Source organism: Phodopus roborovskii, unplaced genomic scaffold, assembly GCF_943737965.1.
Source record: "Phodopus roborovskii unplaced genomic scaffold, PHOROB, whole genome shotgun sequence".
In the NCBI taxonomy this organism is placed as follows: Eukaryota; Metazoa; Chordata; class Mammalia; order Rodentia; family Cricetidae; genus Phodopus; species Phodopus roborovskii.
In genome coordinates, this window is record NW_026125281.1 from 4680801 (window position 1) to 4824979 (window position 144179).

Genomic DNA, 144179 nt, shown 5'->3' on the forward strand with positions numbered 1-144179 from the left:
GAAGAACATGCAGGGCTGGAGTCACTGTGGAGGACTCTTTGCAGGCAATGGCAGTGCCTAATCATGGGTTCAAGACTACTCTGGGCTGGGCTTGGATGTTGGAGAGTGACATTAGTTTTCTACACTAGGTTCTTATGAAGGTCAAAGGAAATAACGCGTGAATGAGATACCTTTACCATACAGAACTGTCCCTATAACATCAGGACTTCAATATAAGATAGACTTTAAAACAATGTAGTCACTCAGAACTATAATCTGCTTACCCTCCACCTCCACATAACATAGCTATTCTTGTTTTGATATTGCCCTCAGACAAAGATGCCATGGTTTTCTATTTGGAAAAACTTCCTTTAAGGTGGACACCCTCAAACACCTAAGGGCCTATTAGTTCGGAAGCAAGGACCTTGCCAGATTAGAGATGAGATATTTTACATTTTATTTTTACAGCGGAACAAGGAGAATGGCCTGGGGAGCATGGAGAGGCCAGAGGGCTTTGGCACAAAGGCGCCGTGTGTCTCCTAACTTCAGGGGCACCTGGCCGCCTTCTACAAAGGCACAAGACTGCTTTTTGTTTTGTTTTGCCAGCCCTGCATCACAGTGGTCTCGGTAGCAGACACAGTAAGAGTCAGGATTACGGCTACTCAGTACTTTGGGGGGTGGCCTGGGTATGCCAGGAGGGAGCTCTTGTCAGAGCCTGGGCAATAACTCCGTACGTTCTGATAAGGGGCAAGGCTCACAAGGATGTGACGTTTCTATTTCGTTTTCCACGAGAATAATCTCTAGGGAGAAGTAGCTTCTCTTCTCATTTGGGATGGGTGCTGTTCAGCTTGTGCCCACTGTGGGCACCGGCGGTGCTGATGGAGGGATGTGGGACTGACTTCCACAGCGGGAACTGTGGCCGCAGGACAGCTCTGCCCCTCACAGCTTTTCTTTGGTCTGTGGTACTGGCCAAGGATGTGTGTTGGTGGTCAATACTTATTGTCAGGCAATGCCACGCCTCTGATGGGATCTAGCAACCTGGCCTGATGTCTGTGGGTTCTGATTGTCAAAAGCTGAGGTGGGGGGTGGGGTGGGGTCTGCGTGGGTCTTCCTTCTCGGAAGATGCCAGCTGCCTAGTCCAACACCATCTCCACAGTTCCCTAGTGTCCTTTCTTTGTCCTGGCATGTGCTGGTCATCAACAGGACATGTGTGGCCATCTTGAAGCACCCACATTTGCAGCCTCTGTAAAGAAGCCTCCATTCAAAGGCGGAACGAGATGCACACAGGTTCAAAACCACACAGCAGCGAATAAATACCGCTGGGAGCTCAAACGGTATCAGTGGCACAATTCCAAGGGAGTGGTTCGGCCAGGCCGGGTGCCAAGCCTGCACAAGGCGCTCCCTCAGACCATGCACTTGTAATTCTCACTGGACAGATTCTAAACCGTATGGAACCAAAGCTGGCGGGTGGCTTGTTGAGTTATTTACCCGACGTGTGCTCTGCTGTCCTACCACAGCAGCTTTCTGACCATTAAACACTTGGGAGGAAAAGGATGCTTTCTTTAACAGCGAGCAGGCTTGAGGGCTGTGGAACAGCTGGAGATATTACCAGCAAAGCTCACAACTATTTGTACAGCTCCCTTGTTTGTGCCTCACATCCCACGGGAATGCTGCCGCTTTCTGCTCACAACCTTCTCTCATGCCTGTGAGTTTTTCGTGGTGAAAAACAAGCCACAGTCAAACAAACGAGGGAATTGTTCAGCTGGTGGCGAGGATAAAGTCATCTCTAACACTGCTGACTGTTTATAAAGGTTCTTTGGGTGTAGGTACTATGATTCTTACCCATTCCCACCAAAGGATGCGTTCACTAAATGCAGCATGTAGCTCCAACAGGCGGACAGGAAAACTCATGACAGGATTCATTTCACACTAAAGGGATAGTTTTCCCCATGGCCTAGAAGTCTTATCTGCTAACATCTTTTCTTATGCTTGAAGGATACAAAGTGAATCTTCACACAATCCCCTGCCCCATGCTTTGAAAACACACTGGTCAGGATGAGGGAGATGCTGATGCTACATTGATTCTCTTGCAAATAACCTCTCTATCTGTTTTGCATTGCTACCCTCCCTCAGAGGGTTTAACTGAAAAGACACGCATCAAAACACTTGTTTAAAAGAGGCATAGCCCTTGGATTGGCGAACAGGAACTCTGTGCCATATCAACACCTCCTGTCGGTTAAAATACTGCATTTTAAAAAATAAGCTACAACGTATAAAACCAAGGTCATTTCCCACAAAGTGTTCATGTTCTCTGTGATTATAAAACACTGTATCTTGTAAAATATTTCCAGTTTTGTTAAACTTGAGAAGTACTAATGCTTATTATAAAAGTGTCATGTCTCCTTGTAGACGCCTAAGCAGTATAATTTCTCTCATTTGGAAATTTAAGTTGTGGTTATTATTGTATTTAAGATTATATTTACTATAACACATTACAATTGTGATTCTCAGACCCACACAACAAAAGTTATAAAACATGAGACTGTCTTCAGAAAAAAAAAAAAAAAGGAGCTATTTACAAACCAGGACAGGAGAGAAGATTCCTGGTCCTGTGACAGGTACAACACCCTTTAAAGCGTGTTTAGCATTGGAAACGGACCCTTCCAAAGCCAGTCATCAGAAGCAAGTCAGTCTTGAGTACATTTCATCCTTCCTTGCTCTGTCGGTGTGCGTTACTCAGGACAAAACTGATACCTAAAAGTGCTAACCTCATTTTATTTCCTAACTCCCCATTTGGCTAAATTTCTACAATGCAGAAAAGACAGGATGAAATGGCCACAACATGGAGGAATGCCCCAGGTAGGAGGACCAGGGGAGCCTGTGTGCTGCTGGTAGGTTTCTTACAGAAACACTTTCCAGTTGACTTATATGCCTAGCATGCCTTCCAAAATGACCCCCCTCCCAATCATGTGTGTTACAGTGACCGGTCCCACTGGGGTCACTCTTGTAGTATTGACACAGGTCAGTGCTGCAGCCCCTGTGGGTGGCAGAGATCCTACAGGTTGTGAGACTAAGCAGCACCTGCCCACAAGAGTCCATGGCAGGGTGTCCCTGAACACGCCACGGAAGCAAAGCACAGGTCTCCAACAGCTCTCTTTCACTTAGCAAAATGCTGTGTACAGCTAATCAACAGCTGCCCAAACCGGGATGGGAGGTCACATCAAGGGATTGCAAGACTTCCTGTTCACAGGTACATTTGCATCTACGAATACCCAGCAGGCTCTGCACCTGCGGCTCAAACATCAGTCAGCTTTAGGCCAGCTGCAGAGAGACGGTTACGCAGCAGGTGTATCCGCCATGCCTCATGGAAGGTGACACTGTCCAGTTGACATGGGTTTGCTTTGAAATGATAGCGAGTTCACATGAAAAAAAAAAAAAAACAAAACAAAACAAAAAACACCTTGTTCTGACAAGAAACCACTTGAGACGCTAGAATTCCTCCCAGTCTTGGGATTCTCCAGATCTGTCTTCACCCATCCTTCCTGTTTCCCTGAGGAAATGAGTAATATTTACAGAATTCTGCTGCGATGCTCAGCACATTCTCTTGTACGGATAGTTCTCGCCTCTTTTCTGAGAACCTTCTCCAGTGGGAGCCACCTTTGCCTTACAGAGCAGCCAAACGGAGAGACAAAAACCGAGCCTCGCAAGCCTGGCTCATTGGGAGCCCAGGACTTCTGGTGAAGTATGACGTAAGGGTACCAGAGACCGCAGGCTTCAACTCATGTCACCACGGATTGCAATGGGGAACAATTCAATTCAGAAATGTTTTGCAGTGCACGTGTTGGCATCTCTGAAGAGACTTTTGGAAAGCTCAAGGGCTGCACCTGTCTTCAGTGCTGTTCTCTACTGATAACGTCCTCCTGCAGCTTGGGTGCAGGAGGCGGGGCTCATCTCTCAGGAACCTCTTGGGCACAGAGCTGTCAACGGCACTAAAAACCTCACGCTGATTTTGGAAACTCATTGCTTTCTTCCTGACACTGGCTTTTACCACTCCAAAGGGAAATGTCCCAGACATGATGTGGCAGAGGGGTTAGCTTGTATGACAGGCCCTGGACAAAGCAGCTCCTGTCTTGTTGAAGATAGCTACAATAGGGATGGAGGATCCCTGGCTGACTAGCCCCCTGAAGATGGGCTGGAGACAGCATGCTCAGGGTTCCTACATGGCCTCCTTGCTACCTGGAGGGTTTTCTCTGTATTGTGTCACTGACTTCCATAGACTAAGTGTCCATACTCCAGGAAGGCTAGGAATGGAAACTATTGCCTCTTGAACACATGGCTTTTGCTTCGTATCTGGCTAGACGATGTCCTGTCAATGCCTTCTCCCGGAGAAATTAGAAACCCTTTTTTGGAGGAAGGGGTCAAGGGAGAAAAACAATGAGGCATTTCCAGTGGACATGAATTGTAGACAGGGCTGTTATCCCTGGGGATGCACACAACTTGAGCTAGCAGCCACCCGTCCTGAGATGACTCTTCCCATCGTTCCTTTCCTTATTTCTCCACAAAATGCAGACACAGAAATAACTTTGTTTCATGGAGATGGCATCAAATGAAAAGTCCAGCTTCATTTGGTTCCCCACATAACAAAATAACTACTTCAGAATGTAACTCACAACAAATGTAACTCATATAATCAGCAACTGGATGTTGCAAGTCCGAGCTTTCTGGTCCCCTGGAGATTGTGCCCTTCCTCCCAGAGAATGGGCATGTGTGTCCAGAACTGTGCTCAGGATCTGTCTGCTCCTGGAAGCCAGATGAGAAACACACAGTGCCTAGGGCTGGCCAGTAGACTGGAGCTGGAGATGCAGTAGACCTGGTGTGATGAAGGCATTAGGGAAGATGTGGGGTCCAGGTCGGGTGCATTCGGGTCATGATTTTGCCGACCATGTGCGCAGTTAGGCAGAAGCGCCCTGGGGCTGTGTCTCTTGGGGAGGCAGCCACGGCACCTTGTGGAAGGATTACTCTCACGCAGAGAGCATCCCTTCATCCCAAAGTTCTTCACGGGAGGATGGATTTAGCTTCACATCACTGCAGTGTTTGATTAAAGTCTTCATCTCAGATTAAAAAAAAAAAAAAAAATCCAGGAACTCTGCTGAGGCAAAAACCCTGTAGCCTAGGAACCATCTATTACGTAAGCACACGGCGAACCTGATCAAACACCTGATCGTGACAACCTCCGTGTGGCTCAGAGCCTCTTGCATCAGCTGGGACATCATTTCATAATAGTGAGGCTACAGGAGAGTGAGAAAGAGAGCATGTCCAGATGCCCAGGGGAAAATCAACTTAGCTCTGCATTATTTAGAAAAAAAAAAAAAAAAAGCTGTTAACCTGGTTGCAAGTCAAAAGATCTAGGACAGCTGGTGTGGCTGATGTCAACTATCAACCCACGGGGAATCGTAGAACGGTCATTTTCTCTTGAAATAATTTTTCCCCCCTTTTAAATATCTGAAGTAAAGATCAGGATTTCTTTCAAGAAATAATCTTTTAAAAAGTCACACGGATTTAAAAAATAAAGTTGCCAAGACACACGAATGCACAAATTAAGGGTGCTGCGTTGGAGAACCTCCATATATAACCCCGGCGTAACGAGAGGTGTCTGATTACTCTGACTTCTTTCGACTCTGTAAAAAAAGCACTATGTACACTCTTGAAACATATATTAAGCTTTCTCCTGTGCAATTTCACTTAACATTCGTACGGCTGATACCACAGCCCCCACCCCTACCCAGTGCCTCCTATATAAGGTGCTCTTGCTTTGCACAGGTATAGGACATCCAGCTCTTAAAGCAGGGCACACAGAGAATGAGTGTTCTGAAGAGGCTTGGTGGCGGCTCGCCATGCTTCACCCCTCAAGAACGCAAGTTCACCAACTCAGACATTCCAACAGCTGGAAGCCAGTGCAAGCCTTGGCCCTACTAAACCGAGAGCGTCCTATACCAAGATGCGTTTTTCTTTGGGCATCCCGTAAGTTAGTTTCTGAGCAAATTCTTAATTCATCGCTCCAATATTCTTGTAAGAGGTTTAGCTCTCTGTTATTCGTATATGTCGCTATGTCTACTAACTCATCTCGTAGACACGGAATCTGTGAAAGTGCAGGCAGAATGGAAATCGGTTTGTTACCCTAGTGGGACTGTCTCACAGACGGGGCATGTGAGCCGTGCTCTGCTCAATGCAGAGCTGCGGGGCAGGGCCAGTCTGGAGATTTCTACCTGGGTGGGGGTTTGGAGAGCAGGTGACAACCCACGGCCTCGGCCACAGTCTTAACAAAATAGGGCATGCTACCCAAGCTGCGGTTCCTGTGACACCCTTTAAGCAGCATTGCGGCTTACCAGATGGCTCCTGGTGCCAGCTCTCATCTGAGTTGTGGTAGGCAGAGAAGCAGCTGTGCCACCGGCTGGGATTGGAGGAGGGCTCCCACACCCATCTGTGGTGCCTCCTGGCCTCAGCCTGCAGCTGAGGTCGGCACGTGAGTCCCACTGCTTGTCACTCTGGGCCTTATGCCATCTGGGGCTCCAAGCGAACATCTTTACGATGCTTCCACTTGAGGCCCCTCTTGAAAATGAAAGGCGCATAGGAAAGAAATAGCCAGAGTGCGGCTCTTTCTTAAAACGCATCGCGATCCGGACCGCTCCAAGGGGTTGGGTGGGAAACAGGGAAAAATGCCTATTCACAAGGTAGGTAGGTTATCCTTTGTACAAACGCTAGCTAATGTGTACTGTGTAGCGTATGGGCGTACTGTGTAAGTGTCGAAAACCCTTGAAAATACCACACTCCAGAAAGCTTATCAAAATCTTTCTACGTAAAATGGGCCTGGTTAGTTAAGTTGCTACAGAAGTCCAGTTTTTAAGAGCAGACGGAGAGCAAACGAAGATGACTTTTCTTCGGAAGGAAAACATCATTCCTGCTGCTCTCGCCCAGGCTCTCAGAGCAGTGCAGGTGCTGAATTGTTATGGTTTTTTTTTTTTTTTTTTTTTTTTGCTTTAATTCCACCAAGGAATTATATTCCCAGAAGTCTAGGAAGGGCTTTCCCTGGGCCTTGAGCGGCTTCCTTTGGAAGGAGAGGGATCCCCATCACCTGCAGTGGAAGATGAGGCAGAAATGGCTAGGGCGAGCCTGCTTGCTGGCTCAGTCGATGAATCGCTGGCAGGCTTTCTTCCAACGGCAGGCGGTACACCACATGTCCCGATTCTCCATTCCGTAAACCTTGCGGCACTTTTTGCCTTCACCTCTAGGCTTCCTGTAGGACAGACAGCACAGGCGTGTTCAGGGACAGGAACTGGGTGGGCTCCGGGAAGAGTTCAGGAGAACAAGGGGTAAAACGGAACAGAAAACCTGTCCGGAATGGAGTAGGCAGGCTCGGTATTTCCCTGGCCGCCGTGTCTGAGCGTCATTCACGGGAACACTCATGTGGCCGTCTGTAGCACACACAAGAGTTGGGGACTGGAGAGATGGGTCTGGGAAAAGCATTTGCTGTTTAAACACAAGGAGTGAGTCTGGACCCCCAGAACTGATATAGAGCTGGACATGATAGCCACACATACACACACAGACACACACACCCTGCCTCCTGCAAAACAGACAAACAATGACAAAAATAAAACACTGCACAGCAGAGAACAACCCTGCTCTTCCAAATTTTCTCCTTCCCAGTGTTCCCGCTGCCCGGCCGGAGGCTTCCCAGGCGGACCCTCTTGGCTCTACATGAGAACTGTAAACTGTCCTTTGTGCAGGCTAATGCAGGACAGCGGCCACCGTTACCTGCCCTGTGCACTGTATGTGTCCTCTGCAGTTACTCAACAGGAAACCACAGGCTTCAAAGAAAACATGCCTCACGGATGGTGGGAAGTTTACGAGAGGTCCCAGAACCAGGAGGCCTTGGCTCCTTTTATGCAATCATACCTTAGACTGACTGTCCCTCTGGGCGGGGAGGACAGGACCGTGTGGGCATGCTGTCTCTGCTCTCCTGAGCCCGCTGAGTGGTGATGCGTTGGAGACACCTGGCGAACACAAGGAAAATCAGGTTGAAGGGGAGGGTGGACTCTCCCTCCCGTGCGTTCATTAGGCCTTGGTGCTGCAGGCATGGTCCTCAGCTTCCAGACTGAAACGCAAGGCCAGGAACTCTGCAGCTCAAAGTGTGAGGGCTTGCAGCTGGTATGAGTGCTGAGCCGAGCCGGTGAGGAGGATCCTGCCTATTAATGTGCCGCTGTCATTTACCTAGTCCCAGACCCCACACGGAGAGCGAGCCCTCTCATTGTTACCTTCTGACCGTCCACAGAAAAAAAGCCTGCCAAGTTCGGAGCGCACTGTGCCTTTTCCAGCTCCTCGTCCCAAACACTTGCAACACCAACATGCTCAGGGCTGTCGCAGTGGTAGCCCACTCTCCGTTACCACCTTCATGTGGGTCCAGGCGTAGAACTCAAGTTTGTCAGGCTTATGAGGCAAGACGTTTACACACTGAGGCACCTCTCCGGCCCAGCTCTCTACATTTTAACCTTTGTTTCGTATCTCAGACTTTCTCAAAAGCCTACCTGGAAGTATATTTTACTACATATAAAATATGCTTTGTACCACTGTGGATAGTACTCTATGTTATTACTTATATATAAACAAAACACAATTAATAGGCTATGTTACCACAACATGCTTACTGAGTAGCTATGGCGTCCAGTGAGTTTAAAGAACTCTAAACCGATAGCTTTTGAAGTCATGGCTAATCTCTCCCAGGTAGTGACGCTACTTGAGTTATACGGAGCACTTTTAAAAGAAGCCTGACTTCGTTGTTTCCCAGTAATAACAGCAGTAAGAGCAAGCCATCCCACGTTAGCCTCTTGCCAAGCACTGTGCCGAGCAACACAAGATTGCTTTAGAAAGGTCACGTGCCTGGCTTGAGGTCGGAGCTCAAGGATGCTACTGTTTGGAAATTTTAGGCAGACCCATCCTTTATGGTCTTCATAATTTAAAGAAAGTTGCTGTATGAAGCAATCATACCATTTCAGAGAGGGAACTTCATGTTCTTAGGTTCTGCCTGGCTTCCTGTTTCTAGGGTTTAGGACTAGCCTCTATTTGGCATGAAGTCAGTGGACAAGCCAATCTTGCAGCTGTGGGAGGGGCTGTCCTCAGGAAGCCCACCTCCAGCAGGCGTCCGGCTCTGTTTTCTTTGAAAGTGCCAACAGGGAGCTCAGAGCATAAGGAATATTCTGTGTGCTTCATTCTTGTCTTTCTAGAGTCAAACAAAGCTTTTTAAAAACACACCCAGAACCTTAAAATAGGAATGGCAAGTTTGACTGCTGAAGTGTTTATCTAAGTCCTGGCCAAAGCAGATTACAAACCAGAGACTGGAAATTCTCTGGTCTAAGAATAAATTAGAAACGGGAGACAGAGGCTGGGAGAGGCTCAGTTGTGGTTAAAGTGCTGGCAGCAAAATCGTGAGGACTTAAGCATGGAAGCCGGCACCTGTGTAAAATGGACACAGTGACATGCAGGATGTCTGTAACCCTAGTGCTAGAGGTAGGAACCAGGCAGATCCCCAGAGCTCACCAACCAGCCAGTTTAACTAAATATGTGAGTTCCAGATTCACAGACCCTGCCTGAAACAGTAAGGTAGGGGTTAACCGAGGAAGACAACTGTTACCAACTTCTGAGACCAGAAGTTATTTACGCACGCGCATGTACGCATGTACACACACACACACACACACACACACACACACACACACCATACATAAATACAAAACAAAAAGAATGAATAAGAAACAGCCACAGGAGATAGAATTTTCAGTTAACCCAGATATTTATGTACACTTTCCCTGGAAACCAACACAGAAACGAAATATTTTTGTTGTTGTTGTTAAAAAAGGGGGAGGGGAATTGAGATTGAGGGTAGAGACAGCTATAGTATTCATGGAAGAGCTCTAAGATTTCTTTGTTGGATGGCATCCTACAGAGGCATTTAGGAAATGTGAGGGCAGACAGCTGCTTAAATCCCAGAATGATGTCTCTATGATGGTTTAATAAAAAACAAAACAAAAACAAAAAACAAAACAAAACAACAACAACAAAAGCACAGCATAAGTCAGGCATGGCAGAGCTAGGTGTGGCTGAGTTAGCTAGGTGTGGCGGAGCCAGAGGCTGGGTAGCAGACTCAATACTTGCCTGAGCTGTAGCGTGAACAATGAAGTAAGGTCTCATACAGGGGGGCCTTACACTCAATTCTGAACACCACACGGAGCCCCATGGAAGAAACAATAGTTTGACTAGTCATGAGAACGGTGAATTTCTCTCTCTGTCTCACGCTATCCTTATTTTTACACCAGATGATCAGAATGGCCAACGGGCTTGGAAAGTCTTCCTACTTTAAAGGCAGACACTAAGGAAGGGTGACAGGGTCAGCCTGTAGCCAGGGTCGGAATTGTAGCTTTCACTCTAGGTGTGATGGTGGCTAATCTCACTGTCAACCTGACAGGCTTTAGGATCACCTAGGAGATACACCTCTGGGTGTTTCTGGGCTGGCTTTCCAGAAAGGCGTAAGCCAGGAGGAAGACCTGTCCTGGCTGGAAAAATGATGGATGTAAGTAGAACACCAGCATCCATCTCTTTCTGCTTCAGACTATGGACACAATGTAGCTAGTTACCTGCTACACCCATTGCCCACCATGAGACTAAATAAATCCTCTCTCCCTTCTTCCCTTCCTCCCTTCCTCCCTCCCTCCCTTCCTAGTTACTTTTGTCTTGTATTTGGTCACGGTAACTAAATGCACTAGGCTATCAAATAAGGCATCTTAGCCCCATTTTTGTTGCTGTAAGGAAATTACTCTGGAAAGGGTTTATTATACTCTGGTCCACACAGTTCAAGGATACACTCCACGGTGATGGAGAATTCAGGGCTGTGAGGACTTGAAGCAGGGGACACAGTGTGTCCACAATCCGGAACAGGGGGTGATGAATGCATGCTCTTTTCTAATCTAGCTCCCTTCCTCCATTTATACTGAATAGATTCCCAGCCAGGAGAGGGTGTCTACAACGACAGGCCAGTCTTCCTGTTTCTATTAACACAGGATAATCTCCCAGGGGTGCGGACACAGGCCTGTCTCCAAGGTAATTCTAGATTCTGTCAAACTGGCAACAGTAGCCATCACAGATGGGTTAATGGCAAATGGCAAACAGCAAGCCACTCTGGGCCTTTTTGTGTCTAGCAAGGGAAAATTCTCAAGAGGAGGTGGCCCATAGCCAATGGCCACATGAGTGGATCAATGCTTGTGCCACCAACAAAACTAACACGAGAATGCCCAAGGTTACTCCTCGGCAGTGGCCAGCATCTTTAGTAAGCATTCCATATTTACGGGAGTGCTTAAAATTCACAAGAGTATTTTCTGGAAGCCACTACCCCCCCCCGCCCCCAGTTCTGTCAGCAGGAGGCTATCCACTGGCAATGATTTCTTTTTATGGATTTTGGTAAACTTGCATGGCAGCGCACAACATAGTTTGCCCGTTACTCATCCGTATGAGCTGGGACCTCTGGGTCTTGCCAAGGAGTTGCTTTTGTGCGGTGTTTGTGTAAGTGTGGGAGGGGTGAGGTAGGGAAGAAAAGAAAGGTTTCAACATCCGCTATGGTGAGCCCAGTTCTGAACCTTGTTAGGATTCACACCCGCTGTGAGCATGGCTACTGTGTACGCAGGTGCCTTGGTGCTCTGTGAAAAGACCATGTCAGACCCGGAACACTTTAAAATGAACTCTTAGCAGGAGCCATGCTAATCCACAAGTGACATAGTATTCATTTTTACTTAATACCTAAATATGGCTGCATGTTCAGCTTTTATTCAGCTCTGTATTTATTTTTTTTTGGGGGGGGGGCTCAGACTTTGAAAGAAAAAAGTGATCTCAATAAATTTAATTTTTGGATCTTCAAATGGCACAACTCCAGAACAGTATGTCAAACTAACAAATTCATGAAGTAATTTGTGACGGTAAACATCAGCCTTTCTGTACAAAGTGTGAACCACACTGCTAATTCTGCAGTCTTTTGGAGATAGAACTATAGCACCAGCAGAAAATACATTCCCAGCATCAACAGCTAACGCTCTCTTCTAGCCTTCTAAAACGTCAGTCAAAGCATCTTTTCCCAGTGAAGCAGCACTCTTCTGGGTTATGAGAGGCAGCTTGCTGATCCAAGTGTCACTCAGAACTAGACTCCTGGGGTTGCAGACATGGCTCGGCCATCAAGAGCACTGGTTGCTCTTCCGAAGAGGACCTGGGTTTGATTCCCAACACCCAAATGTTGGCTCACATCCATCTGTAACTCCAGCTCCAGGGGATCTGATGCCCCCTGCTGGTCCCTACAGGCACTGCACATATGTGGGGCCCAGAAATACAAGCAAGCAAAATACTCATACAGATAAAATTAAAAAAAAAAAAAAAAAAAAAAAAAAATCTTATAAAAAGAAAGAAAGAAGCAGGTGCCTTTGGGAACTAGCCGCGATGGTGCGCGCCATCCTTGAGTACACAGAGTTCAAGGCTAACCTGGGCTACTTGAGGCACACCACTGACTGCATGCTTCCCGTGTTGGAGTCTACAGCTCGTTCTTTAAGTGTGCACTTGGCTTGGTTCATCTTACCGTGTTTTGGTACTTACGGGAATGCCGGTGAAAGTGACTGGGGGTGACTGCCAGGGAATGCTGAACCTGTTACCATTGGGGGTGAACTTTGCAGATCCCGGAATAGTCACTGGGGGTGTGGCCTATGAGACAGGAAGCAGAGAAGGCTGTGTCAGGGAATGACTGTGCAGTGAGTTAGCGCTCATCACCAAAGCTGGGCTGCAGGGACAGGCAGGGCTGCTCTGGGAATGTACGCCAGCGGGCGGAGACTAGCCTTCCATATACATATAATATCAGCGATCTACTCGAGGTACAGGAAATGGCCTTTGGCTGTCAGTTCCTGAAATTCAATCACATATACCTGTTTTTGGACATATGCAAGTAAATCTTGACTATCAAATTAGGAAGCAAATACCTGAATAAGTTTGGGAATGGGTACAGGTAAGCTATAAATATTTTCAGTGTAATTCAGTGATATGCACTAAAATTGTCAGTTTTGCCCATCAGATAGCTCACACCTAAGGGTTGTTTCTGAGAAACGGGAACAGTGATGTGCCCTGCGCGGCCATGTACTGTGACCATGCTGAGAGACTTGGCTAGTGACGTGGCTTGGCAGGTAAAGGTGCCTACTGACTGGCAAGCCTGCAGACCTGAGTTCAACCCTGAGGACCACAGAGAGGAAGCAATGTGTCAAATGTTTGCGCACACACACGTACATACACACAAAATTAAAGTTTAACAGGAAGTTTGAAAGCTTTCAAACTGAGCAAATGAATATAACAGATGACAAAAGTCGACTCTGTAAAGTAAGTGACTGTGGTTTGCTTCTCCAGGCTTAGTTGTTTGGTTTTTTTTTCTTTTCTTTTCTGAATTACAACTGTGTCAGCTAGTTACAGTGGTTTTGTACCCGGCACACGGGGACACACTTTGGTAATACACAGAAATGCCCATAAACTCTTCATTCATGTTCCAGGTGACACAATGACACTTCTGAGGATTAAAATGAAAGCTAAAAAAGCCATAGACAGAGATTGTTCATAGTACAGTTCCCTTTTCTGGATTTTAAAGTTTTTTCTTTTTAAAGACAGGGTCTCATGTGACCTAGACTAGCCTCAAACTTGTTGTTATACTGCTGAGGCTGTCTCCATCTCTCGAGTGTTGGGATCAAGGGCATGGGACACCGCGCCCAGCTCCATGTGGTTACCAGTGGAAAACCACAGTAGACAGTCACAAAAACTATCAGAATGATTGAAGTAATTATTTCAACTTAATCAAATCGGGCAGTAGATAGTTATTGGGGACTTTTTAAAATAAAATAGGTAGGGCAATGTAATTTCAGAAATGCACGGAGGATCTTTATGAAGATGCCTGAGGTAGCTGTGATTGTTGGTATCCTCAGCACGCATTTGGAGGATTTATTTCTAAGCTCAGGCTTCTGGGGTCCCAGCTGTGACCCAGTAGGTTGGTGTGGGTAGTGTTCAATAAATTTCCATTCAAAACAACTTCTAGGGGGTGCGGACACTGTTGAGTTGGGGAACACTGACAGCCACCTGTACTCTGAGACGGTTAGTTACCCACCTAGAAGCAGGGTATGCTGAGACCCCAGCTACGCAGTACAGGATTTCTGTCAATGCTCCAAAGCTTGCCGAGCAAGGCTCAACTTTACACTCACTTTTAAATTAGCTGGGCATGGTGGCGCACACCTTTAGTCCCAGTACGTGATAGGCACAGGTAGGTGGATCTCTGTGAGTTCAAGGCCAGCTTAGTCTAGTGAGTTCCAAGACAGCCAGGGATATTGAGGGACACTGTCTCAAAAGACAAACAAAAAAACTTTTAAATTAAATGTATTGTCTGTGGGTATGTGTGTGTGTGGTATGCAGGTAGCCAGAAGGCAGTTTCAGAAGTTGGCTCTTATGTCATGTAGGTCCTAGGGATTGAATACTTCCTCAGGCTTGGTGGCAAGCATTAAGCCTTATACACCGGCATCTTGCTGGCCCCTTGACTTCATCTTTTTGAAACAGGATCTTGCTTAGTAGTCCTGGCTGACCTGGAGCTTAACATCAGGCTGGCATTGAACTCACAGAGACCCCTGCTTCTGCCTCCCAGATGCTGGGACTAAAGGTGCATGCCAGCACTCTTGGCTTAATTTTCACTTATTGGATGCTCGTAAGCTATGACAGTCATGAATCTGGGGGCTTAACACTGCTAAGGATTTTTAATCCTCTTTTTAAAAAAAGATTTATTATGTCTACAGTATTCTGTCTGCATGTATCCCTGCCGGCCAGAAGAGGGCACCAGATCTCACTACAGATGGTTGTGAGCCATCACGTAGTTGCTGGGAATTGAACTCGGGACTTTCGAAAGAGCAGGCAATGCTCTTAAGCGTTGAGCCATCTCTCCAGCCCTAGTTTTTATCCTTTTTAACAACCACGAAGGGAATGGATCTTCGGCTGACTCTGGGAGCCCAGGAATCATCTGTGGGGTCCATTCAAATGAGATATGACTTTTCCCCCTAGTGGTGCTGAAGGCTAAACAAACGAGGCAAGCACTCTGTCACTAAGCTACACTCCGACCCCTTTGCTTTTCTTTTCCTTTTATGGCAGGGTACCACCAAGTTACCCAGGATGGTCATGGATGTGCTCTGCTGCCTCAGCAAGCTTCAAACTTATGCTCCTCCTGCTAAGCCTCCCGAGTAACCAACAGTACAGCCCTGGGCCACTAGAGCCTTTTGTTGTCTGGCTTTAGAGATTGCATCTCAACTATGTAGGTCAGGCTGCCCTTAAACTCTATAGCCCAGCTCTTGCCTCAAATTCATGATCCTCCTGCCTCAGCCTCTTGAGTGCTGGAATTGTAGGCATAAGTCACCACTTAGGGCTTGAGATAATGATTAAGAGGAAAAATAGGAAACAAAACAAAACAAACAAACAAACAAACAAAAACAACTGCGTTGTTGGCCGCCACGCATGGTGCTGTTTTTACCTAGCTGTCTTGCAGTCCCAGGCCTGAGGGCTACCGCTTTTGACCAAGGACCCTATCGAGTTGTTACCTGGTAAGCATGGTCAGTGTGCACGAGGTAGAGGGTGGTGGGCGCTGAGCGGCTCAGCGGCGTCATTAGCTTGGTGTCTGTTTTGGCACAAGGAATTTCAGTTCGGCTGGAGTCTGGGACAGGAAACGTAGGAGGTGAAGCCAGGGACTGGGAGGGAGAGAGAGGAGCCGTGCCGCCCAAGCCCTCAGCCACCGAGTCCATGTTGAGCTTGATCTCAGTGTAGTAGAAGTCCTCTTCTCCGTCACTGTAGTCAGACTCCCCAACTCGCCTAGGGAGGGGGACACCAGAGCTCAGCCATCTGTGCATTTGCCTCCACCTTAGGCAGAAGATTCCCTCCCTCAACCTGGAATACTTTGCTTTCTGTCAGTAGCCATATGTGTATCGTATTTATCCTGCAACACCCAGCTACCTGGAGATCCTCATTGGCTTCTGCTATGATTTAACCAGCCCCACCACCCCATAGGCTCTGTGCTTTCCTCCAAAGTCCCAGCCTGACACTTCTGAGCATCCTGTGTAAAGATCAGTACCTACCACCACTGACCTCAATTAAGGACTCTCAAATATTGCTTTATCTTTTTTCACTGGGACTTAGCAAAGCCTCATACACTAAATGGATGTTTGTTCTAGTCTGCCTCTAGACTATAAAAGTTCCATCAAGCCTGGTGGCAGCCCACTCCTTTGATCCCAGCACTCGGGAGGCAGGGGCAGGCAGATCTCTGAGTTCCAGGACAGCCTGGTCTACAGAGCGAGTTCCAGGACATCCACGGGTACACAGGGAAACCCTGTCTCAAACAAACAAACAAACAAACAAAAATCCAAACCAAACAAAACAAAACCAGAAATTTCCATCAAGGCAGTCTATGTTTTGTCCCTGATAGGAGATAGAAAGTTTTATATGTAATATAGTCTCAATGATTCTTAGACTAGTAAATGAATGGGTAGGTAGGTGGGTGGATGTTTGGGTGAATAGGTAGATAGATGGATAGATTGATAGGTAGGTAGGTGGGTAGGTGGGTAGGTGGGTGGGTGGGTGGGTAGGTGGGTGGGTGGGGGGTAGGTAGGTGGATGGATGGGTAAGTAGGTGAATGGATGGGTAGATTGATAAGTAGGCAGGTCGATGCATTGGAGGGTGGTAGAAAGATTGCTCTAAGTCGTCTTACTCTATTTTCTGTTTCTGTGGTATAATACCTGATGCCAGTAAGTGAAAGGAATAAAGATTTATTTGGCTCATGGTCTGGATGCTGAATCTATGACCATAGTGTTCAACATTGGCCTCACGATGTCTGAACCCGATACGGTCAGACAGACCCAATCTACTAACTCGTTTTTCTCTTTGTTTTAGAGCCACTGGTGCCCACATCCTCTTGTCTTCTCCTAATTCTGAGCGCTTCCCAAAGACCCCTCTCCAAATACCATTAACATAAGAGTTTGGAAATCACATTGCCCTCAAACAATATTGGTGGTGGGCTTGTTAAATCACAGCAGAAGCCAATGAGGACCTCCAAATAGCTGAGTGTTGCAGGATAAACACGATACACATAAGGCTTGCTTGGAATCATGCAAATAGAATAATTCCTTCCTTCCTTCCTTCCCGCCCCCTCCCTGGATACAGGGTCTCTATATATAGTCCAGCTGTCCTGGAATTCACTATGTGGGGTGGGCTGGCCTCACACTCAGAGAGCTCTGCCTGCCTCTGCCTCCTGAGAGCTGGGATTAAAGGCGTGACCTACCACACCCACTCCTGTAACGCAATACTGCGCTCTTCCCCAAATTCCTACACGTGAGCTCAGCCCATACAAGCCACCACTAGTCTGCTGATCTGCCCACCTCTCTAAATCCCGACTTTTCCTTATCTTTCCCCTCTTTCACTAGATGCATAACTAAGGATACCTTTTCCGGAACATTAGGCTCCTCCCTCTTCTTCTAGAGTCCCCTCCCCCCTTTTCTTAGTGGCTGCCTGCACCCCGGTGGCTGTGGTCCATGCTGACTTAAATGACATGGTTTCTGTTTGTTTTCTAACCCTCCTCTTCTCCATCCACTTCTAGGCAGCTGCTGAGATTTACAACTTGCCTGTCCCGGGTCGTTTTAAATTCTAATGCAATTGTTCTCAAGCTTCCAGTTCAGTCTGTTTTTAAATTATTTTTAATGAACCTTAGAACCCAAGAGGGGACCTCCATTTCCTGGGTATCAGTGCTTACTCATAAAACTGTCCACTGAGCCATCTCTCCAGCCCTGTTGCGGGCTTTGAAAACCTCTTTTGTCCTCTCACGACGGCTCTAGCTCTCCAGGGCTGTGTTCTCCACATATAATCAATGTTTTTGGCACTAAGTAGGCGCCTACCAAATGCAGCAGGAATGCGCAGTAGAGGCTGCTCTGGCATGGTGGGCGAGACCACACCTTCTGGAATTGTATTTTTTCAGGCTGACACGTTGTGTGTGATTCTGGCAGCCCAACATGGTCCTGTACCTTGCCTTGGCGTCTTAAGTTAGTAACATGAGATCACAAGAATACTTTATTGATGTGATGGAGTAAGTGTGTGAATTCGAATGGACACTTCTGTATTTATGATGGAGTAACTGTAGAGAGCTCGTTAACATACCTGAGCACAGGAACTAAGCTTCTGTGATTAATCCCAGGGACTTTAAACTTCTTTAAGTGGGAGAAAAGTGTGCTTTCTCACAGAAAGTTCTGAGCTAAGAAACTGCCATGACTCAATATTTAACCAGTCTTGCTAATTTCCCAAGGACTGTGTACCCAGAACCCCACTCTCTGGAATGGCTGAAAGCAAGACACACCCCTCAGTTGATGGGCACATCTGGCACTAGCCAGAGGTTGCTCACTGGAAACTTGTTTCCCCTTTAGAAATCCCTATGTAGACCTAAAGCAAAGTGTTGTCCCTCAGCTGTTCGGCTTGGCCAGATGAGTAGTGGCTTCTCCCTCCGTTTTCTCCAAGCCCTGCAGAGCTGTCTCCGCAGAGCTGCCTCTGCACCCTAGCAGGTCACACAGGGCTTGGCTTTCTGACAGGCATGCCATTGAGGACCCCAGGGAGCAGGGCAAGGAATGGGTGCCTGTTCTATTCCTGTCCCTGCTTCCTTTCCAGCCACAGGCAGGCTGAGCTGCCGCTGGTCGCCAAGTGCTACTAATAGCACCCGGACCCGAGGGAAGTCATGAATTCTCCAGGGGGACAGATGAGGGTCAGTCCCTGGAGACCGGGGGCTGAGTGATGGGGATGTTAAAAACCGTGCACTTTTTAAGGCTGTGTGGGGTGCCTGAATTTCATCGGGTGCAGGAGGACATGTTGTCTCGGGTGGGGTTGACACGTCTCCCCAGCCACTGCTTGCTAGCAGTGTCCCAACAGTGGCACAACTGGGCTCGAGGAATAAGAAGGTGAAGGCCCTGGTTCCTCCCGGTTCCCCAGAAAGCACAGGCGTGAAGTCCCGTGCACTTTGATGAGGGTCTTTCCCGAGCAATGGCTGCCAGGATGGCGAACTGCAATTGACCGAGGTGACTGAGTGTAAGAGCATGCTGGGGACGCTAAGGGATCCCAAGGAAGCCATAAGTGGTTGGCCCTCGGATGCCGCCCACCCGAATGAATGGGCCGTCCTGGATGCTGTCATAGTCTCTGAACATTCATACACAGAGCCCAGGTGCCTGCTCAGCAGGGCTGGTCCGCGAGTTCTTCATCTGGCTTTGCCATGGAAGGTGCGATGACGTTTATTTTTTCCCGTCTGTCTTTGGGAGTGGGGGTTCTCCTAGAGTGACAGTAGCTTTTGAGGCTCGAAGTCATGAACATCAGCCACTGCAGAAAGCACGCACATCTCATTTACAGACACCAGGGCCTTAAGGACTCCGTGATGTACGTTCACCCCTCCCACGGGAGGGGCCCTTGTGGCATGCTTTACACTTTGATTCTTTTGCACAGTTTATTTTCCTCCCTCAGAGGTAATATTGACTGGCTAACCATCTTGAGAGGGACCTAGGGACGAGAGTGAGGACTTGCCTAACGTCACCCAGAACATAGTTTAGGGAGACTCTACAGCCGGGTGACCTGGTGGCTGCCCATCAGCAGAGTCCGCCTCTACCGGGGAGGGCGGGCTACCTTACCCGAGGTGGATGGCCCGGATGTGCTTCTGGATGCCCGCTGCCGTGTTCAGCACCTTGCCACAGTTTTTCCAAAGGCATTTGAACATCACCTTCATGGAGTTCTACAGAAGCGAGGGGACACCACATCACAATGCAAGCAAACCATCCATGGTTACTGTGTCACCCCTGCCCACCCTTTCCTGTGGACACGCCAACAGGAATGGGCCCCCTCCTCTTGCAGAGAAGCTACTGGCGGCTGGTGGCTGCTGGAAGAGGGAAGGGTCTGTTTTCTTCAAGTGTTTGACTCTGATGTGGTCCAGCCACACTACAGGGGATGGTCCCACAGCCATGCAGATTTAGGCAGCACTAATTAGACTCAACGGGTCATTAAAAAAAGAAAGAAAGAAAGAAAAAGAGGGAGAGAGAAAGTCTTCGGAGTGACTGGACACACCGACTGCACACCAAGCCTTCCAGACATGAGTTTATTGGGGAAGGGTGTGCGTAGAGAGGGCAGAGGCTTCCTATTTCAGCTAAAACACATGTGCAGAAGAAGTATGTTACACATCATATGCCAACCTTTAGGTTAATCTTGAGGTTGGTAATGGGGGTTAGTTAAACGAATCCCTGTGGTGGTGGCCTGCATAGGGTCAGATGTTTGAATGCACATTCCACCACCCCCACTGATAGAGTTGATAGATGGGCTTAGGAGGCGTGGCCTCGCTGGGGGACGTGCACCACTGGGGGAGGTCCTTGAGTCTCGAAAGCCTGGTGACATTCCAAGTGCGCTCTCTGTTTCATGCTTGTGGTTCAAGACGTGAGCCTTTGCTCCAGTAATCATGCACCCTAACTCTCCGCAACCAAAAGCCCAAATAAGCTTTCTTCAGTTGCCTTAGGCATGGTGTTTTATCGCATCCATCAGAAAAGTACCTGATACCATCCCATGTGTACCGAGCACACTAAAAATGAAGCCACACTTACTTTTCATTCTTTAATGTCCTTTTGAAAATAGTTTGTGTTTATTTATGCACGTGGGCCTGCCTGCCTGCCTGCATGCGTGCTGTGGGTGCGCTGTGGGTGCGCGCTGTGGGTGCGCAGGTGCCCGATGAAGGTAGAAGAACGCGCCCCATCCTCCGCGGCTGCGCTCAAAGCTGATGTGAGCCCCTGCTCCAGGTGCCTGGAACAGAACCCAGGGCCCCTCTGCAAGGGCAGCGAGTGCTCTGACCACAGTCACTGTGCTTTCAAATGACCTCTTATTTACTGTGTGGGGCAGAGCGGTGGTCAGGGTGCACAGCCGGCGCCACCTCATCCGCTCCTCGCGCTCCCATCTCCTTCCTGGTCTGCCCTGTTTGACCCCACAGGCCATTCTGCGTCCTCCACCCTGCTCAGTGCCCCAGAAGGCTGGCTCCATGCACAGAATCAATGGGCTCCTCCTGCCTGTGGGTTTCTGGTTGGATGTGTCCGATGCGAGGCGATGGGAGGAGGCAGGAGAAAATCCTGATTCCCCCGGTTCCCATTTTAGCAGGGCCACAGCTGTGTGTGGTTAGGTGCCATTCCTGCCTGGCGATCAGTCCTCCAGCTGAGACTCTAGCATTCTGTTATTCCCTCTGATCACGTCTCCAGCTGCCGTGGTAGTGGGGATGGGCTTGCCTGACCATTAGGTCCAGAGTTGGTCTACTGCCCCTGTTCGCTCCCCAGACCCCATTGGTACTTTCATTAGGACATCTGAGTGTGCCTCGGGCCCTCTGCCAGAGCCTGAACTCTTAAAAGGAAATACAAGTTATAAAAGAACTTAAATAATAATTTGGAGGAAGTGATTATGCCATGTTTTTTGGTTATTTGTAAGTTTCTTTTTAAAATAATAAGAGTATATTAAATTAAAAACAAATACCGGGTCTTTAATTCCAGCATTCGGGAGGCCAGCCTGGTCTACACAGGGAGTTCAAGGACAGCCAGGGCTATGTAGAGACCATCTCAAGAAAACCCAACCAACCATAAATACAAACAAAAAAGGGAGGATTACATTTTTATGTTAATTTCTCAATTAAAGAAAACTATTCTGTATTTTAACTTTTGTTGCCATGTTTGTTTGTTTGTTCCTTGGTGCTGAGTCCCAGGGCCCTGAGTGTGTTAGGTAAGCAGTCTACAGTGAGATCCATGCTACCTATTTTTAACTTTATTTATTTAAATCACTTACTATATTTTTAACTTTTAATTATTTGTTGTTTTGGCGTCCTGACACACACACACCTTTAATTCTAGGACTCAGAAGGCAGAGGTATACGGATTTCTGTGAATCTGAAGCCAGGTTGGTCTACACAGTGAGTTCTAGGCCAGTCAGACCTACACAGTGAGATCCTGCCTCAGAAAAACAAAACAAAACCAAACAAACAAAAATCTGAGCGGACTAATGCTGCTTACTTAAATTTGGAGAAAAAACAAACACGACGGAAGATTACCTCAGCTTCAATGGACTTGAGCAGCTAGCTTTGCTTCTACACCAGCCAAGGGTGTGCTCCCCTCAAGGGCACAGACACTTAATGCTAGTTTAATTCCTTTCCCAGTCCCCTCACTATATCCAGCTGAAACCAACCCTCTCTGTCCACAAACAGACTACTTGCTGTTAGGCTGGAGCAAAAGCAAGCCGCAGGAGGAGGAGAACGAGGAAAAAAATAGCTAAATAAACAACGCCCAAACTGCTGCACGGCCCAAGCCGTCTGGAGGAAGCCAAGCCAAGCAAGCAAAGCTGCTGGCCAGGCCACAGCGGCCAAGTGTGAAAGGCCCATCTGTGCTCAGCCTTGGCCTCTCCTCAGGGTTCCAACAGATGTGCTGCCCGAGAATGCCCGGGGGCAACAGCTGAAGATTCGCCCCCAGTGGAAAGCACGTTTGCTGGACATCAAAGTCAATGTCAGCTGAGTCTCACAAAAGGCAGCTGAAGGATGGAGAAGGGCAGAGGGAGGCAGAGGGAGGCCCCGTTAGCTGGTACTGCAACCTCCATGCCTCATCTGACACTACAATGTCCCCTCCCCCGACCCAGGGCACGGCACTCCAGATCGCTGTACTATTCCAGATGTGCAGATGTTTCCTGGCAGCTCTTTGGATGACCTGCTTGGTGCCGTGTGTCCTAGAGAATTTCTAGAAGGTCTGAAGAGGAAGTGCCTTGGGCTATAGACTTTTTTCCCACCTACTTTTCTTTTTGAGAAGCTTTTTTTTTTTTTTTTTTTTTTTTTTTTTTTTTGCTGTGTAGTCCACACTGGCCTTGAACTTGAGGCCCTCCTACCTGAGGCTCCTGAGTATTGGGACTACAGCAGCCTGGGGCCACCACTCCTGACCCACAATCCTATTTTTGCTCCCCCATGACAAGGTTTCACTATGTAACTCACTATGTGTAGACCAGGCTGGTCTCAAACTCAGAGATCCATCTGCCTCTGACTACCTCCCCCCCCCAACCCCATGCTGTGATTAAAGGTATGGGCCATTAGGCCTGGTCACAATCTTATTTTAAAGTGGTTTCCCACCTGGGCTAAATGGAGCGCCTTTCCATTCTCCTGCTGATAAAACCTAGACTGGTACCCAGGAACGACAGGACCGTTGCCACGGTACCTCTCCTTCCCTGGGACAGGGACATGGCTTGGTTTAGAAGTATGGCTGGACGTGCTCAGGAGCACATCGGATTAAAACAACCGTCTGCAAGTTTCATGAACACTGCTGTATCAGCATAGCCTATGCAGTGTAGTACTGGCTTTTCTGACGCACAGGAGACTCCCAGGGACATATAATTATTCACTATGGGGATGAGGATTATACACAAGTATGCGGGTATGTGTGTGCACACTGCGGAACTTCTGAACTGTGAATCAGGTAAGTATCAGCTCCACACTTCCTTTTCAGCGTGTCTCAAGGTCAGGAGGTCCCGACCTGAGGTCCTTATCAAGGGCCAAAAAAGCTAAAGAAATAGCTACTTTAGACAGCAGCTTCCCACATGCAAACTTACGTTTACGGGCTCCCTCCTTTATTTGTACGATGAGCAGATTAAATGAAATTAGTAGACATAGGGTGTCAATTCAAGGTAACGGTGAATTCAAATATGCCGAGCGCAGGTGCGCGGTGTGCTGCTGAGGCTGTGCTGATGTGTGGGAAGGGTGTGGCTCAGTTGGTAGTGCTTGCCTAGCATGTGCAAAGCCCTGGGCTCATCCCCAGCATGCATAATGGCCATATCAGCACTCATCTGTAATCCTACCACTTCAGTCAGTCAGGCCATCCTTGTATACACACAACCAGTTCAAGGCTAGCTTGGCCTTGAAGTGAGACCTCCTTAAAGACAACAACCAATCAAGATCTCTGCAAGCGTACTGGAGCGTGTTCGTTTATGGTTTCTTCCCTACGGCATGATGACTTTGACCCTAGCCCACCGTCCTGTGTATTTCCGGCTTTTCCTCTTTTTTTTTTTTTTTTTTTTTTTTTTTTGGCAAGTGTGGTGTTCTGCTATACGAATATGCCAGAACTTCCTTCCCCACGTGCCTGCTGGCGGGCATTTGTGTTGTTTCCGGTTTGGAGCAGTAACGAAAGAGGCTGCAATGAACACTTGTCTGTAAGTCTTTTTGTGGACATGTGTTTTCTAATCTCCTAGGTAAATACATATGCGACAGTAGAGTTGCTGGGTCACGTGGTTAGCATATATTTAACTTTCTAAGAAACTAACTGCCAAACTGTTTCTCAAAGTAGTTGTGCCGTTCTGCATTTCCACTGGCAATGAGTTGCCAGGGCTTGGTATCCGCACTACATGTCCACAGTTTCCCTTGGTTCTACCACGGCCAGCTCTGCGGCAGCGGAAGAGCCTGTCTGGGGTGCGGGGTAGGGGTAAACGTGCTGCCCGCCCGGTTAGCTAGAGTGGTGGTAACACGGGAAAGACGTCAGTCAAACTCACAGAACTGTGTACCAAAGGTGAGCTCACGATATTTTGTGAGATCTATACTTAACAAAGATGGATTTAAGGTGCTCCTGAGCCAATAAAGGTCGCTTGCCATGTGTTTGCTTAACCCGTGGATTTTGGAAGCGAGTACCATCCTTGGGGTCCATCTGCTCACTCCTAGACGAGGTTGACATGTGGACAGGTCAGGACCACAGTAGACGATGTCTGAGTTCCTTGGAGCTCCAGCACCCTCACTAGAGACCACTGGGCTGGTCAGTCCAGCAATCCTGGTAGCCCAGATGTCTTATTTTTGCACTTTGTCCTCCCCTGGGTTAATCAGCTGGGCTAACCCTGGCGATCTGTGCCCTTCCAGTGAGCCCGCCCCCAGCCTCCCTTACTGTCCTCACGGGACTTCTGAGCAATGCTCATTACAGGGACCTTACTGCTCCTGCTAAGTAGACGAGGAAGGAGTTCTGCAGAGACAGGGGCACCACACTCATGTGTGAGGGCTTTGTGGATTTGTTTGCTTTTTGGTCGGGCGGTGGCACCACTCACAATAAAGGGATCTGGTTTTGTTGTTGCTTTGAAAGATAAATGCAGAGTGCAACAAATGCTTAACTTGTGATGTAAGACTGCACGGCTGCCGGAATGCCTGTGCTAGCGCGGAGCTCTTCCCCCGCACCCAGGGAAAACTGTCCGGGGTCATGACACTGCGGAAAGCAATTGAAAGGGTGGGAACAGAATCTCCCGAGTGTCCCTGAGGTGCGGTGCTGCTGCTGGAGTCCTGCATCACGTTCCCTGGTGTGCCCCCAACTTCTGCCAGAGCTACTCTCCTTCCCTCTCTGCACCGCTGGGGTTTTCCCATCAACCCCAAAGGTGCACGGGGTGAGTGACGGCCTCACAGTTACTCTGAGCCACTTGGCACGGGCTCCACCAACACAGGATCAGGATGGAGGCAAGTGCTCTCTTCTCTCCACAGCCAGGGTTCTCAAGCTCCGCGCCCACTCGGCATCCAAGGGTGGAACCTCAGCCTGGTACCACATCCGCTGCTCACTCTGCACAGCAGCCCACCAACACGGTGCTTCCAGAAGGGACGCCGCCAGCTTCAGAATGCACAGCCTCCAGATCTGATGGCATTTTCCTTACTTATCAGCACTTCACGTGTTCCAGGAGGTCTTGTGGAACTGACGGTTAATTCTTCTACAGAACTGGATTTCTCCTGAGAACACCAGAGTGCCCATATTTTGGGTCATTGCATCACCTTGTGGTCATGACAGGAACTGCAACTTCTCAGAGTCCCAAAATCACAGTCTGTAGAAGAAGTTGGAGGCTCCCTGAAACCAGACGGGAAAGTCCGATAGAATGCACCCCTACAAAGCTGGCCAGCTGACTTGAAGAGCCAGGGCAGCCCGGTGTCTCTCACGTTTTCGTTGCTATGGCAGACCCTCGCAGGGAAAGGGTCTGAATCCCTCGCTATACCTTCAGTGCCTTCTCCCGCCTGGTCTTGGGGTGTGGGTCTGCTGGGTGTCTGTCTGGTCATGCCATTCTCCTCCTAGGCGGCATTCCCCAGCTCATTTTGCCTCAAGCACAACCTCTTCATTCCCTGTTAAAGCTCACTGTACCTCTGCCTCAGCGGAAGCAGCACCACTTGGTGCAACACACACACACACAAGTCAACGCGCCGCCCGCCTCTGCAAAATGGGAATACGGTTGTGTCGGAGATTTGGAGTATGATTACAGGAAGCGCTGCACTTAGCTGAGACCACGCATGGAAACAGCGGTTATCGGAAAATACCTCTCAGTAAGAGATAACGCTTGTCTATGCCATGCAACTCACACTTCAAACTTCTTTACATCAACGGATCCACAAGAGTTAGCAGTGACTACTTCCTCTGCTGTGTCTGCAGCTCACGCAAGGCGCGTTGGAGCCGCTCCATGTTCCGTTACACAGCATCCCATTTAACAACTTCACAACTGTGGTGTACACTGGCATGCACTGAAGTGAAAACCTGAGTCCAGCACATTCTCTCCTGGCTTGTTAAAGTGTGCTGCTCACCTTCATCAGATTGACTCACAGTCTACTTGTCAAGTGTAACTCCCATATTGGAAGAATCTTGTCTAGAAATTTCACCAACAACCTCCACAGGATATGTGACTACTGCAAAGTTGGTGTGTGTGTGTGTGTGTGTGTGTGTGTGTGTGTTCAAATGGGTACTAAGACTCTAAGAGAATAGGTAATTGAACTTAGGTAGCTCCATGAACAAGAACAGATGTGTTCAGTCAAAGATAAGTGTTTCTTCAGTGTGGCATCCTGGACACTTGGTAGTCAGTCCTTATCCCCAGGGATTAGATATATTTGGACTTAGCCGGGGGACAGGATTGCTGAAGCACAGAGCGTGACTCTCCATCTTCACTGTTTTCTGGTCGTACGCAGATATTCTATGGAAAATTCCCTTTCCATCGTCCCAGATGGCATTGCTGAGCTTGGCTATCAATGCACACACCTGGCGTTCCCATCCTATGGCAAATTCTGGTTGCATGTGCAAATGATGGTATATATTTGAAGTTGCCATTTTGGTGATGACAGAACAGCTTTAGATCCACCAGCCTCTGCCTCCCAAGTGCTGGGATTAAAGGTGTGCATCATTGCTGGCTAGAACAGCCCCCCCTTTTTTTTTTTGTAGAATGTGTATGAAAGATTGACATAGCATCGCAAGAAATTAATTCTGTAGAGACCTTTTGAAACATGAATGACAGTGTTTACATCCTGTAATATTATCTGAGGACAGCTTGTGTCTCTCCAAACAGTCTAGCCTTTTCACACATCGGCCTCTGCCCACCCGGCTCTTAACCTTTGAATGAAGTGGCTGTCCCCACTTCCAGGAGGTTCAGAATTTTGCCTGATGGTCTCAATAAATACCAGTCCACCAAGTAAACAAGATGGATAGTAGCTATCCAGTTTTCTTGCATTTTTAAAAAAAAACTACTTAAAGTCATTTTGAGTACAAGAGGCCAAGGCAGTGAAACATCCGTTACTCCCAGTTCCCTCATCTTTTGTCTTGAGGACCCTTGCCCCAGGAAAGACAGGATGCGGCAGAGAAGCCCTCTTCTCTGAGGAAAGACGGCCCTATTCCTCAGCGGGAACTATTGTGCTACTTAACACTGCACGCTCTGAGTGATGCTGAGGGAGGCAGGGAGGATGCTGGACCATTGCCTCCTCTTTGCATTCCTCTCTGAACACATTCAGGGGAGGACGAGGTTGCAACTCATCCCCAATGCCTCCGTTTGTTTTGTTTATGAGTTACCATTACGAATGACGACATCCGTATAGAATTTTAAAACCAGCAAGTAATGTCATGGTTTCACATAATTTTAAAACGATGCTAAAATGTCCTCTAGGTTTGGTAGCAGTGTTGCTGTAGCCTATGAAATTAAAAAAAAAAAAAATACTTCCATAAAGCGGAGGGTGAAAGGACACCGAGAAGGGCTTAGCCGGTAAAAGCACTTGCTACCAAATCTGAGTCACAGTCTAATGCACACTTAACATAAGCAAGTAAATGTTAAAATATAACCCAAACCCTGAAAATGATGATAACAAATATTCCTAAGGAGAATCTAAAGATTATGGCTCTGGTGGACTCCGGGCCCATGTAATAAAAATCTCCCAGAACCTCAATTTCTACACAGCCCGCCTTGAGGGCAATCATTTAAACTACCAAGCCCGGTGTTCGTCTCCTCTTTATGGTTTTGTTTATAAACATACCTTTCGGGATGGAAGCATACACGTTTATGTGTCAACCAACCTTTAAGTATCCAGTTGTGTAAAAATGAACAAACTCTTTTGGGCTGACTGAAGCAGGAACGAGAAAAAACAAAACAAAAACAAAACATACCGACCACAGTTTAAGGGCATTTAGCCACAGGTGGTCTCAGTCCAGCACTTCAGCTTCCCACGATGTAAGAGGCCGTTTGACAATGCACACACAGCACGGAACTTGCATGCTGATGAGGACACCGCCAGGGATCCGAGTCATTTCTGTCTTCAGTCAGGGAAACTGTAGCGTCAGAGACCATTACTGCAGAACGCGGGCTGGGCTGGGGTGGGGCTGCCCATTCTCACGAGTGACTATGCACCTGAACGGTGGGTGCAGGGCACGGCGCAGTACCCACCTTTCTCTTCCTGGGGATGGGCTCGTCGAAGAGCAGGTTGCTGGCCTCGGCCTCGTCGATGCCATCATCCGGTGGCGCTGGGCTACGGAAGGGCTTGAAGCTGTCGGCGGACAAGGGCGGTGAAGGTGTGGACGGGTTGGACTGGTCGCTGGGAGCGCTCCAGCTCCAATAGCCGCTGCTGCTGCTGCTGGACGGTGCGCCCTCCTTCCAGGACCCGCTGAGGCCCTCTGTGAGTACAGGGGGCAGCAAAGTGAGGGCCTCCGGGTTCTGTCCTCGCAAGTTCACCCCCATGTTGCATGCTCACCCCCATGTTGCATTGCATCAGAAACCCCCAACAGCTGCAAGCAAGCAGTACGTTCATAGGTTCTTGCCCACTCCAGTCACATGGTAGCTTCTAGGCAGTTGTTCTTAGCTACAATGTAACAGGGCTGTCTGGGCTCTCTGGTGTGTGTGTGTGTGTGTGTGTGTGTGTGTGTGTGTGTGTGTGTGTGTGTGGTTACTGTGTAGCACTCCCGCCTTGGGTCCATTACAGGGAAACAAGAAAATAAAGGTTATTTCTTGTTCGCCAACCATGGGGAGGTGGGGATGGCCAGTCACCATGCCTCAGTGTGTGAAACTGCCCATGGTATCCCCCTGGCCACCAGGCTGCCTGCCCTGGTTCTAATCCTCCCATAAAAAAAAAAAAAGCCATTACTCAAGTGACTATGGTTACTTAGGGGTACATGCCTAAGAAATCAGATTAAGATTTAAGACTCTCCCAGAAATGGTAATTTCAAGATAGACATCCAAAGCAACTTCCTATTGCTGATCGAAACAAACAACGTCTTACATTCTGACTGCTCCCATATCCTTAAAAGTAATTTTCAAAGTTAGTGTATAAAATAAGGGCATTTCCATACATCTGTGTCATTCATTAAACTTCATTCTATTCGTTCTAATTCTAATTCTTCCCCTTCCCTCTGGCCCCTCTTTCTAGTCTCCTCCTCCTGCATTCACACACAGTGCGTTCTAATTCCGGCGCTCATCTGCAGTTCAAGCGCGGTTACATCTGTCACTCAGAGTAAAGAATATCCAGAATATCCCCATCTGACGGTGGCACAGCAAGTTCATCTACCTGCTCTCTGACTAGTAAGTGACCCTGGACGGCCGTGGCCAGGACCAGGTCCGCTAGTGGCCCTCAGTCCTCCAGAGCATGTTGGATCGCATCAGACAGACTGGTGCTCAACATAACCACAGGAAGTCTGATGCAGAGATTTCTCCCTACAGTGTCAGAGGAGGGGAGCTTTTAGTCACTGTAGAATTTACTCTTATCTTTCAAGAATCCCAACTCAATTAGCATTTATATAAATTCTACGTTCTTTCTAGATAATCCTCTCCCATATTTATGTGCATTGTGAATATATTAACACTCTAATTATAAGGGGGGAAGAAATCCCAAAGTGCTTAATTAAAAAAAAAAAAAACACTACTAATGTCAGTGTAATTACTAATGAAGCCAAGATGAATAGCAGACAAGTATTCATAGAGAAATCACTACCCTTATCTAGTTATAGACTTCCAGGAAATTCCTCAACTACATCAAGCAAAAAGTATAGTAAAAGTCACCAAGGTTTACTAAGTTGATGTAGAAGCTGCCCACTGCATGAAGGTAAGGCTCTGGAAGAATTAAGTGGTCTTTTTTTTGCATGCTCGGCCAGTTCAGAATTTCCTCCCCTGCAGACTGATGGTGAGAGATTGGTGCACACAGCAGACCGCAGTGACATCCTCCAACCGGAGAGCTTACACAGCACAGCGGGTCCTCCTATGGCATTTCCTCACAGACTCTACCATACACGTGCACACCAGAAACAAGTTCACGGTGCTAACGCTGATACACAGACAGCCTTCCAGGAACACGAGGATGGAGTAATCAATCGGTTTCCTGGACTGCAGCATTTCCTTATCTTAAGCCAGCACCAGCCAAAGACGCAGCCGGGCCCAGCTGGGCCCTTGCAAAGCCGCCTCCCAAGAGAGAAATCCTTCTCAGTCACAGAAAAGGATCACAACAGGTTCCCCAAACTCACTGATACAGCATAATTCTGGAGGAAGGAGGCTTAACTCCCCTAAAAACTAATGGCTTCATTATTATAAATTGCTCCCCTTTCTTAAAATTTTGCTTCATTTTGCAAAACATCAAATTCGGTAGCTTTTAAAAAGTTATTTTAATTTACTTATCAACTTGTTTATTTTGAGGCATGGCCTCTCTCTCTCTATGTGGACCAGGCTGGCCTCATTAATTCACAGAGAGCCATCTGCTTTTGTCTCTTTGATGCTGCGATTAAAGGCATTTGCCACAACACCTAGTTAAGTTTTTTTTTTTTTTTTTTTTAAACCACAAATGAACACTGACATGGTCTATTGCTATGCTGACAGAGTATGTATTGAAGTATGAAAAGGTTTATTTTGATTTTAACCTTTCAAAAAGAAAAAGAATCATATAGTAAAAATAATGATTAATATAAAAAGCAACATCCTTTTCCTTCTAAGGATTCAAACTCATTCCTAGAATATTTTTGGGGTAACCCACTTTTGCTGCCAAAAATGCTTCCTAGCTGAGAAAGGTCGCTGCATCTCAATGCATGTGCTTATGTGTACATATAAGTTCATCTATTCTACACCTATTAAAAACACATATGGACACGCATGCACACATGTACACAGCCTGGTATCCTAATCCTAACTTCCTACTGTCTGGGTGGATTACTGTTGCAGCTCTCTCAGTCTCAGAAGAAAGACTTGCAGCCAGACATGCATGACCTATCGCATCAAAGTTCCTATTATCCTCTGTCCAGCCTCATCTCCCATTGTGTGCTTTTCCAATTTATCAGGAAGATCAAATGGAGCAATATCGCACTGTGTAAGGAAGGCAGATCTGGAAGCAGGAAGACAGGAACTACAAATGTAGTTCTGCCATTTATAAGTCCACTAATGCACACACGCCTTGGTTTACTCACCTGTAAAATGGGGATGATTGATAGAATCTCATACACTTGTTGGCAGAAATGCAGTGAGAGAAAGTAAGCAGAATACTCAGCAGGTGGTTATGTCAGTGCTTAGTGAACACACTAGCTATTAATGAGGTCATGACTGGCAGGGCTTTTTTCCATAAGAGATTGTGTACACTCCATGAGTATGGGCACCATTTATATTCTAGAGATACACCCAAATCATCTTGGTGGTATCTGACATACACCGAATTCATGCATGGACTAAATAATTCTCTTTGGGTATGAAGTATGGGATAATGCTTTTTTTTTTTTTTACCTTACTGGCTCTTCAGTGAGTTCACCCATCTAACTACCTTTTAATCAAAAAGAAATTATGCTGGGAAAATAAGTTCATTAGACTGCTCTCTATTTGCCTGGGGGAAAGGAACTTAAGTGCTGAACAGATGTATCCCGAGAAGCAGCACTCAGTGACAGATACGTGAGCTGCCCAGGTGAGTTCAGGAGGAGGCCAGGGTCTCAGGAGGAGGAAGAGGAGGAGGCTGATGGCCCAGGGTCTCTATGATTATAAACTACTTTTTACTCGGGAGGAAGGGGATCCCCGGGAGAGATCTTACTCTTGGTGCCAATTGGCATTTTCTCAAAAACCATACCCTTAGGCTTACCGTTAGGTCGCACAGGAGGGCTTCGGACCAAAGGGCTGGTTGACAAGCTGGTTAGTACCATGGCCGCAGTCACCTTGTCCATATCCAGTTCCTCTGAAGACTTCCTGTAAAACAGGAAGAAGTACCATCTATTTGTGCTCACTCTATCCACGGCCCAGCAAGGTACTACAGCCTGCCACATTTGCTTACTCAAGGATCCTCGGGAAAATCCAGCGTTCTGCTAGTCGATTTATTTACACACAAGAGGCCGAGTGATCCAATCAAAGCCATATATATATATATATATATATATATATATATATATATATACACACACACACACACATATACATACATATACACACACACATATATATGCATGTATATATGTATATATACATACATACATACATACATACATATATATGGAAGAAAGGGTCTTCTTCATAGTTCGTCCACCAGCTACTACTGAGGGTGCTGACAAGCCGGGCAGACACTACATAAGGAATAGCAAACCAATCGGCAGGAATAAAAGGATCTCTGATGGTGCCAGGTGCTATGACGCGTATCAGCAGTGGACATAACAGTGCCCAAATGTCTGAGGGGTGGGTGACTTCTGAGGACTCAGTGGAGGAGGACTCAGTCCTGGGAGTAGAGAGAAGCAGACCTGTTGTCCCGCAGTGGCAGCCTGAGCTACATCAGATGAGTTCTCCAAAGAGAGAGGAGAGAGGCAGAGTCCTTTCCACTGGGCCCTGTGGCAGTGGAAGGCTTCTCTGTCTTTACTCTGTGCGGAGAGTCACTGAGCACTTTCAACAGGCCCATGGACACAACACGGTTAGCACTGGCGGAGCAGAGAGGCAGGGCTGGGAGGTGAGTATCCGGGGTGCCCAGAGGCTCTGGCTGGCGGCTCTGTGGGGTTGGTGGGTAGAATCGTGGTATCTGGATGGCTCCAGAAACAGCTTCAGTATCCCCAAGAGCCTATGCTGAGATGACAGCAACTAGACAAGAACAGCTTTCAGGATGGTTAAACTCGAGGGGCCCTCCCGCCTTCCTCTCCTCCCCTCCCCTCTCGTGAGTGTGTGTGTGTGTGTGTGTGTGTGTGTGTGTGTGTGTGCGCGCGTGTGTTTATGTGTAAAAGTCTGTGCTGGTGGGAGGGAGGGGGAGGGGCTGTGAATGCATGTGGAGGCTCCAGGTTGAGGTTGGGGACCCTCCCGTATGGCTGCTGCTAGCCAGCCTGCTTCGAGGACCTCTCGCCTACACCTTCTGAGGCTGCGGTCACAGGCGAGCACCGGGCATTGAGTTGGGTCTCTGGGGATCTGAACTCTGGTGCTTTCACCATGGAAAGAGCCATCTCCTCAGCCCTCAACCTTTGGTTTTCATTTGGTTCCCACCTCCTCTTACTCGAGGAAGAATGGGGGGTGAGGGCACAGCTACGGGGATCACCCAGTGACACCACACAAAAGGTTGCTCCGGCTTGATTCCGGCCAGTCAAGCATGAACCTGCAAGGCAGCCACCGTGGTGACTCGAGTGGGCCTGTGTGAGCTTATCTGCGCTGACAAAGTCACAACCGAGAGGCAAACATTTATGTAGTACATTGACACAGAGTAAATGACACCATCTCCCGGGAGATGAGCATCTTCCAATTAGGAAGCAGTTGAAGAAGTGCAGCAGAGGATTAATGAGACAGACCTGCAGATGGATTGTCGCTTTGACAAATGAGGCTTCCCTTCACAGGTGTGCTGTAGGGTTTGTAAAAGCAGTGAACTCTCTAGACCTCCAAACCTCACGGCATCACTCCGCAACTGAGTGGGAAAGAAATTTGTCCACTGGGAAAAAGCCAAAGAGTTCTTTGTGTGTGTGTGTGTGTGTGTGTGTGTGTGTGTGTGTGCGCGCGTGTGCACTGCCTGAGATGGTGATCTCATCATCTTGATGGCATTTAGAATCACCATGGCAACAACCTCCAGACTTGTCTGCAGGGGGAACTTACTAGATTAGGTGATCCGAGGTAGAGCATTCTATGGCTGGGGGGGGGGGGGGTTGGGGGGCAGACTTAATCAAAAAGGAAAGTGCTAGCTGGGCATAACCATGTATCACTGTCGGCTTCTAACTTCCGGTACAAGGAGACCAGCTGTTTTCGGCTGGCAGTGATGGGCTGTGCTCTCAAACTGTGAACCAAAACCAAGCCCCATCCTAGCTTTATTTGTCAGGTGTTTTGCCACAGCAACAAGACAGGCAGCTAATACACTGCTCAGTCAATTTTACTACGATGTTACCGAAATCAGTTTGGGTTTCTGATACCCAGCATGGTACTAAGTTATCATCCCAAGTTTCAACCCAAGGTATCATAGGATAATTCTTCTCAAAATCCCCAAACTGTTCCTTCGAAAGGTTAAACTATTTGTCTCAGTGGCTGGCAAATAAAAATACTTGTATAAGCGAGCAGGAGCTGGGCCAATGACACTACTTCCGTGGAAGCTTCCGGGACGATGGCATACACTCGGAAGCTGAAATCCCTTCGTACACACTCATCTGCCGTGCAAGTTTTACATTCATCATAGTGTACAGGATCCCCCACCCCCCAGGGAAGGCGGTGCTGGCTTCCTGCACAAATGGAGTCCCCTCGATGCAGCCCCAGGGAAAGGGCGAGAAGCATCTTCATGCTCCCCGGCGTGGTGTGTTGGCTCAGTTTCCCCACGCAGCCATTACTGCAGAGTGAAGCCATAGGGGAAAGGAGCCACCAGAGCCTCAAGTAACACGGCGGGGCCACATCTGGATAGGCACTTGTATGAGTGCTCCTGACAGGTTGCTCAGAACAGCCTCTTTCAGGGGTGGACAGAGGAACTGCGGAGACCTGTCTAGTGCAAGGGCTGGAAATGAACAACCACTGAACGTTCCGTCATGAATGGGAGGTCTCTATGCTCCCTCCAAGGCCCAGAGGACAAGAGCAATGCAGGGGCTGGAGGAGAGGTGAGGTGGGATGCTGTGATTAAAAGCAGCCATGAGAACCCCAATTATCCCTGCTTAAAAAACGGGGGGCGTGGCTAATGAGGTCCACCCCTCCCCGCAAGGATGTGCTGGCAGCTGATGGTGTCTGGAAGAAGCAGATGTTCTTCCTAGTATTAAGCCACTGGTAAATAACCTGTGATACCTCTCACACATGCCCCTTAGACATCGCAGAGTACTGGCTCACCTAAATAAACACATGAGTCAAATTTAAATGAGATGTTAAAGTAGAAGCAGAACGTACTGGGAAGAAAGGACCGAGGAAGGGGGACAGAGAAGGTAACACAGTATAAACATGATCAGAATACGTTATATAATGTATCAAAGTATCACAATGACACTGCCATTCCCTGTAACTAATAAACGCTAGTAAAACATTGACAAATGAATATGTTATATACATGTATCAAAGTATCACAATGACATCGTTATTCCATGCAACTAATAAACACTACTAAAACATTAATAAGCAAAAAACCATGTGGATTTTCAAACGAGAAGCAAGAATAAACACATCACTATAAACTACGCATCTATCTTACCAGCTGGCCTTGAACATTGCAGCAATCCCCCTGCCTCTGCCTCCAGAGTGCAGGAATTGGGGAAGTGTGCTGTCAACCCCAGCTAACCAGAATGTCTACGGGATTACCTTTAGGTTTTCCATTAGTACTTGGAGGCCACCGCCACCAACACACACACAGGAATATATAGATCGCCATCGCGTCACCCAGTCCTCTTAGGAAGAATTTGGATCAAGTTATCAGATGGTATAGCCGCCTTGTGCGGAGTGGTGTTTTTGTTTTTATCTTTGTTAATTCCTTTTGGTACAGTACTATCTAATTACTGATTAATTAGTGCTGCAGATTCAAATCCTTATAATTAACACTAAGAGATGATACATGAAGTAGAATGCGTGCACTGGGGGGAGATCGCTGTAAAGCCTTCCGGTAGCTTTGGAGTAGCTGAGAGGGGATGCTGGGGGCCATGCTGGGTGCCCTCCTTTAATGTGAAGCTGAGATTACTATTGCAAGCCACAGCAATCCCACACTTCCTAAAGACTCGAGTTTTACGGAACTTAGCAATACTTAGGATTACCGGGAAAGGGATAGGGACCTTCATTGCCATTTCTGTTTCATATGCCATCCAGACCTGGTGCTGAGCTGGCTTCCACTGGTGAATAGGACGTCAAGAAGGTTGAGTCGCAGCTGAGAAAGGACAGCGGGGTCATCCTGGCTTGCTGAGGAGGCTTATGGTGAGGAGGTGTTGGGAAATGGGAGGGGCTGTGTGATCTCGTGTATTCTTGCAAGCCAAGAGAAGCCAGGGACATACAAGATTACAGGGAAGGGGGAGGGGAGAAGATCAATATTTTAGAATCAGACAAAGAAGGAAACACATGGAAAGGAAAGACTCTAAAGACAGGATGCTCCGTTGAATGAGGCTTCCATCCAGAGGTTCTGTGGATTTCCCTGGATTCTAGCAGAGCCAGTCTTGACCTCTGTGGAAGACGCAGCAAAGAAACAAACAGGGAGGCAAAGAGCAGAGGATAGCTCTGCAACAAGTTAGCAGATGGCTCTGTGCCAGCCAGTCCCGTGTGGCCCCCATCTCTAAACTGTTACTTCATCTAGCCAACAGTACAAATCGGGCTTCTCAGAGGACTAAACAAGAAAATGTACATGAGCCTCCGAGTTCCTGCCCAAGTCTAAGTTCACCCGCTGGTACTGACATTCCAATCCAATGAATACACCCCCGACGTGTCTCCAAGAAAGGGGACAGGAGCAGAGTTCTCTCCAGTTTTACTCAAGCCCAGCAATAGCAGCTGTTCTGTCTCCTCTGTTCTTCCCGTTCCTGGGTGCTCTCCGTGCGTGCGTGCGTGCGTGTGTGTGTGTGTGTGTGTGTGTGTATGTGTGTGTGTGTGTGTGTTAACACCTCTCTCCATTTGGGTACTGTCTACCTTGTTCAGTTTTCTGATATGGGGTCTCTCACTGGGCCTGGAGGTAGCTAATTAGACTAGACCTGAAAACCAGGGAGCTCTAGAGATCAGCCTTTCTCTGCCTCCCCAGCACTGGGATTACAAGTGTTTGCCGCCATGCCTGGCTTTTTACATGGAGGCTAGGGAACCACATTCCACAGCTACATGGCAAGCACTTTACCAACTCAGCTATCTTCCCAGCCATGCATTTGGCTGCTGAATCTTTTTAAAACTACAGGGAAACTTAAGAGAGCATTTTGTGGTCTCAATCAAACCAGAGAAAAAGTAAACACATCCCTACAAGACAACATCAACTAAGACTTCTGAAAGAACCTGTGTTGAAGATCAATTTTAAAACATTTCTAATGCATGATGAACTGTCACTTTTATTAGACACAGGAAAAGAATGGCCCTTGGAAATCACTGCACTATGACCAATGACGGTTAAGGACACTCTGTAGACTACACATGTCTGTGGACTACATACTATGCTCAGTGACGGCCATGCAATATTCATTTAATGCTCACAATCACTTCTTGATCTAGGCTTGGTTGCATTACCGCACATTATAAATGGAGAAACTAAGGTCTGCAAAGGTGACCTCATTTTCATGATCACAGATAATGTGCTGGCTCCTGTGTAGTGACCTATACAACTAAGTACAGTATAAACCAAGCTCACCCTAATGCATAATATAAAAAGTGTGGGAACTGCTTGGCTGTGTCCTCTGGAACAGCCAGTGACTCAGGATCAGATCTGTGTTGACGCAGACCCAGATACTAGTTAAGTAGAAGAGAGGATAGACCGCTCCTAGACAGAGCAGAAGCAAGGACAACCGACAGAAATGTCCCCATCACGGACACCAGCCCTTCTACAGCTGTTACAGCTCTTTACTGTTTTCCTTTAAACAATCTAAGATCATGCAGTTTGCGCTCTCTCTCTCTCTCTCTCTCTCTCTCTCTCTCTCTCTCTCTCTGTATGTGTGTGTGCACGTGCAAGAGTTCACCTCGGGTCTTAAATAATTCATCCTGTAGGGCCTCTTGTTTGACAGGCAGGGGGTGGGTGCAGGGCAGGGAGGGTGAGTGATCCTGTACATGAACATCACACAAGCCAGGAGCTGGCACAGCTGCAGTCCCGAGAAACCCCGCCCGGATGAGCTCATCCCTTGGCAGTGCAGATTAGAATGACATCATGTTTCTGGAGAGCTCCCTCCAGCCCTACTGCGGCGGGCGGGCGGCGGCAGCAGCGCTTTTCCTGAGCTCAGGAAAAATTAGCATCAGTATTTCTAGCTGTTTCTAAGGAAATGGCGTTTTATTTCAGTGTGTTGTGGGATGCATAATACATTGCCTGCCTTTACTATCAGCTCCCAGCTCATCAGTAAGCCAGTCACGACTGCTGTACTTACCAGGCTAAAAAGGTAAGGCCCTCTTCAAAGCTACAGTTCAGCTACAGTGTTTCTCCTCATTCCTTCAAAGACTTCTAGCCCAAGAGTCTAAAAAATGACCACGCCAATGGTGTTACTAATAACACAAAACATACTGGTCATCATTTATTTACGTCTCCTTTGTTTGTGAACCCCAGGCTGGCTTCATACGTCCTCTGTGGCGGCAGACGACCTTGAAACCCAACCCTTTCCTCCTGCATCTGTCTTGTGCTAGGATTACAGGGATGGGCCACCGACCCCAGTTCTGATGTTCTGGGGATAGAATCCAACCAACCTACATCTTCAGCCCTTATTTAGCTTTTGCTTTAATCTAGGAACTATGCTAAACGTCCAACATGTATTATCTAGTTTGACCCCATCCTGAAGCTGAGAAGCAGGACTGTCACTCCGCACACGTACATACGTTTTCGATCGGATACTAAGCCAGTGTCACTGGCTGGCAGCTGAAAACCTCGGACACATCCTTATGCCACAGTGTACTGTGGGCCACGTAACTCTAAGGATGCACAGCATCGCTGAACCAACAGTTGGAAGAAGCTAGATAGAGTGGCACATGCCCGTTAATTCCAACGCTGAGGGAGCTCGAGGCTGGAGCCCTGCTTCAAGCTTGAGGCCATCCCAGCTACAGAGTAAGGCCTTTTCTCAAAGGAAAGAAAATTAAAATCAAATTCAGAAATGAAGACTGTCTCGATCACGAGAGCCAGGACAGTTTTGTGCCCGTTAGTTCTCATCTCGGCAGACGTGGAGGTGAGTAAGGGTGGGTGAGGGAGATAACAGTTCCTAGGAGCCGACTGAGAGCCGGATATTTTGCATGGCGGCAACCACTTAACACAATACATGTCTTGTGCTGTAGTTACCAACTACCCTACGTTACAGACAAGAACAGCCCAACTGGTCACGGTGCCATGCACTTCTAATCCCAGTACCTGGGAGTCCGGTTCAGTCCTTTTTGTTTGTTCAGCAACGGAGATCAAGCCCAGAGCTCTCCATATGTTAGGCGAGTGCTCTGTGACCGAGCTATATTCTAGCTCTTACATATTTTTAAAAATACTTTTGAGAATTTTGGGTCCCGGAGACCTAGAATCTGCTGGAGCTGGAGTTACAGCCACCTGACCCGGGAGCTGGGAGCTCAACTCAGGTCCTCTGCAAGGGTAGCATGGGTCCGCCATTGCCGTTTCTCTAGCCCTTCCTATCACGAAGCTCAGGCTGCCCTAGAACTAGAGCTCCTGGATTGTAACCTGCTACCACGTCCAGCTTACATGCCCAGCTCCAACACCTGTTAAAACTGACAAGACAGCGTGACGTTAACTACACAAATGCTAGGCATAAACTATACCAGTGGGCACCTTACGGTGCTGCAAAGGAATGCATGCCAAAGTCCAGTCACGTGGCAGGGAGCTAGACTGAAAAGTAAAATTTCTATGAAATGATTTCTTCCCTTACTGTTAAAGGCAGAAGCAAGTTAAGCATCCAGAGAATATTTTTTTTGTATACCACACACCTCTGCCTCATCTCTTGCTGTTTTGGCTGAACAATCCTAGCAAATGGCTATGGATTTAGTTAATTGTGGTCTGAGGGGTTAAAAAAGAAAACACCACCAACCATAATACATTTCTCCATTTTACAAGGCTGTATCTTTGCAAGCAGCATGGACTGTGAGCCTTTTCTCTGCCCAATAAATCGTGGAGAGATCTCAAAAGAAGGGAGATCACTCCAACAAATGGGCCACGCTTGTTACACACTGAGAAATGGGACTTGTCACAAATACCTCAGTGCTCAAGTCCTGGTTAAACTTTGAAGAAACAGAAAGAATCACATCTGGATGACTGGAGGTGACTTTTGAGGCACTTACTTGAAATATTTTCATGAGGCCAGTTAGCTTTTTTTGTCGTTATAACAAAATGGCAAGGAGCATTGGCTCATAAAGACAAAACGTGAATCCGGCCTCAGTATGGAACGCTGCAGTTCATGCCTGCTCAACCTCATTGCACTGGGTCTGTACTAAGACAGCAGGGGAATGCAAGCCTGTGACACAGCCAACTGCTCCACTCACGAGCAGGCCCCCTAGTGACACAGGGGCCTCCCTGTAGATCCTACCCTCGCCTGAGAAACTCTACTGCCTTCCGGTGGCACTGGGGACCACGCCTTTAAGACACACAGGCGCCACACTTCTGGGATGCTCAACATCCAAACTATAGGCCTAGCCTAGGAAATAATGGATTTAGTCTGACTAAGTACTTGCTTCCAAACTGACATGTGAAACATGATAGCCATTTGTTCCTACCTGTTATAGAGAAAGGCCACATTTATCTCTAAACAGACAGCACCTACTGTCACACAATCCACACCAATTTCTAGGAGTTTTTCCACCACAACTTCTACTGGTAATTGCTATTATTTAAAAATGTTTTCCACTTGAGGCCAGTAAGATGCTGCATTGGGTAAAGATGCTTGCCATCAAGGCTGGCAACCTGAGTTCAATTGTGATGAGTCATGCGATGGAAGGAGGAACAGGCTCGGAAGTCGTCTGACCTTCTCATGGGCACCAAGGAACACATACCCACAGTCAACAAAGAAACAAGCAAGTCAATAATAAAAGTATTTTCATTTAAAAGCAGTAACAACAAAGGTTGTCTGCTTTTAGAAACAAAAACCATCAAGTTTAGCTCCTGTGGATGCCGCAGGTCCAAGCAGTAGATTATACGGCTATGCAAATTCAAATACCAATGCTACTCACATGTTTAAAGGCTTGGGCTACATAACGATTTATTTAACCCAAAGTGGTCATAAAGGATCCGTGATCAGCAAAAGGACACTTGGGTGGTTTCAACACCTCTGGACTGTCTTGTGAATTTCAATCATTTGTACTTTCCGTATACAGAGGAGGGCTCTACACTAACAGCGATAATTTGATACCGAATAGCTGGGTTAGCATCATGTTAACTGGAATTTTAGTCTGTTGTAGCATACATTTCTCATTCTACAGCCTCCAGCAGATCTGAAGATGAGCTGACAAAGCCTAACACAAGAATGAATCACACTTACACCAAGGTAGGACGACTTTCCCAAAACTGCCAAGTTAACAGCCCTGTGGAAATCAGCAATGTCTTCAAACAGAAGCTAAATACATCAAACACTAATTACATGTGCATTTAGAACAGGGGAAACTATGGCTGTGTGCTGCTTCTTACTTGCCTGGGATCGATGGGTGTCGCTGAATCTGTGCCTTGCTGTCTTTCACCACCAAGAAAACTAGAAGGTTCACTTGTTAGCTCTTCAACTGTTGACTCTGCATTAACTTCTCCTCTCTTCTGAAAGCAAACTACCTAGAGTGTATCTCCTCTCCTGAATCTTCTTTTCAGTTAATGAAAAAAAAAAAAAAAAAAGAGGCCACGAATTTGAAAGACAGCAAGGAGGGGCTTTATGGGAGAGTTGAGAGACAGAAAGGGGATGGTTTCCATCACTGTTAGCTGGCCACAGCACCATGTGAAAACCCTATCAATACAGAGACAAATACTTTATGTAGAATCTGCAAGACCGCTGCCTCAGGCTGCTGCGTTCGTTCAGTCTCTGAAAGAGGGCTGAGACTTAGGGCAAGCAGTGAGGACATTCAGACAAGTACCATGGAAAGGCGCATAGACCACTGGGGATATTTTCCCAGCGGGTTCTCCATTCAGTAGTGCTACAGTTACACCCAGACACCAACCAGAAGGTTAGTGACTGAACCCGAATAATGGAAAGAGATTTCAAACACATCAGGAAAATTTTACCTGGAGGCCGCGATGTGACTGCCAGGAATAATAAAGACAAGATGTCTCGTTCAATGCTGACCAACATTAGCTAGAACGTTAAACTTCCAGCCACCTTATATTTTAAAAAAAGGAAGGAAAGAGTAGAAGGGGGAGGGGGAGGGGAGGGAGGGAAGGATCAGGAGCAGGGGAGGGAGTGTGAGCTGGGATTGGTGTGTAAAATGGGGTAAGATTTCAAATAAAAAGACTTTTTTTTTAATGAAGGAAACAGGGCGGGAGAGATGGCTTAGCAGTTCAGATCATGCGCTACTCTTTCAGAGGACCCAGATTTGCTTCAAGCATCCACACGGAGGCTCCCAGTTACCTGTAACTCCAGCAGGGGTGATTATTTATCCAGTTTCTCACTTTTAATCTGCCTGTCTCAGATTTGTCCACTGTTCCAACTTCTACTCTTTTCAAACCATCCTGAAAATCATGCATTCCTCCTGCCCTGCCCTCTATGAACACCAGCCAGTTTTGGTGCGCTTGACAATCTTCAATGGCTATGGGACCTTCACCTGGCTTTCCAGGATTCAATATTCCCTGGTCCTAATCTTCCTATTCCAACTCAGGTTTCCCGCTTGTCAATGAACCTGCACTCCGTCCCATTCAGCCCCAGCTCTAGGCCCGGCTGACGCCCCCTTCGAGGCTCTGCTCTCTTGCAGCTTCCCTCTTCTCTTCTTCTTGGTCCTGAATTGTGTCACACCAGAACCTGGTCCTGAAAGACAAGTGACTTCACGCTACTGTGTGTTCTCTGATGCATGCTTGTCATTTCTACTCATGAATGAGAATGCAAAAGTGCGCAGTATGTTCTACAGTGTCATTCATCCACAATGTCCCAGATCTGCTGAATTAGCATCTCAAGTCTTCTCATGTGCACACACGCTGCGGCCACCACCCACACGCTTGTGTCCAGACACACACTGTGTCCAGGCACACACGCTTGTGTCCAGACACACACTGTGTCCAGGCACACACGCTTGTGTCCAGGCACACACTGTGTCCAGGCGCACACGCTTGTGTCCAGGCACGCACACTGGTATCCAGCCACACACTTTTATCCAGCCACACACAGTATCCAGGCATACACACTGTATCCAGGCACACACTTTTATCCAGCCACACACACTTTTATCCAGCCACACACACTGTGTCCAGCCACACAGAGTGTCCAGAGAGTGCCCTTGAAGCACGTCAAAGTCATGTCGAGTGAAAGGTTTGCTGCACTGAAAGTCTGGGTATGTCCAGCACATTTGGATTTCCATCAGGACTCTGCTGCTTGCTCCTCATGTGACCTTTAACTCAATCTGCCTGCCCGTTTGAGATCTCAAGTGTGCCCCACAGAGGAGGAAGGAGGGCTAGCTTCACAGGGTCACTGTGTGAACTCAATGAGATCTCAGCAAGTGCCACACACTTAGCACAGTGGATGGCCAGGAAGCGTTGGCTTTTATAATCAGACTCCCCTGGCTGACCATCTCAGACTTTTTGAAAGATCTTTAAAAAGAGGTTTATGGCAAAGCCGAGTGCTTGACTTCCAGCCCGCCTCACCATGGAGATCTTTGTGGATCTGAACATGCATTGTATAAACTGAGATGTTCTGAAAGGGTCAAACACCAGACTCCAAAGATTTATTTGAAAGGGAATATAAAGTAGATGATTAATATTTTAAAATATTGATCATTTTGAAGTGGTATTTTTCAGAGATGAGTTAAATAAATTACGGGGGGCTGGGGATGTAGCTCAATGGCAGAACACTTGCTAGCATTCATGAGACCCTGGGTTTAATTCCCCAGTACCACACACACACACACACACACACACACACACACACAGAGGAAATTAGCATTACTTATTTGTTTTCACTGTTTCAATTATGTTTCAATTATGTTTCAAAATGTAGTTACACATGAGCCTCACGATACATTTTTAGACTTTTACTATTGTAGACTGTTAAAATGGAAGACAATTCTGTCACTGAATTTCATCCATGGGCTCTAAAAGAGCTAATGTATCTCCCCAAGGTGCTACTGAGTCTTCAATCACTTGAGAGCACAGAGCAAAACCTGTCAATAACTGCTAATCACATCGTTAAGGACAGTCTCCCTGGGCGCAGAGTGTAATCATTTATGAGAGTCAAGTGCTCAGGGACTTCGGGTAAATTTCAAACACCCATTCAAGGAATCTTCTAGTCCCTGCCAAGTTTGTCATGATCTAATCTGGGAGCAATTTAATGCATGGTGTTTCTATCAAGAACTCAGTCAACCGGCACAAATACATGTATTTATTCACCGAGCTGGGGAAAGGGTGGTCTCTGCTCACTAATGTGCTTAACTAATGGACTATCTCATTGGCCAGTGGTGAGGCCAGAGGTAATGAGAAAACACACTGGCCAACATTAAATACTCAAGTAGCTAATTACATGGTTTGTTTAAAATTGGAGACACACAGGTGCTACTGTAGTTTCTTCTACTCTCCTGAGCTGAGTAGCTTCTAAATTTTCACTTATCCCATGACAACAGTAAATTGCTATAGAAAAATCTAAATTATGAAAAAATAATAAATAGAATCCAGGCATGGTGGCACACAACTTTTATCCTAGCACTCAGGCAGATCTCTGTGAGTTCAAGGTCATCCTGGTCTACAGGGCAAGTTCCAGGACCGCCAAGGCTGAAAAACTCTGTTGGGGGGGGTTGGGGGGGACCTAAACAAACAAATAAATAAAAAAAGACAGTTGAATGAACTAATAAACTTTATAACATGAACTTTTCTATTCCTGTCACATTCCTTTTAGCAAGTTAAAAGCTAGGTTATTTTTATATTTTTGGAATGTCTATGTAGTTTTTTTTTTTAAATGTAATTTTAAATTTTATCACGTACTTTTGGATTTTTCAGATAGGGGGGTCTTGCTATGTAACCCAGGCTGGATTTGAACTAATGATCTTGGTGCCTTCTTCTCCTGAGTGCTGGGTCCTATGGAGTTTTTAATGCCATGTCAAATTATAGTTTTGATGGCAGCTCCTGTTATGGTATTTTCTACTGAATAAAGATAGTCAAGATGAGAGAGACAGAGAGAGGACGGGAGAGACAGTGAGAGTTTGAGTTTAATATTAGAATTGCCCGGCATAAGGAGAAATTTCTTAGTTCAGGGTTGCAGGGCCTGGGCCAATCACATAGCCGAATCCTCGCTCTCGGAAGATCTCTTCTTGAGAGAGATTTAGTCATGTATGGACTTGGCATCTTGCAGAAGTAATTTTAGAGGCTGACAACACCAGGCTCAACAGACTTGAGCACCTACTTCTTCAGGTAACGTTTTAAATAAAGTGTGTACATTAACACTATTAACACACAAACACACACACACACACACACACACACACACACAATTCACAGTCAATTTTCCCAGCAACCATGCATATCACATCAGAGCTGTGTGAGCAAAAACTCCACCTTCCTATCTCATTCTGTAACCTTGTATTTTTGTATCTGGATACAGGTAAATAAAATACACAAGAGCATGAACAAGCTCCACTATCAAGACCACAACACGCTGTACTTCAAAAGTGGCGGAGGAGCACTTCAGAGGCAAGCAGACTCTAAACACGGGGTGTCCAGGACAGGAACAAGCCAGCCCTTTTGAAAAAAAAAAAAAAAAAAAAAAAAAGCAGAAACATCAAAATCCCCTGGAGTACTCTTGGCTGATTAAATATATTTCTGCCCAGGGAAAGCAGATTTAATTTCCTAGTGCAAACCTGACTCTTTCATAGCTTGGGCTTGCTCAGGCCTGGGTGAGGAATACAGTTTGGTAGCCTGTTATAAAATTAGCCTGCATACCTACCCTATGCTAGGTCTTTGCTTAGGAGAATTGTAACCTTCATGTCAGCATGTTCCCAGGATGGTTATGAAGATTTGATAGGAGGAGCTGTGCACGTGGGGATCTGGGAGTGGTGCGTATGCTCTTCTTTCACGGTTAAGTAAAGCATGATACAGCGCGGGATTTCAAAAATGCAGGCTTGCTGTGGAATAATCTTTTTGTACACTTTTCCAAGGCACTTTCTGATTGGTTTAATAGAGTCAGATAGCCAATAGCTAGCCAGGAGAGAATAGGCGGGACTTCCGGGAAAGAGAGGAACTTAGGGTTAGAGTCTAGGCGTGCCGAAGATGCCAGGAAGACACTGAGAAAATAGGGCTACAGAATGGAGGAGAGATTAAAAAGACACACGGCAGCACGTAAATTAACAAAATGGTTAATTTCAGTTATCAGAGCTGGTTGGGAATAAGCCTAAGCTAATGGCCAAACTTTCATAATTGATACGTCATTATTTGGGTGCTGGTGGTCGAGAGAAAGTCAGATAAGAGAGATCTGCTACACTGAACCTAACTAAGATTTGCCACTTTTGCTGGACTGGCTGGCCAGCAAGCCCAGGGACTCTCCTTGGGTTTATTCCACAAGACTGCCATACTCAGCTTACACTCAGGCTATCACGGTTTCATGGCAAACACTTTACCACTGTGCCATCAGGCCCGCCCTGAGATTTGGTGGTTTATGTTGTGGCTCTACAGTATTACCCACGTTACTCGCCCAATTGAACCTGAGACCTTGCTGATCTCATCACTCTCCCAACCCACTGGAAATACTGCATTGGGTTTGAGCATCCAATCCACCCCTGCGCAGTTTAGCTTAGAGCCGTTAGCAAGATGCTGAAGATTCTGAACCTCAGTGGCTGCCTCTGTCATTCTATTCTGTTCAGCACTTGGGATGCTCTGTGAGTCTACAAACACAGCATCAGCTAGGTCCAAGCTGCCCAGACCTGAGAGGATGTCACCGGAGTGAGTAAAGGAGGAAGAGCTTGGGTATTGCAGCTAGCACACTAAACCGGATGTCAGGAATCCACGTCGTCAGGACTGGAACTTGAGAACACAGCCAAGAAGGTAGCCCTGCAGCCCATGAAGGCCTTTGTGATGTGAACTGGTGTGGTGCTTGCATGTTAAGTTGGGGGATGGCTGTGAAACCCTGGATCTAGTTTACACTGTTTGACAATATGTTGTCTCCCTAACACATATGCTTAATTTGGGCTTTCCACATCTGTTTCCTCGATGCAGGCGCTTCTCATGTTCTGCTTGAAGAAACTGGGTAATTGAATGAATTGTCTTCAGTCACATGGGGCCAGTGCTGATTTCTAGTCAAGTTTTGGGGACTTGCTAAATCTAGTTTATGGCCTAATTGTGTGGTAGGCCACACTGGCCCCAGAGCATGAATCAGGCCACCCAAAGCAACCCCAGATGTTTGCTACTCTGGAACATGCCAGAGCTTTCACAATATTTTGCTTTCAATTTAATGGAAAAGTTCTGTGTGTGAGTGAGACTTAAATAGAGATTCTACCACAAATAGCAAGAGTACCAAGGGACTCTGTCCACACTAGTTCTGATGAAAAGACCCACTCTGAATTTGTTAAGGTGTGTGTGTGTGTGTGTGTGTACACCACAATATGGACACAGTATGCATATGGAAGTCAGAAGATAACTGTGACTCAACTTTGTCTTTCTACCTCTGCATGGACTCTAGGGCTCAAACTCAGGTTTTCAAGCAGGCATCTTGGTAGTGGCAAGAACCTTTCCCTGCTGAACCATATGGCTGGGCCTGCCATTTTATTTTACATGCCATAAAACTTCTGAGACAGTCCAAGTGAGGGGTAGAGCTAGGGACAAAGGGTTAAGAAATGGCTCTTCCCTCACGTGGAATTAAAATAGACTGAGCTAGGGATGGCATCAGCTCAGGCTGATAGAAAGACTTCATGGCGGCCTCAGCAGTTAGGATAAGCACTACTCCCACTATGAAGAAGATGGGGGTGGGGAGGGCGTTAAAACCTCCCACGTCTTTTTAGGGCCTCACAAACACTTGTTCAATAGAACTCCCTGACAAAGCTCAAGTGTCATTTTCAGAAACATCCACATTATAGTAAGAGGTCAGTGGTATTTCCCGGATTGCCAGAAAACAGTTATGATAGAGATGCCCCTTAAAAAAAAATCTGAGTGAGTACCACGAACAAAGTTATTGCTATGTAAAAGTGGGACCCCTCACAAGGCTTCATGGAAATCCACCCTGGACTCAGCAGCAGTCCGGAGCCCTCTCTGAACAGGAAATTTGTGTAGTGAAAAGAAAATGATGGATCTCTGTGTTGCTTCAATGCACAAATCAACAGTCGGTGGCAGCTGCCCAGGAACCAGGTTATTCAACCCTGGCACCAATGCCTTAACCTTGTAGGCAGTCAGCTGTTTGACCTTGGGGTTTGGCCTGTGCTCTAGATGGCTTTCCCGAGGTTCCACGCATGCACGCCAGTTCACCAGCACCATTTGGGACTGCTGTGTAAGGTCTGCGTCTTCAGATGACTAGAAACGGCTGGAGAATGGGCAGTGACCACAGGAAGCGGCAAGAGAGAAAGCAGTTTTGCTGGGCTACCTTATGATAAATGGCCTTCACCCCCATCTGGTAGATTACAAGTTTATTTGTTTAGGCCAGGAACTATGTTTATTTTTTTTTAAATTCAAAGCAACAATCTAGTGTCTGACCCATATTTAGTATTTCATAAATACACACTTAGCATTTAGTAAATATCTTATGGGGGGAAAATGTCAATAAGTAGGTGCCAGTGATCCACCCCTGTGGCATCAGTAACAAACAGAAGCAGGGGTCAGACCTTCCCCTGACCAGGGGCGACTTCTGAGGCTGGGTTTAACAATCCAGCTGTGGGAAGATCTTCCCTTGCCGGTGTGCCAACGGTTTTGGGAGGTGAGTCTCCTGCTAGCAGAATCACTTTAACTTCTGGATGGAATTCAGCACTAAACTCTGAAGCTTCTACTCAAGTCTGGTGCTGGGTGGACTAGCGCACTCAGGCTAAGTTTCTGGGCACCCTGTCCTACTAAGCTAAGGCCCTCTACTAGAGCCTGGCTTGGCACACGTGGCTCAAAGCTGAGCTGAGATATAAGACAACCTGAACTGAGAGTTAAAATTGGAAGAGAAAACCCTAGGTCCAGATAGATTCACTACTAGTCGCTTGAAGGAAGAGCGAACAACAATGGACCTCGCTAGAGTTTGCTTTCCTGTTGCTGTGATAGACACCATGGCCAAACGCGACTGGGAGGAAAGCGGAGGGCGTTCATCTGGTTCACATTTCCAGGCCACAGTTCATCACTGAGGGAAGTCAGGGAACTAAACCAGCAAACGTGGAGGAACCTATTCACCTGCTCTCCTACTGGCGTATGCTCAGCTGGCTTTTCACCCAGGCCCACCCTCCACGAGCTAAGCGCTCCCACACCGATCTCCAGTCAGGACAATCTCTCTCAGACATGGCCACAGGACAATCTGACACAGGGCAATTCCTCAACCGAGGTTCATTCTTCCTAGATTAAGAACTATTTTGACATAGTTCTTGAAATTCTTGATCAAACAGGCAGGTCTCGAAGGGACTCTGCCAAACTCACTTTCCAAAGCCAGTATTACCCTAACAACAACAATAACCAAAAAAAAAAAAAAAAAAAAAAAAAAGCAAAAGTCCTCAATAAAATATGGGCAAACTGAGGAACCGAGGGGCCAACAAGATAGCTCAAGTCAGGGCGTTTACTATCAAGCATGGTGGCTAGAGTTTGATTCTCAAGACCCGCCCCATGCTAAACAAATCAATAAAAAATACTTGCAAACTGAAAATAAAACATTAGAAGATTGCATGTCATAAGCAAGTTGGATTCCTTCCAGGATGATTTAGCACCTGTAAGTCAATACAAGTATACAAATAGAACAAAGAAACAAATAAAATAGATCACACAATCATTTAGGATGCAGAAATAGCCTTTGATGTATTTCTTTTGTTTTCCAAGTGTGGCTTGAGGATAATATGGTAGAACACAGTAAGATCCTGATGTCTGTGCTCTAAAGGAAGCTGCTTGGTGCAGCAGGTAAAGGAAGGTTGTCGAAAGGAAGCCGCGCCCACTTCAGAACCTTTCGAAACGCTGGTTAACTGACTTCAAGCCCAGAGCCTAATCATCCCAGGCCACCTCAGCCCCTGGAACCGTTGATCGTTCTCCTCTGTGAGCTAGCACTGTCTTCCAGACTAAAGATAAACCCTTAGGCCTCACTAAACTGCAGTGGTTTGAATGAAAAACGGCGCTGTTAGAGGGTGTGGCCCTGTCGAAGTAGGCGTGGCCCTGTCGGAGGAAGTGCGTCACTGTGGGTGGGGCTTTGAGGTTTCAGAAGCCCAAGCCAGTCCCAGAGTTACTCTCTCTTCCTGCTGCCTGTGGACCTGGATGTAGAACTCCCACCTCCCTCTCCAACACTGTGTCTGGCCATGTGCTGCCATGCTTGCTGCCATGATGATGACAGACTCTGAGCTGGGGCTCTAAGCCAGCCCCAGTGATAGGTTTTCCTTTATAAGAGATGCTATGGCCATGGGGTCTCCTTGTGACCATCATCATCCAAACATCTGATGCCTCCAGCACTTTGCTTTAACCTGCCCACCTAAAGTTCCCACTAACATCTGTAGGAGGTGTCTTGATTTATGGCTTTCTTTGTTCTGCCGCTAAGCCCTCATAAAACTGCTTTCATGTTAGAGTATTGGATCTGAGTATCCTAAATCAGTGTCCTCAGGTCATGGTCACCCATATTTAATGGCTCCATAATGAGCTCTTATCCCTTTGAGGTCAACAATCACATTGTCACTGTTTCTGGAGCTAGCTGCTACATAATGGCAGTTTTACTGTCCTTGGAATGGTGGGGCTTGCTGTCAAGAGGACCCTCCCCGTTTGTTATGAACAGTCTCTTGTTGTGAAGGCTGGAGCTTTAGAAGCAGCTACATGCTGAGTTTAATTGCTGAATGGTAATACATTCAGCACAGATGATTTCATTACAGAATGTGGACTGGCTACCTTGCAGTATTTCCCGAGGCATAATAAGCTTTTAACATAAAAACCAAATCAACATTAATCTGCAAAAGCTGTCACTTTATATCCCCAGCCAAGTGGAGGTGGGGGGGAAGATAAAAAGGGAAAAAAAAAAAAAAAAAAAAAAAAAAAACAGTGTGATAAAGTAAACCTCCATCAAGAAACTAGACCAAAACAACGATCAAACCAGCTCACTCCGTCCCTTTGGGGCAATCTGACTCATGAGCTGAGGTTTCAGAGTCTATTTTACTTAATTGCTGAAGGCAAGAGAACAGGAAGGGGTTTTGAACCTCGGTCCTTTGTGGCGTTGGCTGGAGCTTTCAGAGTCAGCGGTTTCGAACAGACAGGTAAAAGAGCAAATGAGCTGCCTGCATGAACAGGTGAGAAGGGCTCCAGTTTCGAGCTGGCTGGCAGATAAGCTCTGCAGTCCCGTTTCTCATGCCTTTATGAACAATCTGCGTTCAAATAAGGGGTATACAAGGCTTCTTTCACAGTCTCTCAAAGCTAGCCATTGTTGTATGTTTAATTACGCTCCTAAATCCCGAAGAACCAAAACAGCCAGCAAGGTCGATCTGCATATTTTAGCAGGAGACACGTGTGCAAAGCCAACCAGCCCTGGCTTGTGTTTCCACACTCTACAGAGCAGCCTGCAGCTCAGCCAAACTTCCTGCTGGAGGGTGGAGAGCGTGGAGCACACACCAGTTGCCTGCACAAGGAAACAATCTTCCTTCCCTACCCCACACTATATTTAGAGCCATCCCTTGGCAATGCAAACATGTTTCTGGGCTTAGTGCCACTCAGACAAAAAAAAAAAAAAAAAAAAAAGCCAGAAAAACTGGTTTGGTTCCAGTGCTGAATCCAAACAACAAAAGTTAAATGTGGCTTTCCTCATTGACGCCTTTCTGTGTCAAACATCACTTTCTTCAAAAGCAGTCGGCAACTGGATGGGGCTGGGAAGAACGCTTTTCTCTTCTCCCAACCCTAAGGAAGAAAACGTGTCTCACTCTGAGGGGGCATTGACTGAAGTAGGAAGCAACCAAGCAAATGAAGCAGAGGCCACAGTGTTTTGGAATTTTAGAAAAACGGTACCGTTCATGCTAGGGCTGTCACTTTCCCAGACAGAGTAAACAACCCCCCTACATACATACATACACACACACACACACACACACACACACACACACACACACACACCCAGGAAAGTTAAGCTGCAAAGTAGCTGCAGAGTAATGGGAAAGGCTGTGAAAAATTGCAGGGGCCCTTGCTCTCCAGCACGATGTAGGCCCCCCACAATCTATTGGGAAGAGGAATGGCAGACAGGGACAGATGCACAGAGCCTACAGCAAACAGCTGCGGGTCCCTCTCGCCAGCTCCCAACACTGCAATGCCACAGTTCTGCATTATCAGAAACAAGCAAATCAAACGTCTCCTGTCTACTCCTGAATTTTTACTTCCAGCGTCTGTGCTTATAATCATGGTTCCCTTGCTTATAGCCTGCCACGGGCTTCACTAACATGCCCACGAAGGCTGAGCCAGGCAGGGTGGGTGTTTAGTGGTTTCACATCAGCACACAGAGCCAGCTACCTCCAGCTAGGGTAAGGACTGAACAGAAGGAAAGAAACGAATGTGTCTACAGCTCTGCTGTCATATCCATGCTAATAACTGTTCACACACACACACACACACAAATTAACGTTGATCAATTACCTTTTAAAAAAATTCTTCACAAAACTTGAAAATACTAAATGGTATGTATGGCTAAATGTGAAATGACTTCATCTGACTCGAACTATGAACTCTGCGAGTTCCAGGATAGTTCGGTGTAATACTTCTTCCGGCATTGGAGTTTGTATAAAGAAAACGGGCTTGACAAAAATATCCGTAGTGCTCCAGTCTGGAACCTGCTCACCGGTGTCCCTCCTCCTCCTTCACGGACACTCTGATGCGGGTAACTAACTGTCCCTGGAAGGTCCACGCGAGCACACAGGCCCTCAGCCCTCAGGAAGGTGCTGTGGACACAGGGTGGGCATCATGGGTGATCACAGGTCAGAGGTGTGCCTTATGACATATCGGCCCCATCTTTCTGGACTACTCCCTTTTTGCTTCCCGACTGGTGATGTGGGCTGTCCCTCTCTGCCCTGTCCACTACTGTCACCCCAGGCCCTCCGGCAAACATCACTCTCGTTACTACTTTACAGGCTAGACAATTCAGACTACCGGTGTGACGACCTGGGGAATAAGGAAGTCCCACGCTGCCCCCCCCAAATGTAAAGCAAAATGGAGGGATGGACACCTGGCTTAGAACGACTTCCCTGTGTCACAACACCCACTCTGGAAATCAGTTTAGCCACTTAGAAGAATTCGCCTCCTTCATAGTTGACCACAGGGCTTAATTTTGACAAGTGCAAAGGAAGGTAATTATTGTTGAAGTGTTTCCAGAGTTGGGCAGCGTTGTACATCTCCCAAGTTTAAACAGCGTTCACCTGACTACCCAATGAGGAGCTGGGAACTCCCAAGCCCTGGTTTCTGCGCACACAAGAGGAGGACAGCAGCGCAAGTCTCAGGGCAGCCAGACATCAACGGTGCAATGACGGTGTGCAATGATGGAATGGTATTTTCCAGTCTCAGGTCTCCAAGGAGACACCAGTGGCCAGCTGGCCTGCCTTCCTTACAGCAGAGGCGCTCTGGGTTTTGCAGCCTTGTTAGCAGCTACGCTCCCTGGCTCTATTTCGGTTTAGTAAGGTGTTCTATTATAGCTGAGCTTTACAGCGACTGCAATGGTTATGGTGTTGCTTCGAATGCATCTTCCCTGCCTGCCCTTTGAGGCAGGCCTTGTTTCAGCTCACCGCAGAGCAATTGCTCAGCCAGACACCGAATTATCAGTTATCACAGGCACGGGCAAGCTGAACAGAGCTGCAATAGAAGTATCTTTCAACCTTTCCCAGCTACTAAGCATAATCCGGACCTGCAGTCACTTAAGAGACAAGAGCGGGAAGCCCGCTTTCCACCCAAGGGTCACACTCATTAAGCATTTTGGATAGAACTGCAGGTCATTATGTAGCAACTGGTTTCAGACAGTCATTTGGGTGATAACCCAGTCCTTTATAAGGATAAAATAAAATTAAAAAGCCAACAATAGCTTTGTAGATCCATTCTGCCAATTCAGCTTCAAATATCAGAAAAGAAAGCAAAACATAATAGCTCGTTTTAGGAACCTGCTAAGTGACGACCACAATGGCCAGTGACAAAATCGCTACTACTAGCTAGGTTCTGACCGTGGGAAAGGTGCTGTATGCACAGTGCCCTGTGAATGCTATCACACTTAGACTTCTGCAGAGCGTCCTGTGAATGCTGCCACACTTAGGCTTCATATAAAACCCATCATCTACGGCAGCCCATGGACAGATTCCACCCATTCGAAATCACACCGTGTGCGCCCTCTGACCTGTTTATTAACATCAGCGGCCAACCTTGTAAACCAATCACCTTCAGCATGGTCACCGGGGTAGATTCGCCTCCGTCGAGTCACACAGAAAGCACTGCTGTCTTGAATTTGGGTGACACAAGTCGAGACTATGACTCAGTCCGCAGGCTCCCAGTGAGCACGTGGTGTCAGGTGCGGAGACAGTCCACGCCGCAAGCTTGCCCTACTCGGCATCCATTATCAGTGAGTCACCATGCCGGGAATGTGAATGCCGGGATATCGGGTGACATGACAGAGGAAGCTTTCAAACCAGCTCATCAGGGACCTTGGGTACCTGATTAAGTACTGATTAAGTAGAATGTTCAGTTTCTTTTTTTTCTTTTCTTTTTTGTACTTTCTTCAGCTTTTATTCACGTATATTAATAGAACAAAGTAACTGTCATTACCTTTTCTTGCATGGTAGGACATGTACTTTGATTGCAATTGCACCACCTCCCCCACCCATCCCTCCATTATCCTGCCTCCCTACTTCCCGCGTGTTTCCTTATTTCATCCCAAATATTTCCTCTTCCACTTAAGTGTCTTTTTTCTCTTTTATGCCTAGGTTCTCCCCCCTCATCCTCCCCCCACAGGGTTGCTCTGTGGCTTTGGAGCCTATTCTGGCACTCACTCTGTAGACCAGGCTTGTCTCGAACTCAGATCCTCCTGCTTCTGCCTCCCGAGTGCTGCGATTAAAGGCGTGCACCACCATCGCCCGGCTTATGCCTAGGTTTTTACATGAGAATAAACTTGGCATTTGTCTTCCTGAATGGGCTTATTTTGCTTGACATCATCTTCACCCCAGACCATTTTCTGGCAAATGTTCTGACTTAATTCTATTTTCTGGCCCAACAGTACTTGAATATGGACCTAGATTAACTGGCGTTACTGACTCCTCCGCGGATGGACCCAAGGCTGACTCCACAAAAGAGGTAGAAGCAAGGAGAGTGGTTTTTCCTCATCAAGGTGGCTGCTGCTCCCGAAGTCTCAGGGCACCTCTACTGGGCCACACAAGTCTTGCTGTGTCTTACTTTGGAATTGAAGAAAGCAGTTTCTCTTCTGGTACCGCCAATCAAACAGACTTAATAACTCCAGGCTGACATCACTGATACCTTTAAGTAATATGGGCGTCCAATAGTTGCTTAAAAGTTATTGTAAAACATCCACACCCAGTCGATTGCTGAAATGCAGACCGTAGAAGTGAGAAGGGCATTCAGGTTTCGGGGCCTGAGTGTCACCCGTGAGGGAGTTGTACCACAGAGAAAGACGTCCCGTTCCAAGTGAGGCCTACCCAGAATTCCCTGAAACCTGTCCTCTTCATCACTTCAGTGAGCACGGTCATTCACCAGTACTCTAAGAGGCAAGAAAGTCCCAGGGGCTTCGGGGATTTACCTGTGTTTTAAGGATTTCTCACAAACCTATTATTTCCCAAAGACCTGAAATTTAGCTTGGCTGACTAATAACTCATAATAATTAAGCCCACTTAACTTAATTTCACCCATAGAAATGTCTGTCCTTTGTCCATTCCCAAAATAATCACATTGGAACACATGATCACCATTGCTAGATTAATTTCAATTAAAGGGGCCGTGTTTGTAGACACTCATGCATTATGGTTCAATTTAAGCTCTAGACCACGTAGTATTTGTGCTGCGCACGCGCATACACACACACACACACACACACACACACACACACACACACACAGATTAAATTATAAAACCAACAAAATTGCTTCATTTTCCTATTCGAGTGTGACTTTCAATCATTAGTGATAATGGGTATCGCAGAGGATGTGGGGATCCACAGGATCAGAAAGAACTTTCAGTCTGACATGGTAAGTAAAGACCTTGGGTTTGTAATCTTTGGCCCACGTTTTGTAAACTCATTAGTATTACTGAACAGCTAAAGAAAACAATCCCAAAGAAAACAATCCTTAGGAGGCTAAGTAGTACTCCATATATGTTCCTACTTCCCTCCGCTGGGCCCTCTGTTTTCAAAATGACTGTCTCAGACACTCTGGGCCCAGGCTCATCAAACCACTGTTGTCAGTGGTTAATTTACAGTGCAAAATTTACGGGTGCCTGGGTCTCTCATCACTTTGAGCTTTAGAAGAAACTAGACTGGAAGAAACTAGACTGGATCTCCCGGGGTCTTCCTGTACAGGTTAGCTCACCTCAAATCTCTATAGCAACAGAACTGCACAGAAATCCTTGGAATAAACAAACCCTGCCAAAGCAAGAGGAGACTGTGCCTAAGGGTATGAGCTGCAGCACTGGCTCTGTGGCTGATTTTGTAGCAGCTGCGGGGAGATTGAGGGGAAAATGCTGTCTGTGTCCTCAGGATAGAAGCGACGTGTCCACACTGAGAAACAAGCCTACTGTGCAACCTCCCCCCCCCCCCCCCCCCCGGTCTCTTAAAAACACGTAAGGCTTCATTTAGACATTGTGGCCTTTAGAGTATGCCTCTCAAAAGCAACTACCCTCAAGAGAAAAACCACGACTGATGAGAAAATTAACCTACTTCTCCTCAGAGTCACACAGTAGTGAACTCTGTCTTCTATGCCTTCCTTGGGGTACCTCTTGAACGCAAAAGGTCGACATCTGCTGGCAATAAAACAAACCATATTCTTTGCTATTTCCCTTTCTAGGAAAGCCATGAGCTTATTTTAAGCCAACTCTGATTCTCACAAGATCTCTGGACCAATATAAACGGAAAGAGACTGGGCAGTAACCCAAGGCCCATGTGCTCTGTATAGTTTGAAGGGGACTACACAAGTCTGGCACCCAAAAATAAAGACACTTAGCTAAAGATGCTATTTAAATCAGTTCCATCCTCGGTTGTATGGGGTCAGCTCATGCTGGCTCCTCAAAGGCAATTCTTAACACCTTGTCCCAACCGGATGTTATGCCAACAGCTGGAGGCTGGCAAATATACAAAGGAAGGCTTCAGTTTTCTTCTGATAGGGAGTTGCTAAACGTCTATCAGCAATCAGGATCTTATCCATTCATCCTACCTTCTAAATAGTCTTTACTGATATCTAATATCTCTTAGTTAGACTTTATGATAAGCCCACAACTGTATAAACAACATACGGTCTGTGTTATAAACATTGTGTTCTCTGAAACATGAGAACTGATGTTCATTCACCTTGAATATCTCTTTTCCAGAAGAATGAGATGGTCTGTGATGACACTTGAGGCTTAACAGAGTCTATCACAGTTGGTGGCGCACACCTTTAATCCCAGCACTGGGGAGGCAGAGGCAGGTGGATCCCTGTGAGTTTGAGGCCAGCCTGGTCTACAGAGTGAGTTCCAGGTCAGCCTCCAAACCTACACAGAGAAACCAGAGAGATTCTATCAAGTTCTGTGAAGTGGAACTTTTTGTGGTTTTGATTTTGCTGGGGATTAAAACACTGGGTCTGCTTGTGTGTTAGAGCCCCGGACCACAATGGAGAAGGACTTAAGAAGAATTTAGACATGGATGAGATGTACGGTTGGTGACCCTGCAAGGGGCCCATTCAGTCAGCTTCTCCTTGTGGAGGTTTATCTTTAGCTTGCAGGCATCACAAGCCGGTACTACCATGACTAATATATATTTTTTTTTTAATGTGGGTTCTAGGGATTGGACTCAGGTCCCCATGCCTGTATGACAAGCATTTTACTAAGTTTTCTTCCTAGTCCCATCTACACTGGGTTCTTGCAGGGAAGGAGGAGCTGATTATTCATCAGAGATTTCCCCTCTTTTCCAATGCACGCTCCTAACACAGCAAGTTCCCCTATCAACGCTACGTTAGCTGCACTCTACGAATCTTCATGTGTTCTATTTTCATGTTCACTGACTATAACGCATTCGAAACTTTTCCTCTTGGGTTCACAGGATATAGAGAGAGAGAGAGAAAAAAAGAGAGACTAAGCATTAGGTCAGTTATGGTCACAAAATATACTATATATGATTTTAGTTCTTCCAAATCTTTTGAGGTTTAGGACCTTGAATATAGTGTACTTTTTTTTTTTATTATGTGTTCTTCATTCTGCATTTGTATGCATTACAGATTTAAGGATCTTTGGTGTGGTTTGGGCTTTTGAGACAGATTTCTCAGTGTAGCCCTGGCTGTCCTGGAACTCACCAAGCTGTCTTTGAACTCACAGGCATCTGCCTGTCTCTGCCTTCCAAGTGCTCATATTAAAGGCATGCACCATCACTGCCTAAAAATTTTACTTTTAATTATCCACAGTTTGTACAGATTTTTGCTGATCTAGATATTACATTAATTGTACATTAGTTTATCATAGTCTATTGGTCTACTAGTTCACATGAAATATAGAAGTTTTGACTCTCCTATCTTTCTTTTTTCCTCTTCAACTATTTGGGATGTTTCTCTATGCACACTAATATCCGATAACATACCTTTTGTTTCAACCATACAGGACATTTAAGTAAATTCAGGAGAGGGAAAACTGTTCCATTGAAACACATTTTTGGGCGCCATAGCCTGCCTTCTTCCGGCATCCTAGGTTCCTTCTTTCATTATTAGGATAACTATGTTCAGGCAGTATCTTCAGATGGGCCTACTGGGACATTTTCTTCCTGCTTGCCACCATCTGAGATGCCCTGACTAGGGACTCACTTCTGAAGTATTTGTTCTCTGGCTATGGAAGCTGGATTGACAGGCCTTTTGAGTAGACAACTTTTCTGCCTCTACGATTTCTCAGCAGAGAATATTTTCTTGCTGAGCCTATTTCTTCCTTTGTCTCAACCATGTTCATAATTGTTATCTGAAATACTTTTAGCACCTTTAACATCTGTCAGGTAATTCACGCATCTCTGCCATTTTAATGCCGGCTTGTTCTGGTTAAAATTTTTCATTCAGTCTGGGATCTTAGTTACACAGAATAATGGGATTAATAGTAAGATTTTCAGGTGTGTGTGTTCTCCGTACATACCCCCCCATCTCATCTCCCTCTCCTCTCCCACCGGCCCACTTTTTCTCCCCCGATGATTCCCCATTCTCTCACTATCTACTCTTAATCTACATTCTACGTAGGAGAGAAAACATGTATTTGTCTTTCTAGCTCTGGTTTACTTTTGCTTAACCGATTTTCCTGCAAATGATGTGACTTCTTGTTGGTGGTTGTTCCTGGATAATTTCACTGTGTAAACATACCACAGTTTATCTTCTGATGGGCACTATGGAGGTTTGAATGAGACTGGCCCCCACAGACTCACATATTTTGATACCTGGTCCTTTGAGGGGGAAACTGAGTGTGGCTACCAGGTTGGGGCAGAAGTCCAGGCTCTCCTTAGGTCTCACAACATTAGGCAAGGAGGGTTACTTGAGTTTGATTTCCCGTGCATGGATATCCCACTGGCCAACAGGGAGGAAATGCAAAGCTTCATTTCAGAAAGCCTTCCAGGAGTGCTGAAAAACCTCCTAATGGCCTCGCTGAGCAGACATGTAGTCTCCCCACAAATCTCCTTCTGGCACAGGCAGGATGGACCCGCTCTCTGTGTGGCATTCAGCTGAAGCACCATGGACACTGTACAAGACCTTGCCTTGCTAGAATTCACCTTCTGGCAAAAGCAGGCTTTCCTGGAGCTTGGTAGTTTCATTGGGCCAGCTTCTTCAGCTAAGACTCCATATAACAAAAATGAAACCCCAGAAATTTAGCGTTCCGAAAGGAAATTTGTGATCTGAGCTTTCTTGCTAGTTTCTGTCTTCTCTGCACCTTTCATCAGTGTGATTATGCATAATCTCTGAAAGGTTTTAGCTTTAGCATAGCAAAACTATAGGGACAATCATTCTACTTGATCTTCCAAAAACGGAAGCCTCCCACTCAACTAATCTTATCATCTTAGAGATTATGAGAGAACTAGATCCCTATAAAGCAGTTGATATTCTTGCTACAATTATGAAGCATAAAATATCTTCCTCTTAAAAAGCTTACATCAACAGCAAAGAATTTTGAGAATGCATGTCAGATTGTGACTTTTGTGATTTTGTTTCATTTCCTATTTGCACGACAATATGCGATAGTGTTAAAAGTAGAATTTTTCCACTTGCAGCTAATGCCTGACCTTCTCACTGGCCCGTTCCTGCTGTATTTATAACAGTGTGTAGGGAGCCGTCCCTGCATCCTCCATTACAAGATGGCGCCTGCATCCGGCTGGCATTGAGAGTAAACAAGTCAGTGCGCAGGTGCAGGGTGATTTTCCCTCCCTTGGCCTCTGCCTCTCCCATGGCGACATATGGGGCCGATGGGCTGCAGCCAATCAGGAGGTAACACGTCCTAGGCGAAGGTCGTAAACCTATATAAGGGTTGGGTTTTGGATGTTTGGGGTCTCCGCTCTGTAAGCTTATGCTTTCCCTCTCAAGATGCATTAAAGCTTTACTGCAGAAGGATCCTGAGTGTGCCGCGTAGTTCTTGCTGGCGAGACGGTAGCGCGGGACGGTAGCGGGAATCTGAGACCTCGCCATCGTCAGCACCATCGGAGACCCCTTGACTACAAGGAGGATTCAGAACTGCAGGCAGATGCGCTCGGAGAGGTATGCCTTTTCTGGACCTTGGTAAGAGGTCCAGGATAGCATGTCAGAAACCGAGCGTAGTGAGAGGTTGGACGCGCAGGAAAAAACCCGTCTCCAAAAAAAGTTAAAAAGGCCCTCCTGGTGAGTCTAATGACAAGGGAGTGTATTTAACCCATCCCCCAAAAAAGTTAAAAAGGCCCTCCCGGTGGGTGAGTCTAATGACAAGGGAGTGTATTTGTCAGATACCAAAGCAGCTAATTTGTCTAAGCTGGGTGTGGTGGCACACGCCTTTAATTCCAGCACTTGGGAGACAGAGGCAAGCAAATCTCTTGTGATTTCAAAGTAAACCTGGTATGCAGAGTGAATTCCAGGACAGATAAGAGTTACACAGAGAAACCCTGTCTCAAAAAATGAAACAATAAAAAGTAAAACAGAATAATAATAAAGCCACATAAAGATGAAAAGCTCAGAGAGAATCTGGTTACGGTATGCTATTGTGTTGTCTCTGCATTGTTTGATTGCTGAGAAAATAACAACAACTGATAGAGGAAATGTTGCTGGATTAATTCAATTGATATATTTTGAAAATGCTTTGACTCTAAGGTTTAAGTTCAAGGACAAGTTACTTGGGAAAAGGATTTCTATTTTTGTTTCAACAGAAAATAAAAAGCTGTGGATTCCTTCCAGACTAATGTGGTTTGATCAAGCCAGACCCCCTAAAACCTCAGTTCATATTGCAGAATTGGACCTTCGAGTTTGAGTAGACGCTTCGGGAGTTGAGAGCCGTCATTATTCAGATCAACTCCACGTGCCTTGATCTATCCTTGACGGAGGGACTGTTGTCGTGGATTGCTTCAGCTGTTTCCTATTTCAAGGAATGGGTGGGGGTGGGATTGTTTGGTGCAGCCGTTTGCTGCGGACTTGTGTTGCTTCTCTGGCTGGTCTGTAGGCTCAGAGCCCAAACTAAGAGAGACAAGGTGGTTATCGCCCAGGCGCTTGTAGCCTTAGAACAAGGGGCTTCCACTGATATTTGGTTATCTATGCTTAAGCAGTAGGCCGCTGGCTAGACAGCTCTTGCATACCCAGAGCTTAGGCTCATTGCATAGGGTAGAGTGTCTGGCTTGAGCAGCCCATGAGGGATGTCGAGCAAAGCATCGCACAGGGAGTCGCCTGGCATGCAGGTCTCTCTGGGAGGCATGTTGTCCTGCATAAGGGTTGCCTGCCCTAGTCTCCCTTTCCCAGAAAAACGGTAGAGGACAGGTAGAGAGCGCTTTGGGTCAAGCTAACAGCCTAATGGCGACTCTCGTACACAGTCTTAATGTTTGATTGGGAAGGTACAACCTCTGCCTCTATCCCTCAATATATGGGTGACCTATTTGCTTGTAATTTTGAAGCCTTTTCATTAATTAATAAAAAAGGGGGAGATGTAGGGAGCCGTCCCTGCATTCTCCATTACAAGATGGCGCCTGCATCCGGCTGGCATTGAGAGTAAACAAGTCAGTGCGCAGGTGCAGGGTGATTTTCCCTCCCTTGGCCTCTGCCTCTCCCTTGGCATCATATGGGCCGATGGGCTGCAGCCAATCAGGAGGTAACACGTCCTAGGCGAAGGTTGTAAACCTATATAAGGGTTGGGTTTTGGATGTTTGGGGTCTCCGCTCTGTAAGCTTATGCTCTCCCTCTCAAGATGCATTAAAGCTTTACTGCAGAAGGATCCTGAGTGTGCCGTGTTGTTCTTGCTGGCGAGACGGTAGCGCGGGACAACGGTGACCACTGAGAAGCCTGGAGAGGGCTTGAAGACAGAGTACATGGTAAGACACTGTCAACAAGCTCCTTGTTGATGGGAGATGTCATTCTGTATATATGTTTCTCTTATTGGTTAATGAATAAAGCACTGTTGGCCAATAGGAAAGCAAGGTAGGCGGGACTAGGAGACTAGAAGGAGAAAGAAAGTAGATCCAAGATGGAGGATGGAGAGAGAAGAACGCCAGCCCCTTTTTCCAGTAAGATGAGACCACATGGAAATACTTAGATTAATAGAAACAGGTTAATATTTAAGACAGAGCTAGCCAATAAGAAACAAGTAACTGGCCAACAGCATTTATATCTAATTCAGAGTCTCTGTGTATTATTTGGGGCTAACGCGGCGGTGGGACCAAACCAGACTGGCCAGGGAAAAACATCTCAGAACACCTTGCCACTGCATTGAGACCTATAGACCTGTACAGGCTAAGGCAGGTGGAAACTTCAGAGCAGCCACCAAGTATCCCGAGTGAACCACTGCTGGAAATACTTCCTGTGGTTGCCTTCCTGGTGTGCTCAGAGTGGAACAGCAGAAAACAAAATACTGCGTCCACAGCAATAATAAAGAGCTCTTCCAATACTTTGTGGGCAACTCTAGAATGAAATACATAATTCATCAATATTGCCTTAGATGGGAAAGTGCACTCAACTGTATTTCCTTCTTGGGTTGGGGGACGTAATACAGAAAGTAGACTTTGGCAAGCTGAAAGAATACTTGTGTTTTCTTTTCTTTCTTTCTTTTTTTAAGATACTGCATTTATTCATTAGTTTATTTGTTCATTCGTTTGAAAAGGTGTCTTGCTAAGTATAAGTAGCCCAGGATGGCCTTGAGGGCATAGTAATTTCCTGTTTCAGCTTCTCAAGAGTTGGGACAACAGGCATGCACCACCAAACCCAGACAGTAACTCATTAAGTTGGCTTTAAATTCGCTATTGTTTCATGCATATGCATTCATTTAAAAAATGCTTTTTCCATGCAATGACAGTGTTCATCACTTTTGATGGCTACAGACTCCATAATCATCATTATTAATGGCTGCATGATGGTCCTTTGGGGGGGGGGGAAGACATCCTATCGTAGTTCTCTAAGTGGTCCATCCGTGCTAAATATTTAGTTCACTTGCAATGATTTCCCTTATTAGTAACATAAACGAGTCTTTTGTAGAAAGTTTCACCTACTCCTATTATTTTCTTCAAGGTTCAGTCTGCAAGGTAGAGTTACAGAAGCTTGGTTAGTATGATTCAACCCTACGATTGCTAAATTGCTTGAGACCTGTGGAACTCTGAGCACCACTGACAGTGTCTGAGATCAGGAGTGAGTCTGTCCCCCCCCCCCCCCCCCGTCACTGCATGGTCTGGGGTGGCTGTGCCTCCTTACAAAAGCCTTTGTATTAACCATCAGGAAACAGAGGTGAGCCATGTTTATAACCCGGCGGGAGAAAAAGAACAGCTGAGGCCCAGCGTAACCTCCAGCACACCTCTGATCCTATCCCAAACAGCCCAGCACACGTGAGAGCATCTCACAGGCGTGAACAGGGCTCTTCAGGCACACTGCACACTTAAACCAAGGACTATCGTGCCAGAACAGAATCAGGAAAGCATATTACAAGACTCTGGTTCAAATGAGGAAACTTGGCTTCCGTTAGTCACATCCCACTACCCTGTCTGGATGCAGAAGACGGAATGACAGAGGTAGTCTCCAGTTCCATCAGCTTGTGCGGTATAATTAACAACAAATGACTTTTATGCTAGACTGTGAGCTGTGGCCCCAGAATGTTAGGTACCGAGAATGGGCAGAGGTCTTCTCCATGCCTGGGGGAATGACCCCTGTCTCCCTTCTGTATCTCTAGCCTCGAGCTAGCAGCTGGAACACATCTGTTCACAAGCCTCCCCTACCAACGTGGAGATACTTTTCATGGAGGGATCGCAGAAACCCTCTGCAGCTCGAAGATCAGGAAGACGGCAGCAAAGCTCAAACTCAGGGCTCCAAATACTGAGATGGAGTTTAACTAGGACAAATGTAACGGTCGGCATCTACGTTCAAAGAGGGTCAACAAAAGCACAAGCTTCAGGAGGAAGAGGCTTTGCTGTAGCTGCAAAGTGTTTGCAGGCCCCAGGGATGCTTCAGCTGCAGTCTCCACTGTGTGTTGAGACGGAGCTGATGGAGGTCTCCAGTGCCATCACAATGTGCCGACAGATTCAAGTCCAGCATACTCTTTGGCAGTACAATTATGTGCACAGTCCTTCGGTAAACTGGGCATTGCTGTGTTAAAATAAAACATGCAGATGCTACTTTTGTAATGGGACTGTAAGCAGTAGAGGAGGGACAGAAAGAAAGGGGCCTGGAAATTAGTCGTCTGGTTTGTTGTAGGGGACGCAGCATAGGGAGAGAAAGAAAGGACAGGAAACTGAACTCAGGATCTGCTACAGAGCTACATCTAAGCACTCTTTGTGTGTGTGTGTGTGTGTGTGTGTGTGTGTGTGTGTGTGTGCGCGCGCACACATGTGCACGCACATACGTGTAAATTCTCGCTCATATGCACATGTGGGAAGGGTGTACCTGTGCACACATGTGGAGACTGGAGGTCAATGTCAAGTGTCTTCTCCATCACACCCTACCTTAGTTTCTTGAGACAAGGTTTCTGGCTGAGCTGAAGTTCACAGATTCTAGAAAACTAGTTTACAGACGAGTCAAGCCACAGGAATCCTCCTGCCTCTGTCCTCCCAGAGCCGCGATCTCAGGTGTATGCCACCACACACACCCATTGTTGTTTTTTCAATTTTACTTTTTACTTTTGAGATAGCATCTCACTAAGTGGCCCAGCAGCATGTGAATTTGGGATTCTCCTGTCTCAGTTTCCTGGGGACCCCGTGCATGAGGTCCCATTGGGGAAGTGGTTCCTACCAGTGTTATCTAAAGGAGCTGGGGCTGTGAGCACTGAAGATTAAACTACAAAAAGCACCATGGGACAAGCGCGCTCCAGACAGGTAAACAGCTGGACACCAGCCGTTTATTTTACATGCGAGACATTTTAAAGAAAAATATCTCAAAATCAGAATCTCATTAGAGAGAATGGGAGGGTCTCCAAAAGTGATCAACTCTATCCGGTCAGCAGGTGTGCACGGAGACTGGACTGCTACCTGCCTGGCCTGACGTTTTTGGACTCTCTGATCTCGAACTGTCAAAGACAGTTGTCCTCAGAGAGGGTACTCTGGACTTCAACAGAAGTCGGCACACTGCAGGACCGTGGCCCCTGCACACCTCCAAATGCCTCTTGTGGACAGAATATGGTGTGGAGACAGTGGCGATACTCGCTACACACCGAAAGCAATTCATGTGGCTGCTATGCGTGTGTGTTCCTTACGTGGAAAGCGCAATTATGTTCCTTGGGAAAAACTGACCTCCAGCTATAGTGTTATTTCAACTTGAACGCTCCCCAGTAGGCTCACGTGTTGAGTGTTTGGCTTATTAAGTGGTGGTATTACTTTGAGACCTTCTGGAAAAATCTGGAGAGGGAGCTTCGGGAACGGGCTTTGTCCCGGGCTCCTGTCTTTCCCCTTTCTGCTCAAAGTCACATGAAGAAGCTCCTGTACCACACATTCCCGCCACCCTAAGTCCTGCCCAAGCTCCCACGTGACAAGACTAAGCCCTCTCAAAGTGTGAGTTAAAAGTAATTCTTTACTCATCCAAGTTGTTTGCTCAAATATTTCGTCACACCCAACCAGACAGCTAACTAGTATATATATGCTGGGAACCTGCCGTCAACCTTCCTAATTGACGGGTGCTATCTAGTAACAGCATTATCAAAAAGTTGGAACCAATATGAAGCTGCTAACATTTTATGTTGCCCATAATTTAAGTATTAGAGACAACCTATTGCCACGTTGTCAGAGGACAAGAACATGCTTACCTCGAAAATGCGTAACCGGCCATCGGGCAGAAAACTTCAACTGGGCTGCTGTGACTGAGGCAGAATAACTGAAGTGGGGCTTGTTTTTCCTGGCGGGGGAAGGTGCCATCCACTACACAGAGGAAAGCACAGAGGCAGGAAAGGTAAGGCTCCCAGGTGTCACAGCAGAAACGTGACATCCAGCAACCCACTTCCAGCAGTAGACCCCACCGTCCAAAAGTTCTGCGGTCCTCCTACGACAGCTGGAGACGGAGCGTTCACATTTCACATCCAAACTGCAACAATGGGCATGTATGTGCGCCTACACCACACCTGGGCTTTCATTCACTCATTTCTCCCTTCTAAGTAGTAACTCGGACAGAGACCAGACGAGACAGGATGCAATCAGAATGCTACGGCTATGGGCTAATTCCTTCTTCCTTTTGTTATTGGTGGCTTCTTTGTTTCGTTTTTCCAAGACAGGGTTTCTCTGTGTAACAGCTCTGGCTGTCCTGGGACTAGCTCTGTAGACCAGGGTAGCCTGGAACTCACAGAGATCCTCCTGCCTCTGCCTCCGGAGTGCTGGGATTAAAGACTTGGGCCACCACCGCCCGGCTCTAATTTGTTATTTCCAATCAGCACTTCAGTTACTGAGGTGATAAAGATCTACAAGTCTTTTAAAATGCTAAAGCAGAGTTCATAGTGGAAGTTCATGCCTACAATTCTAGCACTTGGAAAGACTGCCATGAGTTAGTTCAAAGCCAGCCTGGGCCATTTAGTAAATTCCACCCAAGCTAGATCCTATCACCACCCACAGCCCCCAAAATATTAGTGATGGAACCCTAAGTAACTTACAAAACTATAGAAGTTAAATATCATATCACTCAAGAAAGCAGGAACGAAATAAAGCTGACAACCCATCAACTAACAGGCTGGTCACCTCTAGGGAAATTTCCAGCTTGGAACCCACTCTACCCCTTAGGCGGTTTTTTCTGGCACATCAGGCTTTGAGAGGCCGCAGCTCTGGAGAGCGTGAGAGCAGACTGGAGTGAGGACAGGCCTGCTCTTGCTGACGGACTGCATTGCAGCCTTCAGTTGACCGGGGAGCTCACCCCGACTCAGCTGCAGGTACCAAGTCACTGGATTCCGGAATCATGGAGGCCTGCGCCTGGCCCGATGGCTTAAGTCACAGGAAATGCTATTTCCAGAGAAAACTAAGTCCTGGAGAGTCAAGACTTGAACGTAAAACTACTGTTTGCTTTTCCGTGGCTCAGTTTCCTTTCTCACGTACGTGTGTGTGTGTGTGTGTGTGTGTGTGTGTGTGTGTGTGTGTGTGTGTATGCTCCCGAGTACATGAACAAGATGCCACTTGCGTGTATGCTTTCTGGGCTGACCATTTGGCGCTGGATAACCAGCTGGTGTGCTCTTCCCTGAGAAGTTGTCTCTCCCACTCTCCGAGCTCCAAAGCTGCCTGGAATCGCCGCGGGCTGAGACCTCACGAGCTGCTCCGTGTTACCATGTCTACCGATGTCACCTTTTTTCAGGTCATTTTAGACGGCCATGTTGGTGAGACTCTGTGGGTTCAGGAGTGACTCTGACGTCCCTAGGAGACACAATCTCACAACAAACTTCTCGTCTTTCTGGCTCTTTTCATCTTTCTGGCCCCTTCCATGAAATTTTAGTTTGTTCAGTTGTTTCAAGTGTCCCTAAGACGTAAGTATAAGAAACAAAGTAGGATTGGAGAAATAGCTCAGTGGATAGAAGTGTGTGCTATGTAAGTTCAAATCCCAGCACCCACATAAAAAGCTGGGTGTGGTCATATACACTGATAACGCCAGTGTGTGACGGAGAAATGTAAGATAGCTGGGAATTGCTATCCGCCAGCCTAGACCCGGGTTCAGTTGTAGCCGAATGTGGAATGTCTCCCATAGACGTGTGTCTGAACACTTTGGCCCCATCTGGTGGCACTATTTAGAAAGATCATGGACCCTTTACAGGGTGGAGCTTTGTGGTGGTGGTGGCGGCAGGGTAGGGTTTTAGAGCCTGGTCCCAGTTCTCCTCCTCTGTGGCATGAATGCCTCTGAACTGCAGAAGCCACAGGGCAGGCCTCCAGCTCCTGCCATCACTATTCTTTCCCCGAACAACAGACCATAACCGGAACTGCAAGCTCAAATAGACTTTCTCCACTTAACTTGCTTTAGTCAGAGTATATTATTCCAGCAATAGAAGAAGAAAGTAGGATACTGCCTCAAAGCAGTGAGGTAGGATACGGGAGAACAGGAGACACAGACAGACACACACACACACACACACACACACACAGACACAGAGACACACAGACAGACAGACACACACTCATACACACAGATACACACACAGACTGTCAAACAGACACACACACACACACAGACAGTCAGACAGGCAGGCAGACACACACACACAGACAGACAAGCACACAGACACACAAAGACACAAACAGACACATACACAGACAGACACACAGACACAGACAGACAGACCGTCAGACAGACAGACAGACACACACACACACACACACACACACACACACACACACGGGGTAGGAGGTTGCTACTGCTTCATCCTTCAGATTAAGCATCACACTATTTTTACACTGACCGTGGTAGGTTTTCCCAGGCTTGATTTCATTTGTAACTCTTCCTCCTTGCCCAAGGGTTCTAACTGGGCTTCGGGGCTTCTACAGAGAGCAATGCACCACACAGGGCTTCCGTCTGGGGCTGCCTTCCTTTCCACCTTTGAGCCTTTGCCATCATCGCTGTCACCTTCAAACGGCACTGCTGAGCTCTGACTGCAGACGAGTGTCCCTCTCGGTGAAAAGTGCCACGAGACAGGTGGCAGGTTCCCTGGCCGGAAGCTCAGAGCAGAAGCTTCCTTTCTCCAAGGAGACTCTGAGCACGTCAGGACAGAAAGTCGCCCAAAATGAAAGTCGTGCCATGAAAGGCCACGCACCCTGGTGCGGCAGGTCCCCAGATAAGACAGACTCAAGTTTCTACCTGGACTTGATGGAGTCTCACGTCCTGCAGGCAAAGCCACACTTCCTGTATCTTAAACACAACAGCCAAATGGGCATAGGAAAGAGCATACGGGCCTTCCCAGCTGTAGTGTCTTAGACGGGGTCAGCAGAATCAACCAAACCTATTATGGGACGGAGTTTTATCCGAGGAGGGGTACTTTGGAAAAGCTAAGGTCACGACTTCCACTCAAGATGCAAATGTTCGTCAGACACAGTTAAATCCCAGGCAGGAGGAGCAAGCAGATTCTTCTCCTTGTGTAGAGATGGAGGTATGCATGTAAACTCCGCATCACCAGGGGCCAATCCATGAATATGGAGTTCTGGACAGGTGGCTACTTAAAATACTTTACTACAGCAAGCACTTCTAAGCGCAAGCATTCACACTACCGTTCATCTATTTGAAGGAGTCTGCACACTTCTCTGTAACTAGGCTCGCTGCCTGTTTGGTTTTCTCCGAGTCTTCCAGCCTTTGCTAAGAAGCATTGCTAAACTGTGTTTTCACCGGGCCCACACATCCCCGACCCTTGTTCCTACCACTCACACCTACTGTCTTCTGGATTGCTCCTACCTGTCGTTTTAGCTAGCAGCACCAACCACTTTCCCCAACTAGTCCACCCTCGGGAGTTTCTGTTCTGATTAAGTTTTCATTGTTATTTCTCCCAGATTTATAAACATTTTTGAGAGACTTGTTTTTACGTGCATTGGTGTTTTGCCTGCAACTGTGTAAGCGTGAAGGTGTCGGATCCCCTGGAGCTGGAGTTATAGACGGTCTTGAGCTGCCGTGTGGGTGCTGGGAATTGAACCCGCACCCTCTGAGAGAGAAGCAGTGCCTTTAACTGCCGAGGTGTCTCTCTAGCATCTCCCAGATTCCCACAGGCGTTTCTCAACTGTTCTTTTGCTCTTTGTGACAACCCATGCCTATTCTTCCTTCCCACCGTCTCAACCCTACAGGATATCGGAGCACTTTGCTATGATGCCAATCAAAGGACATCACCTGAATAGTTATCACTAAGTACCACAAGTTAGTCTGAATTCTCAAGCCTTATCCCTAAATTCCCTAACCAGAATGTTGGAAGAGCTAATATTTAAAGGATGCTGAAACTAACAATAGAAGCTATTAACCAAATAAAGCCCTTGAACTCGGGAGCCCTTTACATTTGCTGCATTTCCCAGCTTTAAAATTGTATGCATTAACTGACTTTTCTTACTGACATATACAAAGAAAAAGCATAAACAGACACGTGTGGTGCCTTGATTTTAGCCTGAAGCAAATGTACTTCTGCAAGGGTCATTTCTTAAGAACCAGAATTGGGAGGATGCCTGCTTAGCCTCTGATCCAGATGGAATTCAAACAGCTTCGTAACAATTACACAAAAAAAATGTCACCTGTTAGGGGCCACACCAGTATCTGCTGAAGACTTCCAACTAAGGATATTTAATTCCAACCACTCTAAGTGAACCGAGTGTTCCTTCACCCCAGACACGCCTCCCCCTCCCTACCAGCCCTCATACACTAAAACCAAGAGAGAGAATTCTACTCCTACTAGCATAGGTGAAACATTTTCTTCATGTGTGTTGGAGCAGACGAAACGAAAAGAGAGAAACTGGTATCTCTGGGTTAAGCAGTAAGTGAGGATGAAATGGCAAATCCGCCCATATCTCCTCCCTTTCAGGCTTTATGGTTACCACAGTCATCACTAGCCACACACGGCACTGATCACTTGAAAGCAAACATTCTACCACTGAGCCCTAGCCCTTCAAGTACAACTCTTAAAAGCAAAGCAGAAAACCGTAGTATACTGCTTATAATATATTGTTGATTACCTGCCTTTTAGCAACGAAAAAGAGCACAAAAATCTCTGCTGCCAGGCCATATGAGGGGAGAGTGGAGGTAAAAGAATCCAACTATTACTATCACACGATTATTTACGTTTTGAGCTTGTGTAAGGAGATGGTGAGCGCCGCATCAAATTTCCATGTGAACCAGCGCTGCAGATGAAGACCATGCCACAGTACGACGGAGGAGGGTGATGCCTTCCTGAGAGCAGTGGGAGATTCCCATTTGTCATCTGCACAAGGCCATGCAAGGGTCCACCCTGCCCCCATGCTAGTGGGTCACCAGAGGTTTGGATGAAGGTCCCCCATTTCCCACCAGACACATTTCCACGGAACGATTTACTAGTTACACAGGGCGTTTTGGAAGTGATGCATGAAAAGTCCCACCCCCTTACAATGAATGTTGCTTCATGACTACCGGTCTGATCCGGAGAAAAGAGCCTAATGTTCCAAACTCAAAACGCAGTTCTCAACAGCTGGCGCATTCTGTACTCGTGAATAATGGCTATACTACGCACTTATTGGAAAACGGTGGATTAAGACGCTATGTTTAAAAATGAGCACAGGAGCCGTGTAAAGTTCTTAAAACACACCCCACCCTATCTAACCACTCTGCCTCCCTCCCCACACACAAAATTCATAAGGTGACGTGTGTCACACAAAGCACGGGCTTTAAGTTCCAGAATGAGAAAAAGAAGCCCACATCTGTGATATCCGTGGCATCAATGACATTGCTGTTGGTAAAAGAAAGGGAAATGTCATCTGGGAGCTTCCTCGATGTTGCCGGTGAGCAATAGGTCTGCAGCAACAGGTCTGCGCTTAACCCTCAGAAACCATCTGTGAGCACGTGGCAGGAAGAGATGGCTATATTTTAAAGTAGCAATCCGAAGCCACACCCATCTACTCAGTGGAATTGCTCCCAAGTGAGAAGCAAGGCACAAACGACTTTCCTTCCTAGTATAGTTTCAGATCTCTAGTCTTTCCTGGAAGTTTCTGACTCCGTGTGGGTGACGGTAGTCACTAGAAAGCAGTTGTCCTAGCTAATCTTGACCCGCTGGTTGGGGTGAGCATCCTCATCCCAGCTGGGAGGGAGAGATGTGTACGGACCCCACACAGCACATCGGGTTCTGGACAGCAAACAGAGGCAACAGTTTCTCGCTGTCTTGAGGGGTGGAGAGGAAGGAGTTTCCAGAAGATGATGTTTGTTCTACTTTATACAGATTGTGTCAGTGACCAAAGAGAGCCACAAATCACACAGTATTATTAACATCTCTCCAACATGGTGATTATGTTTCTGTTCTCCCAATATATATTGTTTTAAAGAAAATGTGCTTAAAAAACATTTGAAAGTGTTAAAGTGGCGTTTCTCGGTGGTCTCATATTAGCTACAGAGGGAACCTGACAAGCTCCTCGTGTATATGAAACATTAAACATTTCCCCCAGGAACGGGTAGACTTAACTGAGATTCAGAAATAAAGACAGCAATTCTGAAGCCAGGTATGGCAGCTCGTACCTGTTACTCGAGTACTGGGGAGGCTGTGGCAGATGGACTGGGACAGGCTTAAGGGTGGCCTGGGCTACAGAGGAAGACCCCCACCTCAAATCATAAATAAATGAGAGAAAGCTTGTTTATCTCCCTTCCAAATTCGTTAGGGACACTGGAGGAATGCTAGAAATATAGAAGTTAGCTCTGGGCTTTTCCACATCATACAGAGAACATGTTCACAGAGTTACATGTTACTTTCTAACTTTGAACTCAAAGATGGACGAGAAGGGATGTGGTGGTACATGCCTTTGATTCCTCTCCTCCCCAGTAGAAGCAGCAGGGTCTCTGAGTTTGAGGCCACCCTGGCCCATATAATGAGACCCTTTCTCGGAGTACACACACACGCACACACATGCACGCACACATGCATACATGCACTCACAGAGCAATTGGCCCCATGATTACTTTTATTTTCTTCCAGTGGTGCTGCCCTTAGGTCTGGGAATAGCTGGGGTTAATTTTTCCTCTTTTCCTTATTATATAACTGGGTAATAGAGTTAGTTGGCAATAGGGTTATAATTAGACTTTATCACTCTGCATAAGCAAATTGTAATTGCTGTTTGGGTGAAGTCCAACAAATTTAACCATTAGCACCCTGGAAAAGGCAATGTCTGGCAAAAAAACAGAAGAAATACCATGCTCTAGATCAGTGGTTCCCATGCCCTGTGGGTTGAGACCCCTTTGGGGGATTGAACGACCCATTCACAGGGGTTATATATCAGATATTTACAATTCATAACAGTAGCAAAAGTACAGTTATAAAGTAGCAATGAAAATAATCTTACGGTTGGGGTCACCACAACATGAGGAATTGAGTCAAAGGGTTGTGGCATTAGGAGGGTTGAGAACCACTGGTCTAGATAATCAAACAGTGTCTGCCTAACTGCTGGATTTGTTTAGAGGTTAGGTAGAGAGCTAGTGTTATTGCATATCAAGACTGTAGACATACTTTACAGCATCAGAGTTGACAAGGACAATAAATTATTAACATTCTCCCATAAACACTGGTGATGGTGATTCAAAAAAAAAAAAAAAAAAAAAAAAAAAAAAAGCCCATGGTGCCACAGATTTCCATCTATTCTCCATGTTCTCCTATGTGTCCCCTGATATTCCTGTGTCTTTCCACTCATTTATGAAGTGGGAATTCAATGCCTAACGGTAGCATCTGCCATTTTTACACCTTGCCTGGTGGCTGGATTTGCTCCTATGTCTATGGAATATCTTACATACGCCTCTCACTTCAGAAGCCCCAAAGCCCATTTGTGGATGGCTGTCCACTCACCCAGCTGTCTATTTTCTGACCTGGCTCTCCAGCATCCCCCAGGACCCTGGATAGTTTCAAAACAAAAAGAAAGATAAGATGTATCCTTGTTCAATCGGTCAGAGTTGTTTTCTACTCTCACAACTTAGTAGCCTCATGTCTAATTTACACTGTAGCTCATCTGTCCCTATCTTCCCTCTTGACTCTCTCTCTCCAGTCCTAACTCGCAGGAAACCTTCCGCTCTGATACAGTGCTATCCTGAAATGGCCTCCCTGTGCCCACTTAACCCCTTCTACACAACCACAGTGACCTTTCCGAATGAATGCCTAGCACTGCCATCTATGAAATCTTTCTGACCACTTAATGTCTCACAACCAATATAACCCAGCATGATCGGGTTCCCGACTCTCTAGCCTCAAGAACCCATCAGCTGACAAGGGACAAAGAAAACGTGTCCCACCCGCGGAAGGGGTGCTACTTCACATTCAAAATATAAAGTGCTGTTATAGCCAAAATGTAGATGAAACCCCTGGACATGACTACCAAATTCCTGTCTACATGCTTAAAGACTTCAGCCTTCTATAAAGATCAATGACGCTTGTATTTTCTCTTAGAGAGAACTTGAAACTATTTAAGGGTTCATACTAAAATTGGCTAAATTCCTTGTTCACGATTCACAACTGCTTTTGGAAGAGGCCAAGTCTTGGTTTCTGTAACGAGGTGTGTGAGCCCACTACGTGACTACGGCTTCAGAGACCTCGGTCCTTCAGAGACTGATGCCTGCACGGTTGCATCGACTCACTTTTTCCCATTGCTCTCCCTCTCTTAGGTTTAGTTTTATCCACTGAGGAACGTGGGATAATGAGAAACACCCAGAGCACTCCAATTCCCAATCAAATCTAACAGTCCTTATTGCTCCCCCAGAAGAAACCAATCAGGCCACACTGGCCAGGCCCCACAGCAAGGGGTTCTCCTATCACGTCGATGTCCACTTGGGGTGGCTCACAATGGACACCTGTCCTCTTGTGACCCAAACACGACTCTGGGGACGCTCGAACCAGCAGCCATTACAGCTTCTGTTCATGTGAAGCTTGGATCTCTGGCACAAGAAAGGCTGTGAATGGCCTGCACGGACAGGCAATGATGTCAGAGACCAGCCCCCACAGCAGAGACAGTAGGGCAGTGTTCCAGGCAGGACAGTCAGCCATGGGAACAGCACTGACAGACCGGGAGCTCAGCTGCGCTCCAAAAGCATCTACTGTACCGTCACATGCTGCCCTGAGCCCAGATCGGGACACAGGACACAGTACAAGGTAATCCTCTGCTGACGGGCGCTGCCGGCTGCCGGCAGAGTCCAGCCACCCTCTCCTGCTCTCCTTCCACAAGCATTTCCCCCACTGAACTAGTGCTCTGCTTAATTCTGCCTGACTACTGCTTCTCGGGTGGCCAAGCTTGGCACAGCTGGGGTGATAACTTATACTTTCTGACAACAGCAACCTTCAAACAGGTCTCAGAAAACTGGCATTTTGTAAAAATAATAATGTGTAAAGCAGACCGCAGGTTTGAAGTTTCTAACTTCTCTACTCCACTGTCTCTGTCTTCAAAGGGACACCAGTAATAGAAAAGCAGGCTTTTAAATGGGTATGTCAAATTAATCAATCACCCATCTGTCTGGCTGGCTGCCCTATGAGCTTGGGGAGGGGGGCCTCTCCCATGCATGCTTTAACAAGTAACAAGTTCTAGGTCACTAGCAGCAGGGACTCGATAGATACCCTGCTGGCGGAGGCAAGACACAAAATCAGGAAACCCAGCAGTGGTCACGGGGATCCAGGTTGGACAGGATTGACAGCCCTCCCTAGAGATATGGAAAAACAGTTAAACGCACACCTACTGTTTTCATTGTATGAACTACGGGGAACAAACTTCAAGTTCCCTTTTTATACATTACAGAAAGTAGAACAGGGCAAATATCAAGAAACACTACAGGTGATCTTCACTTGTGCAGGAGCTTTGTACCAATGACACTAGAAGCCTAAACCAATCACTGCCTCTAAGGAGTATCCAAAGCAGAGTCTGGAACTAGGAGAATGGGTTACGGTAAATTGTGTAGACCGACATACGCGTATGGATTACACACACACACAGACACATTAATTACAGGTCATATTTAATGACAGATATATAGACTTCTTTATTCTAACACATTTCAATACACTCCAGATTTACTCAGGCATCAACAGATATTTCTGACAGCTGTAATTATATTTCCTTTCTTGTTCCTTTCTACCATGCGATTAATTTTCCTTACGACAAAATATCTACTTAGTCAAAAGTTAGCATTTACTAAATAACCTAACGACTGTAAACAGAGGAAAATGGTTGAGAATTACATTATTCTGCATAACTTGATTCCTTCGTTGACTATTTAATTAAAAAAGCAATTTGTTTCACCAAGTGTTAGTATGTTTATGATGATTACATTTTTGCTGCAACAATGAAAACAAGTGTATTAGTGCAGACCCCAAACTATGACACTTTAATTAGCGCTTCTCATAGCAGATTAATCCATCTAAATTATATCTTGTCAGTGGGGAATTTTTTTTTTTTCACATATTGATGATTTAAAACCCAATTACTTTTCTCCCTATTGTTTTAAAAGCTCACAATAACACTGGCTGGAGCAGTGAGCTTCTGTGCACATCTTATCTGTGAAACACTCTGTAGACCAGCGCTGGAAAAAATAACGTAGCAAAAAGCAAGAACAAATACACAGAGCTGGGGGGTCTATGTGGTTGGGTTGGGTGTGCTTGCCCAGCAGACACAAAGCCCTGGGTTCGGCTCCCAGCACGGCGTAAACTGGGCATGGCGGCACAGACCACGGACCTGTGCTGAGGAGGGGGAGGCGCCATGAACAGAAGCTCAAGTTCATACTTGGCTATACAGTGAGTTTCAGGCCAGCCTGGGCTACATGAGACCTTGTGTAAAGCCAAACTAAAGATAAACCCTGCAACAATCTATGAGAATATGAAGTAAATAACTCCAGGTCTTTTATTACATATGAAAGACTCCATGGGAAATGGTGTGTAAGGTGGGCTCCTACAGAACCCATGCCAGTCAGTCCTGAACTCCGGACACTTTTCTTCTGAAGGGCTTGGGAAGAGCAAGAAAGCACAGTTCTTCTCGTGTTACCTAGCCAGCACGTCATTTATCAAATGCGCCAGCCTAACACAGATACGAATTAACGCGTCTACCTGCCTGCTCCAGGGGCCTATAAAACATTGCACAAAGAAGCCACAGTGAAAACTAATTCTTAATAACTTAATTAAATATTTTATACAAAAATCATAGAAGAGCAAATAATAACAAATAGCTGAGCAGAAGTAAGAGATATACAAAATTGGCAATTACAGGTTAAAGGAAACAAAGAGGCCTATAATTTTAGAACGTCTGGTGATGTGGCAGCCGGGTAAGACTAACATGTAATTTCCTAGAGGAGATATGCCCTGTATTTAATACGGAAAACAATGGAAATGCTAATCACAAAACCCGAGTCCTGGCCCACAGGTACTGTTGTCCTCCAGAGCTGTCGGAAATCACGTGGAAGAAATTGCTTACAAAGTTTCATGATAATCATCCCTGGCATAAACACGAGTGAGCGTGTTAAAGATAAACAACCTGCCAAGCAGAGAGAGTACCCATTCCTCCCTCGTCCGTCCGACACATCCTCACAGTCCCCCCAGAAGGGCAGTCTAGGGGACAGAGGATGAACAAAGAGGACCCCAAGCCCTGTAGCCGGGGTGGCGGGGAGGTGTGGGGCGCGGGGGATGTGTGTGTGTGTGTGTGTGTGTGTGTTGGGGGTGCAGTGCTATGCACATAAGGCGGGATCCACAGTCAGGAAGGACAGGTTTAGGCGTGGATGTCCCACTCTGCCATAAGAACACCCTGCGGTGCCAGTAGGTAAGCACTGAAAGGAAGAAGCGGGGGGGGGGGGGGGGGGGGGAGGGAGGAGAAAGTGCAGTCAGGATGTAGTGTGTGAGGAGAACAAGGAAAAAAAAAGTCGAAAGAGAATTATAACATGACAAGCTGTCTTCACCATGTTTTACTATAAATCTATCATGCAATCGTGCTTGTGTGTGCGTATGTGTGTGAGCATGCCTGTGTGTGCAAGTGTGCGTGCATGTGTGTGCACGTGCATGTATGTGTGTGCACGTGTGTGTGTATGTATGTGTATGTGTGTGTGCGTGTGTGTACATGCACGTGTGTGTGTGTGCATGTGTGCGTGTGCCTTGCATGTGTGTGTGCGCGTGTGTACACGCGCACACACACACACACATGTATCCCACTGGATGCATGTGAACATCAGAATGCAAGCTCAGTGTTGGTCCTCACCTTCCACCTTATCTAAAACAAGGTTTCTCAGATGTTTGGTGATAGCTGTCCATGAACTTCTGGCAACTCTCACCCTCACGGCAGAAGAACTGGGGGGTTAGAAGATGCACATGATACCAACTAGACATCGCTGAACATGATTTGTACACGGAAGACTTTGCAGGTCGCCAATGGCCTGCGTCACAAAGTCACCATTTTCTCTGTTTCTTTAATTGTCACACTCCTCTCATCTCGAAGTCCACACAAAGACAGAGGCTAAAGTTAGCAAACAAACATAATTTGCCAACCCCTCACCTAGGACCTGAGCATACTTCAAGTGCTGTCAAGCTCACACAGTACGCTTCCTTCCATTAATTAATGTCTTTGCATTTGCGTCTGTCAAAGACCCGGTAACTCTTTTCTACAGCTACAACAGTTTCAATTATGGCAGCTTCCATGTCACCGCTGCATCGCAGAAGAAAAAGACAACCACACAGACAACCCTTGCTAAGCCTATTTCCCTGTGGAGCAGACAAGGTGGGGAGTCCCCTTACCTTGCTGGGGGGACATCGATATTAGACGAAACCACTTTTCGCTTCTGCTCAAGGAGGCAAATGGACCGAGTGTTTTCTTTCTCTTGGTCAAGGATTCGGTTGGCTTTCTTGGTGTCCACTGCTTTCATGCCTTCCTCCATGGCCAGTGGGAACATGTGCTGAGATGGCTTCTTACCGCAGTCATGTTTTAAGTCCTCTGATTGAAACGTGAAGGTCATTTCTCGCTTGAAACTCCCCACCTGCAAAACACAACACAGAAAAAACTCTTACATGGAACATCAGCTCTGCCGGGCTGTGGCGAGGAGACACCATACTCTCCTCCCTGTTCGCGTTAGTCTATTGTTTAACTGGGCGAGATGCAACACAGCTCAGGGCCAGCCTGGTCTACATGGCGTGCTCCCGGACAGCCGAGGTTACGCAGAAAGATCCTGTCTCAAAACAGCAGCAACAAAGGCATCGCCAACTCAAGAAATGGCTTTCTTTCGAGACATGAGAGCACTAGTTCTCTGTGCTTTTATGTTTTAAAGCCATTATCCTGCTTAATAAAAAGGCAGCCAATGTACAAAGGCAAATTATCTTACTGACCTGAGTTTTCACGAATAAGGTGTTAAGACAAACATGAAACCAAAGCTCGGAGAATTAAACCCCATTATTTCCAATTTTGGAACCATTGGGGGAAAAGTAAACTAAGGTTAAAGCTTTTATAAGGTAACTGCCATTTATAAATCGATTCAGCAGCAAATTAATTCAAGTCTTGAGTATAGTAAGAAGGGCCAGGCTCTCCAGCCATCTGGGATCTCAGCATTCAAGGGCGCATATTTTAGAATAAGCTCACCAGGAGGACATTTCACAGACACACAAAACAAGCCATTCTCTGAGAGTTCAAAGAGTCTTTACCCAGGCCTGAAATACAAGCTATGTTTGTTTGTTTCTATTAAGTTTAGACAAAAAACTTAGCAGACCTCAGTCCAACATTTCTATTTGCAGAACAGAAAGCAGTAAGCAAACCACATAGTAAAACGAAAATGTGTTTGATAATAGCAAGAGTCTCTCGTAATAGTCAGGACAAATTCCCAGACCAAGGGAAAACTCAGGTATATATATGTATGTACACCATCACAGGACTTATCCAGATAGGTAATTTCCAGCACTCAGGACAACACCCAGAGTTCCCAGGGGCTCTGTCCGCCCCTTAGCCTTCCAGTGATGGAGAGTGAAGACCAGCCTCCAGCTGCACAGCAAAGGCCAGCCAGTTTTGGTCTACTTGCAGCTCATGAAGCCATCACCAGAATCTTACACTGACTTAGTGAAGCAAGGGCCCTAGAAAACTGGATGCCTGCTTTAAAGCGGTAACCGTTCTGATGACAACCCCACACAGCAAAGGGGCAAGAGAATGGACATGTAACAAAGGCTCCAGGAAGTCACAGCTGAGCAGAGAGCAGACAGCCTGTAGTGGCCTGACCTGGTTCCTTTGCGTTTATGTTATGTAGTTCTTGTGGCACTCCTAACCAGGGGAGCGGGCTGTCTGATTCTTTTGCCTACTTAAAGGGCCGGTTTCCCCCTACTGGGTTGCCTTGTCCAGCCTTGATGTGATAGTTTGTGCCTGATCTTGTATTATGCCGGATTTGGTCAATGTCCCTGGGAAGGAAGCCTTGTTCTCTTCTTAGGGGAGATGCAGGGAAGGTAGATTAGGGGTGGGAAGCTGGGGGGAGGCTGGGGGTGTGTGAAAGAATTGCAGTTGGAATACAAAATAGGAGAAAAATTCAAAAATTACAGTTGAGAAAGCAAACAAAATGCTACGATTCTAAGTGTCACTAATCAATACTCTACATAAATCTTTCTGCCTTGTCATTGGTGGGTGACAGGGAGGTGGAATTTTGCTTCTGTAGTGACCTGTTCCCAGCTTACATTGCGACAGGAGACTTTAGACTCCAAGCAATAAAAAGAAACAGAGGTTTCGGTGTGTGTGTGTATGGTTCGGTGTACATGTATCAATAGCATCTGCTAAACACTAATACTACGTGAGCTAAATATTAATGATGATCGCTGGTTACCATCAGCACCTGCCAACCGCAATGCCACACGAGCTAAATATTAATGATGATCTAAGTCAACAGCCCTGAGATGAAACAGTGATAAGCCATGCCTCTCCCAGGACCAGCTGCACTCACTAAATGGCTCCCATGGAAACGCTAAAGTGCAAGACAGAAGAAATGTAGCTTTTGACCTCTCGAGCTTAAAGAAAAAAACTCAAGGCAAATAAATACAAATAGAAAAGTTCCCAACAGCAATGATGTAATAACCATATGCTATGCTCTTGGCCAAGAATACACAGTAAAACGGGGTAGTAATGTTCTACAGCAAAAGCTATCAATCTTCCTGAACAAAAACTCAACACTCAGCAGTAAACGGGAAATTTCACAAACTACGAACTTCAGGAGCAACTGAATGCACGGTCCCTGTTTACAAATGATTAGAAACGACTACAGAAGCGAGTAATAGATGTTAGATCCCTAGTAGGGAGAGACGCTGTTACAGTAGCTCCTGCAAACCAGCACCAAGAGAAGGATTGATGGCTGTCAGGCCAGGAGCAGACACACTGATGGATTTCAAATGGGGGTGAAGGGACTTCCTGGGGGGCTGGGAATGCTCTACCATAGACCACAGTGATATCTGTTCAGTGGTTAAGCTCGTTAAAACCCACTGGCCTGTATTCCTACAATGGGATCAACGTTCACGATCAAACTGATTCTAGGGCAACCAAATTAGCAGTGAGCGACTTTGATGTGGAAGGGATGAACCCCAAACACCCCAGACCAGAAATTTGGAAATCGAGGCAATGCTGTCCTGCATAAAGTACAGGAGTCGGTACTGTTGTACCCGGTATTGGTAAAATATGCCTAAGATCCAGTCTCTGCCCAAACCACTCTCTAAGTTTCCTATCTGAGCAAGACGGCCATTTTTCTTTTTCATTCACCTGGAAAGGAACTTTTTGTACTTCATCTGCTCAAACATACACCCCCCACCCCCCATGTTTTCACAGCCCTTGAGTTCCTGGAGATATGCAAGCTCTAGGCTGTCTCCTTCTTTGAAACTGATGTCAATTAATTAGGTGACTCATAAATACAAGTCAGTATCCTCTCAAAGGAAATGGCACTAGCTGAGAAGCCACTATATGCTATGGCTCCGAACAGGAGAATAATCTGACAGGTGACAGCTAGGAACAACAGTGACAAAAACCAATCTGAATGGGGAGAAACAGCAGTGCTGCTAACGGCAAAGAGAAGAAACAGCGGGCAGAGCTCAGAGGAAACAGCAGCTTGCGGGGGGGGGGGGGGGGGGGCACAGACCAAACAGACGCGGGGCAGATGTCAGCTTCAAGTGTCCAGAAGTGGTGACTACAACTGGGCAGAACAACTTTTGCTTCCAGAAGGGTCCTAGGTATCAGGGGCCAGCTGATGTGATGTGGTCCCTCAAAAAATATATGCCTGCTTATCTTACCAGAGCTTGAGGTATTTCCCAAGCCTCCTGGCTCCCTGCCATCACTACATCTGAATGGGTAACTACAGGAAATGCCCGAGTAGCCTTAAACACCCATCCAGGAAAACCTAAAGCTGTCGGAACTTTTAGGGTTCTTTTCTTCCCCTTTCACATGTGAAAAACTAGAAGGCAAAGGAGGGTGTCACACACTAGGACTGGCAACGTAGGCAATAACCTGATTCCCTAGCGACTAACACACACCTGGCAGCAGAAACCTGAAGGATGGGTAAGAACTTCCTTGGCTAGAGATTGTTTGAAGCAAGCCTCTGAGGACGAAGGCAGAGCATACAGGTAAAGGTCCCCAGCTGGTAACCCCGTGAGACAGAAAATGTGAGGAACAGCAAGGTGGAAGGTGAGTAATTTCAGGGGAAAGTACAGAGATTTTGGATCAACTGTCACAAAGATGTTTAAGGACAGCGTCTTCTGTGCAAGAAAGGTCTCTTGTGGCTGTGAATGCCACAGGAGCAGAAGGTAAACAGACCAGTTCTCACAAGTTTGTCAGCACTGACATGACGTCACAGACAGAAAAACATGCACCGGCAAATGTGTCTCAAGCACAAGTTACTATAGGTGTTATATAAACCGCCTCCGGCTATGTGCATAAAATGGACATAAACTGTAAATGAGCTCTGCATTTGGACTTGAGACCTGCCTGTGGAATCTCATTATGTTTATGAAAGTATTCTAAACTCCCGAAAATCTAAATCTAAAACAGTTCTAGCCCCAAGCCTTCCAGATGAGGAATAACCAACCTGAAGCATTCAATCAGGGTGCCACATCCTAAAACATCACTAATGAACTGGAAGACAGTAACGAGATGGTCTGGCGAAGGACCTGCTTGGGAGGAGCTGGTAATGTTCAGTGGTGAGAACAAGTGGCTTGTGGTCCCCAAGGCTGTCCCGAGGGCCTGGGAGGGCTTCTTTGAAAGCAGCATCCTGGTTCCTCCAGGTCTAGCCAGATCTGTGGTACCCACTGAGCCTCCCCTCTCTTCCATTCCTTCTTCTCGATTTCTCTCCCCACTGTACAACGGCAGGGTGAATGAAACACTTAGTATCTACGCTAAATCTTTACATCCAGCTGTGTTTTCAGGAAGGGCCTGAGCTTATTAGGCAGAGGGAATGCCAGGAGCCCTCACCACGCTAACATTCCAGGGTTTAAAGTTCCTACAGCATTGAAATGCACTCTTCATTTCTCCCTGCCCACACGCCATCCCTTGTCTCCCATAAAAGGCATGCCTCGTAAGGGTTCAGTCAAAATGCACATGAGGGAACCCGTCCCCTTCTTCCTCGGCCCTCCTCACCTTGCCCAGCTGGTGCCATGCCTCTACAGAACAGCTTTTAACAACTTACCACAAAACCGCAACCACTCACAGTGTGGTCACTACCTGTGTGTCCACATAAATGCACGCACAGCTGAGGTGTGGGCACAAGCACGCAGGAAACCGACCCGCCAAACAAACCGCTGTGGGCATCTCTGCGTGAGTAATGGACCCACTGTATCTCTGCGTTTTGAACATCGTATCATTTCATACGATGCGGTTTTGTTAGTTTCCTCACAAACGCTAAGGCACTTTTTAATTTTATTATTAATTATTATTAACAATTATTATTAATAATTATAATATATAATTGATCAATAATATTATTAATAAATAATAATAATAAAAGCGATAAGCATCCCTGTGCATGTACCTTATATGCTTGTCCAAGAATTTTGTAGAGGAATTTCATAAAGAAAACTGCTGAATCAAACCACCTAAATTTTAACAATGAACAAGCCACACATCCCCATGTATCACAATGTATCCAAGCCCTAATAAATGTAACACATTTGCTTCACACCTATTGAGAAACACATGTAAGCTACAGCCTACAACCCACATGATTTCTCTGACTTCAATGAACAAAGCAATCCATCTAAAACCATAACCCTCAGGGAACGGAAGACTACCTGGGCCTTGGGGACATTTACTTCATATATAACAAAGCACACGCACATACAAAGAGATAAGACAACTTCAAAGTGATAACACCTTAAAGTTTTTACTATATAAACAGAAAACTTAATCAAGTAGGCTTTTTTAAAACATGATAGTCACAAAAAGTAAAAGAGTAATTCTCTATGCCTTGGACTGGTCCACTCTGGTTTGGGGTTTGTTTTTGTTTGTTAGTTTGGTATTTTGAGGTAAGACACCAACCCAGGCTAGCCTCTAAACTTGTAACGTATCTAAGGATGACCTTGAATTTCCCATTTCCCTGCTCTGCCTCCCCAGTGCCAGGATTTCAGGTCTGTATCGCCACACCTAGTTCCTGTGGTGCTGAGCCTTGAGCATGGTGGCCAGGCACACTACCAACTGAGCTATGTCCCTAGCTCTTCCTTACTCTTTCTAATGTGAGAGGGAGGCAGAATCCTTAAACACTAATGGATAGGGACGCATAAAGTTTAGAAGGCTGATGTGGCATAATGATGCAAAACCTTTGATAAATATAGCAAATCTACAATTCAGTGGGGGAGGGGGGAGAAACACAAAGATGTTTATCATAAAAATAAACAATGTTTACAGTTTTAAAGAAAAGTTCCGTAAATATTCATCAATACATTCTCAGTCAAGTTTGCACAAATACATGCATGGAGAGAAATTAACACGCTGGCCATAAAAAGGGTATTACAGATGATTTTATGTAATATGGTCTCAGGGAAGAGGAATATGCATGGATGAGAGAAGAAATCGTTCAGAAAGGGCATTCTAAATGCTAACAAATGTGTTCGTTGGTAACAGATGCATGTATAGGCCAAGCTTGCTATCATGCTTATAGTTTTTCAGTATCCACATGTAATTGGGTATTTTAAAACCTCTATTACTCTGCAATGAAAAAAAGGCATTTTCATAATTATTTATTAAGAATCTAGCATTTACACAACATCTTTCTTATTGTACTAGTTTTCTATGATTAGTGTACATGTATTTCTTTTCTTTTTTGGATGGGGGGTGGGTTTCAGACAGGGTTTCTCTGTGTTGCCCTAGCTGTCCTGGAACTAGTTTTATAGACCAGGCTGGCTTCGAACTCACAGAGATGCCTCCTGAGTACTGGGATTAGAGGCGCTTGCCACCACCATCCAGCGTGTGTGTGTGTGTGTGTGTGTGTGTGTGTGTGTGTGTGTGTTTCTTAAAGAAACAGTAAATTATTTCAAATAATGCACCCACCGGCACTATGAGGACCGATGACCATTAGCACACCCTCACTTAATCTTGGACTACAGTAAGCCCCTGCCAGCCCCTCCTTCCCCCAACACGTAATCCCTGCGTACATGCACATTGCAGACACGCATTACCCCAGGTAATTTCCTGCAAGAGAACAAAGCTTCGGTGTTCAATTATATGAAATTACCACTGACAAATAAAACTCAGAATCTTTACTCCAGTGAGCAGTTTTTCTGTTCTGAAGAAGACGATTAGCGTGTGTATAAATACGACGTGCTTGGGGAAATTGCAATTTTTTAACAAGCAGTTCACAGCATCTCTTTAAGTCTTGGATATCTGAAAATGCTGTCCTTAGCTGGACACTCGACTGCCTCGTCTTTCTCAACTAAAAAACAAAAAAAAAAAAAAAAAAAAAAAAAGTCATCTGGTTTCCAAAGAAATGTTAACAACCCACGTCACAAAGGAGGACAGTGCTGATGAACAGGGCAGCTAGCTGTCCCGTGAACGTGCTCCCTCTGTATTTATTGTAGTACTGAGATGCCAAAAAGTACGTGTCAACACCGACTTGCAAGTACTGTTACTTCACTGAGGCAGACCGTGGGAGCCGACTGCAGAGCACCTGGATTCCCAGGAATATCTGTGCAAAGCTAACCCCCGCTGCCTTCTGAGACTTTATGAATAATGAGAAAGTATTTCAGAAATTCTGAGAAATAGCATGAAGTTCAAGCCATAAGGAAAGCCCGGTTGGGGAATAGGCAAGGAAGGCATGTGAGCAGTCTCCAGAAAGGCACCATGCCACTCGTGGCAAGCTTCATAAGAGAGCTCCTCCTATTTCCAGTTACAGGTTACACATTTGAGTTTATTCCTAAGACATGTTCAGTGTCTGATGAGGACACATGGCACACCATTGGAACCTGCAATCAGCCTGAGGATTTCCACACGTGTCAAAACAAGACAAAGAGCTTCTATTAACAACAGAACAACTAAGTATGTTGCTTTGAAAATATTACTATTGAGCTGGAGAGATAGCTCTGTGGCTAAGAGCACTTAACAGCTCCTTCAGGGGAGCCGGGTTGAGTGTCTCATGCCAACACGGCAACTACCTTTAACTCCAGCCCCTCCTCCTAACCTCTGCAGGCACCAGACACGCTCATACGGTGCACATACAACATGCAGGCAAAACACTCATACACATAAAATAGAGATTTGAAAACAAAATAAACATAGGAAGACTCAAGGAGTCTTGACAGAATTGATAAATGCCACCTCTACAAATATCACACCTGTTCTTTTACTTCAAATTAAATACCTCATATTTCGTGCTGGGTGCACAGAAAAATATGTTAGACGGCAAATCTACCCATTTCTGATTAATTAAAACAATTGTCTTGAGACAGTTGTTTCCAATTACTACCCCTAGATCCTATTAGTCCCTGAGCTATGTGTTTCTGCTGCTTGGTCTACATGGACACAGAATAACTGGACTACCACAACCAGGCTGGATTGGTGGCAATGCCCGCAGTGTCAGAAGTCAAATGGGAGGGCGAGGCCGGAACCAGCTGTGAGACTCAGAATCACACAGCCCTCTCTCAGTAATTAATGTTGCAGGTGCCTTCACTTTAACACCCTGACAGTTTAGTATTCAGCAAAGCATGACTTGGCTTACTCAATCGGAGATTAGTCAGCAACACATTTAGGACGGAAATCAGGGCACAACTCTGTAGTGGGAGACCTGGCGACGTTCCAGACTGCTTTCTATCAACATTATGTAAGAGAGCGCACACTACAGGTTTTTTTTTTTTTTGTTTGTTTGTTTGTTTTTTGGGGTTTTGTTGCTGTTGTTTGGGTTTTCCTTTTAGAAAAGCCTTGAACTTGGAAAAAAAACTTTGGAAAAAAAAAAAGAAAAAGAAAAAGCAAAACAAGCCACTTCTGTGAAGCCCAACGTCAAACCCAAGCTCAGCTAACTTCATCTGTTTAAAGATCTTTTCCAGCCGAATATAAGGACAAAGGGGAAAATCGGTATTATTACGGGTCCACCTCGTCTAACCTTGTAATGCGGAAGTTTCAACTTGCCACACTAGGTAGCATACTTGCCTTGTTTAACTCACAGGCACCCTGTGGACTTCCAGGTGAGCTTCGAGCTCACACAGCTGATAAATGTAAAATGCTAGAATTCCTCAACCAAAAAAGCAACTGTGGAAAAAGTGAACGAACTAAGGTGGCCACCATCTTACTTTTCCTTCTGCAAGTTTTCAACTTTGATTTTTATGGAGGACTTAATCTCTGGGGCTTAGACTCCTTTTTATAACGAAGTCTACATAAAAGGTTTGTTTGGTTGTTAAGTTTCAGGATTCGCAACCTTCCTTCTGCAAGGACAAACCGTCCAAGAGGTATAAAGGGGGAATTTCAGAACTAGTCACGTATTTTAATATCACAAAAACTTCAAACTCCCAGGGAGTAATGATTCCGTCATCCAGTGTGAGGCACTAAGGGTACATGAGGACTAACTGGTTCCCATGTATGCCCCCCCCCCCGCCCGATTCTTCTGTTCACCTGACTGTTGTTAACATTAAACTGAGTGTACCTACTTCCCTAATGCGGTCCAACATTTGCAATAATAGTAAAACTGATGAAGACAAAAGCCCCCTGTATGTCTATCATTTTTGTTTCATGCGGGCAACTTTATACCCTACGTAGGGGTTTAAACTTTTTGTAAACGTCTTCCTGAAGACATAGAGGTCACTGTTTAATACAGATCTGTCCACAGACGGCCACAGAGTTTTGCTGGCAGACAGTACCACTCCCGGGGAAGCTGGGGCCGAGTCATGGCTTCTCTGAGGTCTACAGAAACTCCCTTACATCAGTGGGGCCCACAAACCCACAGAGCCCTGCAGAGTCAGGCCTCTCTCCCCAGAGCGCACTTTCTTCTCCTTCGCCGCCAGTCTGAGCTCCTCCTCCCTATGGGCTCCAGTCCAATACTAGACTTTATTCAAAAGATATCTTTATTCAAAAGATAAACGGCAGCTGGCTACAGATAAAGACACACACCTTAGAGATGAGCTTTCCCTGACCAAAACACATATTTCAGAACAGGGGTTAAACAATGGACTGAAGAAAAAAAAAACTACTTTTTTTGTTTTGTTTTGAGACAGATTTTGTATAACCCTGACTGTCCTGGAACTCACTCTGTAGATCAGGATGGCCTCAGACTCACAGAGATCCACCTGCCTCTGCCTCCCGAGTGCTGGGATTAAAGGTGTGCGCCACCACTGCCCGGTGATGAACGCGCTTCTGATATACATAAAGAAAAGGTAAAACCAACCCCCACTCCGCCCTTTGGTACTAGGACTTGAACCGAGGGCCTCTGGCATGCTAAGAGCATTGCACATTTTCTCTGCTTACAAACTGGGCAAAGTGGAAGAGACCCAGACACTCCAACTTTAATTAGTCACAAATGCAAGAGAGAAGGTCAGCCCAGACCTGCAGAGGAAAAAATATAGGAGGCAGCAAAACAGGAGTAAGGGTGTCCTCGTTGGTGTGATAAACACAGTGGCAGGGCAGGGGAGGGAAGGGTTTACTTGGCTTAACACTTTCTGGTGGCAATCTGTCATAGAGTGAAGCCAGCGCAGGAGATCCAGACAGGACTGAAAGACACCCGGCCAAGGAGGAACGCTTTTCACTGGCTGGCTTCCTTGGACTTGCTCAGCTGCCTCTCTTACGCACTTCCTACCCTACCTGCTTATGGATGGCGCCGCCCACGAGGGCTTACACCCTCCTGCATCAATTAGCAATTAACAAAATGCCCCACAGACACGGCCCCTGGCCAATCTGATCTGGGCAATTCTTCCAGCTGAGGCTCCTTCTTCTCAGGTGACTCCATGCTTGTGTCAACTTGACAGCTGAAGTTATTTGGGGGAGGGGCTGCATAGGGACTAGGAAGAGGGAGGGAGGAGGGGAAAACAGGAGCATTGAAGGACAGACAGACAGAGGCAGGACTTCTGACATTCTCGGAATCCCTGGCTGTGATCCCTGGCTGTGTCTACTCCCCTTGATGGAAATGTCCAACCTACTCAGACAGCCTCCCTTAAAGGGGGAGTGGTGGGCATGAGCTCGTTTCAACTTCTACTAACCAAAAGCCGGACTAATCTAGCTTAATTTATTTGGCAATAAGTTGGGCCTGGTGGCTCAGCCCTGTAAACGCCAGCTATTGCAGAAGCTTAGGAAGAAGAATTACAGTTGAATACCTGCCCAGGCTATAGCCTGAGTAACTTCCAAAGACTATTTCTCAAAACAACTGGGTTTGCTTGCTTGCTTGTTTTTAAAGAGGTTTGCAAACCTAGATGAGGTTATTCATAGCCTTAACTTGAGCACGCAAGAGGCCAACCTGGTCTACATAGAGAATTGCAGGCTTGTCAGAGCTGCACTATCATAATCAATCAATCAATCAATCAATCAGTCAGTCAGTCAGTCAATCAAAATCAGTACTAAGAGAGTTGGGGAGCTAGTTCAGTAGCGTTTGCCTAGCATGCAGCATGCCCTAGCTTAAGTCTCCGCCCCCACAAAGAACTAGGAATAGACTCTTTCAAATTCATCCACGACTCTTAGAGTCTCACACACCACTTTAAAACTCGAAGACCATATTAGAAGCAAAATTAAGTAAAAGAGAATGTGGGTTTCTAAAGTTTCCTCTTTCAGTGCACATATCATTTTAAATACACCTCGCCACCTCTCTGGGCGGTAAACAGCAAACGAAACAGAAAAGTAATGAGCTCACATTTCAGCTGAGATTTTTGTGCTCCTCATTCACAGTTAGCGGAGTGTTTTACTAGATGAACAGATGACTAAATAAAATCTGTTAATCAATGCAGTTAGTGTAGTCAAGGCATTGAACAATACACATTAGAATAAATTTGTGTATCTGATCGTCATGAATGTCATGCTCTACAATACAGGTCTGAGTTGTGTGGAACACAGCAGATGGGAAACTGAGCGGGAAATATCGCTGACGTTAACAGACTTCACGAAGACAGGGGCTTAAAAGCATAGACAGATGCCTGCTCTGGGCTAAATGAGTGGGTGAAGGCCTCAGGACAAAAAGGAAGGCTCCAGATTAGGGGTGTGGCTTGGGGGTGGAGCACAGGCTTGTGTGAGATCCTGGATGGGATTCCCTAACCCAGCCAAAGGAAAAAGAAAAGAAAAATTGGAGATCTTGATGGGGCGTCTTTCTGTATACTGTGAATATATGTTTCTCTTGTTGGTTGATGAACAAAGCGGTTTCTGCCATTGGACAGGCAGGTCTCCGAACCCTCTAGGAACGGATTGCAGATGGGTTTGAATTGCCATGTGAGTGCTGGGAATGGAGCTGTGATCCTCTGCAAGAGCTAGGCGCTCCCTTAACTGCCGAGTCTCCCAAGCCGATTTGTTTACCTTTTTTTCTCGTGGGAACTGGGACTTTGGGGTGATATATTGTTTATGGTCTAATAAAGCCACTGAGGCTCCAGATGCAAAGCAGCCACGCTAGACAGCCATGGAAGCTGGGCAGTGGAGAGTTATGTAAAAGACAGGAGCCCAGTGTCTCAGGATGCCTTCTGAGATTTAGTCCCCAGCAGTCTGAAGCAGTGGACACACCATCACCTTCCTGTCTGAGGCAGAGGTAAGAGCTGTGGCCGGCTGCCTTGCTTCTCTGATCTTCCGCTTGGAGCTTGAACCCAGTATCTGTCTCCGGGTCTTTTATTTTCCTGTTACAGGACTTGCCCATTAGGCTAGACTGCTGGCCGTTTAGCAAGCCCAGGATCCACCTTTCCTTCTCTCCCCAGAGCTGGGACCACATGCTCATTACGTCATGCCTGGCTTCCTACACGAGTGCTTGAGAGATAACTGTGTGGCAAGAACTTCACTGACTAAGCCTTCTCTCCAGCCCTAGATAGCAAAATTTTCAGACGGAGATAAAATAATGATTACTTTAAAAACTTGTTGATTTTTTGCTTTAGGATTTTCAACAGTTCTTGAATCCTGACACCAAAGTGAGTTGGTAAAGTTACTATCTCAGTGCTGGGAAGGGCTCTGGGTAAATGTTTATAACACAAGCAGTTTTAATGGAGAATGAAACCTAATCTCTGTGGTGATGGTTATGAGGGTGGGACTTCTAACAAGCCATCACAACACACAGAGGGTAGAGAGAGAGGAAAGGAGTATAACACAGTCACAAACATGATGTGTAACCGTTTCCCCTGAGATTGAGGAAACTATTGAGATTCTGTCTTGCAGGGGCACTCCTTAAGCAGGAAGGTAAACAACTCAAAAACAAAAGGAAAAAACAAAAGCCAGGAAGTCCTGAAACTGACCTTTTTCACTAGGTCTACCTCTGCCAGATAAGCAATAAAAGCTGAGAGTTCCTCTCAGACAAGACAAGCTGCACATTAGACCTGCAGAAACCACGGAGGTACCGGAACAGGTTTAGACCAGAGTCACCTGGAAAGAACAGGGTCCAGCCTGTTGAGCTGCCTGTAGGCTGTGTAGGGCACTCCAGGTTTGCAGTTTTCGAGAGCTACAGTGTGCTGGAGTGGGCTTTGCTGATGCAACTGCCTTTGAGCCATTTCTGTTCCTGATTCTAACCCCTTACCCATAGCTGAGTAAATAAGCCCAGTAAAACACATTGGTTTGCCATGTTGAACTTTGTTGGTATCAGTACCTCTGTCACAGGCTGCCTATCTGGAGTGAGTAGACCTGTGTTGTGTCTCCCCAGGAAAAGTTCTGTTCTGTCTCACAACTACACACACACACACACACACACACACCTACCTGCCACTATGATCCTATTTTGCCTACAATACCTACTGAAAATATTTGTATGAATGACAACTTTTCAAGAAAACATTTTTTTTTCCAAAGGTCTACCAAAAAAAAAAAAAAATCTTTATTCCTTATCATCTCCAGGAACAGGAGACTGGTGTATGTGTGGGTTGAAATAAATATTCAAAGTTTAGAATTTTTTCCTTCTTTTTGAAGTCTTTTATGCAGTGTCTTTGAAGAATGCATTGAAAATTATCTTTAAATAAGAAAATTGGGAGGTGTTTTAGCTGGGAATTAATGCATTAACATATACTGTGAAATTGTGTTATACAAAGATACAGAAGGTGTTTATATAGAGTCTGTCACTCGTCTGTTGATCTTCTGGAAGAACGTACATGTTTCCGTCTGTAGATAACTTGTTTGCCTTTTGAAGCCAGACAGGAAAGTATAACTTATGCATATTTTACTTCTGGTAGAATATCCTTCAGACAGCTAACACATTTGCTAAAGGCATCAACTTATTTAAAGGTTACCGCGTGGCCTTTTGCATTCATAAACACATTAATCGTTTGTTCTGTGGATGGTTGTATGATAAGTATTTGGCAGGCAGCCAACTGTCATTGCATACTTGGGCTATCAAGAGTCCCATGTTTCTATGTTTCAGGAGACTGCTGGTGTGGGGAATCTGTAAAGCTACCTAAGGTGTCTCCCTCTCTCAACAATGGTGTCCGTTGGAAGTACTAAATGAAACAGAACCCTTCTGGAATCTCTCAACTCATCTGCTACTAAAAGAGAATGCCAGATGGATAATTTATGATGAAATGAAATGTATTTCTTAGAGTTCCGGGAGTTGGGGATAACAAGGCTGAGGGGGACATGTCTGATGAGAACCTACTTGCTGTGTCTTAAATTGGGTGGCCAGTGTTAAAGTTCTGCCTGGGTAAGAAAACCAACCAGCTCCAGAAGGTGGCTTTACTCACTACGCAGTACCGTCAGTGACAAACAAATTCAACCTGGGTTTGGAAGGGACATTCAACTCACAGCCTGATGTACTCACGCATATATGGATATTAGACACAGAGCAAAGGGTCACCAGCCTACAATCCACACCGCCAGAGAAGCTAGGAAGCTTCTTGAGCAGAAGAGCTGGCACCTCTCAGAGGAGAGATAGCCTCACCTCTATCCATGGGTGTAGAAGGGCTGGCTCCACCCCTCACGTAAGGGGCAGGGGGCGCTGTCCCAGAGGCCCAGAATGACCAAATCAGCTATCCCCACACTCACATCCAGGGCTTGGAGTTGGCCCATCCCAATATCTACCCCACCTATGACCTGCCAAAGGGTTTGCAGGTCCTGGTTCTGTGGACCCTGGCCTCAGGAGCTCCATTTTGGTGAGGGTCCAGTACCAGAAGCTAGAGGCCTTGAGCCAGACCAACAACTCACTACAATGAACATTTGCAAGCACAGCTGGTTGGACAGACGTGTATACTGTGAGATCCACTGCAGCTCACGGTGCCACTAAGATGGATGAAGGCGTGTTGGAGACGGGGAAGATGGAGGAGTGAAGTGGGTTCTTTTGTTGTTGTTTTGTTTCTAATTAAAGTTTTTCCACTTTCTTTTGGGGGGACACTTCAGGGGTGAGGGGCTGATACGGAGGGGCTAAGAACTGCTTGGGGTGCGTGACGTGAAATTCCCAAAGAATCAATAAAAGCAAAGCGTCTTGGCATGCTTAGAAAGCTCCAGCCTCAGGCTCAAGTGCAGCTCTCACCTGCTCTCCTCACCTCTATTTGCCTGGCTCGGAGCAGAGCAAAAGGCGGAGGCTCGCCTTTAGTTACAGCACCTGGCAGGCAGAGGCAGGTGGATCTCTGAGTTTGAGGCCAGCCTGGTCTACAGAGCGAGTTCCTGGACAGTCAGGGACTACACAGAGAAATCCTGTCACAAAATAATAATAATATTAACAGTAATAATAATAACATCGTCAACTTGACACAAACTAGGATAGCCTGGGTAGAGTCTCAGTGAGAACTGTGTTCAATGGGTTGGTGTCTACGTGGACTTGACTTTAGGAGACGTCTTCACTAGCTGATTGATGTGGGAAAATAGGAACCCCTGTGGGCAGCACCATCCCCTAGGAGGCTCTTGAGCTACACAAGCATGCAGAAGTCACACAAGTGAACGGCCAAGTCAGAGGTGTGCCTTTGCCTCTCTCTGCTCTTGACTGGTATGACGTGACTGTATGTTTAAGGTTCCTGCCTTTACGGCGGTGCCGCACACCTTTAATCCCAGCGCTCACGGGGCAAAGGCAGGTGGATGTCTGTGATCTTGAGCCCAGCCTGATCCACAGAGCAAGTTCTAGGACACTCACGACACAGAGAAACCCTGCCTCTACAAACAAACAAAAGAGTCCCCACCTTAAATTCTTCACAGTAATAGATTATAACCTGGATTATAAAAGAAATAAACCTTTTCTCCTCCTACCCCCCCCAAAAAAAGAGGAAGAGGCAGTGTCCAACACAATGCTTCCCTTATTAAGGGTAGGGAGACCACACACACAGACGCCCCATCACAAAGGTTCTGGAGCTGCTTGCAACACTCATGAAGAACTGTGTAAGTGAAATGGCAAGGAGCTAGTGATCCACAGAACCATGAATAAACACATGACTTGCTAGTAAAGTTAATGTTTCAAAAGGAAAACAGAATCACAGCTCTGTGATTCAGGTGCGAATAGCTCAGAATCCCATTAAAGCTTCCGAGTTGAAGCCTACTGGAAAAAACAAAAACAAAACCAGCCGCACTAAGCAACCCTGTTCATTCCCCCCCCCCCCAGGAGTACAGGGAGCATGTGGAATTCTCTTGGCCCTCACACCTCTGCTCTATCAAACTTATTTGACATTATGACTTTCTAACAAGACTTAGTAAAGAAAACATCTTCCTGTTTATGATACTGCCGAGTGTCATATTATTGTTCATGCTTTCCAAGAACAGGTCCTGCGGTTACAGACACTGGGTGTCACAACCAGGACTTACTTCTCAGTGAGTCACACACCTTTGCAGGGACCGTCGCCCAGGTCCTGACCCCATGAGCCTTCCGGTGTCTTTGCCCAGTTTAATGTAGGCCATGATGATCACTCATACACTGAGGACTCTCATACTCTCCCAACGGCTTTGGTTTGTGTTGCGTAGTGTTTTTGAGACACAATGTCTACACAGGCTGGTCACTGCTCTCCAACTATCTCACACGGCCAAGGACAATCATTTGTGAACTCCCTGCCTCTGCCTGAAGTGCTGGGATTACAGGTATCTTGACTGGCTGGTGTAAGGAGTGTTAATAATCAAACCCAGGAATGTGCATGCTGGGCAAGCCTCCATCAACTAAACTACATCCCCAACCCCTTTTGCTGTCTTCAGCTGCAATGAGCTTTGCAGGTAGTTTCCAGTAGCAGTAATTAATTCACTGTTGAGCAGGTATCCAAAATACAGTTGATACTTTATCCTAAGAAATAAGAACTAACAAACAGCACCTTGGACTATCTAAGCTTTTGAAATTCAAGAGATAAGCAGGCATTCAAAATATAGTTGATATTCTATCAGAAAATAAGAACTAATGGCATTCAAGACTATCTAAATTTTTGAAATTCAAGAGTTTTTACACACATAAAGTGTGTAATTATTTTGAGAATAATTTTTCTAGCAATTTGAAAATTCAGCAGGAAATCTGATTACCGACTTACTGGGAAACCATATAGCATCTGAAATGAAGCATTATTCTTGTAGGCAAGGCTAAATAAATTCTACAATAGGCAATGGATTCTAGCCTTGTCAAGACTAGCAAAGGAGATTTCTTTTTCCTAGGCAGGCTTTGCAGTGGTCCGCCTTTGCCTAATTAGCTATTCTTTGGGTTGTACCAAATTTCTCCGGGAAACCTATGGTAACCCATTTTCATCCATTTCTACTTCATTGGGGACCAAAGAATAACTCACTGATCAATACTATTTTTTAATTTCAGATTTCTAAAGGATTCCTAAAGATAACACCAATGCTATCAAGATAAAATGCACAGGGACTGTGCTACCAACTCTGGCAACCTCTTACAGAAACTAAACAGTCCTGACCTTAAAACTCAGCAATCACACTCAAGGGCATTTGCTTGAGGGAAATGAACACTTAAATTCATACAAGAATGTATGCATGAATGTCCAGAGCAGCATCCTTCATAAAACTTCGACAGGAAATGCACCAATGTCCTTTAGTGTACGGTTATACAGACTGTGGCATACACCATTCACAGTAATAGGCGGATGAACCATGGAAGTCTTCAGATAAATTAGGCTGCATGTGGGCAAGCTACGTACATTGCCAGGCATGGTGGTACACACCTATAACCTGAGGATTCAGGAGGCTGTCGTAGAAGAGAGACAAGTTCAAGGCCCACCTGGGAAACTTGGCGAGATCCTATTTCGAGACAGAGTTACGGGGGGTCTAATCTAATGGCAGAGCATTTGCACAACGCGCACAAATCTCCCGAGAACTCACAGAGACAGGAACTATGACTCCTGCTCGTAACCCCAGCATTGGAGGCAAGACAGGGGGATTGCCACCCTGAGCTCCAGAATAGCTAAAACTAGAGTGCGATCCTGTCTCACAGAACAAAACCACCAGCAAGAACAACGCCAAAAAGAACCCAGCAGGAACAAGGCAAAAACCAGCTGAGACATTTGAAGGAACCGAAGGCAAGTCACTCCACCTCTGTGGGATCAACCCTAAGAGTCCCTCACCTGGCTGCACAGACCGTCCCCCTCCCCATCTGAAGGTGGAAAGGGTGTGGCGGGTGGAGCTGGCCGGTCTCCCACTGCCCTGTGTTTAAGGGGTGGGAAGTGTGGGACCCTGGGGAGGTGGGCCTGACGGGAGGCCCTCTGGTCGCCCAGTGGCTGCTCTGGAAGGGGACAGGGTCCCAGTCCTGTCCCCTCTGGTATCAGCGACCTCCTCCCATATCTCACCCCAGGCTCAAACGCAAATGCCCTGAAACCTGGTGTTTGCAATGGTCACACAGCCAAGGGTGACCAGACTTGATCACGCAATTTTCCCCTCATCCACCTGCTGCGTGCCCGCCACAAGAAATCTAACCTCTCTGAGCCACGCAGCGTTTCTGTGGACCCTGACAAGGACTGGGTGCATTAAGGCCCTGGAGATGGTAATTTTCAAGGTCTAAGGATAAACATTAAAAGCTTTAGGATAGTCTTTTTTTTTTTTTCTTTCTACTTTTTGGACAGATTTTTATATTTTCATACCCTGAGTAGTCACCGAACTGTATTTCTGTTAAAATACAATTTTTCTGATTTGCTCCCAAGAAAATGTGATTTTACTGTACTAAGATTCAATTTGTTTCATTATATTTCGTGTCTGCCTTCATAAATATTTTATTGTGTTCACAGACAATGAGTGGGTACCCCCTTTAGGATTTTGCACAAATTCATTGTTGCTAGCTTGTGCACTTATTTACATTGTGCACTTATTTACTGTGAATGGAAACGCAATTCTGCTCAGTTTATACACTGACTTGTACTCCAATCCCATTATTTGCTTTCTGTCACATGCATGGTACGAGACTAAAGTCACCAGAAATTTAAGAGTTAGTTTGCGGTCTCTATCTTTCCATAACTTGTTTACTAACAGCAGCTCACTTTACTTTCCATCAGTTGCTGTAGACACAAGCATTTAATGCCTCCCCCAGGAAATATCTCCTGGTAGAATGGAAATACACCTTACGGTGTACAAACAAGCAGTATGCCACTACTGAAGACATGAATGCAGGACAGTGGTGTGACTGGGACAATGTATGAGGCCACTGGCAGTGTCCAAGACCTAACTCTAATGCACAAACTGACTTAGTGGAGACACAGGACTGTGGGGTGGGGAGGTGCCTTGGTCCTGCCTCAACTAGATGATGGGGCAGACTTAGTAGACTTCCTAGGGGAGGCCTCACCCTCTCTGAGGAGCAGATGGGAGGAGGGGGAGGGAGGAGTAGGTGAAGCAAGAGGAGAGGAGGGGAACTGGGATTGGAATGTAAAAAACAAATTAATAAAAAAAAATAAAAGAAAAAAAAAAGGAGACCAGAACCCATCACCAGCAATAATCCCCTGACAAGTGGTCTAGATTATATGCCTAGTGTGTTTAAGACTGCCGTGAGAAGGCTTTCACAAGGATGATAATAAAAATAGAATTCTTTAAATAATGCTCTTACCATAGGCAGACCTGGTAACATACACATTTATCCCAGTTCTTGAGAGACTGACACAGGGGATAAGCCATTCAAGTCAGCATGGTTACAGGAAACCCTGTCTCACTCCCAAACCCCAAAGTTGCTAGCTACACAAAATGGACTTGAATGCTATAATTTCTTATGTTACATGACCATCTGCAGCTTCCGTCAACACCAATTCCATGCTTATTATCTAAGGAGTCTAACTACAGAGATCTACTTCCTGAAGCTGTCCAACTTTGCATTCGTGTGGGCCAAGGAAACATTGTAACAACACATGCTGGGAATGAGTCTCTACTAAGGGACTAGGGCGATGCACTGTTTCGCACAGGCTGAGAACTACGTAGTTGCAGTTTAACTATGAAATGTTGTGTGCGCATGTATCTGGATACCTGGACCCTAGGTGGTGGCGTTGTTTGGGAACATCATGGAACTTCTAGGAGGCAGTGCCTTGTTGGAGGATCACAGCACCTGGTCAGGGTGCAGAGGCAACGTGATTAACTCCTGCCAACATGCCTTCCCCGCCATGATGGACTCCGTCCCTCTAGAACTGTAAATCAAAATGAGCCCATTCTGCCTTATGTTGTTTGTTGAGGTCATTTAATGACAGCAACAGAAAAGAAACTAACACAAATTCCCACAAGCTCAGAAACGCTCATTTACAGAAGGGGACCACACGTGTGTAGTATGTTTGCACAATGTAGCAACAAACAAAAGCATCCTGACTTGAAAGGAGCAAGGTCCTACGCTGGGGTGTGACATCTGTTTTGGTTGCTCATGACAGCTTGCTTTCTTTACTTTAAGGTGGATCACAGAGCAGATCCTGGCAAATGAGTGATCTCCCTGTGACTCCAGCCCGGAAAGACAGACCCACCAAGAATCTGCTGAAGATGAACGAAACCCCACATTATAATTAGCTCCTTTATTCTCCCCAGGACCTTAATGTGTTCTACAAATGCAGCTTCTAAAATAAGAAAAAGTTACATAAAGCCCAAGATTATTTTAGGAGTTCTGTAGAAAACAGTCTTAAATGAGGAGGGAATTGCGGGGGAGGGAGGCAACGAGGAAAGCTCTAGAATCAGACCTGAATGCTGAGGAAGAAAAGCATCCCAGGAAGAAGCTGAGACAGAGGGCGGAGGGAGCCGGAGGAAAAGCAGACCCTGTATGAAGAGCGCCCCTTCTACATAACTACATCTGCTGGGTATGGACTTGCCTCACCAGCGTGAGGAGAAAGGCAATGGATGATGACGGCCTGGGACACGCCAGAAAAGGCATCACCGGGTGTGTGACAGAAGGCTAAGGATGACGAGTTGTCCCGAAAGATTTCAACAGGAAAATCTAACCGCATGGCAGATGAGGAAAAGGACACACAGGTTAGAGTGGGTCCATTTGCACGGCCATTTATTAAGTTTACACAGCGAGTTTCCAGGCCGGTCAGAGGCGTACAGCGAGACCCTGTCAAAACAAGATGAAACAAAGCAGAACTGCTGGGGTTTGATCCAGTCTGTGGAACGTATAAAACTTGTGGAGAGCTGCTAGCATGAGCTCAAAGGGCTCTGATCACAGGAAACCTCGAAGTGCTCTCTTCATGTTTCAGAGAATTCACACAATTTTTTGAAGTTTTCATTAATTTTATCTCCACATATTCAGTTCTTGGTGCAATTGTTAAAGCATTTTTAAAAGACTTTGTTAAATTCACAAGTGTACCTTTTCCAAATATTTTATTAACTTTGTGAATATGGCACTGTAAGGTTTGGTGGATGTATGAAATAGGAGAGAGTGCCTGATCCTAGGGAAGGGTGAGAAGGTTCCGGAAGCCTAATCTGGGAAGCCCCATTCCTCCTCCTCCTCCCTCTCTCTCTCTCTCTCTCTGTCTCCCCATCTCTGTGTTTCTCTCTCTCCGTCTCTATCTCTTTCTACCTCTCTCTCTGTCTCTCTCTCTCCCCATCTCTGTCTCTCTCCCTGTTTCTGTCTCTCTCTCCAAACCCCGCCTACTCAGAGAGTCTCTGAAGAAAGGGAAGGGACCAGAAAGCCCACCCCGTTCCAATCTTTTCTCCCTTCTTTGAAGAACCCCAAGCCTTGAGGGGAGGGGTGTGCTACAGACATTTCACTAAGAGCTGAGCATCCCAAAGTCCTTATTCTCTGCACGCTGACCTGACCGGTGTGAGGGCTCTGTGCTAACAACGGAGACCTACTGCAACAAGGAGCCTCTCTAACGAGGGCTGAAAAGCGTACCGCTCTTCGGATATAGTAAGTCATCAGGAGTCATTATAATGCTATGTCCATTTAACGGAGTGGCAGTAGGTTGTCCCTCGGGGCCTATGAAGCCATTGGTTCTTGGTCTCATTATTAGTGCGGCAGGTCTCAAATCCAATCAGAAAGCAGTGGGTTACCCCCTTAATGAAAATGCAGGTAGCTATTGCACTAGTGGGTCTTGGCTTGCCACACCAGTCATTATTATAGCTTTTCAGGGTTCACAGTTGGGTGAGACGGGTAACGTTTCTTCTCCAGGGTGACAGGCACAGCACCTCCCAACACTGTGAAATCTAGGCAGTGGCGGTGAAACTTCCAGTCCAGTACCTGCTTGGTATCTTCACTTCTAGGGCGCGAGTATGTTGTGTCTTCTTCACCAATAGAGGTTTACTGTCAAATTCTGGAGGGTAATTAAGAGCAATGGTAATAGCCTGTAAAGGTGGCAGAGGGGTGTGTGTGTGTGTGCGTGTGCTTGTGTGTGTGTGTGTGTGTGTGTGTGTGTATGTGTGCCTGTGTTGGAGGAAGGGGTATTATCTATTGATACCTAGTGGCCGACAAGTCACACAAAAGTAACATACTCATGGCACTAGGGGGTATTATCCACTGTTACAGAGTAACTTCACTTAAACTCCATATGTGTACATATTTTAAGACACTTCTACGGTACTAGGTTTTCGTACAGTTTTTTGTTTTTGCTTTTGTTTGAAAGGCTATTAGTGTCAATTGTCAATTGCTAGCTGCTTCCTTAGGATTTCCTGTATATATACCAAAAGCAAACAAAGTTTTCTTTTTTTTCACTTTGGCTCAAACCTCTAAAACGATACTAATTGAACAGGTTAGGGAAGACATCTTTAAGTTATTCCTGATATTCACTGAATGGTGTTTTGTCACAGGTATTATGGTATGGTCATTACAGGTTTCTAATATATTGAATCAGCTTAGAGAATTTCTATAATTGGCCAAGTTTTTTTTTTTTATAATCATGAATGATTACTTTCCCTTTCTGCTAATGTTGTAAATGATATTGACTAACCTTTTAATGTTTAACCAACTTTACATTCCTAGAAGAGAAAGAAAGTAGACAGTCATAACATAGCATAATGTTTACATGACTAGCTAGATTTTATTCACTACTAGCTTTGATGCTTTGTCTGAGTATATGAAATACTCTTTATCTGTAATAATACTGCATAATTTTAGTGGAAGATGTGCTATGCTTTTAGGAAGGAAATCATCTTATTTCTTTTTTGATAAAGATTTTTTTGTAAGCTTGGTATTATTTCTTCCATGTATCCTTACATGTGTTTTAACAGAGATACGTTCTGAGAAACACATTTTCCAAGAGTTTTATAGATATACAAACATCCTGTGTACAAACAAAAACAGCCAGACAACATAATATTACCGGTCTAGTCCACCACCGGATGATATGTAGTCTGTGTGGCCTGAAATATCCCGATGTGGTTGGTGTGTGACTATTTGACAGATTGCACTGGTAGAGGTACCAGGCCAATGGGAAATGGGTTTCAACTGTGAATTCCATTTCCCTGGGCTATGGTTAATTACTTAAATATCTTGCTACTCCCATATGGTGTATTCTGTTAATTTATGTTTCTCAGAGAACTGGCCCATTGTCTAGATTTTCACATTTTAAACTTATCAGTGGATTAATCCATTGATCAGATCAAGAGCCCTCATGACCCAATCGCTTCCTGTCTCAGCTGGCAACTAACCTGTAACACATGTCCTTCTGGGGCATTCTAAATCTAAGCTAAAACAGGTCAGTTTTGAGAAAATTCATGGTATAATGGGTTTATTTTTAAGCCATTCAGTTTTGTCTTCTATGACAAAACATTATGTGAACATTAATTAGACTGGTTTTGTTAATAGTGCTTTTCAAATATTCTCTACTTAGTTTTTTTTTTGGCTACAAATTGTATCAATAATTAAAATGTTCAACAATGACTGTTCATTTGTCTATTTCCCTATGGCTTTTGTTTTGCATATTTTTAAACTCTGTGAGGTAATATTTAGGATGCTTATGTTTCCTTAGTAAGAGGATTTGCTCTTTACATTGTGTGTGTGTGCAGAGGCAGAGGGCAGAGGACAATGTGAGGGCTTTAATTCTCTCCTTCACCCATGTGGGTTCCAGGGATAAAACTGGGGACTGGCAGTCATCATCGCCCACTCAACCAGCTCACCATCCACCAACCTGACCTCCCTCCCCCCCACTTTCTTTGTTGGTGCCTTTGGAAACAGGGTGTCTTGTGTGTAGCCTTGGATGTCTGGGAAATTACTGTGTACACTAGAGTGTGAACTCACAGAAATCTACTTGCCTCTGCCTCCAAGAGTGCACCCCTACTGTACCTGGCTAAACAGACCTTCTTAACATTAACACACGCGCACACACACACTCACACACACACACACACACACACACTCACACACTCTCACTCACACACACTCACACTCACACACGCACACACTCACACTCACGCACTCACACTCACTCACTCACACACACACACACACAAAATCTCGGCTCACAGGTTAAAGGCTCTTTCTTTTGAAAGCGGCCTTTATGAGGAAACTGTTTGTGTCTTGCTCTTCTGTCTAAATCCCTGTATTCAAGCTCGTGTGTCACGAGCCTTCTTAGAAGCACCAGCCACCACCCTGGGGTTTTTCTCTTTTTAGAAATAGCCTTGTTCCCTATGGTAACAGAAAAGATAAATCTTGAAAGCAAATTGACGGGACTCCAAACACTGTGCAGAAGGGAACCTATCATGAGCAGATCAGGGGTGTCCTGTAACTGTCTCCCCCCTGTCAGTGTGCGGCACCAAAGTCTCCTAGCACCAAGGTGTTGCCGGTTCCGCTGCAGATCCACTGCCTGGAGGGTTCGTTCTCATGGCATTGTAAACTTCTGCTTGACTTACAGGTGTAGCGTAAATGAGCGCTCCCTCGGGTAGCAGGGCCCCTTCCCAGGTGACTGGTGGGGAAAAGCGGTTTTATCACAATGTTTGCTCCCTGCGCCCCATGTGCCTTGTTGACCCTGTCCAAATGCTGAAATGGGATAGATAGGACCAATGCCCTGGCTGTGGGCACCTGATCCTGCCCGCTCTTCTCCAAATCTTGCCTCTTGTACTACAGTTTTCTGATTTATCTGAACCTTTTAAACATCACAAATGGATGTGGCAAACCACTGTGCGCTCTAGTTTGTGCCAATGCAATGCAATATTCTTTTTAAATGGTTTAAGGAATTTGTTTTTATTTTGTTTTTACTTCTTTTTGTATTTAAAGAAAATAAAAGTTTGTTTTTGGTTTGTTTGTTTGTTTGTTTGTTTTTTTGAGTTAGGGTTTCTCTGGGTAACAGCCCCTGGCTGCCCTGGAACTCAAATAAAAGCATTTTTAACGGTTTATTTATTTTTGTTTTATGTACAGGAGTGTTTTGTCTGAATGTATGTATACCACAGTGTATGCAGATTCCAAGGGCACTGGATCCCCTTGAATAAGAGTTGCAGACACTACATGGATGCAGAGGCTCCTCTGCAAAAACAGAGAAGTACTCTTAACTACCTCTCTGGCCCCAGCCCCAACAAAAAGCATCGGAAAAACAAGCTTGGTGCTCTTCACAGACAGAGGACTTCACTCGTTCCTAACAAAGCTCCTGTCTTACCCTTAGCTAAGAAAGCAAGACACCTGTATATGTTTAATTCTTGGGGTGACTCTAGCCTAAGTCTTCTGTAGAACCCTGAACAAACTTAGAATTCTCTACTCTAGTTCCCAGTCCACAGCCCTCTGGGGAAAGGCCATTCTTAAGCTGTCTCCATGCCAAACATTTGTACTTCGAGATCTACATGGACCAAAACTGTGCGTTACCTCAAATCCTCCAGGATGGAGACTGAAGAGCGAAGGGATAAGGTAGGGCTTCCATATAGAAATCTTAAGAGGGAAAATTAAAATAAAATGGAGACCAGGGTCGACCTGACCTTCCCCTACCCAGCAAGAAACTCATGCCACCCATGGCCACAAGACTATCCAACAAGGCAGGCATCGTGGTGCATGCCTGTCATTCCAGCACTCTGGTGACTGAGGCAGGAGGAGGAGAGTCTGAGGCCAGCCCAAAGCTATACAGTAAGACAGTCTCCAGTAAATAAATAAATAAGCAAGCAGCAATGTAGGAAATGGGGATCCACCCTATCCCTGATTCCTTTCCCTTCGCTCCTAAGACTCCATCCAGGGCACTAGCCAACAGCAATTTAGCCATGCTGAACCCGACGTTTCCTTTTACTGCTCCGGCTTCTTCCCCTCACAGCCCCTCAAGCTTTCTCACATATGAACTCGACCGCACTCCACCTTTCCTTCCTAAGAAATCACAAGGAACAAAGACTTAGTAGCGCTGAAAATGAAGCAGAAATCATCTGCGTGACAGCTACAAGTGGTGCCTGCAGACGGTGTCTGCTCTCTGTTCAGCGTGAGGTGTTTCAGGATAGACTGACAACCCCTGCAATCCCGAATGTAACTCAGCGCCCTGGGTCACATCCCTATGAGAGCTGGGGGCTGAGGGGATGGCTCAGCTGGCCCAGATGAGGTAAGGCTGCAAGCATGCATGCTGTCCCCAATGCTGGGAAGACAGAGATGGTATGTGTGTGTGTGGGGGGGAACCCTAGGGACTCACTGTCTGGAAGCCTAACCCAATCAGCAGGTCCCAGGTCCCAGAGAGAGATTTTTGTCTCAAAAAAAATGTGAGGACTGGAGAGATGGCTCAACAGTTAAGAGCGCTTAACTTAGGCTAGGCATGGTAGCAGATGAGTTTAGTCATCCTGAGTTTAGCACTCAGGAGGCATAGGCAGGTGGATCTCTTGAGTTTGAGGCCAACCTGGTCTACAAAGCAAGTTCCGGGACAGATGAGCTACATAGTGAGACCTGTCTCAAAGCAACAAGTATTTATGGTTGTACGGGACTTAAATTCCTAGTACCTACACTAGGTGAGTGTAACTGCTTGTGCCTTGAGCTGGGGTGGTGGGGTGGTGGGGGGTATCTACCCTACCATTCCATGCTGGCTTCACAGACATCAGCACAAAAGTGAACATATCCACACACATGCACACACACGCACACACACACACACACACCTGAAAACAGAGTTCCTCTTTGGGCTGGAGAGATGGTTCAGAGTTTAAGAACATTTGCTTCGGCTGCAGAGGACTCAAACTTAGTTGCCAGCAACCACACTGTACAAGAACACAACCACCTATAAATCGAACTCCAGGGCAATCTTGATGCCCTCTTCAGGTCTCCTCGGGAACCTGAATACATGGCAGAGTTTTAAAACAATAGTAATAAAAATAAGTCTCTAAAAGAAAAGCGAAAGGCTTCCGACATGAACTTGGGTCCTCTGGGTGAACAGCAAGTACCCTTAATGAGCTAACTCGTAACCTGCGGTCCCTTATTTTGGGCGAAGACAGTTTCTTACTAACACCTGGTCCTGACCAATCAGGTAGAGCTGGTTGACCAGCCAGCCTCGGGGATCTGTCTGCCTCTGCCTCTGCATCCCCCCCATGGGTGACTGTAATCACACCATCACCATGCCCAGATTCTTTCCCTGGGAATGCAGGTCACCACACTCACACAGCCAGTTCCTTACCTGAAGGGCTATCGTCCCTCCATCCCCGAGAATTCTTTTTACTACAAGCAACATATGAAGAAACAAGACTATTTTCTTTTCCAAATAAGACACACTTCACATTTATTTTCTGTAAGTTCTAAGATTGCCGTTCAGTTTTTTATATTATTATTAGTTTTCTAATATTTTGTTAGATTCACTTTGAGTTGGAAACGACTAATTGATAGTACTATCCAAAACATGCATTAGAAGAACATGTTCTTAATTAAACTTTGGATCTCAACCCTGATTAACAGAAAACGCGCAGCTCGGTGTCGGGTGAACAACTCACAGCTGACTTGCCCAGCACACGCTACATGAAACTTGACAACTCATGAAAGTGGCAATTCACATTGTTTTAATTTGTTAAGTCGGTCCAAAAAAAGTCTCCTCTCTCCTTGAATTTCCATTGTTGCTTAGGTACCGATTCCAATTATTTTTCAAATCTGTTGGTCCCAACTGTTTTCTGAAATGTTTGACAAATATCTGTGTCATTTGATATGAAATTACCTCATATGTATTTCTTTTCACAGAAGCTGCCATTCCTCTCTGAGGTTCCCCCCCTCCCTACATTCCATAAAATACCAAAAATGTTATGAACCTCCACGTTTATCGAGAGTGTCAAATGAGGCTAGCCTCGAGGAGCATCTGTAAGCTGTAATGTACTGAGTGGCAGAACACAGACACAATGGTCAACAATATCCAAGAGTGTGTACCATAGCAACGGAATTCTGTGTGTCAATCGCGATCTCAGGGACCTGAGGAACCCTGTCATTTATCCTGCCCTGGCATCTCCAACACTTTTCCTTTGGGGGCGTGAAGACAGAGAAATAATTATGTCTTCCTGGTATAAAAGCCTTGTGGTGTTGCTCGCTCGGTAGTTTTAATTCTATAACAGCCTCACTTCTCAAACCTCCCTGTCTTGCCTCCTAGACCCATCTTTGAGCACAGCTGGTCAAGAAAGTTAGCGTTCTCTACGTATCACACGAGAATGGGGGGCTTATAGTTACAAAGGTTAAGAATGAACCAGATGAAGACAGTTCCCTTAGAAACTCAATACTGCATCAGCTACCTATCAGGGCAACTTTGTTTCTTCTCTAGGCCCTGTGAAATCTGCATGCTAATGTGTGTGGTTTGTGCATGGGCTCTTACTGCTGGCCAAGGCTGGACTCTAATCCCTGCACTCAAGCAATCCTCCATGCTTAGCCTGCCAGCGTAGACAGCTCTACAGGTGTGTAGCACCGTGCCCGTTAACAACTTACTTCGTTAATGATGTCACTTTAGCAGGGTTCGGGGGTGCGTACCTTTAATCCTGGCATTCAGAAGGTGGATCTCTATGAGTTTCTAGCCAGGTAGGGCCATATGTGAGACCCTGTCTCCAAATAAAAACTACAAACAATAGTAGTAATAATACGAGTTTGTCTTTTAATGGGGTTAGACATGCTCACTGCTCTTACAGTTCCCAGCTTACAAATACCTGTAACCCAGTTCCTGGCCTCTGCAGGTACACTCATGTTAAACTAAACTAAAACACACACTAAAAATAAATTGCCCGGTGTGGTGGTGCAAGACTTTAATACCAGCACCTGGGAGGCAGAGGCAAACAGATCTCTGTGAGTTCAAGGCCAGCCTGGTCTACATGGTGAGTTCCAGGAGACCCAGACTTACATAGTGAGACCCTGCTTTAAAGAGAATCTAAAATAAAATACATGTAGTGTGTGGATGAAGCTGAATCCTGGGGGGGTGGGGTGCACATGCCAGAGTGAATGGGGGTGGGGGGAGGGGCAGAGGACGTTTTGGACATCATTTTCTCACTCTGTTTTGAGGCAAGTCTCTCTTGCTTCTGTTACTGTATTCTCCAAGCTAACTGTCCCACAAGCTTCCAACTGATGCTTCTGTGCCTTCCTCCTATCCCGCCACAGGACGCTGTAATTACAGGTATGCACAGACACATTCAGATATTCAGCTTTGGCCCCCACCCACTTTTGGTTTTTCTAGACAGGGTTTCTCTGTGTAGCCCTGGCCGTCCTGGAACTCATCCTGTACACCAGGCTGGTCTCGAACTCACAAAGATCTGCCTGCCTCTCTCTGCCTCCCAAGTGCTGAGAGAAAGGGTATGCACCCCACAGCCTGACCAGCTTTTTGTTTGTTTGTTTTCATGTGGATTCTGGGAGTGCAACTCGGGTCATCAGACCTACACAAGCATACATTTCTACCTGCTAAACTGTCTCCCTGGCCCAGGTTTCTAGTTATCTCAAGCCATGGGGCACACTTCTGATTTTCTCACTGAAAAGAAGAATTATGTACCAATATTTCATAAAGCTATAAAAGGAAAAGTGATGTATAAACAGAGAAGGAGCAAGCAATCTTTAAAAAAAAATTGTAAAATATACAAACCACCCAACCTGTATTCATCTTCTTACGAACTGAAAATGGCCCTTGGTACACACCCAGTGACTCCTTTACAATTGTATGAGGGGTCTACTACCCTTCCAACTCATTGTTATTTTGAAATCTTTAATTACTGGGCGAGGGGATCTGTTACCTGTTTCTAACTGGATTTCCCAGAGCTGGTTGACTCAGAGTCCTTTCTCCCCTGCCGGGCAGCTCCCTCACAGGAGAAAAAGGAGGTACTACAGGTAAACTTCAGGCTAATGGCCCCTGTCTTCCCCCATGAAGAGCGACTCCTTTACCAAGTCCATGACACAGAAATCTAGGAAGGTCGAGCCCAAACCTGAGGCTTCTCAGCCAAGCAGATGAGAAAGAGAAGCTACAGCAGTCTGCAACATCACACTGCAGTGGAGGGGGCTCCCCACCCTGCTGGACCCCTGGGCTGCTTCAATACCAGAGCCACGGGTCCAAGCAGACTGATAAACACAAGAGAAGCCGTCTCTGCCTCCTTCCAGCAGATAAATGACTGGCAGCTTCCTGGGCTGGGAGGGAAGATTGAAGCTCACTACCTACCATACCAGGAGCTTAAGTCAATGAGTCACTTGGGGAGGCAGCTCACTGAAATGCCTTGGGAGCACCATTACTGCGGAGCAAGATTTGGGGTTTCCAAAGAACGGATCCTTTCTGAAACCATAAAAGAGACCCACTTTGGGGAGGCCTCTGGGCCACATTCCATAACAACTGCTAGTGCTGGGCTAATGTTGCCCCAAACGTTCAGCCCTAACACCGAAGCCCAAAGCAGTAAGTAATGCCATCGAGAAGTCACAGAACGGGCATATTTCAGAGTTATGTTCTGTCCCTTCTTATCCTCGAAAGAGCAACAACTGAGGTTACTTGCCAAATTCAGTCTAGGAATTACCTCCTGGCCAGACCATATAATTTCCTTTATATAAATTGTCTGGTGGCCATTGTTTTAAAGTACATATCAAAATTACATGCCAAGTTGTGACTCAGTAAGCCGGCTCAGGAAAACTAATCATGATCTCGTTAGATACAAAGAGAACAGAGGAATGCACAACTCCCTACAGATCATCCAGTAGGAGCATCGGTCTGCGGGCTCCCCGGAAGCAGAGGCAGTCTATGCACCGCTATTTACATGTGTGCACCAAGTACCTCACTGAAGAATGAGCACAGCAATCATCCTGATTTAGAAACAAAGATCTGGCCAAGCCACAGGTTGGCCATGAGAGTTTGCAAGTACTGTGGAATGCTTCCAAAAGCCAGCCAGAAGCTGTGTGTTCATCTTAAGATGGGACTGTGTGGGGCAGCTGAGGATCTCCTGACTTGACAGGACTGCTTCACACAGATCTAAAGTTTCTGATGCTGTGAGTGCAGAGGGCAGGAAGACAGGCATTCTTCCTCCCTCATGGCCCTCAGAGCCCAGAGCGCATGCTCATCTAACTGAGATGGGGGTGGGGAGCGCTGAATGAATCCAGTCCTGGGGTTTTAAAAGTTCAGGATGTGCAAGGGCTGTGGCTCACTTTGGCTCCTTCTCATTAGGAGGTAAAGGGGGGGGGGTTTTGTTACTATTGTGGATGGACTATCCTATGCAAACACAGTTGAGTGTTAAGAAATGAAACCGACTTCATGGCCACGAAGTACTTTTGTTGGGCAAGTTTACCAACCACATGCTGCACAAGGGGTCGTGGCCATTGCAATGCTCGAGGTTTCTCTTTGTCACCATTCTCTTAAGTACAGTGTGCTTTGGAAACCTCAGAGGGAAGGGGACAGGGACAGACCCAGGCAGGATTCACAGGGAGAGGGTTCCACCTTTCAAACTGGTGACAGATCAGGCAGATCCCCTCCCACCCCGCAGTAACACAGGAGAGCGGGCTCTGTAAAGTTAGAAGTGGGCAAGCAACACAGACAGTTTGAAAAGCCGTGATGTTTCTATCCACAACTCCAAAAGGGGGCATGAGGGTCATTCCTGGGCACAAGGAACAACCTGTGGAGGAGGGTGGGGACTAGGGCTGGACAGAATGAGGTACTGTATCAGAAGCCAGAGTTGGACAGGTATTTCTTCTTGTCCTCTACAAACAAGGCAGAGTATTAGATTGCTAGTTAATATCCACATCCCTTCTAACTCCAGCAGGCTACAGGTCTACAAATGACAACTTTGTGTAGTATCTTTAGCACACACATTCTGCGTGAGCCAACACAAACAATTTGTAAAGCTATGCACTTGTTAACAAACTGGAAGGGACATGGGGTCCCTGCCAAAGGTTCCTTGAGTCATCTGATGGTCAAGAGATAAGCTGAAAAAAAATGTGTTAACCATCCCTGGAGAGCTGGCATGCAGCCACGGACTATGTCTAATTAACACTAGGGCACTGAGAACAGCATTGCTAACATTTAAAAGCATTCTCTCCTCGGTTTTTCAATACAGGAAATCTTGGTGATCTTTCAGCAATGTTTTGTGTCCAGGTTCTTCCTAAATGTATTATGCCATGGAATTATCAAGCTCTAGATTGCTGAGTTCTGCTTGGTGAAACTTCTACATAGCACTGAGAAGCACTGTCCCGGGCCTTGTTATTCAAGCTCCCCGCTGTTCAGCCTGTGCCAGATATGGAGATATCGTTAAAGCTTTCCGCTGTTTGACACTGACCTTTCACTGTTAGGAAAGCTCTAGTTGAAGTATTGTTCACCATGTCACTTGGTATTTATATAGATCCTCTCATGAGGATGGTTAGGGTTACTTGGGGAGGAGGATAGGTATGCAAGGGCATCTTACCAATGAGAAATGGAAAACACTGCAATACAAAGTGTCTTTTCTTGTTTCAATTAATGACTAAATGGGGGGGGGATGATAATAAAGTAGTACATCCCAGATACTTAGTAGCAATAATTTCTCTACTTTCTCAACCATCAGCAAAAAAAAAAAAAAAAAAAAAAAAAAAAAAAAAAAGGGGGGGGGTATGTTGTTCCCAGGTGTACATTAGAAGGTTGCAGATTGGAACAGCCAAGTAAATGGAATGCTTAGCAACCTGAAACTTCCCTAGGCTAGAATTATATCCATACACCTTTGCTAGCAATGCATTCAGCAACCTAGAACCACTAACTGAGCTACTCTACAACCCTGATTTACACTTCCAACAACACAATAGGTCTTATAGTGAGATATTCATTTTGTCTGCACCTGCCCATTGGGGGTGGGGACAGGGGCAGAAGTAACCTGGGGGGACTAGGTCTGGGGAAGCTCCCCCCCCCACGATCTCTTGCTGTCTGGACGGGGACAGAAGAGCATCCGGAGGCATCCTTGGGACCAGGAACCTGCTGGTGTTCATCTGTCTCTGTTTATTTCTCCCTGAATAAACATCTATTCAGCCTATCCCTTTTTCTCAATCCTTGTTAAACCACGATAAGGTCTCCCTTCCTTAGCAGCTCCTTGGTAATCCTCCTTTTGTGTTTCCTTTCTGTTTAAAAATGTCCTACTCTGTGTCTGGGATCTTGAAGCTGAGGGCCAGTCACACCCTAACCAGTTCAAAACTATGCCCAACAAGTTAACGTTTAGAAGGAAAATTCCCTATTATCCCACTGTATACCTGGGTGTGAATATGATTAAAAGCACACACTTACATACCTCAGGCCTGTCAATCAAAATAGAGAATCACTCACACTACTCCCCCTACCAACCAACTCCTCCTGGACTACATAAAAGCAACTCCAAACAGTAACCGCTGCTCTTGGCCCTTCTAGCTGAAGCAGTCCACTGATTCCTTGTAGTGTCGTTCGGTAAAACCTGCTGGGATGGTGAGAACGTTCAGTGGATCAAGGCATTTGGGGCAGAAGCCTGAGTGCCTGAGTTTGATACCCAGGAGCGAGGTTTTGAGAAAGGTGGACCATGTGGTGATGAGCATCTGTAGGTACCACATGCTTACTAGAGGCAGAGACCAGAGAACCTCCTAGAAGCTAAAAGGCCAGCTAGCCCAGAGTACACAGTGTAACACAGACAACAAGAAACCTCACCTCAACAAAGTGGAAAGAGAAAACGAACTCCCCAAAGCTGTCCTCTGACTTCCACATGTGCCCACAGTAGCATGTACACACACACACACACACACACACACACACAGAGAGAGAGAGAGAGAGAGAGAGAGAGAGCAATTTCTAAATAAATGAAATAAACCTTCTTGCTAATTGACTATGTGTGTGCATTTTAAATTATCCAAATATGGTGCTGAGAACCTAGAAACAAAAGTCCCAGAGAGACCACAGAGAACACGGTGTGATTAAAAGCCCAGACTATGGATGCCATCGCATGACTCTGTTCACAACCATTTACCTTCAAGTGGGATATTACCTAAGCTGGTATCCTCAGCTGGAGAATGGAGGCTCTGCTCATTTTCAAGTTTTACATCCTCAGGAAGTCCTCCTTTAGATAAAATAGTTAGGCTAATTTATGTTTCCAAAGGATGCAGTGAACACTCTTTAACACTCTTTTGAAACCCAATTGTCATGGTTTTACTGATTTAACCACAGCCTTCTTACTTCCCCTCCCCCACCCTCTCCTGCCCTATCATGCTGCATACCTTGGTCCCTGGGAGCCTAGCAAGGCAGCACCAGCAAGAACCAGTCCCTCTCCTTTCCATTGCCAGGCCTCTAGAAACCCCACCCTGCTTAATCCAGCTCTGCCCTTCCCACCGGGGCAGCTCAGCAGGAAGACTGACCGCCCAGGTCTTCAGTCTGTGGCCTATCCTCTTAGTAGTCCGCCCTGGTCTGTAAAACTAACAGTCCTACCTGGCCTGCCCCTCGTGGGTGCCTGGGGAAGGTTAAAGCATTTGCATTGGTCACTGGAATCACTCGACACTTTAGCTGGGATTATCATTCTGTACAGGAGGCAAGAGCATGGGGTTGGGGAAACCACGCGCCCAGGCAGGTTTCTTGTTCTGTAAACACTGAACCGCAAACCCCAGATGGGAGCTCTATTCGCTCTGGCAACTCCACTCCATCTCCCTAGCATGCTGGCTTTCCTGCCCTCCCATACACCGTCTCATATCTGCAGCTCTTAACTCACCCCAAACAGCTCTCACCTGTACCTGCCCTTCTGCAGCATGGGGAGAAGAGAGCCTGCCCCCCCCATGCGCTAATCACTGGACCGTCCTGTCACTGGACCATCATCTATATAAAAAAATGGACCTCAGCTGGAACCCTCCACCTCCTCGACCTTTTCCAATTCATTGGAAGAAGAGTTCAAAGGGCAGCTACGTGGGTCCCAGGTCCCTCCCCTACACAGTGCCGCCTTCCCTCAGCCTGGCACCCTGTTCCTTTCATACTTCCCAGGCAAATTCCCCAAGGACCCTCACGTCTCCGCCTACTTGGGCCCTCGTATAATCTCTGCCTTTCAGACTGGGCAGGACCTGTAAACCTTTTCCAACCAGGACAAACGTGGCAAAGACAATGAGCTCACTTCCTCTGCCTATGGAAGGTTGCCCTACTGGTGGCCCCAAGATTCTCCTTGCTTGTTTGACTGAACAAGCGGCCATGCTGAGGAAGCCCTACATGACAAACAACTGTAGGACATGGAGGGGGAGGAGGGTGCTGGAAAAGTGCGCTCCAGGAGTGATGGAGCTCTCAGGGGCAGACCACAGAAGTGGGGGTTCTCAGCCTTTCAGACTCGGGGAAATGAATTCCTCCCGCTCATTCTGAACCTAGAAATAAATTCTTCCTTGGCCAAACTCCGGATGAGAAGTGAACCCATGTAACCCTTGGCTTTGTGAGACTCAGCAACTGACAAAATTCAGGCTGAAATTGAACTCTTAACTCAAGGAAGACTTGGCTATATCTGAGGGGACCGGGAGAGTGTGGTAATTTGTTACAAAGTTACAAAGCAATAGAAAACTAAGGTTTCTAATTTGTTACAAAGTTACAAAGCAAGAGAAAACTAAGGTTTCATCTCATCCATAAAAAACAAAGTGGGCCTTTCTTACTCCGGAACAGAACCTGTCAAAGAGTTCTCTGCACATACCCTAACAGCCTCACCTTGCCTTCAAGGCTCAGTTCACTTGACTTACAACACAAACATCTGTTAAGAAAAACCATGTGTGTGGGGGTTGGGGGTAGAGGGGATACTGGAGAGATGGCTCAGTGGTTAAGAGCACTGATTGCTCTTTGATAAATCCTGGGTTCGATCCCCAGCACCCACACAATGGCTCGCAACCATCCAACTCCAGTTCTGGGGATGTAACATCCTCGTCTGCGCTCCATGGTCCTGCACAAACACGGGGCGCACACACACAAGCAAGGCATCCATACACATGAAAAGAATGGCCTTTAAAAAAGAAAGAGAAAGAATAGCACTGTTTCCTATTATCCAGCACAAATTTTGAGTATCTTTTTGTACTTATCCCGTGTCCTAGTATTTATTCATCCCTGGCCGCTGTCACTCGGGGTTTAAAACTACTTTTTCTCTTGGATTCTAAACATTCCATTGTCTACACATCTGATGCTGCGTCAATGTTCTTCACCAGCTTCTAGAACCCACTGGCGAGGTGCTTACTTCAACCAGAGCCTGGCCCAAGGCGCTGTCCTATGAGACTACTGTGTGGCCTGATATGGCCTGGCATGGACCATGCTGCAGATTTCCAAATTCCCCCTTTCTACCCCAGACCTCCCACTCAGATCCACACCCTGAACCCACCAGCCTGCCAGCAACCTTCTCTTCAAAGTCTCCCATCACCTGAGTCCTACCTAATATGTGCTAACAGAGTGCTCACTCAGCCCAGCGGCTTCTCCAGGCTCAGCAAATGGCTCGTTTTAGCATCCTTGGTGTCAGAACTCCATTCAGAATTCTCTCCTTTCACTTCCTTCATCCAGGCCATCAAACATTTGGGCAGGCTGAGCTTCGAAATGGACCCTGAATTGGTCCTCTGTCTTAGTCCAACTCTCGCCAGCTGCTAATGCCAAGCAGCACTGCATCTCCGGGACTGTATGGGCTACAGTACCCCACTGCTCTCCCAGCACCCACTATGGGTCTCTATTCTCCCCCACAGTATGAGCTTTGAAAAGTACTAACCGCCTGGCAGGGTCTTCCTGATGAAAACCTCCCAAAGACTTTACACTCTTAACTTTAAAGGACCTGCCTTTTCTTTTGCTAGCCCAGGCCTGCCTCTGAAACGTATCTCCTTCCTACCAAGTTCCAGCCACAGCCAGGAGAGTTACAGTGGCTACTCCTCTAGCCACAGTCTTGGATCTTGGCTTCCCAAGACACTTCCTGCGCAAAGTGTCTCTGCTTGAAGATCAAATGTTCCCCTAGAAGGGTGCCTCCCTAGACACTTTCTCTTTTCTTCCTAGAATCCGAAATCACACCACTTCCCTCCCAGTGGTACCCCAGGCCTTCCAGGCAATCCCTTCTTTTTATTGCCCCCCCCCCCCACACACACAACTCCCTTGCTTCTGATTCCTGAGTCCTAAATCCAAGCACCTGGGCATGCTCAGCTCATGCACCAAGTACCCCTGATTTACATCTGTAAGGAAGACACAGTGGGCAGAAGACCCAGGCTGTTTCAAGCTGGCTTGGCTGCCACCACCAACACTGCCCTCCACACTTTGCTACTCTCACGGCAATGCATCTCCACAGTATATTTCCCACCTACCCGCTCCATGACAATTTCTGCAACAGCTTCTAAATCAGACAAACATGGTTCTTCAGCAGGGAAGAAGAAACAGGATTCCTGGAGGTACTTTCCTGCAGGCCATAGGTAGGACCAGAGGGGACATTTGCCATACAAGTGTGACAACCTGAGGTTGAGCTCTGGAAAGCAGAAGGGTGGATGGAAAGGAAAGACTCCATACAAAGTTGTCCCCTGACTTCTCTAAGTGCGCGACTGGTGCACACTCCACACAGGCAACAATAATTTTAATATTTTTAAAAGCGGAAGTCATAAATACCTGTTCTTTGATAATCTGCTCGACTCCCCCCATCCTAAGAAAGAAGGTAGGTAGCTAGCCTCACTCCTGTCACTGGCTACGAGCGGAAAGAAAGGAAGACTTGATGCTGAATAAAGGTCCCTGGCAAAGTCACTGGCTCCAGGCAGGAAGGCTGAAGTCTGGCACAGTAACAGCTGAGTGACTACAGCACAAATCACAGTCCTGGGTGTTGTAATTAAATTGCACGTTTGTTAGCTGCTATGATGGGTCGCGTTATGTGCAAGCATTCTGAAGTCATACCCTGCTGTGCTCTAGATTAGCACCTGGCACAGAGTAGGTGCTCAGTAAATATTTGTCCAACAAATGAATGCATGAATATACAGAAATGTAACTCTACTTGTTGTTTTACATCATTTTTTAAAATCTCTTCAGATGAAGTAACAGGATAGTGCTTAAGTGATGAAAAAGAGATGATAGATCATTCCACAGTGCGATCAGCATGTAACTTCTCAGAAGTTGTGAGCAATGTGCTATAAAAGTTGTGAGAAATTTGTGTTAGAAATTTGAGAGAATTTGAATTTATTTGGAGATGTGAAAAAAAAAAAAACTTTCTGCTAATGCTAACGATCACACCCTAGATATTCTGAGTTCAAAGAACAGACTTCTTTCCTACATTCAGCCCTGCTTGGATCACAGAGCATAACATTATTAATTTTTCTACCTCCATTTGTATAATCACTGTTCAAACCCCCAGACACATTTTGAGTGTGTCTGCACAAAACCGCTAAGGGGTGAGTCTTTCTTATTCGGTGTCACTGACTCTATGGAACTTAATTCAAACCCAGCTATATCCAGTTGCCACACAAAGCAGGCTTTTCAGCAGGCGGAGTAATGAGTGTGGGCACTCCGGATTCCAACAAGCAGCTGTCAGAAACAATCACCCAAATGACCATTTGCTCAAATCGTCTCATACCAGAAGCCAGGCAATCGTACTTCAGGGTGGTCGAGGCAAGAAACACATTCCCAAATCCATTGCGGGGCTATCCTAAGTGCTGTTTAACTTTACTTTGTAAATATAATTTCAAGTTTCCAGCCACCTTTGAGAGCGGACACAGAGAGATCTGGACAAAAAACAATCTCCATCGAGCTCGCTTCCTTATTGAGTACTTTCTTCTGAAAACTCCCAAGAATATTGGGCTATTCTGCTGTCTTAAGAACCACTGGGGGAGAGGACCTCCCTCGATTGCCACTTGCTGCCCTCAAAACTTCTTAGCAACACACAGGGTGCATGAACCTCAACGCCGTTTGCTTTGTCCAATAGCGTGCTTGGAAGCTCAGCCAGTCAGCTGTGTAATAATAAACCCTTTATATCCTGAAGATACAAAAGAAGAAAAAACAAAAATAAAAAAAGAGGAAAGATCGCTCCGTGCTTAAGCGCGGATGGGGACTTGGCGAGAATGAGTGAGAAACTCAACAATCATTTTAAACGTCACCCCACCACCATCGCCGCCACATCTCTGGCCGTTTTTTCCTCATTCGCAATCTGCGGGGGTGGAAAGGCTGCACAAAACGATTAGGATGTCCAGTTTAAGGAGGGTAAGGGAAAGCGCGCGGAGTGGGGGTGGGCACACCAGCAAAAGGCACGCGGAAACCAAGGTCTTGGTTGCTGCTGCACAAGCTCACGGTCCCCTCGCCGGTGCCTGTGACGGGAGCCGATCAACAACTGTGCTCGGGAGGAATGGAGGTGTTGCAGGTTGCTTGCTAGTCTTCCAGAAGCTGGAACAAGGGAACAAACACTCCAAGGTCCCCGGGGCAGAATGAAAACGTCAACGCCGGGCCGATCGGGAGGCGCGTTCCGCTCCTACGGCGTCCGGCTCCCGAGTTCCCCACCCTGCCGGGGAGAAGCGTTCCTCTCCCACTGGCACGCGGGGCCACGAACCCACCGGGCCCCGAGCTTCGCCAGGCCGCCAGGGCGCCGCTGAGCCGCAGTTCCTTCCGCGCGCTGCCCGCCGCCGCCTGACACACCCCTCCCGGCCCGCGCCGCCGCTCGGCTGGGCTCGGCCTCGGTCCCCGACGCCCAGCCCGCCCCGCAGAGCCCGCAGCGGCCCCGGGTACGCACCTTCCCCGCTCCCCGGGCCGGACCCCTGGGAAGCGCACGGCCGGGTCCGAGGGGCACGAAGCGCTCCTCGGCGTCCTCGTCGTCCTCGTCGCCGTCCGCCACCTCCACGATCACCTCTTCGTCCTCTTCCTCGTCGTCGTCGTCCTCCTCCGCGCCCCCTCGGGGCTTCTCCGCCAGCCGCCCGCGCGCCCTGCGCCTCCGGCCCGCGCCCTCCTCGTCCTCGTCCTCCTCGCCCAGCAGCAGCAGCACCGGCGACGAGGCGGCGGCGGCGGTGGCGCGCGGGGGACCGGCCCCGCGCGGCGGCGGCGGCGGCGGGAGCGGCGGCCTCCAGCTTCCCGGTGCGGCTCCCGGGCTGGGGCCGGGGGCGGGAGCCCCAGCGCGGCGGCCTCGGGGGCGGGAGCGGGCGCGGCGCCCCCGCGGCGGCTGCCCAGGCTGGGGCGCTTGGCCAGGCGCCTCGCTTGCATGCCTGCGCGGGGCTGCGGCCCGGGGCGCCGGGCTCCTGGCGGCGGCGGGGGCGGCGGCTGCTTGGTCCCGGGGAACGCGCGGCTGCGGGGCTGCGGGGCCGCCTCCGGGGCTGCAGGACGCGCGGGCGCCGCCTTCGCTGGCCCGGCCCGCGGGGACGCCGGCGGCTACGGCGGGGCGGCGCGCCGGCCGCGGGCGGGGGTGGGTGTGAGCGAGCGCGCCGCTGCTGCCTCCGCCTGCGCCGCCCGGGAGCCGCGGGCCGCGCTGCGCTCCATGCGGCCGGCGGCCGGGTCGGCGCGCGCCTCTCCGGGCCCTGCGCCCGCGCGCTCGGGGCCTACCGCGGAGTGCTGGGCGCGAGCTGTTTGTGTGTTGTCTTCGCCGCCGCCCCCCCTCCTCCCTCCTCCTCCCCAGTCCTCGCAGCCTTCCCGGTCCCCCGTTCAGATAAAACCCGGACTGGATTTATTTCCCCGACCCACGCTCTCTGAAAATCTGCCGGCTTCCTAGCAGTTGGCCGTCGGGACACCGAGGCCGCCGTTGCCCCTGGGACACACGACTCCCTCTGGTGGGGACAGCGTAGGCTCGGCCAGCAAGAGGGAGTGCGGTTAAGAGATTCGCCGAGCGAGCCTGGTTCTCTGATTGTGACGACTCTGGAGAATAAGTGGGGTCCGCCAAGGTGTGCCAATCCGAGGTTTGGGGTCAGTTCCCAACGTGAGCCCTCAGTCATTGAAATTCCTGCAACGTTTTCATGACCCTCTCTGCCAGGGCTTTTTGAGCACCCGGGCTGGATGCTTACCCTCTGCTCTGCTAGTCTGGTCCTTCGATGTTTTTTGGTTTGGGTATTTATTTATTTTCAGTTTCCACCCGAGGACCTCACGTGGTGAGGTTGGCCCAATTCCAAGCCTTCAGCCTTCTTGCATTGTCCGAGTGTTGAAGCTGCAACAATCCCAAAAATTGTATATGACGTGGATCTAACGTAAGGCCAGTTTGCCATGTAATAACTGATTGCCAGTTTCTGAAGACTTTTCCGGTGTTGTCTGACCTTAGGCTGTAGTAAACCAGGCATTCTGCATCCAAATCACACCCCTAAATCCTACTGTGTTTGGCTAGGCCTGGGAGGGCCTTATTCATCGGCCGCTGAATAAAAGGTGTCCACATGGTCGTCCATTTGTGCTGGGGACTCGGTGTCACCTGGCTTGCTCTACACGAGATGGGAACTAATTAGATGATTACTGAAGGTGCCTTTCCCACTGCTGAATAGGGAGGGACAAGGACAGGTATTCTAAAACGAACTGTGTCTGTCGTTTGGGAAAGAGATCAACCTTTAGGAAAATGCCTATTTTAAGTAACCACACCCCAGTAGTGGTGTGGTTCAAACTATCTTCTTTCTCACGTCCTTTGAGGACCACAAGTCCTGTCCATTGTTCTTTCTGAAATGCCTTCCCAACCAGCCCTTCCTTTCACTTGATAATCTGTCACCACATAAGAGTGGAGTCCGTACAATATATACAACCACCCACTCTCCCCCTGCTCCGCTACAGACACCACTCCAGCATTTACCTCCCTCGACCTAAATTCAGATCACACTGCCTCTAGTGAACTTTTCCTTTGTAAATATCCTGTTCAAGAATTTAGAAAGAGCCAACAGTTGAGGCATTGTGGTTTATGGACGTGTCTTGAATCAAGTCTTGGGCTAGCTAGTCCGTCCCAGAAGGGAGTAAATTGTTTCTTGGGTGAGAGCTGCAAAGACCAGCAAGGCCAGGTCAGCGAAGGTGCTGTCATCCAGCTTCAAGAAGGCAGTCTGAGAGATGGTCTGGAGAGAGGCAGCCAAGTGTACAGGGTACTGGCACGGGGTGCTCAAGGACAGTGGCAAGAGGTGCAGAAGGGAGCATGTTGTAGAATGTTGCAAGTATGGTAACAGTTGTCAGTCAGCAAAACAGCTTTGATACTTGTGTGAGATCAGGCTTGTTGACTGTCCTTGGGAGGAGGGGATAGAGAGGACCTTTGGCTCTCACCTGAGGTCCAGGCTGGCCCCTCTGCATCTCCCCCCCCCCATTTGTAGGAATTTTACCCTCATTGCACTTGGCTCTATGTCAATAGAGAGGCTGCATTACAGAGTGTGGAGGAAGGTTAGCTGCAGAGGGACCACATCTGCGCAGCCTCCGGTAAGACCGTTATGGTCAACTGCTTTGAGAGTCGTCCATGCTCCTGCAAGTGACCCCTTACTCATGCTCAGTAACTAAGCCCAATAAAGTCAAAGCCCAAGGTGGGCCTTGGTGGGACTGTTCATCACTGGAGCTCTAGGTCGTATGACAAAACATTTCCCAGGGAGACAAAACACACTCATCTACTTATCTCAGATAGGGAACCCAGGACAGACCAAAGCATGAGTACCACCAAAGTCCAACTTGGTGAAGCAAGGAGTTTTATTGGGGTCAGTTCGAGGAACATGGTGAGGGGTTACTTACAGGAGCAGGAATGTTTAGAAGACAACCCTATCGTGAGCAGCCACACCCGAGAAGCTGTGGACAGCCAAGAGAGCACGAACCCATTTTCTTTAGTGGTGTGTGGCTCCCTGTGGGCAACTGCACCCCCATGGGAAGCCCCCACCCAGGAGCATATGGACAGGGAAAACTGGAGCTGGTGGGCTATTAAATTTAAAAAATAAACGGTCACAAAGTTGGGGGGATTAGGAGGTGGGTTGATCTGAGAGGAGTTCAGGGGAGGAGTTGGGGGTGAATATGATCAAAATACCTTGTGTGAAATTCTCAAGGAACTCTACATTACTTCGTAGGCTGATGAGTGAATAGACGCAATCGATTCAAAAGCGTAATGTGTGCAATCAGTTCAGAAGAGTGCTGTCTTCATTTATGACGTCAATCATAATACCCCTGACTCGAGACACTGCTGTGGAAGTTCATTGTCTCCAACCCCCATTCAGATTAGGACATTTTGTTGCTGAATTCTTTTCATCTGAAAACAATCCATTTAGGAATTCAGAAGTCTTTGTAAAGGTTCGTTTACACTAAATATAATCCTAGAAAATAACAGGGTCACATAAGACAAAGGACAGCTTTCAGGAGTCTGTTCTCATTTTCTGCCTTGTTGAGGCAGGGCCTCTCTTTTCTGCTGCTCTGGACTCCAGCCTAGCTGGCCACAATGTGCAGAGGTGACACTTCCGTCTCTGCGCCTGTCACATCTGCCAGATGAGTACTAGGATTGCAGGGACACAGAACCTTGCATTCCTGTGGGTCCTGTGGGTTCCTGGAATGGCCAGCACTTTTACCTAATGTACTGTCTTCCTTGTCCATGCCTAGCTTCCCCCTGGGGTTACAGGGACCAAACTCAGATCCTCCTCTTATAAGACAAGCACTTTGCCTCCTAGCCCCTGGCCTGGCTCTTAGCATCGGTGTGCACAGTGAGCATCTGAGCCCTTGTTGCAGAGAGAAGTAGACAGCAGCCAAAAAAAGTGAACATGACTTCCGAGGCGTAGTGAGCACTACAGAGAAGACGGAAGGGAGAGTAGAGTGGTCACAGGATCGCAAGTTCGAGGCCAGCCTGCTGGACTTCCAGGGGAGATCCTGTGTACATGTATCCAAGCATGAACAAAACAAAAGAAAATAAATGCGCATATGTTAGCCTCAAAATAAGCTTAAGACAGACACACAACAGTGTGGAATTAAAATCAGAGCATGCGGCGGACCAGGTCTCCCTCCTGCTGTCTGTCCTTGTACAGTATGGCAGCGATGATGCACAGAGGCAAGGCAGGCTAGAGCAAAGTCACTCATTAATCTGTAATCACTGGCAACTTGTTGTCTCTTGTCTGGTTCCCTGCGACCCACAGTGGTTCTTAAACCTTTGACATTTGGGATCCAAAATATGTCTAAAAAAAAAAAATGATTGAAGAAAACAAGACTCAGTATGACATTTCGTTCAATAGTTTTAAGATTGGGAAAAACAGAAACCATGGTCCCCAAGCCACCACCATAACCCCACGCAGAAACACAACAGGCTCACCCACTGCCAAACGCTTTGATGTCCTTGTCAACCTTAAGCAGTTAGATCTGTTGATCATGGCAGCTCCTTCTGAAAGCTATTTTTAATAGAAAAGTAACATTTTGCCCTTTACAAAGGTTATGAAAGTGAGATTAGATCCCTCTTTCCATACTTCTGGGAACCTCAGAAATGTTCTCAGGCGATGAGTGCCACCACTCTGTATGACGAACAGATGAAGAGGAAGAGCGTGCCTCATCTCTTACAACCTCTCCTGAAAGCCTGACTGACTCAAATTCAGTTTCACGTGGCAGCTTCTGCTATGAACAATTAACACAAACCCTTTAACAACACTGCGCTAGTAGAAGACACGTGTCAAAAGACATACTAAGCAAGACTCCAGCCAACATGACCACGACAAGGGAGTCTGGGGGCCAGGGACAAAAAAGGAGCCACATAGCAAATGTTATGGTGTAGACATAAAATGTTCCCCCAGAAGGCTCATGTTGTCAGCATGGCCCCTGTTTTAGATACTTTGCTCTTATTGCCATCACCAAAACACCTGACAAAAAGTGACTTAAGGAAGGAAGGATTTTTGTTTTTATCACAGTTTAGTGGTTTGATAGTGCAGAGCACCATGGCTGGGAAGGCATGACCCTGGAACACGAGACAGCTGGTCATTAGTGTCCACAGTTATGGGACAGGGAGAAAGAGAGAGGGAGACAGCGGTAGAGTCACAGAGACAGAGACACACAGAGAGACAGAGACAGTAGAGAAGAATGCTTGGGGCTCAGCTCTCTCTCCTTTGTTATTAAAACCAGACCCCAGCTCATGAGACGGTGCCACCCACATTTAGAGCCAGCTAGACTTCTTTATATAACCTTTCAAAACAACATTCGGTACTGGAGAGACAGCTTTCCTGTGCCAGGCGGTGGTGGCACAGAGCTTTAGTCCCAGCACTCAGGAGGCAAAGACAGGTGGATCTGTGCGAGTTTGAGGACAATCTAGTCTACAGAGTGAGCTCCAGGACAGCCAGGGCTACACAGTGAAACCCTGTCTTAAAAAAAAAAAGAAAAGAAAAGAAAAGAAAAGAAAAGAAAAGAAAAGAAAAGAAAGGAAGGAAGGAAGGAAAAATATCTTGCTCTCAGAGGATCTGGGTTCAAATACCCACATCAAGCAATCGATTAACACTCTGTAACTCTAGCTCCAGGGGACCCGATGCCTTCTTCTGTCTTCTAAAGGCACCTTTTCTCATGTGTACACACCCACACGCTGACACACAAACACATAATTTATAAGTAAAAAAAGGAACAGACTTCACAGGGGGAAACGGATTCCTTGTGGTTGAGATAAAGAACCCAGAGGTGACGCATACAATACAGGAAGCACCACAAGCCAGAGTGGAGTGCTGAAGCTCAGAGGACTGGAGAAGGGAGGTCAGGGACTGCGACTGACTGCGGAGAGACCCTGACAGAAGAAGGACCCACGCAGGGGACAAAGGGGGAAGGATGCAAACTGGATGACGTGATAAACGACTGACTGCTCGCAAGCATTGTCTAGTGTCTTTAAAGAACAGTTCATCACGCAGTCACACATCGTGTAAGGTCATAACATTCAGTTCAGTCGGCGGGTGGGCTCCTGAATAAGCCGACCCGTCGTGCCTTAACCCGCACCTCTAACTTAGTGAGCTCAAAGTAACCATTGTTTTTTGTTTCCTCTTCAAATTTCTTCCCGGTTTTGGGGACTTTTAAATGCATGGCAAGACAACTCAGGAGCCGAGGATAGCAACTTTAAAGATTACTTCTACCTTCTCTATTTCTTCCATGCCCTGGATTTACTTTCAAAATACTTGTTATTGCTTCAGTTTTGAGATAGTGTCTTCCTTCCTTCCTCCCCTGCTCGCTCCCTCCCTCTTTGTATGTTTGTTTCTTTCTTTCTTGCTTGCTTGCTTGCTTGCTTGCTTGCTTTCATCACACGGCCTTCAGCCTCTGATTCTCCTGCCTCCATGTCTCAAGTACTAGGATGACAAATGTCACCGCCATGCCTGTGGCTTATGCGGTGCTGGAGATGGAACACAGGGCTTGAAGCTTCAGGCCTTCTCGTCAAGCACCCCGCCAACTGAAGCGCATCTCCAGCCTGTTCAAAAGCCATCTAAATCTAAGTAAGCACCCTCTATAGTGCATGACACCCGGATGTCGTGTAGGCCTCCTAACTGATCTCCTTGCTCTAGCTTTTGCCTTCCCCAGGCAAACTTCTGCATAGCAGTCACACTGTACGACCTGGGTGGGGACAAAGCAGACCCTCACATTCATGGGGAAACAGAAACTTCCTTCGCAGCCTGCAAGGCCCTGGAATTGCTCCTCACCCCACCCTGGCTGCTCTCCTTCCCGTGTGTGCATACACCACAGCCCCCCAGGATCACACCAACTTGTGTCTATGTCAAATTCGTCTGTCCCCTTCCAGCCCCCTCTACTTGGACGCCTACCCTCGAGTTCTTCGTTGTCTTTCCAGCTCCTGGATTTCACCTGAGCGCCTGATCAAGTGCAGCATCCTAAAAGAGGTCTATCCTCACCACTCTTGTAAAACTTCATTCCAAATCTGACACCCCACCCCACCCCCAAATTTAGAGCACTTTTACTAGCTGCCTCCAGCTTTTGAGATACCGTGTCCATTGTCCCTCTGCTCTTAGAATAACATCTTTCATCTGCTGACGCTCAAGAATTCCTATGTTGACGTTCCGCCTGTTTCGACAAGAGCGATTGATTCTCTCAGCACACAACAGTCTTGTTTTTGCATCTTTCGCTTGGAAGATCCAGTGGTCCTCAGACTTCGCCATGCATCAGGACCACGTGGGGAGTTGGTGAAAACACGTTAGTGGTGTAAATTTTAAGCCTTTGATCCCGACATTCGGGGTGGAATTGGAAAATCTGTGCCCTAACAAGTTTCATGATGGCTGCTGCCATTCCAGGGGCAGAGACCCCACTTTTAGAGTTCACAAACATGGGAGTCTCTATTCTGTGTGCCTCTCTCTCTTTCCCATTACCCATGCCACTCATTTCCCAGTGGCCTCAGAGGAAACCCGTGTCCTGAGCTTCAGTTCTGGTCCATAGTTGCTGGCCTCCCTGCCCCTGAAAATGTGTTTACAGGGGTAATGTTTGGAATGTCTCATATTTTCATAATGCCATGGTTTGTAAAGGGAATGTGTCTCAGCTCCGTGTTCTGCCAGGTGTCTAGTCTGTGTTTTCATCAACTTCAAGTGAATGTCCCAGGCATCCACACTGGGAGGCTGTGGTTCACCACAGATAGTATAGCAAGCCTCTCCCTGGCAACTGCAAGCCTGGGCATTGACTGAAGTTGAACTTCTGCCCTGAGCTATTTAGAGAGAGAAGAAATAAGATCCCAGGCTCCTGCAGCAGCAAAGAGCCTTCTTATTTACTACTATGGCTCACGGCTTGGCGATGGGAGGATGGTTCTGAAAAGTTTCACATTTCTAATGTGTATGTGCGTGTGTGTGTGTGTGTGTGTGTGTGTGTGTGTGTGTGTGTGTTAAATTTCATTTAGATGATTCAGCTTACTTTGGGCTCCTATCTTTTCTACACCAACTTTTTAACACACATCTAAAACAGATTACAATTCTAGGCCCCGTTTTCTTCATCTTTTCTGTTATTCTCCCCTAAATAAAAACATAAATGCCATCTATCTCCAAGAATGCAATTACCTTGAGGGCTTGCCTTATTCTGCAGTTACTGCTCACTGGAATTTATTTGTGATGGACTAAGCAAGTTCCTAGAAAGTTTTTAACCCAAGGGAAAAATGATTTACAGGAACTGGGGGTGTAAGTCAGTAAAAACTATGGACTAAAAAGTATGCCCCCCCCAAAAAAACCTCTGTCTGGCGTTTTCCTGTATTTTAACCACAGTGATGATTACACAGATTAACCCATGCAGGAAAACCACTTGGAATTATCCCTTACCCCACCCCATTCTGCAGGTTAAACTATGAAGTCTTAATAAGATAAACTGTATGAATGCCAAAGTCCTTTTGCAATGCCATCCAGAGTTATGCAGCATGGCACATTAGAAGTAAAAGAACGTACAGGGCTGTGCTCTTCCAAACACCTAGGGGTCTACAATTAGCTTAGAAGTTTGAAAAGGAAGTGCAGAGAGAGGCGAGGTCCAGTTGCTGTAAGAATGTGGCCTTCGATGGCTGCAGAAAGACATCTGAATGTTTAGAGGACCCACCATTCTCTCTAGGGAAGGGGGGGGGAGACAGGTGAGTAAGCGCCAAAGGAAAACGTCACTCTATTCCCGCCTGGCCTGAAATGATGCTGCAAGAAGAACACCCTTCACCGCATTATAAATTCTTGGAGGACCATCCACCAGATGCTGGAAGCAGCAATAACAGTTGAGGACATTTATCAAGGTTGCCTCATGATGGTCTCTTTGCATGAACTGTCACTGAGGGCAGGCTTGGTGGCCCTTTGGGCAGGTGCTGTCACAACATTTGTCTTGCAGATGAAGTGAATGAATAAGGCACAGAGAGGTTGAAGAAACCTCCAGTAACTGATAGAAACTGTAGTATTTGATATGCTCAGCAACAACGTCAGTACCAACTCTGGGAGCTCATTCTGTGCAAGGCAGACTGCCCGGGGCCTGTGTGTGTGCGCGTGTGTGTATGTGTACGTGTGTGTGCGTACGTGTGTATGTGTCTGTGTGTGTGTGTTTGTGAATGTGGGGAGTACATGTGTGTGTTTGGGGGGGTCAGAGGATAATCTCAGGCATCATTCCTTACGCTCTGTAACCCCCCTCCCCCCAGGGTTTCTTTCTGGCCTGGAGGGACTCATCTAGTAGTTAGCTTAACCAGTGACTTCCAGGGATCCCCCTGTTTCTTCCTCTGAGCCCTGAGATCACAAAATGTGTTCTGAGAACCAAAGCCATGTGTAGGACTAGCTATGTCCACAGCCTGAGCTTCTCCTCACTGTACTACTGTTTCTGAAGGTTCTCTACTATATCTTGGCATACCACATTTGTTTATGTGAATGTCAGGCACCTCACATGAGTTTCCCTATTAACCCTTCACAGTGAACCTGGACCTGTCCACGGGCACTTTCCCGAGGAAGCAATGACTGCCCAGCTCACACCACTTGTGTGGGAACAGTGAAGGCAGACTCCACAGCTTCCCTCAAGCTCTGAGCTCCTTCGCTTCCTGCTCAAAAACAGCAATCTCGAAGTCACTCAAGTGTTCTCTCCATTCTAGCCGCTCCTGAGGCCCACCCGGCCTGCTTCTGGAAGTCTGGTGTGTCAGACGACATCCTGACAGGTATCCTCGCTACGTTGATGTATTGTAGACTCAAGACAAGGACAACAATTCCATGTTGAAAGCGTACTCGCTAATGACATTTGGCTCTGAGAATCTGACACAGGAGTCAGCAGAGGATGCCATCAGCCCATTTCTTTCACTTTTTTTTTTTTTTTTGTGAATTCTGAGCACCTGATGGGGGTTGAGGACTTCAGTGGTAATCTCTGGTCCCGCAGGAGACAAGGGGACACAGTCTCTGCAATCACAGTCCTTGCCAGGGCAACCTGTGGCCGGCTGATGGCTGGGATGGCACTGCAGATCTCCTTCTGCTTTCTCTTTTCTTGCCGGCTGCTCCCAGCCGCTCCGTGTCCAGGTTTTAGGGGTGCCTCGTGCCCGCCTGGGCCAAAGAGACCTGTAAACAAGCAGGGCACAGCCAGCTAGCCAGGCCTCCCAACCTAGCCCAGAGCTGCCACATACTCTGCAGGGCGAGCTAGAATTTGGCGCCACAGCTGGGAATGCGGCTTTTGTTCCACAGGAAAAACAGGACTTAAAGGGCTCTGCTCCCGCGCAGCCCGCCAGCCCAGTCAGGCAAAAAGGAAGGAGCCTCTGCAAGGGTCTGTGAGCTGTCACAGCTTCGCTGTGAGCACAGCAGAAGACGCGATGTGGCCCAGGATGCTCACCCCCACCACACGGGGCTCCAGCCAGGAGGAGTCCACAGGGCTGCAGACACTCAGAACCATAGGAGCACAGGTAGAAGGCACGTTGCTACTGGTAACGGTGGCATTTTCTACACTGGTCTGCTCTGACGGAGGAGTTGTTCCCCTGTGTGGCCGGAAGGCTGCCTTCCTTCCACCTGGGCAGAGTTAAAGCATGATTCCTTTATTCCAGGAGGGAATTCTGTCATTGTGTAGCATACCAGCTCACCTAGGTTTGCGGACCCTTCTTATGAACACAGAGACAGATTCTATTGTTAGCTTAAGGGGGGGGGGATGGCGGTGAGAGAGAGGAGAGAACATACTTACAGGGCTGGAGAGATGGCTCAGAGGTTTCCCAGAGGTCCTGAGTTCAATTCCCAGCACCCACATGGTGGCTCACAACCCTCTATTACGGGATTTGATGGCATCTTCTGTCATGCAGACACATAAACAAATAGAGCACTTGTGTACATAAAATACACAAATAAATAGGCTTTTTTAAAAAAGGGATCTGGTGAAAATTTAACTGTAATACCTTAGGATGTCCCCTTTTCGCTTTAAAATTTTTAAATTTTACTTGTTTTATGTGTATCGGTCTGCGTGTGTGTGCCACATTCATGTCTAGTGTCACCAGATGCCAGAAGAGAACATTAGATCTCCTGGAATTGAATCCAGGCCCCCTGGGAGAGCAGGCGGTGCTTTAAACACTGAGCTACCTCTCCAGCCCATTTTAATTTTAATGTAATTTATGTACATTAAATTGTACGTAAGTCTGTGGTGTCTATGTTTATGTGTGGATGTCTGTGAGTGTCAGTGGCTGAGGAGGCCAGACGCTTTGGCTCCCCCTAGAGCTGGAGTTAAAGGTAGTTATGAGCTGCTGGAGCTGAGTGCTAAGAACCAAACTCCAGTCCTCTGCAGGAGCAGTAGATGCTCTTAATGACTGAGCCATCTCTCTAGCTGGCAATTTGATTATTTTAGTAAGTCTTGCAAGAATGAAAACATCTTTGGGGAAATAAGGAGATGTAAACGATAGTTGTTGACAACTTAGTGTGGATTGTTTCTTTCTTGAGAGTGTGTTTTCAGAAATGGGAGTGAGTACACATAATTGAATTAAATAAACCAGTGTGGTAGTTTGAATGTAATTGGCCCCCATAATCTCACTATTAGGAGGTGTGGCTTTGCTGGAGTGGGTGTGGCCTTGTTGGAGGAAGTGTGTCACTGTGGGGGCGGGCTTTAAGGTTTCCTGTGCTCAGGATACTTCCCAGTGTTATAGTCAACTTCCTGTTGCCTGCAAGATGTAGGACTCTCAGCTGCTCCTCCAGCACCCTGTCTGCCTGCCCGCCACCATGCTCCCGGCCATGATGATAATGGACTGAATCCCTGACACTGTAATCAAGCCCCTTCAATTAAATCTTTTCCTTATAAGAGTTGCCATAGTCATGGTGTCTCTCCACAGCAATAGAAACCCTAAGATAGCCGATATGAAAATTGAATTTTTAAAAAAAGAGTATATACACATACGTGTGCATACACGCGCACAAACACACACACACACACACACACACACACACACACTCCCTGCATGTGTGTACACTTGCCTGGTATCAGAGTTCAGAATAGTGTTTTTCAAATCTCCCTAAAACTGGAACCACAGACAGTTGGTAGGTACTACGTAGGTTCTGGGAGGCAAACCTTCATCCTCTGTAAGAGTACCAACGGCTCTTAACTACTGAGCTATCTCTCCAGCCCTAAAATTGACTTTTTAAAAAACTTTATATAATTTTAATAGCCACCATGTAGGTCATTGTAAGTATTTTATAGGGTGAATTTATCCATAAATCTGGAACAAGAAACCATGTCTGTGTTTGTAATCTCTTCCCTTTAAGTAAAGCTTGATCGTAAGGACATGGCCAGGGCAATGAGTGGTCACTTCTCAAGACTAGATTTCAACGCACCTCTGGTGCAGCCTTGAGCATCAATGCTGACCACTCATCGGTGCTGAGGGAAGCCAGACACTACATATGCTACTGTGGGGTGAGAACCCACTGGCCAGTGACCTCAGCCAGAGCACACAGCACAGTACAGACCCAGGACCTGCACCCCAATGGCTGCCGGAGCATTAATGGCTGCCAACAGCCACCAGAGTGTGAAAGGGTGGTAGAATGTCTCCCAGCTGCAGCTTGGCTGTCACCATGCCTGATTTCTACACCCACAGCTCGTCTGGGATGACAGGGGTCTCCTATCTGAAACCCCTGAGGTTACAGGTAGTTTCTTACACAGCAGTTTGTTTTAGCATGGCCAAGTTCGTCTGAAGTTCCTGTGTACCAGCCAGGGCAAAGGATGTGTTGATAATGCCCCCCCCCTCCAAGGATTCATGTAATGAGCTTTATCTAGCCCTTAAGGACCTGAGAGGTAATGAGACCTGTCAGAAGAGTGGCCAAGGAGAGACCCTTAGTTCATGGGGCTTCCTCAGGTCCAGGGCCAAGGCTCTCCGCTTCCTGGGTTTCAGGACGTGACCCTTTCCCCAAACATGCTTCTGCTGTTTTTCATAGGCTGTAGCTATTGGGCCATTTCAGCCTTGTTTCGGCTATTTTGTGAAGAAAATGTTCTAGTGTATGCCTCTATAGACAGAGAAACTTGTGAACATCGGGGTCTAATGCGACAGAGCACTCCTGCTGTAGGAGTGCACCGAGGCGAGCATTCTCCTGGGTAATGCAGTCTCTACCGTCTCTAGTTTGAGGCTGCTTTGCTTTCATTGTCCTAGGAGTTACTTCTGTTAGCTGGAAAGAAGAAAGAGTGGAATGGGGTTCAGGGTGCACCTGGAGACGATACCTTTCACTTCTGACCCTGTTCTCTGACCACAGTGTAACAGTTTCTCCTATCCCTAAATCGCACTGGGAAACAGTCTGCAGGCCTGGAGGAAAGGGAAGCAGCCTTGGGCAGAAGGTGGTTTGGTCCCAACACAAATCCTTTTGGATGGTGAGTTTCTTAACTCAAAGTAGCCTGTCCATGCCTTGCCGATCCCAGGACCTTGCAGACGAGACTCAACCGTGTCAGTGATGCGGGCGACAGAGGGAACCCCACAAACTCTGCCCCTGGTTCACAGTGTCATCAGTTTTCTGGCCCTGTGTGTTTCTGCCACTCAAGCAGAAGTTAACAAAGCAAGCAAGAATTTTCAAAGAAAGTAATCACAGTCTTGGAAACGACAGCCTGGAAGCATCTGCATGTTTAGAGGGGACTTTCTGAGCTCCAGGTTGGGACTTGCTGCTGTTCTGTGTGTTAAGATGTCCCTTTGGGAGGAGTTCAAAGAGGCCTAGGCAGAGTAGAGCTTCTGAGATCAACTCTGCTTTTCTGGCTGCTGCCTCCATTGCTGTCTTAGGATCTGCAGAGTTCGGAAAGTTAGGGTGGGAACGTTGATTGACAGGGACTGTTTAAATAGAACCATCAGTGTGACTGTACGTTTTTAAAATATTACCCCTGCTTCTCCCCCCAACCCCCCCCCAACCCCCGCCAGATAGCTTTTACTCAGCTCCCCTCAGCTTGACCCATGAAGTGATTTCTACCCAACCTTTTCTCTTCAGGAAAAAATAAAGAAAGAAAGAAAAAAAAATGGTGCCACTGAAAGGAGAGAAGGCAGGGGAAGCTGGCCTTCCCAAGCTAAGAGCCATCCACTGGGGTGTCCTTGCTTGAGTGCAGACTTGAATAATCCTAATAATCTAGTTTGCTTGCTTGCTTGTTTGAAATTTTTTTTTCATTAATTTTAGTTTTTCTCTTGAAAGGTAGATGGTTTCCTTATGGCATTTTCACACCTACTGGGTTTTGGTTCACCTTCCTCCGCCCTCTCCCCTCTGGCATGTGCCCCCAACCCCACCTAAATAAACCCTCCCTTCAACTTTCAAGTCACATGAGCCCTTCACCCTCCCTCCCTTCACAAAGAACAAAATGCACCCAGGAAAACGCTAAAACCCAGTTGGTTCTGGTCTTCATGTTGCCTTTAGTGTACTCGCAGTTGTGACGTCATCACTGTAACCCAGCACGTTTTGAAATCCAGGCTCCCAAGCCTTCATGTCAGTCTCCCCTCATTCCTGTCCTCACCTTCAGGGACCGAGATACCCAACCATCCAGTTCCTCTTTCTATAGACTTCACACCCTTCAGAGAGTCGTGGGGCCCACAGGATTTGGGGACTGCATTCTTTCTCACGGAACTTGGTCTGACTCAGAAGGCATTCCTTTATTGCCCACCCTCCTGCCATCTTCAGATGAATATTGAGGTTGGCCTCTTGCTTCTATTGCTATTTTACAAGTGCCTTGCTGCCGGTTCCAGAGTTACAGGCGGGGTTGGCAGGCTTCCAGCCCCATCCATCCCCGAGTCACAGGGCCTCCCGTGCCGCTCACCTTTGGCAGTAAGCAGGAAGTATTTGAACCCTACTTTTGATCCCTGGAAAAGGATTTGCAACTGAGATCCTGCAAGCTGTCGGTGTGTGTTGTCCTCTGACCTCAGATGACAGAGATATGAGGGAAACGAAGTTGTGAGAACTGGAAGAATGAGTTAGTGGGGGGAGGGCAATGGCGGGCGCCAAGTCAAATGAACAGGGTTCTTCTTTGTCAGCTTGTCTAGCAAGAAACTTTGGCTGTGCAGGAAAACCGAGGGGCTCATACATGTGCAGCACTCATTGTAAGAAACAGGCTTGCTGGCCATGCGTTGTGGAATGCTATTCTCAAAGTCTGACATAGGAACGGCCCCTTAAACTCTCAGCAGCTACAGCTATCTGCTCAAGACCTACACAAGATTGGGCCATTAACGTTCCGTCACAGACACAGCAGAGGCTCCTGGGGCCTCACACCTCCCAAGGGTGTGTGAACAGTTCAAAGTAGCTGCTTCTCCCCAGGAGAGAGAAGGTGGTGGTGGTGGTGTGTTTTAGTGGTTGTTTGGGATGGGTAAAGGCTCTTCTTGTAGCTGCCTAGAAATGCCCACACTCCTGTAAATAATCCCCTACACATACCCCACAATGGGAACCCTGAGTCTGACAGATTTGGGCACCATTTCAACCAGCAAACATGGTAAGTTTGGCATGCGGAACCATGGTCCTGCTTCCCCAAGCCTTTAGGCCAGGCAGAGATCAGCTTTGGCTCGCACTGCCTAGCCCTTTGGAAGTGGGAAGGTACATAATGGCTTCATAGCAGCGCCTCCTTCCCGTGTCACTGGGTCTGACATTGACTTTTTAAAATATGTGTTTATTTATTTTCCGTGTGTGTGTGTGTGTGTGTGTGTGTGTGTGTGTGTTGCATGCAGGTGCTTGCAAAGGCCAAGAGAGGATATTAAGTCCCCTGAAACTTGAGTTATGAGTGATTGTTGCCTGGCATTTGCTTGGGGTGATGGTCTTGCTCACCACTGGTGAAAGGCTTCACCAACAGACACTGATTGCTAAACTCACAGTGCTTAACAGACGAAGGAAAGAGTCTGGAAGACGTGAAAGTATCCCTAAGGAAACGGGGCTGGACAGACATTGCACAAATAGTGCAAGAGGCAGGCACAGCTGTAAAATCCCTGGGGATGTTATGGTCTGGTAAAATGCAGATGCCACCCAAGAAGGGGAATAAAAAATTCTTATAACAGTCTGTGCCTCCTCTATGTATTAAAACAATGACTAAATTTTTAATAAAAGTGCCCTGCTGGAGAGATGGCTCAGTGGTTAAGAGTGCTGGCTGCCCTTCCAGAGGTACTGAGTTCAATTCCCAGCAGCCACATGGTGGCTCACAACCATCTGTAATAAGATTTGATGCCCTCTTTTGGTCTGCAGGCAGACATGCAGGCAGAACACTGTATATATAATAACTAAATAAATAAATCTTTTCAAAAAAAAGAAAAATCAATTTTTCTGGGTGATAGTGGCTCATGCCTTTAGTTCCAGCACTCGGGAGGCAGAGTCAGGTGGATCTCTGTGAGTTTGAGGCCAGCCTGGTCTACAACAGCCACGACTATATAGATAAGCTTTGTCTCAAAAAACAAAAACAAAGAAACAACAATAAAATAGTTACCTGCACAGGCGAAAAAAAGATGCTGGCAGATATACCAGAAACACAAAGGGTCACTTTGAGAGAGAGAGAGAGAGAGAGAGGAGAAGTAGGAGAGAATGAGGGACATGCCTGGGCTAAGAAGCCAGGCAGATGCCAGACAGACCGACAGACATAGAGAAGTAAGAAAGGCAATAAGCCCTGAGGCAAAAGGTAGATAAATAGAAACAGGTTGATTTAAGTTAAAAGAGCTAAGCTAAGGCCAAACATTCAAAACTAATAATATGTCTCTGTGTCATGATTTGGGAGCTGGTTGGTAGCCCAAAAGAAAAAGCCTGGTACAGGGCTTGTAGTTTCAGAAGGCAAATCTATGGACATTATGGTAGGGAGCATCAAAGTGGGCAAGCAGGCATGATGCTGAAACAGTGGCTGAGGGATTGCACTGGTCCACAAGCAAGAGGCAGAGAAAAGAGGAATGACTGGGAATGGGTTGGTCTACAGAATGAGTTCCAGGACAGCCAGGGCAGTTATACAGGAAAAACACAAAAATCATGGGATTATCTGTGGTATAACTGTTTATAAGAGAGGCTGGGTTTCATAGATGACATTGTTGCAAAGCTTTATATACTATTGTTACAAAAGAGGATAACATTGTTGCAAAGCTTTATATACTATTGTTACAAAAGAGGGTAATGTTGTTGCAAAGATTTACATACAGTTGTTACAAAAGAGGATAACATTGTTGCAAAGCTTTGCATACTATTGTTACCTGCTTACTTGTGTCTGTGGATTTAGGTCAAGATATTTAATGACCATCCTGCTGGAAACTGCTGGGTGTGGATGACAGTGTCTTAGTTTAGGATGGACAGATAAAATGCTATCATAATTGTGCAGCCTACTGTATTTCCTGGCTTTGGTTTACTGGTCGGTCAAGCAATACTCAATTTCTTCACTAAAAAAACTTGAGAAAGCATAGGACTTTCCAAGTGCGAGTGTTGATAATAAGAAAAAGATTGCACATCTTAAAAGTCCCATTTTTGAGCTGAGATGCATAATATCCGAAATTCACAGCCCACTGGAGACGTTCAATAGTAGATTTGATCAGGTGGGAGATTGGCAGTTGGAAGGCAGAGGGACGGAAATCTTGATAGAGAAGCAGAGACATGAAAACTCAGCAGAGACTCAGAGATCCGTGGGCACCTGCCATGCTCACGGGAGGAGAGGCAAGTCAGCCTCTCCAGTTGGTGGGTGTCGATGAGGCGTCGGTGAGGGAAACTGGGAAAAACTGTGGAGTGGATTTAGCGTTTCCTTTCGGGGTGACAGAAAAAACACCCCAAAAGTTAAATGAAGCAGCAATCATACAGTGAAGAGAAAAGCTAACCGCCAGGGAACTGGTCTCTTTAGAAGATTTTATCTTCTGTGACTTTCACCTCAAGACATGATTTTTTTTTTCTTATAAAAATGAAATGTATTGTTACAAGCCACACCACAGATCAACCTTGAAAACAGCCTGCTATGTGAGAAACAGACAAAAACAAAACAAACAAACAAACCAAAACAAAACAAAAACACCCAGACACAAACTGCCACATATTACATAATCTAGTTTGTGTGAAATTCTCAGAAAAAGAAATTCATTGGGTTACAAAATAGATTAGTGGCCTCAGGGGTCAAGGCAGGGGAACTGACTGGCAACTAACAGGGACAGACTTTTCCACTTAGGTCTGTGTTTATTTATTTATCTATTTACTAAATATGCCTGTGTGATGTGCATACCTGCTCATGTGTAGAGTCTGTTTCTTCCTCCTACCATGTGGAAGCCTGAAGATGAAATTGTGGGTCCTGGCAGCAATTGCCAGTGCCTGCTGAGCCATCTTGCTGGCACCTGGAGGCAGGTTTTCTTGTGGGGTGGCAGAAGTGTTTTGTGACTGACAGGGTACGGCACAGTGTATGTGTATGTGTTAAAATCCACTGGGCTGCACAGTTTGGAATGGCAAACTTTGTGCTCTATAAAATTCCTTAAAAAAAAAAAAAAAAAAAAAAAAAAAGGAAAGATACGGAGAGGAAATACAGGGAAACAGTCTTGTGTTTGGTAGCTAACAGAATTATAAGGACGTTATGTTGTCGTTTCTAGGTTTGCCATTTTCGGCTTTGTTCCATGGAATTTGCTGTACTTTCTTTTGCTCTAAAGATAAGCTGACTTTTAACCTACTTTATACATTTTCTCCTAAGAGGGCTCCTGAACTTGATGAGGGGGTCTGTTCCCACAAAACCAGGATGCCCCCCAGAATTTTGCAAGATCAAGGAAATTTGTCACCAAACAGGGTGTGCCCTGTGCCAAGCGGGACCTAACTTTCAGTATCTTCCCTTGGCCACCTCAGTCTTCAGTCCCCTTAGGAGGGACAACCCTGTTTATTCTCACACCTTCCATGGCTGCAATCCTCACTCAGCTTCCTATGGCTGTCTAGTCCATGGCCACCATCAGACTGCCTCAGGGTCGTTTGCAAAGTTATTTACTTATTTAGTGGTTTGTTTGTTTAGACATGGTCTCATGTCAAGATCAGGCCAGCTGAATAGCTGAGGAATGACCTTGAATTTCTAATCCACCTGCCTCAGCTGGGATTACAGCCAAGCGCTGGCTGGCCTGGCTACTCTGGAGTTTTCCAATAGCCTCCCCAACTGCCAGCCTGGCCATGCTGACACTCCCTCTCTGTGTTCTTGCCTCAGCTGAGGAGCCCACCAGCACCCACCCCAACCTCTCAGCTTACCCTGTCTTTCACCTTTCCCTCGTTTAAAAGGGCCTGAATCAAACTGAGCTACCACCCCGAGCCATTCCTCCCAAACTCCAAACATAGCTGTCCTTGCGCAATCCTGTCTCCTCGCCTTGGACTCTTTACCTGTCTGGAGCCAGCTCCCAAGTGGTGCTAGAAAGGCTTCCCACCTCCAGCTGCAAGGTAGATGGCTCCCACTGGCATTGGTGAAGAGCTGTGAGCATTTTAAGCAGCCCGTGTTTGCTCAACTTACACTGTTTCTGTGTGTGAACCTATAAAACATTTATACACACGCATGGGTTTATATATGACTACATGAATTGTATATATGCTTTCAATTTATTTTGTCAAGAATTAGTCATCTATAAGCATGTCCAAGGCAGGGACGATGCCTCGTTTGTTTACATTTGGAAGTCCCTATGTTTTCAGTTTACAGTATGTGCGCACCCCTGTGCCAATTTCTGCACAGAATGATGCTTTTGGAGTTGAAATCTTTCCTTTAAGGGTATCATTCACGGAATAATGAAAGCCCAGCAGAGCACGATTCAGAATGTTAATGTGCCAGGCGGTGGCGCTCACTTTTAACCCCAGCACTTGGGAGGCAGAGACAGGTGGATCTCTGTGAGTTTGAGGCCAGACTTGTTTACAAAGCGAGTTCCACACACCCAGGACTGTTACACAGAGAAACCCTGGGGGAGGGTTAGAAATAAATGTCGACTGTAAACTGAAAACAAACTCAGGAGATGTTGAGGGTCCTGGATAGAATGGGTGGGTGCTCTCTTCTGCAACAATGGTCCTGGGACTTGGGGCATTGTAGCTAACAAAGAACCCTTCCTAGAGTAGATGGGCAGTATAAAGGTGAAACTGTGTTTCCAGGGTGTGGGGGTAGTGGTTTAGGACCTGGGTGGCCGGCGGAGCGCCTTTGGAAGTAAAAAGCATGACTAATGGGTAAGGGTGAAGACATCTTCTGCATTCCCAATGGGAGGGCCTGGCCCCTTCCTATTTTCTTCCGGCCCAGAGCTCTTCCGTAGGACAAAGGGAACTGCAGTCATGTAAGTTTCTGCCCACATCAGTTCATGCTATCTGGGATGGGTGGTGAGCTCCCCTCCCTCGTAATATTAGAAAAAGGACTTCTTCTCCCAGTCAAGAGGAGCCCTCTGATGCCTCCAGGCTGCCAGGCTTCCTAGACGGGTTTGGAGAAAACACTGGGTGTCTTTCTGGGCTAGAAATCCCAGGATGTGGTCCACACCTGTAACCCCTGCACTCAGCAAGGAGGATCAGGTGTCCAAGGTCACTCTAGGGTAAGCTGGGCTACTCGAGACCCTGTCTCAAACAAACAAGTAAAAACAAGCAAACTAAAAATGCAGACAAACAAATGGAATCCTATTTTGTGTAGGGGGATTAGAGAGGAACGTCTCTGTGTTCGCCACTGAGGGCGTTGGCTGTGACGTCGTAGGGAACCAGGTGGAAGCCATGCTTAATTTTAATGTAACTTTAAATCTAATTGTGAAGAAGAAATTTCTATGTCAGCGTTTTATAATTTCCTCCAGCCTGTCCTCCTTTCTCTTCCCCCTCCTGTCTCTTTCTCCCTCAAATCTTGGCCCAAAGACTGCTTGTGCCGTGTCCTGAGCACCCAACCCACACCCCTGCCTGACAGTATGAAGAAACAACACCCGACTTGGGCAGAAGAAGCAGGCACATGGACGTGGAACGAACCTGAACCTCCGGGGAGAGCCAGCGTCTGGAGATGGAGGAGGAGTGGGGTTAATGTATAGTTTGGACCTAGACTAATACACAGCGCTCTGGTAGTCTCTTCCTTTCCGTAACAAACAGGCTTCTCAGCGTGCGCTGAGCTGGGCACCGAGCCGAGTACCCTAGCTGGGGAGGGACAGAAGGCATTCGGGCAGATTGGAGATTCGCAGTACTTCTGAAGGTGCCACTGTGTGGCAAGAGTGCCTCAGGCTTGGCTGAGAAGTTTGCTTCCCTGTGAAAGGGACTGTGCATCAGGGCTCCCGGGCTAGACAGAGCCAGCGCCAGCATTTAGAAAGACCCACACTCGTGGAGGCCATAAGGGATCTGGGCTCGGATTATGTGTCTGTCTACTCCATTTGTTTCCAAAGCACTTTGGCTGCTTAGTGATGAGTGCCAAAGCAGACAGAAAGGTTTGTTGTTGTTGTTGTTAGGACATGGGGTCCTTAATAAATGTGAAGTCAAAGTACAACTGTCCCACAAAGTCTGGAATCGGCCCGAGGAAAGCTGCCCATGGTTTGGGACACTTGGGCTGGTGATGCAGCCCCACTGGTAGAGAGCATTTGCTTTCCTAAGGCTCTGGGTTCTGTCCCCAGCTCTGGGGACAGCCTGTGAACTGAGAGGAGACAGATGTGGCCCGTAGCTGTTTATAAAGGTAAAGGGGGAAACCCTGTGTTAGGATGAGATCTTTAATTTTAATTGGGCGGGTTAATTAGGTGAGCCAAAGGGGGCTTTTGATTGCTGGGTTTCAATATTTCGATAGGTGGACCTTGGTAGTCAGCCTCAGGAGGAGGAAGTGACCAAATAAGGGAATAGACCTTGGGAACTAGCCCTAGGAATGTAATCTAATGGTTTTTAGTAAGGCAGAGGGGATGGGGCCTTCCACAGCCACAAGCTCACCATGCTTGAGCTATTGGAAGTCCCTTCAGGTATGATATTGGGGAGTCAAGTGGGGGCTTCCCACATAGATTTAGCCTGCCACTGCCAGAGTTCTCAGGAGGTACAGACAGGGTGGCCAGACTTCCCAAATGACTTTTATTAATGTATAATTGCTTTTATGTGGTGGCCAATCACATAGGGTGAGCCAGTCCCTCACCCTAAGATAGAACAGCCAGTATTTACTCAGGAAGCATCTCACTCATCTGTCCCTGGGCACTGTGATAGATGCTGCAAGAACAAAACCAAGCTCCTACGTTAAACTGTCCAGAAGTTGCAGAAGGCAAGTAAACCAACAGTCTTCCATAGCCTAGAGGACGCCGAGGGAAAGTTCTTGTCCTCGGTTCAACTTAACAGATTTCATCAACTATAGCATAAGTGCCTGGCTAGGATATACAGAGATAAATGTCTGTACTTTACCTCCAAGGAGTTCAGAGTCCGGGAGGGGAGACAGACACACCAGCAAATATTAACAGGGTAGAAGTAAGTCACCAGAACGCTTGCGTGGAAGAGTCTCAGGCAGAAGAGAGGACCCCCTGACACAAACACACACACACACACACACACACACACGATAGTCCCAGGACCCTTTGTGAATGAGGGCGGTGCCTGTCACTGTGCTAGGCTTCGAAGGACATTCTAGGCCATGGGCTGTGGCTACAAGAACGTGTAGCGATGAGAACAAACGGCGTCTGCAGGCAACACTGCTGGAATGATGGTGGCAGAGGTAACAGATGGCGCAGGAGACCACGTGACACATGGAGGACTTGGACCAGGGCTGACACAGATAACGGGGACTATAAATGATGGCTGGGAGCCACCCATGCCGGGATGTCAGTTGCATGCAAGCATGCTAGCAGAAGTGAGTGTGGAAAACCGATGATGTTAAACACAGGCAGAGAAATGGGGAAGAAGGCTGCTCCAGGAGCCTATACAGGGGACAGTAAGGGCCACAGGAAAGCCCACAGCACTGGGGATGCGTCAGTCACACAAGCACCGTTGTGGTCCCAGTCCCTGTTGGAAACAACTTCAAGGAGAAGGGATGTGTTGGGTGAAAGACCCGTGGAGGGCGTGGACCCTCGCGCCCGACTCAGGAAAGACGTCCCCCCCAAATCACTCACGAGAAGCGGTCTTGATGCAAAAGCATGAGGTCTTTTATATTCCAGTGCACTGGGGTCCGCAGCCACACTCCACGTGGGGTAGAGGACTGGGAACCCTTGGTACAGGGTTCAGACAGTTTTTATAGGGTTGCAACAAAGCCCTCGCATCACAAACCAATCATCTCATAGCATCCAGTGTGGACCAATCAATTTGAACTATCCAAGCCCGCACTTAGCCCAGGAAGTCTGCTTTGCTAGGACTTCTGGGTGGGGTGACAAGGCTCATTTCTTGTGTTCATTCACTCACAGAATGGGACCTTTTACCTACTTACTGCTAGGGGGCAGAGTCTAGGGAGAGTTAGGCTAAATGTTTCCATCCTTACATTGGGCTCATGGTTTTGGAGGCTTCCCGTCATGCGTGCCAGGGACGTTGGGACAGTGCAGATCATAGCCACAGGAGCGCATGGCAAAGGCCCGTGCCATCACAGCACACCATGAAGCAGAGGGCTATCTGGATCCAGGTGCTGGGTATAACCTGAAAAGTTCTGCTCTTAGTGATCTCCATTGCCTCTGGTGAGACTCTGCCTCCTGAAGGTCCCACAGCCTCCCCAGACAGCAGCTCTAGCTGGGGAGTAAGCATGTAGAATTCGAGCCCACGGGGTTGGGGGGGGCACCTCAGGCTCAACCCCAAACGGGAAGGAAGGGAGGTGATTGGTTACACACAGCAATGTGTAGGGAAGATGTTGAGGGCATTGACGGCTGGTTGGCCGTGACTTATATTCCAGAACTGGGAGCTGGGGAGATGACTCGCCTGGTAACTCAGGTCAGACCTGAGTTTAAGTCCCCACACACAATGGGGAAGCCAAGATTGGGACACTGAAGCCAAGCCAGTCCTGATGAATCGGCGAGTATCAGAGTCAGAGAGAGACCTTGTTTCACAGTATAAGACAAAGAGGCAGTTGAGGACATTGACTTCTGTCCTCCATATGCATGGGGCCTCCATGTGTGCAAACACGTACACGCACACACAAACACACACACACACACACACACAGAGCAGACAGGGGGCAGGCAGACGGAGCGAGCGCACAGGAGGCTTCGTTTTTATTTCGGAGTATTTCCTTCTTG

At 46.8% G+C, this 144179-nt stretch overlaps 1 protein-coding gene across 1 annotated transcript; it reads right to left on the reverse strand.

Annotated features, from left to right (window-relative positions):
- Positions 1-7146: 7146 nt before the first annotated feature.
- On the reverse strand, positions 7147-80132 carry Znf704 (zinc finger protein 704). Its single transcript, XM_051196727.1, has 8 exons — positions 79895-80132; positions 32483-32586; positions 28834-29060; positions 19776-19876; positions 15672-15939; positions 12664-12768; positions 7936-8033; positions 7147-7273 (listed from the first exon to the last, which is right to left on the reverse strand). Exons 1-8 carry the CDS (start codon positions 80110-80112, stop codon positions 7162-7164), a joined length of 1233 nt encoding a protein of 410 aa, XP_051052684.1. The 5' UTR covers positions 80113-80132; the 3' UTR covers positions 7147-7161.
- Between the last annotated feature and the right edge of the window lie 64047 nt (positions 80133-144179).

Bases quoted from the DNA above. Each gene is read 5' to 3' on its own strand.
- Znf704 (XM_051196727.1), bottom strand. From the start codon at position 80,112: ATGACCTTCACGTTTCAATCAGAGGACTTAAAACATGACTGCGGTAAG. The intron at 15,940-19,775 runs GTAAGGTAGCCC...CCCCCTCCCTAG, and splicing joins ATCCGGGCCATCCACCTCGG to GCGAGTTGGGGAGTCTGACT. The intron at 7,274-7,935 runs GTATGATTGCAT...TCTGTCCTACAG, and splicing joins AGAGGGACAGTCAGTCTAAG to GAAGCCTAGAGGTGAAGGCA.